Raw genomic sequence first — 144,179 nt, 5'->3', positions numbered from 1 at the left:
CGGAGGGTCGCCAGTTTGATTCCCCCCACCGGACTGGCAGAGAAGTTTGGGTGTGGTGGAGTATCCCCTCCCCCCTATATTAGCCGGCTGATGTGCCCTTGAGCAAGGCACTTAACCCCCCCATTTGCTCCCCGGGTGCCTGATGCGGCAGCCCACTGCTCCTGTGTGTTCACTGCATGTTGCATGTGTGTGTTTACAGTGATGGGTGAAATGCAGAGAATAATTTCCCAGTTTGGGATTAATAAAGTGAATAACATTTTAAAAAATTAAATTTCATATATATAGATATATATCACGATAGCCTTTTGCCTAGAGTAATTTCATGGCCTATTTGTTTAACACTCAGCGAAGTGGTGCTTGGGTTTTTTTGCTCAATAAAGATCTGTGTGAGTAAATATCTGCGTCTGAGTCCTGATCTGAGTCCCGGCCTGACAAACAAGAGGTCAGTGTTTGTAAAGAGGTACAAATGAAACAAAAAGCTATTTTCTGCACTGTTCCCCACAACAGAACATTCACAGGTATTCTGTCACGCATAACACTGATTCCACACGTTCGAAACATAATTTATTGAAATAAAAATATTTGACTCTTGACAGAAATGTTTTTTGTCTTGCATGAATCTGTAAGACATCCAAAGGTGTGTGCAGACTGGAAGCAGCACATTTTGCCTGGCTTTATTTGCACATTTGACCACATGAGAGTTTTAGCAGTCCAGTTTATTCACCTGAGTCAATATAACCTCAACTGACACTAGCTGTACTTAGCAACATGTGCAACCTAGAGTTTAGACCAGGAGGCAGAGCTGCAATATTGACTTATTTTGTCTTACTGACTGACACCTGACTGAGTCATGATGAGTATGTTAGCCTAAATATAGCTACTCCCCCGAGTCATATTAATACTCACATCTCTTGAGAGACTGACTGAGGAGGAGGAGTCACAGCCATTTTTGACTTGACATAACCCTAATCCTAAACTCAATTAACTTAATCGAACTCATTTGAAAGCCTTGTTCTTTGACTTTCACACCAAACCTGGAAAACATTACAGCCAATATTATTTGTCATAGCGTTCCACGCTCCTGGTAAATATTCTGAGTATTAATCTGAATTCTCTGAGTTTTTATCTAAGTAACAAAACAAAACAAAGAAACTATTGCAGGTGATTTCAAATATTCATGTGGAGGTTGATAATGACAGCCTTCGTACTGCATTTATTTCATTATTAGACTCGACTGGCTTCTGTCAGAGTGTACATGAACCGACTCAATGTTTTAACCACACCTTTGACCTCTGGCATTGAACTCGAACATTTAATAGTCTCTCCTCTCTTGTCTCCATAGGAGCAGCGCTGGGAACTGTATTCTCACCTTTCCTCTTTACACTGTACACCTCAGACCTCCGATACTACTCACAGTCCTGTTATCTGCAGAAATTCCCTGATGATTGATGTGACTGATGGTCTAGTTGTGGGGTGTGTGTGGTGAAGAGGAGACTGAGTATAGGGAACTGGTGCACCACTTTGTGGCATGGTGTGGGAATATCTACCTCTTCCTAAATGTGACCAAGAAAAAGGAGATGGATTTGGACTACAACACCATTTCCATTCTCTGTAACACTGAGGTCTGTCTACAGGAAGGGACAGAGTTGTTAACAATCTTGTGCTGAAGTAAACGACCCAAATGCTGTAATTCTGAGACAGAGGATATATAAAAAGGCAATAGTTTCATGAGTTGTTCAATAATGTGCAACAGACAGCAGCAACAGAGTCCAGACACACGAGTCAAAAGTGTCTACTGAGAGTGAACAGGCCAGGTGAGGGTCCAGGTCCAAGTTACTCACAACGACAGACTGAAAGGGCGTAGGCAGGAGCACGAAGTTGAGCACCTGGGCATCAGAAAGGCCAGACAGAGACAAGGCAAAAATAGTTATTATGACAGGTAGATCTCAGGGGTCTCACTATTATCACAAAGGTGAACGGACCATTTGACAATACTGCGTTTTATACTATGGGTACATCCCATTTCTCAAAATTGCATCCTCGTTTCCCTCACTTGCGTCTTTTCCTTGCGTCTTAGTCCCTCCCACCGGGGATGCATGAGAGGGCGCAAGGAAAGCACACAAATAGAGAAGAAACGAGGAAATATGTTTTATGAGAATTGAGACGTCCTTTCCTCTGAAGCGTCACATGAAGCGACGTCTGTTTCTGATATATTTATATTTTATACTTTGCATTATTAAAAAAAAGTCCCCAGCACTAGCAAATAAATATGTAACACTTTTATTAACACACATGAGAATTAATGAGTTCATTCTTGGTTGGACGCCTCTTCCAGGTAAACAGGTGGTCATTTTCTGACCTGAACTTTATCAGCCTCGCTGTGTCTTCTGTCCCTGTTCAACGAGACACATTTCAGACCTGTCAGTGAAGAGAAACCTCCGAGCCATGAAACACATTATTTCACTCAGATAACACGCAGAACAAGTGACGAGAGGCCGATGTGTTAGTGTTAGAACAGGTTGTAGATAAAAGACTGCTTAGTGGAGACAAAACTGGAGACAGATTTTTAATGTATGACACTGAACGCAGAAATCAGTGCAGTGAGCAGTGAGAGCGGTGACAGACGAGAGTAGGATCATTTTAAATCAATAACATGTTTTAATCACTATTTTGTGTCACTTTATATTGAATGCTTTAGTAGTGAGCAGAGTTCTAAGCTGGATAATAGTGAGCAGGGACGATAGGAACCTGCTCACTACATCATCTCTTACGTGATTGAAACATGACGGATCCTCATGTTCTTGTATTATCGCTCTTTGGGGAACGTAGCGTTGTTAGGCTCATCTGAATTACAGCCATTCACTGCAGGATATTTACACTAGCGCACTTTCTCCTCCACCTCGTTCAAACGTGACAGCTGTGGGGGCGGAGTCTTCATACCGTTCAGTTGACAGACTTCTGGGTAGGATGCACTGATGTATCCTCCCTCATAGCTCCTCCGAGGGCCCTCATCGCTCCTCGCTCCTCGCTCCTCAGAGCCACAATTTGCGCTTTGGGACGGCCGGCAAGATGGTGGACCAGAAGTACTTCTGGTTCGAGCGAGGATCGAGGAGTGAGGAAACGACAATTTTGAGAAATGAGATGCACCCTGTATCAGCAGATGGGTGTTGATTAGATAATTGGTCACAAGTGTGTGCAGGAAAGGGGGAGGCTAGGCCAGACCTACCAGCCACACCCTACAGTAAAACACACACCGACAAGACAGACAGGGGCGCCTGTGGTTCAGGAGGTAGAGAGGTGGTCCACCTATCAGAAGGTTGGTGGTTCAATCCCTGGCCTCAGCAGTCTATGTGTCGAAGTATCCTTGAGCAAGATACTGAACCCCAAGTTGCTGATGATTCTTGTTGTGACGAGCGTCAATGCTTGTAATGCTGCTCGTAGGCCTAAGAAAACTAGTAAAAGTTAAGCAAATTATGAATAGGATTAAGCAATATCATCCCAAATTATTTATTTATTTTATTTTTTTTTAGAAGTGAACAAATTATGACAACTTGCCTCTTGTTGCTAAATGAGAGTCAGCATTTGCAAGCTTGAAAGCGGCTTGCTCATTAGCAAACAATAAGTAAGTCGAACTGTGTTTTTATTTTTATCTGTGATATTGGAGGTAAGGGGTTTACATAGGAGGGATTCCAGGACCAAAAATCAGAATTTCACAGGCATTTATTCACGGCAAGTAACTTTCCTTCCACCCATATGTATGTGTGTCTTTTGAATTGATGGTAATGGTAATCTGTTCATGTGTTAACAAATTAGAATGTGTAGCTGAATGTCAGGAACAAGAAAAATCCAGGAATAAGAAGTGGCCAGCATTCCCTTACACTACACATTGTCCAAAACTTCTTCTTGTAGTTGACAAGATACAAAAGCTACTAAGACAGTTTGGGGGTTTTGAGAAGCATTTTTCATTTTCCACAATGTCAGTAATTTGAATCTTTTAGTTATACAAGGGTTAGATAGGATTAAGAGTGCAATGAGCGTTGTGTGGAAACTTGTGGGAAAAATCAAGTCATATTCATCTGTAGGACGTGAGACAAGTCTTGTCTTGCAGATGTTTTGACTCAAACTTTTCTCATTCTCAACCAGCGGTCTGACCTATTGCAGTCTTTATCTTGACCGAGTCCCTTTGGCTTTTTTTGGCTGCAGAATGGAGAAACTGCGCTGCAGTCAGTAAACACAATTCATTATTACAGTACCTCCACTGTTGCTGATGCACTGGTCTGTACTTACTGACTGAAGTTTGACTCACTATGAATAAAAGTAAAGCAGGATGAGAATTTGGTACTGTTTTGACTCAACTCATGCCTTGTCCGCATTTACAGTTTTTTAAACAGGGTTTTTCCTCCTGTTCCATGAATCCTGCTGAATCCTGCTATGGTGAAGACGTGACCTGCCTTCACCGTAGTGGGATTCGTAAATGACCAGGTCGCAACCAAAATCAACAATGTTGGGGCAGGGGCCAGTGCATTTGATGCCTCTGTTGTTTAATATATTGCAAGAGTAACTTTGCATTTATATGTAAACATGCAAAAACGTCCTGCACTGCTGTGGGCAGCTATGGCTTAGGTGGTAGAGGGTCATCCACTAATTACAAGATTGGTGGTTCAGTCCCCTGCTTCTACAGTCTGGAGTGTCCTTTGGCAAGATGCTGGACGCTAAATTGCTGCCACTGTGTCGGTGAATGTGCTTACAACCACACAGAGGTTGGTAGACTGGAAGAATGCTATATGAATGCAGTGCATTTATCACTGTTTTGGTTATGCCATTGCACAAAATCGCATCATGTACACACAGGAGCTAGTGATGCACAAACTGTCCTCACAGACCAAAGACTCTGTGTTTTCAGTGACTTAAACCATGTTTTTGTCTGGACATAAGGCCAAAATGCATAGAAAAAGGCATGTTTTAAAAACTACCTGTGCAGGTATGCACTAAAAATTACACTCAACCCCCATTTTGACTGCTCAAGCTTGTCAAAGAGTTGACTTTAGTGGTCTTGACTACAGACTTGATTAAATCACTCGTTATTGCAGAAGATTGTACAGTACTCATATCAGAACAGATTTAATTTTTTGTTGTCTTTGATGTTTTATATACTGTTTAAAATGTCAGTTGCTTTCCATTGATGTCAAGGGTGGCCTAAGTATATGCAGAGGACAACACACTGAATGTCCTAAAGACTATGATCAGTCACAGCCCACAAAACCATGCAAAATTTTGTATATTGGAGAACCAAAACAGAAATAGAGGGAAATTTGCGAGGAAAAGGCAAGGAAATTCAGTAAATTTTCTAAATCTGGATGAATTTATGGATGGAAAGAGAAGAACAATATAGAGTACAGTTCAATTCCCTTAATCGTGTCCACATTTTGCTCGCTGGCATCTTATCCTCATGTCTAAGTCCATCTTATTAATCAGTCAGGAGAGAGGCGCGGAAAAGATTTGAGGGCTAGGTTGGGGTTAGATGTGAGTAAAGCCCAAACAAGAATTATGATAGCCCCATTACCAGATGTATGACAAACAAACTCTTGTCTCTTTCGTTTATTCCATGCAATTGACTCACCTAGATGAATTCACGTTGCTAATATCACACAAGATGTATTCACTTCTACAAATTCAGCGTGCTTCAGTATGCCAACAGTGTGATAAAAATGAACCACAAAGTAAAATGAGCCACATGTGACAGGCTACCAGTAGGTCCTTTGATGCTGCTCACTCCTAGCAGGTCAGCAGCCAGAGGAAGGACCCTGGCACCCAGGTTAAAAAGCTACAAGGTTCACAGTTTTTTTTGTGTGTGTTCGCTTTTCCTACAAGCCCTGACTGCCCTGCCCTGTCCGTATTGCTTCTTTGCTAGTCTTTGTAGTTTCTTTGTTACATATGATACTTTGTAATTGACTTTGAAATGCCACTTTCCAGATTTCAGCCCCACCAATTATTATGCCCCCAAGCAAAAAGAAATCTCTTGTGCCACCTCTGAAAAGATATGAGATTTTTCACACATTTTTTTTTGTTCTGTTCTATGAGTGAGCATTACTTGACTTCCTCTACGAAAAAGCCAAAGAACTGCCTGTGAAATGAAAACTAAACTGGGACAAGAATCCATTGATATTATAATAAGGGACTTTACATAGAATTTACAAAATACTCCAAAAAGTGGACTGAGTTTTAAGTTACTCTTAAATGAAACTTCAGCATTCTTATTCAGTATGTGAGAGCTCCACACGTACAGCATCCCATCAGCTTGTGGGATTCTAAGATAAGATAAGATATACTTTTATTGTCCCCATGGGGAAATTTTTCCTGGACTCCATCCAGCTGCAGTTTACAGGTGTAAACAGAAAAGATGACCCCTATAATCTTCATTGCAGTCCGCACCAGACTGGCAATCTGTGACCTCGACTGCACAGTCAGGTTGCCGTACCAGGCTGCAATGCCGTATCTGATGATACTTTCCAGTGCAGCACGGTAGAAGAGCAACATGATCCTCTGCTCCACTCCATAGACCCTTAGTCTGCGTAGAAAGTAGAGACACTGTTGGAGTTTGGAGCAGAGGCTTCCAACATGTGACTTCCAGCCGAGTGTGTTGTCAATGTGGACCCCCAGATACCTGTATGAACCCACCTGACTGATGTGTTGGTTCTTAATGATGACTGGCCTGTGGTCCCCAACAGACTTCGGGTCAAATATCATCTCCTCTGTCTTTCCCACATTCAGCACAAGATGATTTTGGTCACACCACTGGACAAATTCCTCTATTTCTGAGAAATAGTCCAGTTTGCTACCGTCAGCATGCAGCAAGCTGACAATAGCTGTGTCATCAGAGAACTTTATAATAAAGTTCTCTTGTACTGACTTGAGTGGCATTAGGCCACCGCTATGTTTTCCTTTGGAACTGATAAATAAATATTTAAAAAGGACTGTCAAAGCACAGCAAGAAAAACACACTCACACATAAATGTGTGTGCCTATATGTGTATATGTGTGTGTATGTTATACATTGTATAGCCATGTATGCTATGTAGGCTGCTTATCTTTGGAGGGCTCTTGGAATTTAAAATAAGGGTTAGCCTGACATCCGATCTTTCTTAAACTAACAAAGACATAGACACACACACGCACATACACAAACAGACACACACACACACACACACAGGTGTGTCACTCAACCAAATAAAGAACACAAGCTATGATTTCTGCAATGATAACCACACATGTGGCTTTTGTTATGGAAACACAGTTGTGTGTGCTAAAGGTTAGGCAGGGGAGTGGTGAAATGTTTCGCTCTCTAAGCCAAGCGTATCTGGATTTCATTTGCCATAAATCAGATCTGCTTTCAGAGCAATTAGAATCAGAGCCCATAGCAGCCCTGTGTTTCTGAGGGTTGCTAGGGGGAACCAACAGAACTATGAACATAATAGCACAGCTGTATAGTAAAATATGCTGTCATATCTCGAATTTAGATAACATGCAGAAGTAAGTTTACAGAAATTACCTGTCTAATTCTGTTAAGCATGGACAGTTTTGTGCCTGATACCATATATGTTGTTGCTGCAAACACACATACATGCACACACACATGCACAGACATGCAAAACTGTGCTTCTACACTTCCCCACTTCCACAGACTACAGTACATTCAATCACTTACACTAACAATAACCTAACTAATCAAAAAACTTTAAAACTTGCAAAAGTCTAAACACACACACTCACACATTCAGCTGGATCCAAAATAGACAGCCGATTGTCTCCTTGGTTTGTCTCTGTCTTTTGTTTGCCACAGTTCCTGTAAGTTTGTTTCTTGTCTTGTTCTTGTCTTTGTTCTTGTCCATGCCTTGTTTCATGTTAGTGTTCCACTGTCTTTAATTTTGTCTGCATTTCCCTTGCTGTTTTGATATTCCACGCCATATCCTTATAGAGAGTGTTCTTTGTTGTGTTATCTTTGTTCATGTCCGTGTCTCTGTTCATGTCTGCGTTATCCCTTGGTTTGTCTGTGTTCTTGTCTGTGCTGTGTTCCCTGTGAGTTTTCCTTATTTACTTTATTATTGTAATTTCTATAGTGTAGTTTTGTTGCTTTGGTTACCGCTAGTTATAGCCAATTTTCAGTTCTTTGTTAGATTGTTCTTTGGTTTTGTTTTATTTCTTAGTAGCGTTATTTTCCTCCGAGTTTTCAGGAGTGATTTTTGTTTCTATTGTTTTGTTAGTTAAGTTCTTTGATAGCCGTTTGTTTCTTCCTCCTTTGGGAGCGTTTTCTGTTCTCATTTTATACATTGATAGTGGTTCTTTGTCTGTCTTTGTCTATAGTCCTGCCACGTCTTTAGTACATTTCTAGTGCTGTCTTTGTCTCACCCATGCCTCGTTGTGTTTTGTGTGTTGTAATTGCTTAGTTTTTCCCTGTATTGCCTTCGTTGTATGTGTAGCCCTTGTCCCTAGTGTGAGTGTTTAATAAATTTATTAATTTGAACCAAGCGGCCCTCAAGTCTGCATTTGGGTTCTACCCATAGCTCCCTTAGTTCCCCCGTAGATTCCCACCTCCCTGACACTGGCGAACAAGATATAAAGTTCTGGCATATGCAGATAACAATCATCACTTACAAAGAACTTACACTTGTCGAGGACGTGTCTCAAAAAATCTCTCTGGTCCTCTGGGTTCTTTGAATGAAGCAATAGGAGAAGATGTTGAGTCCAAAAAATCAGTTTTATTCTAACATCAATAGAATCTGCATTTATTTTAACATCAGTAGAATGTGCAAGGTTACAGAGCTCTGGGTCTCAACTTTCCTTTCCCTGATCCACAACAGAGTTGGGTCAGTTCATGAAGTCTGACACACTATCTCTCCCTGACCCAGTATTTTTATAGACAGAACATGAGGAAATGCTGAAACAGTCGTCGGCTCCTCCTCGTTGACGTCGGGCGCTCTCTCTCCTCTGCTTGCTCATCTTCAAGAATCCAACGTCACCGCAGCAACCTGTTTGCAAGGACAAATCTAGAGAGACATCCTTATCCCTGACGCCAACCTGTTCTATCTTAAGTTGAGGGCCCCAAGATGTCTCCCATGTCAGGCCTCTATCTCAAAACCTCCTGTTCTAGGTCATACTAGCCTTAGATATATTTTGCACACAAAGAATCACTCCTCGTCTAAATCACTTCTATGAATAATAAAGGAAAAACTTAACCAGGAGAAGTAGAATTTCTGTTGATTATTCAGTCACACAATCCATCAGCAGAAAATATGAATAAGATCAACACATCAGGATCACCATTAATCATCATTTATCATTAATATAAGCATATGCATGCAATCTAACTATTAGCAGAATATATGTGTGTAATCAAACGTATCAAAGTATAGGAATATGACCCAAATATCCATCATACTATAGTACTTTTTTTTAACAAAATGGTACGCATTTTATTGATTCACACTTTCATTTTCTCCCACCTTGATCACTGTATTACCTTTATATGTGTCTCAGTCAAGATGCTCTAAACCACTTTACACTTAGTTCAGAATGCAGCTGCCAGTCTATTAACTAGAACTAACCAACTGTCCCAAATTACCCCTGTTGTTGCTTCCTTCCATTGGCTACCTGTAAAATTTCAGAACAAACTACAGGATCCTGTTGTTACTTATGAAGCTCTGCACGACTTGCCCTGAGTTGCATTCCTGATCTCCTCGTTCTGTATTCCACTTCTTGACCACTCCAGTCCGTTTTAGCCCCAACCCTCCGGGGTAATTTTTCCCCATCTCTCAGATTTGCTGAATGTTTAGGCTGTTTCAAGAGAGAAATCTGGCTCGTGGATGGATAGATGGAGGGAATGTAGTGATGGACGGGTGTCTGCCAGCAGGTAGGCAGGAGGGAACCGGGGCAGGTGGAGCCTCTGGGTGGGGGTAAGATGTGGTAAGGGATTCCCTGCCCAGAGGCGGTAGAGGTGGCTCCGATTGTGGAATGAATGTCCAGAGTACAATTTATGCTGTTGTCCCTGTTGAGGTGGCCTAGCAGTGAAAGGTGCATCTATGTGTGTTTGAGATGTGGTCTTCATTCTCAAATCTAGTTATAAAGTGTTATACTTTTACCTTTTTTGTTCATTATTTTTACTTTTGGTGTGTGTGAAACACTTTGTAACTGTGGGTTTTAAAAAGTGCTATATAAATAACATTTAACCTACTTACTTACCTACTTAGACAACATACCTGGTTGTGTGTTGAAGAATCTGCAGAAGAGCTTAAAGATGTCCTTTTGGATATTTTCAATATCTGAGCCAGGCTGTTGTCCCCACATGCTTTAAAGCCCCCACCATCATACCTGTGCCAAAGAAGTCATCTCATCGTTTTCATATTGGGCCAACTGGTCCAACAATGATGCAGTCTTCTCTGCTCTCACTAAAGGGGATAGGGATATATTCTTATTTAAGATACATGCTTAAGTTTTAGGTAAAATTTAGTTTTAGTTTTGCCCTTACATCAAATAAACATTCATTACTTTTGTGGAAAAATCTTAAGAACACATGCTAACATTTCCACAAACAACCTTTAACATCATTTTCAGTCTTCAGGGAAGATTTCAAATGGGTGAGTATTTTTTACTCCTAAATTCATCAACCATACCTGTAAATAAAGGAGATTTTGATTTGTTGATTTTTGCTCACCTGTGATTCTTCAAAGTGTGCAGGCCATCTTTCCAGGAGATCTACACTTGGGGTTTGACCTACATTTTCCTGTCTTCTGGAACTGAAGGTTCTTGACATCGTCTCGTTTATAACTCTGGCATTACTCTTCATCTTTGACTCTGAGATCAGCTCCAGCTGAATCTGGAGAGACAGACTCACTTGATGTTGATGGTCGAGACTCATCTTCTGCCACGGAGTTGGAGAAGGAGCACTCTGAGAGCTCAGATTCATCAACAGTTGTTACAATTATTATAGGCGGTACATACACTATCTTCAGTGTGTCCTTATCTTTCAGGTCATCAGTTGAGCTCAATGTGATCAAGTCATCAAAATCTGGGTCCTTGTGCTGAAGGCTAATGTCCACTGGGATCCTAAAAGCTTGTTTTACTGCTGCTTGCAACTCTTGTACAGTATGTGGTATTCCAGGAAGACAAAGTTTCTTTATTTCATGATCCAGGATGACTCGAAACTTTACAGCTGCAGTCATATCGATGTAGTAGCCTAAAAAAAGATGATAGAACAAGGAATGAGGTTTTTTGACATTCAGCTATGCAGCATTTAGAAAGTCTACTACAGAAGAGTAAAAAAAAAAGTGAAAACATTGATCCTACTACAACTAAAACTTCAAGAGACGGATGAGGATCACAGGTCTATTTTTTTCTTTTTACTGAAAATAGACTGTCTTTCATTTAAATGTCTGGAAGTGCTCAATTATTTAATTGTCAAATCCTACTTTAGTTGTTCACTATGGATTGATATACTGCTAATGTAACTGATGGTGTTAAATGGCCACAATATCGTCTCATGTCAATTACAGGCCTCTGAATTGAATCACATCAAATTTGTATCGAGACAAGACTTTGTGATAAGGAATATCAAATCAATCAACATATCATATCATCACACTCCTATAAGAAGAATGCCACTGAGACAACACACAAACACTCTACCATTTAGTCCACCGAATATGTATACCTACTATTCCAGACAGATGTGGCGCTTGAGCATCACCATACGCCTTTGTGCAACTTTATAGTCCGACAGTGGATACACATCAGTTAGATCATTCTGCACCACAAAAACGACTAGCTCTGTACTCTCCAGCTCAAATCCTCGAAAGTATTCATCATACCAGGAAATAAATACTTTGCCCACAAAATGGACCCTGTCTCTGAGAATTACTATTTGCAGAATTTCAACAAAGTCTGGGAGGCCAGCTGTAGAGCCACAGGCCAGAATCATGCCTTTTGAGCACGTAGTTCCATAAAGTGTGGCAGTGCTGGAAAGATATACACTGGTCTGCCCTGGAGACACTCGTCTTATTCCCTTTTGTACATTTGCATGCAAAACATCTACCGGCACTTGGGATACTCTGGCAGTATACTTACAGTGGGAGCTGTTGTAGTTGCATGCAAATGATGAACAATCATCAACTGATGTTTGGTTGCAAGGGAAAGGGTTATGTTTCTAAAATTCCCAGTATGCCTCACAATTTGCTTGAAATAAAGATGCTTTCCCTCAAATCGCATTGTCCAAAATCCAATGAGCGCCTTCATGAGGGCTGGATAGTGCTCCAGGAAGTGGTGTTTGGGAATCCACTTCACCAGTGGAAACGCTGCAAGTAATCTGAGTCAGTGCTCAGAAATCTTTGTGTCAAGATATGAGAGACTTGTTTCAGTTTGGGTTACAGCTACCACAAGTCCAACTATGTCTTTCAGGCACATAATGATACTCCATGTTGGGCCACTTAATGGTATCTTCTGTTCTATGAGTAGTGGCAGCAGCCTGATGAGGTACCAGTTTTTATGGGCATTTCCTCTGATACTTCTTTGAGTGGAAAATGTGATGGGAATGGCCTGTGGACAGTCTGTCTTATCCCCCCACTTGTAGGGAAAAGATTTGATTGTGTTGTTAAGCTCCTGTAGTGTAACATATCCTTTGGCGATGAAATCACTAAAGCAAAGTGCTAACTCCATAGGAACAATCCCCTCAAAAAGATCATGTAAAATACAGGAGGATAGCCTTCAAGCAAGTGAAAATGGCTCAATTTCTCTGTCAGGGGGCAAAGCATTTTCACCCCAAAACAATGGATTTGTGCAGGGTTTTCCTTTATGGTCTGAACATGTACAGAATAATCCTCCTTTGTACGGATGGGAAAAGCACCTGATCTCATTTCCTTTTCTTGAAATTCAGAGCAATCTCCTAGACAGAACCTACAAATGTATGGCCCTGAGAAGCGTTCGACAAAGCCAGCCAATGCATGTGCTCCAAGATTGTCAGCAACGACACAAAAAACAGTTCCTTTGACTGTTCTCTCAAAGTTGGGAATCAATATACCATCTCGTTCCAGTGTAGCTATGTCCTCTAAGAGTGGCTTGAGAACCTCTGAGTAGCCAAACCTTTTAATATCGTCCGCTTTGCACAAAAGTGCAAGATAGACTGAGGTGAGTGTGGATCGCAAACAGGTGGGACATCTGCCAATATCCAGTACACAGAGGTTATCGTGTGCTTTTTTCGAGATGTTCCTAGCGGATTACACACCTCAAAATCATCTGAGTACAGGAATATAGAGATTCTACGCTTCTCTGAAGAAAAACCACTCTCTTTATAGATGGCACCATCATGGAATGATCTGTACTGTGTAGGAATACTTGCACATCCATCTTCAGTGAGGGACTTTTCCCTGATATCATTATTGTTTAAGGTTTGTTTCAAGGATTGTAGAATTGAAACATATTGAAAGCTCCTATTTTCATGTGGATCAAGAATATATTCAACTGGTTCCACAACGTTAAACCTTTGACTGATATACTGCCTTCTCTTAAAAGCTGATGACAGAGGACCAGACTTATCGAAAGCCATGCTCATAGGGCTTGTGTTGGTTAATTCATCGACCAAAGATGTGATGATGGTGTTATCAACAGTAAAACCCTTCTTTAATGTTTCAAGAGATCACTTCTTTTTTCTTCTTCTTTTTATTTTACAAGTCCAGCTCATTGTAACCTATATATAACCATAATGTTATGAATCAAAACGTTACAAAAAACATAAATTACATAATGGATTCATCATCATAATCATCATCTTCTCAGATAATTCTCAACTCTTGTAGGCCTAAAACACCTGCCAAAAATAATTGTAAGGGTGATTTTGGCTGAATATTCTGGCTGTTATATACTCATGCACAAATTATTTTTTTACTTGTGTTTGTATTCTCACATCTATTTCAACATGTGTGTGTATCAATCTCAACCTCCTCTTACCTGGGTACCTGTGTTGTTGGAAGAGTCCAGATGTTGAGTACCTAAAAGACAAAGCAAATAGATTCAGAATATGAATTTAGTGGAAAATAAATGTTAAACTTAATGTATGGCACAGCATTAATTGCATCGAATTACACAAAATAAAACTCGCACACAATTTTTTAAAAAATGGAGTCGCATCAAGCTGAAAAGTTTACATTTCAGGGGACATCCAATCAGTGCTGACTTTATCTTCTTGACTGGGCGTACATTGCTCGGAGGTCTGCTGTGCCCGCAGAGGGATATACATGACACTGTGGCAGACTTTTGCCGTAGAGATTATCCTTTAGCATTAACACTGGGGACGCACGGGTAGCGGCCTGTGTGCGCCTCTGGTGTGTGTGAGACAGAGAGCCGACGGAGCCACTCAGTGGGGGGAGGTGGGGGCGATGCTAGCGCCGAACGGAGGAGATGTCACTGAGCGAGGCGACGGTGACAAAATGCTCCGATGATGTTGTGACAAAACAAATAAAATATGGTAAATCACAAGCATTTAAAATATACTAAATCCACATTATGGATGTAGCACTTTTGACAGTGTGACTGTCAATGGACGGTTCTGCTGTGGAGAGGCTGAGAGGCACAAAATTTCTGGGTAGAGAGTATGGAATCATAATAAATAATAAATTATGGACCTTGCTTTGTGCACTTGTGTACAGTCATGTTGGAACAGGAAGGGGCCATCCCCAAACTGTTCCCACAAAATAGGGAGCCTGGAATCGTCCAAAATCTCTTGGTGTGCTGATGCATTCAGAGTTCCTTTCACTCGCACTAAGCGGCCAAGCCCAGCTCCTGAAAAACAACCCCACACCATCAACCTCCATCAAACTTTACACTTGGCACAATGCAGTCAGACAAGTACCGTACTCCTGGAAACCACCAAACCCAGACTCGTCCATCAGATCACCACATGGTGATATCCAGAGTCCAGTTGCTGTCATACCCAGCCACTTTCTTATAATACCAAATTTCTCCTTGGAGATGAATAAAGTATCTATCTATCTATCTATCTATCTATTTATCTATCTATATAACTACCACTGACAGTTGGCTGTGGAATATTTAGTAGCTGGTAACAATGCTGGAAATTTAGTAATATAATAATACATTTTATTTGTTAAAAGCGCGTTTCAGGACACTCAGGGACACTTTACAACACAAAATCATAAACTGGACTTTTTGCACAGGTGGCATCCTATCACAGTACCATGCTGGAATTCACTGAGCTCCTGAGAGCAAACCATTCTTTCACAAATGTTTATTGAAACGGTCTCCATGCCTTGGCACTTGATTTTATACACCTGTGGCCATGGAAGTGATTGGAACATATGATTTCAATTATTTGGATGGGTGAATGAATACTTTTGGCAATATAGTGTATATGTACATTTTATACAAAAGCTATAAAAAATATATTGCCAATGGAAAATATTGAGAAATATTGAAAAACTGCACAAAGATCTGAAAAACACATCATTGGTATGGATAAGTTAAGTACAGTGTTTGCTTTAGTGCACAGTACATACATATATGTGTATCACAGTAGAAATAAAAATCTATGTATAGATGTAGATGTATATATATATATATATGTATCGATGTAGTAATTAAATAAAATAATGTAGTATTGCACAAGGACAGAAGGATGTTAAACAACAGTAGTGCAAAAAAACAGTATGTGTGTGGACACAGTGCTACATTATACAATGCCTAAACTGAATAATCTGATGGCTGTTGGAATGAAGGACCAGCAGTAGTGTTCCTTCTTACAGAGTGGATGCAGCAGTCTGTTTCTGAAGGAGCTACTGAGGGCCCCCACAGTGTTGGGCAGGGTGTGAGAGGGGTTGTCAATGTAGACGTCAGCTTGGCTACATCTTCCTCTCGCCTATGTCCTCAATGGTGTCCAGAGGGCAGTCCAGGACAGAGCCAGCTCTCCTGACCAATTTGTTCAGTCTCTTTTTGTCCCTCTCAGAGCTTGTGAGTGTAGTATTAAAGGTTTTGCAATGGTTTAACATGATTCTGAGATGTGTATTAAACATAGGAAGCTTCATTGCAAAGTGAATGCTAATGCTAATTGTCTCAACGAGCGTCGTCATGTTTAGTAGTTCCATGAATGTTACACAGTAGTTTGGTAAGTGCAAGTGTTACGCTCCTGAACTCACTTTTCCTTTTTCTTTTAACAATCTGTACGTGTATTGTCTTTTAACTCGTCACACAAGTAACCTACATCAGCATCCTGTAACATAATCAAATGAGTTTGAAGTGTTAAATTATTTTGTATACATGTGCACTTATTTTGGTATAGGCAGAATGTTTCATATTACTATCGTCAGCTGGTTACACCATTTGTTATTTCATTTGTGGAACGTTTTGGTATTAATTTAATATGCACTTTAAACAGAAAGCTGGGAGAGTGACTGAGAGTGGTATGCAGTTCTATTGTAGAAATAAATAAGCTCTGGCCTGAGCAAGACGCTAATTTTGGACATGCTGTGGTGCAAATGGAATAGACAACAGAAATTATAGGCAATTAGCAAGACACCCCCAATAAAGGAGTGGTTCTGCAGGTGGTGACCACAGACCACTTCTCAGTTCCCATACTTTCTGGCTGATGTTTTGGTCACTTTTGAATGCTGGTGGTGCTTTCACTCTAGTGGTAGCATGAGACGGAGTCTACAACCCACACAAGTGGCTCAGGTAGTGCAGCTCATCCAGGATGGAACATCAATGCGAGCTGTGGCAAAAAGGTTTGCTGTGTCTGTCAGCGTAGTGTCCAGAGCATGGAGGCGCTACCAGAAGACAGGCCAGTACATCAGGAGATGTGGAGGAGGCCATAGGAGGGCAACAACCCAGCAGCAGGACCGCTACGTCCGCCTTTGTGCAAGGAGGAACAGGAGGAGCACTGCCAGAACCCTGCAAAATGACCTCCAGCAGGCCACAAGTGTGCATGTGTCTGCTCAAACGGTCAGAAACAGACTCCATGAGGGTGGTATGAGGGCCCGACGTCCACAGGTGGGTGTTGTGCTTACAGCCCAACACCTTGCAGGACGTTTGGCATTTGCCAAGATTGGCAAATTCGCCACTGGCACCCTGTGCTCTTCACAGATGAAAGCAGGTTCACACTGAGCACATGTGACAGGCGTGACAGAGTCTGGAGACTCCGTGGAGAACGTTCTGCTGCCTGCAACATCCTCCAGCATGACCGGTTTGACAGCGGGTCAGTAATGGTGTGGGGTGGCATTTCTTTGGGGGGCCACACAGCCCTCCATGTGCTCGCCAGAGGTAGCCTGACAACCATTAGGTACCGAGATGAGATCCTCAGACCCCTTGTGAGGCCATATGCTGGTGCGGTTGGCCCTGGGTTCCTCCTAATGCAAGACAATGCTAGACCTCATGTGGCTGGAGTGTGTCAGCAGTTCCTGCAAGACGGAGGCATTGATGCTATGGACTGGCCCCCCGTTCCCCAGACCTGAATCCAATTGAGCACATCTGGTACATCATGTCTCGCTCCATCCACCAACACCACGTTGCACCACAGACTGTCCAGGAGTTGATGCTTTAGTCCAGGTCTGGGCGGAGATCCCTCAGGAGATCATCCGCCACCTCATTAGGAGCATGCCCAGGTGTTGTAGGGAGGTCATACAGGCCGGTGGAGGCCACACACACTACTGAGCCTCATTTTGACTTGTTTTAAGGACATTACATCAGAGTTGGATCAGCCTGTAGTGTGTTTTTCCACTTTAATTTTGAGTGTGACTCCAAATCCAGACCTCTATGGATTAATAAATTTAATTTCCTTTGATAATTTTTGTGTGATTTGGTTGTCAGCACATTCAGCTATGTAAAGAACAAAGTATTGAATAAGAATATTTCATTCATTCAGATCTAGGATGTGTTATTTTAGTGTTCCCTTTATTTTTTTTGAGCAGTGTATATTGTATGTGATAGTTATTTATCCTGAAACTTGTTGTATTTCTTACTTTTCAATAGTTTTGTATTTTTAAACAGTTGTCCTGTTTTATCATTATTGTTGTCTTGCTTTTACCTTTATATTTTGGACACACTGTGCGACTGTGAGAAACAATATTTTGATCCTCCTGTATGTCCTGTACGTTATAATTGACAGCAAAGTTGATTTAGACTTTGATTTATGGGTCAAAATTGACATACATATATGTTTACTTTGAAAAAAGGAGAGAAGTCAATTTAATTTCCAAAAACAATAGTTTATTGTTAACAATAGTTATCTCCGGTAAGGTGTGTGTGTTTGTGTGTGTGTCTGTGTGTACATATACAAAACAAGACGTGAGCCATGCTTGTGGCAGATTATATCAGCAGTAACTAATTACTGTTAATGCAATAAGGTGCTACCAAAAGACCAAAATGAAACTTCAAAAAAGACCAACTGAGTGGCTTCTCTTTATTGATGATCCAGCTGTGTCGTGTCAGTTTCAGTTGTCAGAATCTCACATTTCACCTCTCATTAAAATCCATCAGTTTTGTAAGGTTATTGTGTGTGTGTCTGTGTGTGTGTGTGTATGTGCGTGTGTGTGTGTGTGTGTGTGTGTGTGTGTGTGTTGGTGCATCTGGACAGCTGATAACAGTTTTTAAAATCTGAAATCTAAAATGTATCTGTGACATTTGTGCTGAAAAATAATCAGAGTAACAAAAATAAGCAAGCAAGCAGCCTGTATGTTAGTATATTCCGAATTGTAGCATAGCTGTGTGCCATGACATTGAATAGACTGCAGCGCTCCCCCCACTCCTCTAACCATGGCTTTTACTGCCTGTCCTGTAACCATCAAACATCATCAATGGTTTCCTACAAGGCTTTGCAGTTAGGGAACATAAAAGTAAGGACAGGAAAACAGCTGAGTTTCCCACTTCTCCTCTCGATGTAGTAATAGATGGTTAGAACTAGAGGCTGCTGGTAATTGGTAGCTTGGTGTTTAAAGAGGTCCTCCAACTGAAAAGCCTCATGGGAGGTCTTTAATTTAAGATACTAAATATGCCCCTCATTCCGTTGCTCCAAGTGAGGACTCATGCATTACAGACATTTATAGGGGTTTGAGTGTGTGAGTGTGTGTGTGTCTGTGTTCTGCACATGCACTATATACTGACAAACGTGGCCTTTTGCTGAGTCAAGCTTTTAGGTTTTGTTTGGTAATGTCTTGAAGCCACACACACACAAACACACTTTCATCTGTGTGCAAATACACACACACAATATGTAAAGCACAAAAAACCTCAAGAGTCAGGGGTGACACCACAGGTTTATTGGGGCGGCCAACAGCATTATTTAAGGGTTTTACCACAAATTTAATTTTACTGTGTTTCTGTTGTTTTTTAATAACTTAATACATTCACTACTATATTCTTTAAGTGTAAATTTCTTAATGTGATTTATTATTTGAAGTTTTATAACTAGGTTTAGGAACAAAGACAATGCCCCAAACACATCCCATTCCTGCAGAAAAGTTTTTAAGATCACCTGATTTATTAATTTCCCCTTCGACTCAGTATTACAGCAAATCAGCTCACCTTACACCATGGACCAGGAGCTCATTCTCAACCCTTCAGACAGCAAACTGTTTGAAGCAAACTCCCACAGTCCTCTCCATCTCTCCAACATCCATCTCCACCAGCGCACTTGGTTGCACTCAGCAAACCATATTACCAGACTCTCTCAGCTCTCAGCCTCCGAAAACTCCAACATTGTTGGCCCCTCGCCTACCATAAGCTCCAGTCTAACATCCCGTCTCCAGCTCCAAACGGTTCTCTCTTCGATGTGCTTGAGGTCCAGGCTCTCGATCCACAGGTGAAACCACCACAACATGCATTTGCCACACATAACCAAAGAAACCGACTGCCATTGCCTTAGTCCTTCATACTGCTCTCCCACCTGGACGAGAAGACCACATATGTCAGAATGTTGTTCATTGACCATTGTTCAGAATTCAACACAACTGTCCCCTCCAAAGTCATTATCAAGCTCGGAGATCTCAGACTCAACACATGGGATTTGATCCTTAATGATGATGCCAATGATGATACCACTTCCTCCACTCTGACTCTCAACACTGGCAACCCTAAGGGCTGCATGCTCAGCCCTCACCAGTACTCCCTGTTTATGCATGACTGTGTGGCCACCCACAGCTCCACCAATATCATGTTATTATGTCAAGTTAGCTGCTGACACAAACGTCACCAGCCTGATCACTGACAAAGGTGAGACGGCCTACAGAGAGGAGGTCAGAAACCTGACATCTTGGTGTCAAGACAACAACCTCCATCTCAACCCCAGCAAAACAAAGGAGCTAATTGATGATTGCAGGAAACAACAGGGTGGACACGCTCCCATCATCAGTTGGACTGTAGTGGACAGAGTCAGCAGCTGAGGCTGCTCGGTGGTTCACATTATCACCTGACCTGAGCTCACCACACCATTACAAAGACAGCAAGACAATGGTTCTTCATCCTCTGCAGGTTGAGGAGGTTCAACATGGACTTGAGGATACTCTGCAATTTCTGCAGGTGCACCAATGAGAGTACCATGACTGCCTGATATGGCAGTTAAACTGCCCTCAACTATAACATTACCAGGACAGGCTTCCATCCATTTAGGAAACCATGGAACCAATAGGTCAACAGAGGATGCCTTTTCCACGGTCCTTCACTCAGTCTTCACACACCTTGAAACGCCAACATTAGGATACAGTTTGTTGATTTCTGCTCAGCATTCAACACAATCACCCTAGCGAAACTTATTGGCAAACTTGGCACTCTGGTCTTTAGTATCACACTCTGGAACTGGATATTGGACTTCCTCACAGACAGACCACAGACAGTTTAGCTTGACAGTCACATCTCCTTCACTCCAATACTAAACACCAGTCGAGTCCCCCGGGATGTGTGTTCAGTCAAACGTCTTATCAGTCCCCTTTTGTTCACTGCAATACTACAATCCCTAACATAGAGACAACTCTGTTGTGACATTTGCAGTTGACACCACCATCATCAGAGGCATTTCAAACAGTGATGAGGCTTCATATTGCAAGGACGTGGTTCACAGAGAGCAACCTACTGCTAAACATCAGCAAAACCAAGGAGCTGATCGTTGACTTCAGGAAAAAGAGGCAAAGGTACACACCCCTGTCTACATATCTGGTGAAAAGTCTTGGGTTCTTGGAAATTAGCAAGATACTTTAAGGCTCCTCTTCATATGTCAAAATGTAATGATTAATCTACAGATGTTGGAGAAGTTGTAACTTGGTAGGAGACACTGGCCAGATAATTTGGGACTGTCAAAAACTCCTACAGTATTGGCTAAGTGTTCAAAAAGATCTTACATTGATATGGGTAATGAATTTGATCCTGAATTCAACACTTTTCATTTCAAGCTATTTATTAAGAAATTTGCTCAGAAAAACGTCCACTGAAAGGATCACAGTTAATTTAAACACAAGATACTTGTGCTCAAAAAGAGGATTCATTCTCAGTGAAGAACCTTGGAGCTCTAATCTGCCTCTATACCTGCCAAAGAGCAGTGATTCCTAACACGTCTCTGGGGGTCATCAGGTGGAAACCTCCCTTCAACAGTGTTTCGCCTACTTAGTCCCACTACACCTCCAGGAGGTTAGGCAGTGAACTCCGGCGTCCCAGAGTCACCCCCCCTAGTGCCAGTTCACACTGCTCCTACACAATCCAAACAGCACCGCCACGTTCAACTGACCCAGAGATGCTCCAGGTAGTGGCCAGTACCGATGCTACCATTTAACTATTGCTAATGCTACTGCTAACCGCTAGGAAGAACAGAAGAAGACAATACAGTTCCGATGCTACCATTTAGCTAATGTTATGTGCTAACCGCTACCTGCTAAGAGGAACAGAAGAAGACAATAACGCTAGATTCACCTATACTGTTAATGTTAATTGCTAGCTACCAATACTAACTGCTAAGATACTATCATACTCTCACCGCTTTAGCTATTGTTAGCTGCTACAATGCTACCACAGGCCTAGATGCCACATGTAACTGCCGATTGCCACACTACCATCATCTACCCCTGCCTCTCACCAACTGCACCAAGAAAAAAGCGGGGTGGGAATACAAACCCTGGTTCGGGTAGGGGATAGAAAATAAAGAGGTAGAGTCAAAAGATGAAAGTAGGGATTGGATACAGACCCTTGTTCGGGTAGGGGGTGGAAAATTTAGAAGGTGCTGAAGGTGGAGGCCTAAACCACAGACTAGATTTAACAGCCTCTTCTAACATTTCCTTCAAGAAGCAGCAAACCCTACCATTTCCTTCAAAAAGCAAACAGAGCAGGAAAACAAACCCTAACATTTCCTTCAAGAAGCAGACAAAACAGGAAAACAACCAAAAAGATCAAAAAACAAGCCAACTCTGTGTCTTACCACGCAAACTCACCTGAACAGGCCGCATGGTCCCAAAGAGAGACTCTAGCTGGCCACACCCCCCACCTTATCTAAACTTCCTGGTTCTCTTCCTATTGGCAGAGCGAGAAGATGGGGCGGGGAAAGCAGAGCAGAGGAGAGGTGTCTTGTTCAGACTTTAACCTCTTCTCTTGCCGGGTTAGGCATGCATGTCCTCTGCCTGCCCCCCCACTGTCCCTATTTCACCCCCCAACTACTATTATTTCTCCTGATCCATATCCACTGACTAGACCTAGCAGCCTCATCTGACATCTCCCTCACTGTCTTTCTTAAATTTTGCCCATGCACTCCCAGCTCCCTCACCAGTGAAACAGCTGACCCTGCAACAAAACCTCTACACCCCACTTCAACCGGACAGACCCTGGTCTTCCATCCCCTCTGCTCAGATTCTGTCTTTAAATCTGCATACTTAGTCTTCTTCCTTTCATAAGCTGCCTCCACTGAATTTTCCCAAGGGACTGTTAACTCAATAAAATACACAGTCTTTTTACTCATGGACCATAAGACAATGTCTGGCCTCAGATTACTATAAACTATTTCCTGGGGCACAACTAGCTGTCCTCCCAAGTCGACCTGCATTTGCCAATCATCAGCCCCTACCAGGCAGCCACCTCCCTGCTTTCTCCCTGACTTAGCAGCTTTATTTTTCTCCCCCTCTCGAACAAACTGCACATCTAACCTCTCCTTTCTAGAACTTCCAGAATTCACCTGCTTCCTTCTCTCCTCAATGCCTGCGGCTAAGCTTCTCAGCACCTGATTATGCCGCCATGTATACCGGCCTTGTGATAAGCTAATTCTACAACCTGACAAAATGTGCTTTAAACTTGCTGTACCTGAGCAGAGTGGGCACGATTGATCGCCCTGTACCCAGAGACTTAGGTTCTGCGGGGTTGGCAACACATCGTATGTCGCCCCTATCAGAAATTTAATACGGCCTTCCTCCATATTCCACAGGTCCCTCCAACTAAGTTTCCTCTTCTCAACACCTTCCCAATTATTACAAATGTTTAAGGGGAGATGGCAGCACTTGCACAGGCTATGTCATAATTCATCTTAAAGTAAATCTCCTCTGACTGATGTATCTGACCTAGGACAGGGCCTGGTAGCCGCATTTATTAATGATCTTCAGATAGAATACCTGTATAGGTGGGTGAGACAGAGAAGAGTGGCTGAGAAAAAAACTCATTCTGCCTACAACACTCACACTGTTCTTTATTTTAAAGTCACAAGAAGTCTAAAATGACCTCCAGGCCACATTACCCACCTCAGAGACACGACCATGTGGCAGCCACCAGGCACAGACAAAGAAAGGGCAGCCTTCATGCCACAGGTGTCTTAAATAGGCTACCAATTTAGAGGGGTTGGGAAAAGGGGAGGAGCTGACCCACCTCCCGGAGAGGCTGCAATCCACAGCCTCCAGCTCAGGCTCTCTCTGCCACATCTCCCCCTACCTTTTGAATCGCCGACTCGGCGATTGATTATTGCCAAGGTCTAAAAATGTCAGATACATTTACCTGGGAGTTCGCAGCCCCAATCGCCATGCTCCCCACAGCCTGGGGCAGGCGGTGAATATTTGTGTGCCTTCCAGCTGTCGACCTGTTGGACCTCCTCGCCGCTTCAGGCTCAGTTTCCTGTCGGTTCCCTGCCTGGTGAAGTGGGGGCCAAGCCTGTAACTGCCCACCTGAAGATGCAGAGGGCACGAAAGAATCAGGCTGAGGCATAGGGGCTGGAGCAACATCAACCTGTGGGCATGAAAGATTCACAGGCACATGAGTTTGAGTGGATTCTGGCTGGATTACACACAAATCCTCATCTAATGAGTCCTCTGCCAAGGGATAGGATACCACGTCCTCAGGTGAGCAGGTATTGGTGCCGTTGTCCCCCAGGGTACCTTGCAGGCAACTCTTCAGTAAGGTGCGGTGGACGTGCTTTACCTTACTGGAGTCATCCAATGGAGCAACGGTGTAAACAGATCCACCTCCCTGGGGGGCCTTCACAACCTCGTACAATACAGAGCTCCACATATTCTGGATCTTATGGCGGCCCCTGATGCCCACGTTCTTGAGGTACACCAGCTGTCCAACTTGCAGGGAGGAATCCTTCACCTTTTCATCATGACGTGTTTTGCGACGGTTTGCAGCAGCTTGCAGATGCTCTGTGGCTCCTTCAAAAGCCAGCCGGAGCCTGGTTTGATGCTCCACAATCCAGTCTTGTGTACTTCCTGCCACTGGGACTGGGGCTCTTCCTAGAAGAAAGTCGACAGGTAACAGGGGATCTTGACCAAACATTAAGAAGAATGGGGACTCACCAGTGGATTGATGAACTGTTGTGTTGTACGAAAACACCACTTGAGGCAGATAAGATGACCAGTCTCTCTTTTTCGTTGTAGGCAATGTGCGAAGAAGGTCGTGCAGGGTCCTATTAAACCTCTCACACTGGCCATTTCCTTCAGGATGGTAAGGTGTAGTGTGAGTCTTTTTGATACCATACAAGGTGCACAACTGTTGGATTAACTTACTCTCAAAATTTCGACCCTGGTCGGAGTGAATGCGGCTGGGCACACCAAACTTGCAGAACCACTCGTTTACTAATATTTTGGCCACAGTTGTAGCACGTTGGTCCTTAGTGGGGACCGCCAGAGTGTATTTAGAAAAGACATCTGTCACTACCAACACATTTTCCATGCCATTTTTAGAAGGCTCCAACAAGGTGAAGTCCACTGCCAGGATCTGGTTTGGACGAGCAGCGAGGAGATGACCCATGAAGGTGCGAACTGTTGGCTGAGTGTCCTTGGCGACCTGACACCTTTCACACTCTTGACACCAGCGCTTGACATCCTGGTGAAGGCCCGGCCAGTAGCACCTCTGCCACACTAAACTGGTAGTCCGATCCACCCCCTGGTGGCCATGCTCATTGTGTAGCTGATGCAAGACCTGGGTTTTCAGTGAGGAGGGTAGGACCAGCTGGAGTACCTCATCCCCGTCGGGTTGGAAGACCCTACGGTATAACACTCCATCTTGCTCCACAATCCGATCCCACTGTTTTACCAGTGCTAGGGCCTGTTTGGACAGTGCACGTCGCTCTGCTGCGTCTGGGGCACTCATGCGAGTCCAAAACATCAAGAAGTCACGGATTACAGAGTCAGCTGCCTGTAGAGCATGGAGATCAGTAACAGAATGACTTGGAAATACAGATATGGTATTCTGCGTTACCTCGGGCACTGGATTTGATACTCCCTGGATGGCCTGTGGAAGATGGGTGCCAGGTGCCAGATTGTCAGCTGTAACTGATGCAGGTAAGTACTGTCGTGAAAGGGCATCAGCATTTCCATTATTTTTTCCAGGTCTGTGCTTGATGACATAATCAAAGTTGGCGAGTTCTGATGCCCAACGTTGTTCCACAGCACCCAACTTTGCTGTCGAGAGGTGACTTAGGGGGTTATTGTCAGTATAAACGATGCATTTCTGACCCAACAGATATTCTCTAAATTTTTCAGTCATGGCCCATTTAAGAGCCAAAAATTCAAACTTCATAGAACTGTAATTGTTCATATTACGCTCTGTTGGCCTAAGGCTACGGCTGGCATATGCTATTGGCCGAACCTTACCGTCCTGCTCCTGGGAAAGAACAGCTCCCAACCCGCTGTGGCTGGCATCCACTTCCAGGATAAAGGGCAGCGAGAAATTGGCATAGGCCAGCACTGGAGCCTCCACAAGGTGGCGCTTGAGACCTTCAAAGCTCTCTTCACACTCGTCAGTCCATGCAGCCATTAGAGGCTGCTCAGATTTTCTGCGTTTTTTTGTGCCTCTCAACTCAGCGACCAGCCGGTGAAGAGGGGCTGCCAGCTTAGCGAAACCACCAACGAAACGTCTGTAGTAGCTGGCAAACCCCAAAAATGACTGCAACTCAGTGAGCTCCAAAAATCCTTTCCATGAGCCTCTGAAATGTACTTGGTTCATTGCAAAGTCCAAAAGGCATTCTATTCCACTCAAAAAGGCCAAATGGTGTACAAAAAGCAGTTTTCATTTTGTCCTTCTCAGTTACCGGCACTTGATTGTACCTACTAGCCAGGACTAGGGTGGAGAACCAGCGAGCTCCAGAGAGGGCATCCAAGGACTCCTCGATCCTGGGCCGGGGGAAGGCATCCGCGTCTTGCTGTTAAGCAGCCTGTAGTCCACACACAGCCGAAGAGTGCCATCCTTCTTCCTGACGAGGACTATGGGAGAAGCGAAGGGGCTGTTACTTTCCCTGATGACATGTGACTCGAGAAGCTGGTGAATATGGGCTTTAACAGCATCATACTCTGAGGGAGGAATGCGCCTATACCTCTGTCGTATTGGTGTCTCAAATACACTGCTGTGTTCCTGCAAAAGGGCTCTAACCTGACACTGATCATGCTCTGACAGGGTCGACAACAGCATTAATTTTCTCCTGCACTGAGCCGGAGATTGTCTGAGAAGACACTCTAGCCGAGGTAAGTCCCTCAATCTCCGTGACCCCTGTGGGCAAACTCACTACCTTGGCATGACTTATCGTGCCTACAGTCCTTGGGTAAAGCACAACATCACTACCTCCTACATTGACAATCGGGATGTACACCGTACCCCTTGTTGGTCGAACGAGAGCTGGAGAGGCCAGTAAACCTGCAGGTAACCCGTCACTCAGAGGTTCAAACAAGACATCATTGCTCAAATGCTGCTGGAAGCAGGTGGCAGCCACTAGCTTCATGCTGCCGCCAGGAACTCTAAAAACCCACCTACCCTTCACTCTAACTCTGCCTGAGTGTTCAGGGGGTGCAGTGGCCTGGGCTTGGTGACACTGCTGTAGGGCTTGTTGGAGTGGACTGGGGGCCTGTAACACAGAGGCCAGATGAAAAAGAGCAGGACCATGGTGTACAAACAACTCTTTATAGCATGATTTAAGAATGTTCATACCTAGGATACCTGGTGAGGAAGAGGAGTGACCTGGGGGGTCTTTAACCACCAGCACCCCACGCTTTGTCATTACCTTGTCGCAAAGCTCAACGTCAAGCTCAAGATAACCTACATATGGTATTTCTAGCCCATCATAAATGAAAAGGGCCTTGTCAGCGCTAGACAAATGACGTACATGCATGTAGGCTTTAACCTCCTCTAACCATTCTAAAATGCTAAGGCCAGTCCTACCCCTAAACATGGGACACTTCCTGTCCCTAGGGACATAAACCAGTCGCTCAACTAGTGGGGCATTGGAAGAGGGGGGCTGATTAGAAGAGTGACTGACTGATGCAGCACTAGTACTGGGTGCCACATCTCGTTCTCGCAGCAGCAGGTTTTCAGCTTGAAGTTGAGCAACCAATTCCTTTAACTGGTTCAATTCTTCTGCCATGCGGGAGGAGGTGACCGAGGGTTGGTGAGGCTAACAGGGAGGGGTCGCTTAAAGCTTGGGATGCCTGTGGAATCAGCTGCTGTTTTGTTTGTCTTCTAAAATACTCAACACTAACAATGCTTAATTGTTTTAAAATGAACCAACTGGCATACAGAATAAAGTAAAAAAAAAAAAAAAACACACGTCTCTGCTTTTACAGTAGAATCCTGCCGACAACGCCAGACCAGGAAGAAAAAAAAAACTCACTTTGAGACTTAATACAACAGTAGGCCAACAAAAATAAACCCAAGTGACGACCTGTCACCTAATAGACAAGCTTGGTGATTCTCTGACAACCTTGGAGTTACATTCCAGAGTCCAAAATCTATATAATGTGCAACAAACATGCTACGTGTTAGTCAACGAAGACTGGAAAAAAGCAAGAAAAAAACACAAGCTGGGTTTTCTCACCACAGAGCAACTTGTTTATTGACTCCACTGATGGATAATGTTAATGAATGTTCTACCCAATTAAGATTTTACTGGATAACATTTCATATTCAGAAATGTCTGCAACTGATAAAATACAGTAGTGATTCATGGAGGGTAAAACTCCAAATGAAGTAAGTCTGTTTGGAATAAATAGAGAAAACTCAGGAGTTAGAGGGAGTAGGGACTGCTATTATTTTCTTTTCAAATTCAAAATTGTAAATGCAAAGTGGAGAGATCTAGTGAGGAATGCTGATCAGATACTGTCATCACTATACCACCTGAGTAATGAACAATTTGGATGTGACAACATGGAGACTCATTCTAAAGAAAAATGCATCTGCCTTACAGTAATGTTTACTTGACACTCAAGTGAGGCAGCAGAGGCACCAGAATTCAGAACACTTCCCTTGCTTGTGATTGTTGGAAATTTGTTCAAATTCAAATCTTGCTTTATGCAGACAGAAACTGCAGAGACTGTTTCCCACAGAGTAGGAGAGTAATCAGGCTGGTGTGAAGAATTACTCACAAAAATTCATAAACCTCCAGAAAGAAGTGGCACTGTTACGTGCAAAAAAGGAGAGCTGGGACCCAGTTGTAGAGTCGTAAGAAAAGCCGTTTACTAATAGAACAAAACCTTTGCAGGGAAAAACTCAAGTAGCAAAATAAAGAACAAACACAAAATCACAATCAGGGAAAAACTCACTCAGGAATAAACTTAAAGTGTCGAGGAGAAAACTTGCTAGCGAAAATCACAGTTAGGCAATGGGAACACGGAGCGAGACTGGTGAGGGCGAGAGCATGGAGGAAAATCTGGCACAGGAGTCAAATAGGTGATGGCTTAAGAAGCTGGGCTGATTAGCAGATGAGGAGCAGGTGAGTCTAGTGAAGCTCACTCCTGAGGAGATCGGACCCGCCTCTCTCTCACGCTCTACCTGCAGACAGAGAGGAAGGAAGGAAAAACACTGTCAGACCGGGATGAGGGAAAACACAAACGCAGAATCATGACAGGCAAATCTCATTTACCCTGGGAAATGTCATGGAGCTCAGATTTATCTTCAAGTATTATTCAGTGAGTCCAGGGAGCACAGGAATGCTGATTGCATAATGGAGCATAACTGATTTTTTTCCCCAAATTGCACCAAACCACGCACACACACACAAAAAAACTAGCTCTGAGCTGGTCATTGACGATTCAAACCTCAGTATGATTCCAGACTCTCATGCCAAATGCAAATGTAATTTAAACATCAACCAAGAGAAAACAAGAGAACATGTCTGAAATGGTGACAAAGATAAAATAAGAAGAATTAAGAAACACGCAAAGTACAAGAACTCAGGGGTAACATTGCTTACACCAAAGGCAATAAAGGTGACAGAGATGAGTCCATGTTCATAAAAAAGACAGACATCAAGGAAGAGAGGAAGGACACGAAGATGAAAGGCCTCTTGAATCTTTGCTGAAGATTAAACACTGGAACGAGTTAGTCAGTCAGTGACTGTGGTGGAGAGATCACACTTGTATCACACTGTATAAATGTCCTCCCACAGCACAACTCACATCACATATCACAGCTGATATTTTTATTCATTCCATCTGGTTTCTTAACACCAGAGGTGCATCCATCTACATCAGGCATGTCAAACTGATTCCATAAAGGGCCGTGTGGCTGCAGGTTTTCATTGCAACCAAGGAGGAGCACACCAGGCCAACCAATCAACACCAAGGGATCACTTAGTTATCAGCTGAAGACTGAGATCAGCTGATTAATTGATTCCAGCCTGGTGTGCTCCTCCGTGGTTGGAACGAAAACCTGCAGCCACACGGCCCTTTATGGAATCAGTTTGACATGCCTGATCTACATAGTCAATGCAGGCCAAGACCAGCTGCATTCTCTACTCACCTCTCCATATAGTAGGTTTTATTCTTACTGCTGGAGTACACACATTGCAGTTATTCTCATGACTGAACACTACAGTTGTAGTTAACATAACTTTAATGCTAGCACACACACATGGCAGTCTTTGAGATTAAGTTCATCTGTTGTGTGTGTGTGTGTACATCTGTATGTGACTGTCTGCTTGCCAAAATGTATTAAAACCCTTCAGTGTTTTCTCCAGATTTAACGAGGTGAAGTGTCTGAAACACTGGAGAGAATTAGGGTTCTACTGCTATGATGCCTTGTTGTATATGCAATGGATTTGTGCGGTTGTAATTGTGCAGATCACAGAGACAGGATTTGCATACACAAACAGATCCAATTGAAATGCTCATCAAGCCTTTTTGTGGATCTTATGGTTAATTAGACTATTGTATTTACAATATATCTTTACAAATTATTTCTTCCTTGGGTTCCTGAATTCTTGTTGTCACAGTGCGGTGCAGTGCGGTCGACAATAGAGGCGAAGTACTGAGTGGATGGATAAACTCTTAGTTTAGAAATTGTTGGTTTGGAAAAAGTTCCAGAACTTAAGTCTGCCTTAAATCACATTTTTATGTTTCTGTTTGTGTATGGATTTAGCAAAAAGGCAGAGCCAAGCTTACTGTTTTCACCTGCTTCCAGTCTTTATTTCTAATTTCAGCCATCCTAACTCCTGCTCTGTACCTAACACAGAAAGAGACTGATATCAGTCTTATTCCCTGAAAGAAATTGTGTAAATGAAATAAAACAAGACCTCTAATAATTGTTTACTTATACTTGTGGCGCTTGAATTATTTAAAGACCTTAAAATTTCCAGAATTTATGACATTTCTTGACTCTTACATACTGCTTCTGTCTGTCCCCACTTTTCCCTCTGGTAAAAAAAAAAGAGTACAAGCTGCTGAGGACATGGCAACAGTTACCATCCAGAGAAGAGTGTGTAAAGAGCAGATGAATGGAGAAATGAACAGGTGTGTGTGTGTGTGTGTGTGTGTGTGTGTGTGTGTGTGTGTGTGCATGATAGACCTTTTGATACATGCTGATAATCATCACTGTACTTTTATTACACAGACAACGTGAGAAATACAGACACACACACACACACACACACACACACACATAAAAGTGTAACACAAACATTTGCTCACCATTGCTCCAGCAACATTTAATCCCTAACCTTCATCCCCACCCACACACACAGTATGAGACCCCCGCTTATACACTTTAACAAAGTCCCCCTTTAATAAGAACTGTCTGCAGGAGTGCTTCCCTCACTCAGCAGCCACAATGTCTCTGTGGCATCTTGTGTTGTGTGTGTGTGTGAATGTGTGGTACTAGCAGGGACCTTTGGGGGTCTTGCCTCAGGCCACATTATAGCTCCTCATCATATGTGATGTCTCAGTAATAGCAGGGCTTGTAGCAGCGAATAGCAGCATCTCTCTGAGGATGTCTCCATTGATCCGAGTCCACGCTGCTATTTTAAGAAAACCGTGGTTTCTCCACCACCCACCTCTGCTCTTGTGTGTGTCTTTACAAGGTGCCATTAGTTGAGGTTGGGCCTGTGAGGTGAGTGTGGCTGGGCTAGAAGTGGATCTGGGTTCATGATGATGAAAATGCCTGGGCTAATTGAAGGCCACATCTCTTTTGCTTTGGTTTCACAACGAGCCCTGCTGGGCTGGTGATTTGTGGTCAACAACTACTCTCTGGAGTTTATTTTTATACGTATTCTAAATCAACAGCAAGACAATGGCTGTCTTTTTATTCCTTTCCCCTTTGTCTATCAGCAGGGCTAGAAATAAACAGTCCGACAATAGAGCTTCAATAAAGGGATGATTTTAGGTTTATTTCAACTTGGTTCTTCTTTTAGTGGTTTTGTCTAATATTTCTGTAAGTTACAACAACACTGTATTACCAAAGTAATTGTTGAGCTCCAGAAACACTATGACACCGCTACAACGAACTCTGATGGGGATATTTACAATGAACAGTTCCGGAATTTTGCTGTTTCCTTTTGTTGTAAGTTTTGACTAATCTGAGGGTTTGTTTACAACCTGCTTGAGAGCTCATGTTTCTGGACCCGTCTGGCTTCTTTGTAGTGATGTCACTGTGTTCCCAGAATGGAGCAATTTTCCCACTACAATGTGATTTAAGAGAACTTGTTGCATTCATCAAAGTTTTCTGAGATTCTCATAAAATTTACAGGTATCTCAGATGTGCTCAGATACCTCAACCTAGATTGATTAATGATATGTATATATTTATTAGTTTTCTTTTGTTCTCCATAGAGAGATAAGTTAGACCATTTTAACTGAGACTGATATAGTAACTTTATATTAGTGTCACTGTTTGGCAAAAAAAAAATGATGTAAAGAATTTTCATTTGCAGTATTTTAAATACATTGTATTACTTTGAAGTATGATCAGTAACAAGGAAAGTTGATCTGAAGAAGCTCTAGCTTCCATGTACACACCCTGCACAAGATTGTAATTGCTGATTTGGGAAATGCATATTAAACTTCAAGAGCATTCATAGAAACACTCGCAGAAAATCCTCGACTAAAATCAATTGTCGTTGAGGAACAGGACCCAGGGGCCATATTTACATTCTAAAAGTAACTGACAGAGTTAGGAGGAACTCAAATAAAGCATGTGTCAGTGTTCAGCAGTTGTCTGGGCAAGGCTTTTTTTTTTTTTTTTTTTTACAAAGATGCACCCTTTGGAGGACAAGAAACAGTATTCCTCTCTCTAACATTTGTAACTAAATTCTCTCTCTCTCTCTCTCTGTCTCTCTCTCAGGTGTCACATATTGTGGAAGCATTGTGGTGCTGACCCTGAATATTCTGTCATGTCTGAATGAAGTCATAAGGACCATTAATGTTGAAGACATCTATATCTAAAGCCATCACTTGGACACAGGGGTTCTCAAACGTATTACACAAAGGTCCACTTCTGATTTTTATTTAAGGTCAGAGGTCTGGAACTATTGACAATAACAAAATAACATTTAATATATTAACATTATATCTCCTATGAGCCGGCGAGCACAAAACCGGGGCAGACAAGGCTCAAAATGTTCAGATTTATTTCATATTCTTACAAGTCTATGAAAGTCAGCCGGATCCCAAGAAGTAAACAAAAATACTCAGTTTGAGACTTCATGTTTCCTTCAACAGTGGGCCAATGAAAAAAACTGAAGTGATGACTCTTGCATCTAATAAATAGTGTTTCGCTGTTCTGACAACTCCAGAGTTACCTCCTGTAGTCCAGCCAGTGCACTGGAGTTGGAGAAAAATCTGTTTCTGTAAAACTGGTGAGCTATGAATTCCAAAGTTTTTGGCTCATTGCTAGGGGTTGGCAAACTAATAAGCGATCACTCTCAGAATGGACCCATGTGCACAGCATTAGATGTGAGCATTTTCTGAATCCATTCATAAATACAGGACAGCTGTGGCATGCAGCCCGTCAAGTAATGTTCACTGAGTTATGGGCTCGGTCCAGATTGACTTGCCATTCGGACCAAGGTCTGAACTTTGAGAAGCCCTGCTTTAAAAGATAACTTAAGCCAGCATTGTCATCAATTAAATATTTGACTCAAGGGCAAGAGATCAAGTAAAAAATCAGCAGTTGTTGTTCTGTGTGCAACATGGATATTTCCAAAGTTACAGCATTTTTAGTACCAAATTCCTGCTTTATGTTTTAATATCTTGTTTTAATACTACTGCATCCCAGCAAGGAACGTCAGTTCAGGGAAGCACAGAGAGGGATTTTCACAATAAAAAGCCTAACTTTGGATGCTACCTTGATGATTTGACAACCTGGACTCTACACTTTCCCTGAACACATCAACACAGATTTTCAAAATGGTTTCTGCTGCCAACAGCAGTATCACATAACCATCACATAATTTGACATTAAAAAATAAAAGGAAGCACACACTGAAAAATTACCTATCTCAGGCAGCATCAAAAAGATCTATGAAAAAGATTGGACTCTTTGGCGTGAATGCCAGACATCATGTTTGGAGGAAACCAGGCACTGCTCATCACCAGGCCAATACCACCCCTACAGTAAAGCATGGTGGTGGCAGCATCATGCTGTGGGGATGTTTTACAGCGGCAGGAACTGGGAGACTAGTCAGGATAGAGGGAAAGATGAATGCAGCAGTGTACAGAGACATCCTGGATGAAAACCTGCTCCAGAGCGCTCTTGAATTCAGACGGGTCGTTGTCCATCTTTCAGCAGGAGGTTTGATTTCATCCAGTGGACTATAAAGTGTTTCATAGACATAAAATTTGTGTGTTTTGTCTTGGAAAAAAAAAAAGCCCAGAAATTATTTTACCTCTTCCCACAGTCTGTTCTCTACCAGATTCTTCACTTTCATGTCTCCGGCTTTTGATGAGAATCCCTGAAACTCTTCTACTAGATGGAAAAGAAAATCCTCATTAACAGCACTTTTTGTGCTGTTATGTGACTGAAGTGCATATTCATATACCATATTTCCCTACCAAACAATGTACAGAAATTATATTTGTGTTTATGTCGCCTTTTCAGTGATGTGTATCTGACATATTTTTGGTTGTTAAGGCAGGTGAACCAAAGTGCTGACACATACACACAGAGACAGGGGAGAGATTTAAGGTAATTTATTGCAGACCAAATGCGATGGGAATATGAGGTGGGCAGGTCCAGAGAGTTTTCTGGGCTGAGCTGGAGTCTGGGGCAAGGGAGCAGGGCAGACCAGACAAAGGGATGAGAGACAGACCGATAGTAGATCAGACGATACTGCAGGGACCAGATAATAACTGAATGAAGAATGAATGCATTCAGTTATTAGGTTAAGCCAGACAATTACAATTGTTCATAGAAACAATTTATCAATTCATGCTGTTTCTTTACATTGTCTGAAGTTGGTAAATTTGATGTAGTAAGAGTTACAGTGCTTGAGACTTGACAGTTGAACTATGTTCGATTGGAATTGTAAACACACACGCATTAATATACATATAACTGTAATAATATCCATTTTCCATTCACTTGGAAGAGAAATCAACATAGTACAGGCTCTACTAGGAGCAGCTGTTCCATCATGTTTGTAATGGCAGGCGCTAAAGAAAGGCAAACACAAATGTAAAAAGGCACAAAATTACGTGAAATGTTACTTAACTGAAACATGGACTAAACAGTCATGTTAAAAGATTGTGATGCGTGTCGATTTACTACATGTAAGAGATTTATGTAAGAAAGGATGCACTTCCTTGCCTGAGAACCGAAACCAAATACAGGAAAACACCTGGCAGAATACTGGATACTGAATATTTTTTCCATTTATTTGCCATTATTGATTATTATTATTTGTACTATCGCATAAATTAAATTTTGCTTTTGATTTATGCATTTCAATGACAAAAGTAAATCACCAAAAAAAGTTTAGTCTTTTGTACACTCTGGAACAAAATTAAATGTTGCACTGAACCACTGAAACATTTATCTAACGTAACAGTTCTAAAGCAAAGAAACTGGTCAGATCTTGGTTAGAGAAAAACTTACAAAGTTTATTTCGAACATTTTTTTAAGAAGCACAATAACAGAAAATAAATAAATAAAAAAAATGAATTAAATGTCTTTATATCTTTGAGCAAATGTCTATATACTGCACTACCTATTGAAAAAACATGACAAAAAGTACATAGACATAAACTCACAAAAGAATAATCGCCTTTGGCATTTTCTGCTATCTACTTCTTCAGAAAAAGTGTCAGGTTCTTCTTTAAAAACAGAAGCTTTTCTGCTTTCTAACATGAAAGTTGGTTTCTTTTGTTTTTTTAACAATGACATGATCATTGAACAGTTTCTCACTTTCTGTGCTTGTGAATGGAGTAGACCTACATGCCATCTGTGCCAGTTCTGGAAAGTGCCCCTGATCCCCTGGTCCTCCATTATCATGAAGGATATTGCTGCTCATGTCCAATTCAGCCTGGATAATTTCAGATGCATGCTGGCTTTTCTCCACATCAAAGTAATGGTCCTTGGATCTAGTGCAGTCTCGATGCAGTACAGGGGGTTCGGTGTCTGTCTGACCAAAGCATGTGTTGACAGCATCTTAGAGAGTGCTTTTAGGAGTTTTCACTCTGTGGTGTATTTCAGGCTTTGTTTAACAGGCACTTTATTGCTACTATTAAGAGGAGAACTTGTGCAACTTCTTCAGATAAGCATACCTCCTTTGTTAACTGCTCAAAGTGGGCAGGTGGAGCGAGAATGTTTTCTCGGCCCACTGGTGTGCACAGAGTATTGCGGCTAGACCATAATCTACATATGCAGCCAGGACTCGCTTTTGGTCCAAGAGGATTTCCAGCATATAATATAATACTGTTTCTCTTTGTCACCACAAAACTGGAGCCTTTTTGGTGGCATTCCAAACTATACTTGCAAGATCTGTAGGTGCAAATAAGCAAGTGGAGAATGCTTAAATTTGCTATTACTGCACTGACTGAACACTCCCTTGTTGACCACTAAATGACAAGTGTGAGCCATGCACCTTATGCTTTTCAGATGGCTGACCCACATGGCCGTTGCTGTATTTCTTGCATTGCCCATTGACCATTGCATGCACTTGTTGGCAAGTACTTCAGAGATGGTTACTGCTGTGTGTGGCCCCTTAAACTCGACAGCTTGAAATCAGTGTCAATCCATTTTGCTGTTAGACTGGTTTGGGCAACAAGTGTCTGCAGTAAAACTAGGGGCTAAAATATCTGTGGGCTGGAGCTTGTTAAAGTGATTTGCAGTAATGTTATATATGTCTGGTAGACACACATCTCAGAAAAAATGTTTACTAGGCACTGTGTAACAGGGCTCAGTATGCTCTATCAACCTACGAAATCCACAACAGAGAAATGCTGATCATCCAAGGTGATGAATTCCTTTATATTTGCAGTAATCCTTTTGCTTTGGTACCGTCACTGCCAGATTTTTTACCGTTATCAAAGACGTTGGCAGCAGATGGCTGGGGTAATCTTCTTTTTGGTTGCCACTGTTTACTTGTACAGTGCATGTTGTTCACCATGTCGTGCTTTTAAGGGGTGAATTAAACTTAAAGTGCTGAAGGTTTTTGCCAATATATAATAATTATTATGTATAGAATGTTCAAGTGAACAAAACTTGCAAACACCTATTCTTGAAGTGTCAGCCAGAAACCGTTATTTTTTTTTTTTTTTTTGTAGTCAGGGCTACTTACAGTATGTGAGTTCAGGGGGCTATATGGCTCTCTTACGTTGAATATCTATTTATCGATTTAAAAGCTCATTATGTTGTTTGAGTCACTGCTACAACTTACTACAACTTCAACTGTATAGCATCCCCTTATGTTCTAAAAAAAAAAGGGGCTTCATTACAAGATGGGATGCAGCTACTGCCAAGAGAGAAATGTTCACAATATGAGCAAACCAACATCGGCAATAACACAAACAAAAATACCAACAACTAACAACTTTCATGAAAAGGCGTCCAGTTTGATTGAAACAAGGATAAAAAAGATAACAATAACTTCCTAAGCAACAGAAATACCAAGAGGACTAACTCTAATTCATGTTACCTTTGAAGTGAAGTAATGCAACAAAACTTGGTTCCTTCCAGTCATCAGACAGGCTTTACCCATCGCTCATCTTTCAGAAAATCATAGTAATGGGTAATGTAAAGAGTAATGACAATAGCTCATGTCAGCAGCAGGAAACTGTGAACACCACCACTTAACTTTTGGTCAGTGGTGGTGCTACTCTGTTGAATGTGTATTGTCAAAGTTGTAGTGCCTACTCCTATAGGTTATTTCACCTAAAAGGAAAATGGTCTTAATGCTGTTGAACTGTCATATTCATGTTGTGTTTTATTACTTATTGAAAATGTTTGTGTAGCTTCTGACTATATGAACAAGTGATTTTCTGCCTATATCTGTAAATCGCTGCATTGTGAAGCATCTAACTGCACTCTATATTGTATGTCTGGCTATACAGTCTTGCAGTGTGTGTTCCCTTGCCTGTGTTCAATCACAGGTAACTTCATAAAAATATGTTATACGTTATGCTCTACATGTTATTTGTTATTTGTCATGAAGACCTTGTACCTTACTTTGATCATGTACTCAATTCTGTTGTGTGAGTTGTGTTGTTGTTTGTGATTGACTAGGTGAATGGTTTGACCTGAGGATATGAAACACAGTAGTAATATTTAACATTGTAGCTACAGATAGTTTGTTGCAATATATACCTCTGAGAAATCATTTCAAATATTTACACAAAGAATAGATAGCACAAAAGAAGACAGAAATTCCATAAAGACAAGAAAAGAGAATCCTTTATTCACCCACAGTGGGGAAATTTGCTGTGAAACAGCAGCAAAGCAGATAGTGAAATAGTAAGGCACATCAGTTAAAAAAAAAAAAAGACAAATACAATGTATGGTAAATAAGTACACAATATAATTAAATAAGTAAAATAAGTAATAAGTAAAACAGACAGAAGTTAAAGTCACATTACTGAACATAGGAACTATTGATTTTGCCCAGTTTAGTACGCACTGATATTGCACATGAGCAAATTTGTCAGTTTCAGTGTGTGTGGTCCTCTGAGAGCAGTGTTTATTGTAAAGTGTGAGAGCAGCAGGAAAAAGTCCCTGTATTTCTCCGTCACACACTGAAGGTGACGGTGCCTGTCACTGAAGGAGCTGCATGGTGTCCTGCATGGGGTGGGATGTGTTCATCGTCTTCATCAGTGATGATAGCTTAGCCATCATCCTCCTTTCTCCCAACATGTCCACAGGGTCAAGGGGGCAGATTTGCCGTTCTTAACCAGTCTGTTAAGTCACTTTCTGTCAGCAGTCGAGATGCTGCTGCTCAACAAGACCACTCCAAATTTGAAAGACAGGATTTTCTGGTATTTGATGATGGGGTTAATATCCTTCACATAAAGTGAAATAATTTTAAGATCACTCATGTACATTTTTTTGACACTGGATGTGGAAGCTGATAGATGGTCATTAGCATGACACAGATAAATATAAGGGCAGTGTCAAAACTAATAATCATACACCAACAATCATACATACAATCATAAACATGGGTAAGACAGTTGGACAACATGCATCACAGAGTATGTCAGTTTCTGTGTGAATAACTCTGTGCCTAACTGGAAGGTATGGTGTTTCCCAAATAACAAACCCTGGGTGTACCCTGGAAAGTCCTATTGAATGAGAAGAAGAGGGGTTTTAGATCTGGGGACAAAACTGAGCTGAAGAGGGTGCAGAGGGAGCTGAAAGGGGAGATTAGGAGAGGCAAGGCCAACTACAGGAGGAAGATGGAGGAGCCGTCAGGGGAACAACGCTAGAGACGTTTGGAGAGGCCTAAAAATCATCTCAGGCCACAGCAGCGAGAGCAGCAGGGGCCCCGAATCTGGAGATCGGGAATGGGAAAATGAGCTGGATCTGTCAGGTTTGAGAGTTCCAGCCCTGTGGAAAACCTCCTGTGTGGTTCCAGTTCCAAAGACTGTGCATCCCAGGGAGCCCAACCACTTCAGGCCGGTAACCTTAACTTCCCACCTGATGATCACCTGCCATCGACTGCTGTGGCTGTGGAAGCTTTGAGAGGGTCAGAAAGAAACTAAATTAACTGGTCAGAAGGACTGGCTCTGTCCTGGACACTGGACACCAGGACGTAGGCGAGAGGAGGATGTTAGCCAGCTGACATCTATCATTGACAACCCCTCTCACCCCCTGCATGACACTGTAGGGGCCCTCAGCAGGAATGCTACTGCAGGTCCTTTAGATCCAGCCATTAGATTATTCAACTCAGGCATTTTGTTTTTTGCACTACTGTTGTTTAGCATTCTTCTATCTCATACATGCCATACCTTGTGCAATATTACATTATTTTATTTAAGGAAAGGTACTTAGCTTATCCATACCAACGATGTGCATTTTTTTCAAATCCTGGTGCAATTTCTCAATTTCCATTGGCAATATATTTTTTATAGTCTTTTGTATAAAATGTAGATATATATATAGTCAACTTCTTATTTTATCTTATTTTTTATCATATCTTACCTTATTTTACCTATGGACTGAAGCATAGCACCTACACAGTAAAACTAAAAATAACACAGGTGAAACTGTGAAGATCCATCCCAAACTGACGGGAAAGAGCATCCGGCTGGATGTTGAATCTCCCAAAGAAGAGAGCCCAGCAAGCCTGGCAAGAGGGCAAACAGCAAATGGAGGTGCAAATAAGAACAACAGGAAAAATAAGGTGCAAAATAAGAACAATAGGGTGCTAACAAGAACAATAGGAAGAACAAGAACAAGGTGCAAATAAGCCACAACGGAGCAAAAAAATTACAACTGTAAGAGTTAAATGAGTCTTTTCCCTGCAGTTCTAGATCTGGATGTTTATAATCAGAGAAGAACAAATAAGAACAAACTGAGCAAAAAAATGTACAACTCTAAAAGTTTAAAGTGACTTTTGCCCTGCAGTCATCGATTTGGATGTTTATAATCAGAGAAGAATAGAGGTTATTGCACATAATAGCTATACACTGGATTGTATAGTGTATACAGTGACAGCAGACAGCAGAGGAATGAATGAATAAATGACCTGCGGTAGCGCTACAATAGGAAGAACAAGAACAATAGAGGTGCAAAGGTCCATGCTCTCTCTTTTAAGGACTTGATAGGTTATATTATCTGCTAACAGGATGCAGGGCTGAATAGAGACAGGTGAAATGACAGCAAGGAGAACATTCAAATATGTTGCCCCTGGACCAATCAATGTGAGGATTATGGTGTTTTAACCAATGGTGCCCTAACAGAATGGGAGTATGGGGGGCTGGCATGATCTGAAATTGAATAAGCTCACAATGTTTGGCAATAACTAGGGAGACAGGAATGGTACGATGAGTGATGCAGGCTAGTAGTCGGCCAGCTAAGGCTTTGACAGAGAGAGGAGAATCAAGGGGCTTGAGAGGGATTCCAGACTGGTGTGCTTTATCTAGGAAATTCTCTTCCGCACCAGTGTCAATTAGAGCACTAAGGGACAAAGATAACTGACCCTGAGAGTGTGGCTGGAATCTGTGTTTTGGATTGTGATGGGGCTGCAGACAGGGTTGGGCTCATTCAAAGAAATGCCTCATTTTTCCACAATAAAAGATACTCATCAGCCCATATCCTACGGTTTCTCTCAGCCAGGTAGTGGCTGCCCTACCCGCATGGGCTACTCCGCATATAACTACCAATAACGTAATAATTTTGGCCATTTTAAATGTAATAAAACCAATAATGTAATAACTTGCCAATAATGTAATAAAACCTTTGAGCCAATAACGTAATAACTTTTTGCCAATAATGTAATAAGTTATTACATTATTGGCTGATTATTACGTTATTGGCCTAGTATTTAAAAACCCTTTGAAAATGTAATAACTGGTGCTGATAATATAATAAAATTATATATGACTGTTATTTTTTTATTTTCACTGTCAACTATGTAGTTTATGCTCATGTTGATGCCACTGAATGACCACACAGTGACTTCAACACAATTGTGAAACATTTTAAGTTCTGCACTGCGTGCCTGTTTCTAATCTACATTGAGATGCAAACTTCTACCATGCTAATTATATGTTTGCAAATGGATGATACTTAGTGTTATCTCCAAAACACTCATAGTCACTGAAGTTGCTAATTAAGTGGCAACGCAATTTTACCCATTCAAAATTTCAAATTTATTGAGTTTGCTCTAATCCAAGATATGTCCATGCTTGGGACATTCAATCAAGTCTCGCACTCATTCCAGGCACTGTCGGCAGCATTTTATCCCAACCTCTATATAAGAGAAACACTTGAGGAGAGCCTAGAGCTGGACAAAGAAAATGAGTTCACCATCAGTATTATGAAGCTATACAAGGCTGCTGGACGCAGCAGTGGTCTCAGTGAACGGATAAGGGAGTTGTTTGGCAAACAGATGGATGAAAGCTTGGCTAATTCTAAGTTATCTCAGTTTTGGGCAGTACAAAGTTAAGGATATCTACTGGAATAAGTAATGCCAGTTTTATGTTAATTTTTCCTCCTTCATCATCTGTCTGAAGTTTGTTTTGTTGTTTGGTTTTTACATTTGAGTGAAAACTACTTTTCATTTGAGAAGGAACGCAAGAGCCACTCGCCACTATAGCTCAAAGAGCCTCTATGGCTCGCTCGAGCCACTATTGTTATCCTGCGCGTTTTTTCTTCCCATTTTTCATCTTCCGCCAGAATTTCGGCGCATAACTTGTCCCGCAGCTTTGAGAAAACCCTCACAAATTATTTATCAAAACGTGCGGCTCGATCGGGAATGGTGTGCCTCAACTTTATAGCTCTTTCGTCAATAATTCGCAAAGTTATACGCAAAAAACTGCGAAGAATTTTCCATAAGAAATGAATGGGCTGAGACTTCATTCAAACTTTAGAAGATAATTTTGTCGGCTCAATATGAACCTGGCACATTTTTTGATATCTCTTACGGTTTTCGAGCTATGACCATCTGAAGACCATAAAGTTTCTCAAAAAATGCTCAGAATTTCTCCCCCTGGAGTGGATGACATCATCAGTTAGAGTGAAAGAGCCAGTGAGAGATCGCCTGAAATTTTTTTCTAAAATTGCCGTAAAATCCAAACGGTGAATAGGAGACACATAATTTTTGGATCTTTTTGTAGACAAACCTTTCTTGTGTCGTCAAAGTTCAACTTTAAAGGGTTAGCCCCCACCAAATTTAAATAAAGAGGGATCTTGCACCAGCTGCCCTGCTCTGCTGCTCCATTAGCGCCGTTAGCTGTTAGCTCTGTTAGTGTTAGCTCTATTAGCTCCATTAGCATTAGCTCCGTTAGCTCTGTTAGCGCCGTTAGCGTCAGCGCCGTTAGCTCTGTCAGTAAAAGGAAACTTTGGATGATAATAGAGATGGTTCATTCCCATTAAATTCATTCATGTTTATTGATTCAGTTAATAAGACCAGCAGCCCCCTCGTGCCACTGTCAAAATTTCAGCAGCGCCGGAATTGTCTCGTTTCATTTTTATTGTTCATGTTTTTCTACATATATATATATATGTATACATACAGTGCAGTTCAGCTTTTTGGAATGCACATACTGTGAAGCCATTTTTTATTTGAGGGGACTCAAATATATATACACACACATACACACATAATAACCAAAATTACTTAAATTCTTACATCAATAGCTATGGCATTGTACCGCCAAAAACATTACTTTTAAGCACTCCTCAGTCCATCTCCTCACATACCTTGTGGTTGGCCAGAGGTATGTAGGCAGGGAGCAGATAAACCAGGTTGTGATCAGCAGCCCAGCGGTGAAGAAATGTAAGCGTTCTTTGTATTTATATACAATAAGTCTAATGTTCTATTGTCTCTGTGCGGCATTTAACATACTGGTTGAAGATGGGGAGAGTGGAAGACAGGAAAGTGTGATTGAAGTCTCCAGAGATGTGGAGGAGGGCCTGGGGGTGAGATGTCTGCAATTGTCAGATCGCAGTTTGTAGCAGATCATGTGCTGCTGGAGCATAGGACGGCGTACACCGTTATCGTGATGACATGCAAGCGCTGCCTCAGGAGGTAATATAGCCAAATGCAAACAGCTAGCAGCTCTAAGATAAGAGAAGATAAAACTATTTATCCCCAGCCGGGGAAATTTGGGCTTATGTCTCTTGTGAAGTGCTGCTTCTTTCCACTGCTGTGTCCTGTGTTACATCATCTGTTGTTCAGAAACACCACTATGCCCCCACCCTCTCAGTAGTTGAAAATTGTCCGAAGTATCAATTCATCAAGGTCATGACTAATCATTTTGCTCTGGATTTTGCTTACATTTGCCATGCTGTGAAACTGGCTGAGAATATGCTTATTAATATCAGAATAATTTCAACTCTACTTGTTGGCAGAAACACAGGCACATTCTCCTATATTTTTGCAACAACAATAAATAAAAGACTCCTGAAGACATTAAGATTTAAAAGAAGCCTGCAATGTCAGCCATGCAGCATGATGGTACACAACCACTTGTATGCGAGCACACATTGAAGTGAGCAGAGTCACTCAAACAATCAATGAACATCTATGTGATTGCAGGTAATGTAAATAATAGTGACAACTATAGGTAATGAAGCCTACGACCAATATCTTTTCAAAATTCTAAACTCACACAAAAACTGGAGACCAGTGAAACATGGGACAACACAGCAGGGAACACTGGATCATACATGTATCATCTTTGGAACACCAGTTCTGACAGCTAAATTACAGTGGCATTCTGAGTGTCAAGAATAAATGAAAAAGTATCTAATTTGAAATAAATAAAGCCAAGAAAATGTATAGCTTTAAGACAAAATTATGACAGAAAGTAGGAAATTCTGACTTTTTAAAGACAATTATGAGACAGTTCTTTCAGCTACCTCATATATCTGCTTTTTATGTTAGATGCCCCTCCTGCACTGGCTTGTGTTACATCTGCCCCCAAAACATTGACAAGGTGGAATTAAGGCAGGTGCCTTAATGGTACTTTTATATCTGTCTAACCTTTGTTTTGTTTTTCTGGCAGAAATGAGACACTATCACACAAACTAAGTTATAATAGTTAAAGTATGTACATTCCAAACTTCACTGAATGAAGTTCTTTCCTTCAATATTTACACAGTCAAAGTTCTGCCTGTTCAGGTCGTGTCTACAGTGTGTTTGTGAAGAAAAAAATACCACTGATTACATAACCATAGCTTTTTGTTTTGTGGGATTTATTTTAATACTACATCTAAATGACAGACTTACGTATGTCCATAGAAGAAGTCATTACATGAAAAAGTATCACAATAACCAGCAGTGAAAAACCAACAAGATTCAAGAGAGAAGCCATCATACCTTCTTATTCTACTTTTTGTCCTAAAGGGCCAGTTCACACAAATAACCAAACAATGTTTCCACTCAAGTGATAGTAGCCATATACACATCAGTATTATTTGCAAACCTTTGGAGATATCCAATAATGAGATTTCTGCCAGCATCCACAGTGAGCAGTTTTCATTAGGACTATTTATTCAGCAGAAAATGTGGATTTTTTCTGATTTGGGTGTACTGACCCTTCAACTCAGCAATTTCAGGAAGAAGAATGAAAACAATTGAATAACACACCAGATGAAAAAACTCTTTCCTCATTCAACTGTTGACATGTAAAATGCATATGAAAGACAATCCAACCACTTTCAAAAGCACTGCCTACATTTTTAACCATTTGTCCTATTTTTCTTTGCAGCTATCCTAAATGTTCAGGCACAGTCAGCCTACACACTGCCATTACACTGTAGTAGTTCCAGTGTCCCTGCAATGACAACTGAATGAAAAATCCTGGTTGGGGACTGCAGTGTTACAAGTGTTAGTGCTAACTGAAAATTTGATGTTTTGTGTTTGGACAGATTCATTCATGCTCTTGATTGAACAGAGATCAAAAATGCTGCATTCCTTCACAGCATTCACAAGTGTGGTGGTACTTTGTATCTTCGCTCTGGTTTCTGAGGAAAAGGGAAGGATTTGGGCCTAAAATACTGGATGGAAAACAGAGTGAAATTCAAATCCTTGGTGGAGGTGGAGAGGGGAAAAAGGGGAGATTTGTTTCATTCAGTTGAAGGTGCCTCCTGAGGTTCCCGGTTGACTGAATTAAGTGAGGAAAGAAGAGAACAGTTAGATTTTGTTTAAGAATGATTGTATTATTATTTATCATCTGAAGTACCAAAGTACTGGTCAAGTATCACAGTTTCTAGCAAATATGCAGGTTTGTAGAGATGGATTACAATTGATTGCCATTACAATAGATTACATATGTGAAAGTGGTTTCACCACACACTCAATATTTCTAATCACAACCATATCAATACCATTCCAGTCTGTACACTTTTTACTCTTGAATGCTTTAACAATAATAATTTCTCATTAATCTTTTCCCCATATGAACGTTGATTCATTTACATTAATAGTTTTACTTTCCACATCACCTCTAGTAATCTAAATATCAGGGTAATTTGATCATGTTTCATAAAAATTAAATCAGTTCCAATGGTATAAAGTTAAGGAATAATACAACACCCTTTTTTCCAGTTTTGCTTCATTAACAGAGAACGTGTGCCGTATGTCAAGTACTTGAATATAATGAATGCACACACACACGATACCCAGAAAAAACAATTAAAATATACCAGTTTTACTTGAAAATGAGCGCATATATGCAGGTTTTTTAAATGCAGGTAAACCGACAAAATGCCGTTTGTCTCCTTCCCATTGCCAGTGGAAGAGTTTGTTTTTCTGATTTTCTATGTCTTGTGAGTCATGTTCAAGGTCATGAAGGTGCTGGAAAACAGGGAAAAGTAGAAAGCAGCATAGAGGCCAGAGACAATATTATGGTGGTAACTTTGTCATATCTTTCATGAGATGGAAAGCGACTGTATGCAATGAGTCACTACGGAAATGTAAATCACAGCTGAAGCCAATAAATACAATAGATTACTGCAGAGTAATTTGACCCAGGAGTGAATGCTGACTGTACCCTTTGCCACTGAAGACAGAAGCCAGGTGTTAGTCAGTATTAGTGTTTTTTAGTCCAGCGTGAAAGGTGTTTCATATGTAGTGACAGGAATGGTTTATCTCGGTAATTAAATGTGAGCAGCGTGCAATTCCATTTCCAACCCAAAATGGTACTCTGTGCACATACCTTCCTCTCGTGCCTTCATGCGGGCAACAAAGTTGTAGCTCTTGTTTCTGCGATAGTTCTCATAAGGGTCATCCAGTGACACCCCCACACCTTTATACTGGTCCCATTTATCCCGGATGTCTCCTCCTTTGATGGGGTCCTGGATGCCCTGTTCTTTGGCCCCCAAACCACCTGAACCACTCCAGCCTACAGCAGACAGGACAACACAAGGAGAATAGAAGGGAGGCTAGAAATCAGTGAGGCATGTTTGATAGATTTTGTTTTGACCTCAAGTTCCAAAATACAGCCTGTACATTTCAGCAAAGAAAACCTCAACATTAACCCTATAACACCAAACATATCATATATGATAGATGAGTTTTTGAGCCCTCCACATGAGCAGTGTGACAATTTTTTCCCTGAAAAACACAATGTACATGCAATGCACGGATAATCCACCAGGAGGCAGTAATTAACTCACTAGAGGGGTTTCCAGTGATGCTGCAAGATTGCCATGTCTAAGGAATGGGACACAGGTGGTTTTTGAAGAAGAACTTTGCCAGTTTTGAAAAGTAAAAAAGTAAGAAAAAATTCATTTTTTTGTGAAACATCAATAGGAACAGTTACTTGGTTGATGCAATGTGAAATTACTTAATATTTCATAATTTGTTTTATTAAAACCGTGTTGAAAATGACGTATCAAATTTGATACAGCAGGTATATAAGGTCACAGAACTCTAAGAGAAGAGGACACAACAACACCAAAGCAGTCGGCAAGGGGCAAAGTGAAAAGCAAGTAGTATCAGTGGAAAAGAAAACAGTTTGAACCTCCATCCGTTAAGTTTGTGGAATGTGTTGAGGGAGACTCTGAAGAAAGGCTTGACTGGACACCATATAAGAGTTTCAAAGATTTTGTGACTGAAGAAATGTTGCAGGAAACTGCAGAAGAAACGAACTTGTACAGTGTGCAGAAAAATGGCGAACACAAATGCCCAAGAAATGCAGTAATCAATGCATGGATCCGCTACAAAAGAGACCCTGAGAAACTGCAGCCCAAGCAGAAACCCCTGCCCCTGCGAAGGTTTCAGGCTTCTGTTGGCACCGCCCTCACAAGCGCAGGAAAGGTCAAAAAGTGTGGCAGACCACTGTCTTCTCCAGAAGGAACGCCAACCCCTCCCCACAGAGGTGCCCCCTGATGTGAGAAAGGATGGCCTTGATCATTTCCCAACATGGGAAACCCGACGCCTATGTGTACTGTGAGAAATGCATCTTTGTCTGAACAAGGACAGAAACTGTTTTCAAACCTACCACCATGCAAAATAAAAAGGCTGTGAACAGCAAAATGAGTAAAAATAACTGAAGTCTTCCAGACTTCCACCCTGCCAGTTCCACTGGTGGATTTTCTCATTGCTGCATTGTAGTAGCACTTCCTATCTGTGGAATTACCAATTTGTTTGGTTTTATTATGTTTTCATTTGTTCAAGAAAAAAAACGATCTTTGAGCATTTTTACCTAATGTATCAAATATGATACTAATTGAAAGTAATATATGGAAATTGATATTTGAAAAAAAAAAAAAAAGTTGTTTGTTCAGAAGGACCAATAAAGGCTCTAGTTTCAAAGAATTGGAATGTTCTGTCAATTATTTAATGGTTTGGGCTTTACAGGGCTATAAATATCTCAAATATTCTTCGTAAGAAAATTGATTAATCAATTAATCAATCAGTTGGCAACTATTAAATTAATCACCAACTATTTTCATATCAATTCATTGGATTAAGTATTTTTTTTTAAAGAAAAAGCCAAAATTCTAAACTGAATATCTTTGGGTTGTGGACAAAAGATGACATTTGAAGACATCATCTTGGTCTTTGGGAAACTGAAATTTTGTAGACCAAACTACTAATCAATGAATTGAGAAAATAATAATCAATTATTTGACAATGAAAATAACAGTTAGCAGCAGTCATATTGGAAAATTTAATAATCATCTTAAATGATGAAATAAAAAGACAAAGACAGAGCATACCCATCTTCATCAGCAGCTGGTGGCCCTTATTCTCCTCCCCGAGCCTGGTATCAGTGGAGAGTTTGGAGGGAGGGGCGCCCAATACTGATGTGGAGCTGTATAGAACAGGAGGTAATCATCTATATTACAGTAAAGCATAAACAGAGTCTTGTATGAAAGCATCTTATCAAAGACCAGCAAAGGGGACTTACGGAGGGGAGGAGCTCCGGGATTTGGGTCCCCGCCGTCTCTTGGCGGGTGAATGTGAACGGGATCTGGATCTGGAGCGAGAGTGACTCCGAGATGACCTGGATCTACTCCTGGACCTAAATAGAGGCAGGTGAAGGCATGACAGGCTGAGTGACTCAGGCTTAAAATAATTGTAATGATGATAAACAAGAAGCAATATATCACAGTGTGTTCAGTCAGTTGCTGAGAGAAAAAAAAATCACTTGAAGCAAAGAAATAGGTTGAATTAACATGTGTACAGCACAAGTGAAACAACAGCCATTACGTGGCCTGTGTGGACAGCTCACTGATTAAAATAGAAGTGTATCTGTTCAGTCAGACATGTGAAATGGACACAGACACATGGTTATACTCCCTTTCTAAAATTTTCCCACTGCACAAACTCAACCAAATATAACATAGTAGTAGTTTAAAAAATAAAAAGTTAACCAAGATCTCTCTTTATGATCATTGACAAAAAGAGGAGACAAAATATTTTCGTTGTTTTGTTATTTTTCCAATGCAGCTTGGGAGAAAGAAATAAGGTGATATTTGAGAAATTTTTGTAACAGTGAGACAAAGAAGATGAAATCATGAAAAACTCTGCACTGGTTTCCTGTAAAATTTAGAACTGATTTTACAGCCCTCATCTGCGTATACAAATCCCTTAATGGGCTACAATCGAGCTACGCTGCAAAATCCCTTCCTCACATTTTGCCTTCAAGAACACCAGCAGCCAGCAAAGGCCTAAAGAAAATCAGGGATGCAACCTTTGTCCATTATGCCCTAAACCCTAAACACACCACCTAAAGATATCACGGAAACAGCTTGCTAAATGTTTTTAAAAGAAACTAAAAACGTATCTTTTCACTTCGCCTTTAACTAGCTATGACTTCCTGATACAGGCTTAGTTTTTGCATGTTGCCTCTTACTTCTGTACTGCTGCACTTCTTCTAAATTGTTGTATTTTACTTGATTTTATGAATTCTATGTATTCTATTTTTAACTTTATTTCAGGACAATTATTTAATGGTTTAATGGTTTGATGTTTCTATTTTCATCCTTAGTCTTATCTTATTATTACTTTTACAATCAAGTGGGTTTTATTCTCCATTTTATTTTCCATTAGTTTTCTATCCCCGTTTTTATGTTAATTCTATGTTACTTGCACTTGTGTTGCATGTGATTTTTTTGTTGGAATGCAGTTTAAGCTATTTAACTTTATTACTACAATTCAGTGGGCTTAATTTTCTATCTCATGTTATTCAGTCACCTCAGACTGTGTGTTTTGTGCCTGACACAGATAACACCCACACAGTGAAGTTAAACGCGTAGGAAGACATACTGGGGTAGGCTAAAATAGGCTTGTTTCGGTTAATCAAGACTGGTGGTGATGTGTCCATCAGCAATTTGTGATATTCTGATCTGATATTTGGATATTCTGAAATTGCTGACTGTCAATGTATTGAAAGAATAAGAGTTTGGAGACCTATGATGTTTCTATTTTCATCCATAGTGTTATCTTGTTTTTACTATTACAATCAAGTGGGTTTTATTCGTCATCTTATTTTACATTAATTTTCGGTGTCTGTTTTTATGTTCATGAAAAATAAAGATCATAACAAGCAGTGTTCATTTGCATATTGACAAGACATTCACTTGTGTTTCTGTATATGATTCCTCAAGATTTAACAAATCACATTCCGGTATATATATATGTATATATGCGTGCTTGCAGACCTGGATCGTGAGTAGGAGCGAGAACGGCTATGGGAGCGAGATGAGCGGGACCGTGACCGCGAAGACTTTGAAGAGCGAGAGCTGGAGCGAGACGAAGACCTCCCTCTGCTGTGTGAGTGACTCCTGGAGCGACTGCCTCCACGACTACTGGAGGGGGTGAGCCATAAAAAAAGAAGGGAGGTTGAGAGGTAGAGGAAGAGTGTCAGGTGTTTCATCCCTCAATGCACCAACAATGACATACAGAAGCCTTCTGAAATAACCAGTAACTTTGACCAGAATGAACATACAGACTGCAATCTCAAAGCTCATTTTGACAGACAATTACAAAGGCCAAAGACAAGCCAGACATTTATAATATGTGGGAAACACAAAGAGCTAGAACAAGCGAAGAGGAGGCTCACCTGTTTCGTTTTTCTTGTCCCTTTTTCCTTCTGGCTCTCATCTTGGCCCTGAAGAACTCATATAGGCCATTCTGCTCCCAGCCTTCACTGGTGGGGGAACAAACCACAGCCAGCTCTAAACTATGACCTATAGCAAATTATATCAGAAGCTAGCAGTACTACACAGATGCAGCTTGTGGTAAGTACTGCTACACAACTACTGAAAACAATGTGATTTTTCAAACTACTTTCTAATTAAATCCTTAAATACAAACTCAAGGCTGAAAACATAGCCTCATTTTTATGAGTATAGCTAACAGAAGTACTGGAACTACAAACTGGAGAACAAAGAGACTCCATTCTGCGGTGTAACTCATATACTTGAACTACAACAAAACTGTAAAGTAACATTCGGCTTCACGATCAAAGAAAGTTCACAAGTCTGCATCACACATTTTTAATCAAATTGATGGTTTTCATAATGCTTGATTTTAGGGGGTTATGCAGGCCTCTCAGCACTCCTACATCCCACTCCCATACCTATATTCCTTTTATGATTTCAGTTTCAAACTTGGTAATGAGGTCACAATTTTCAATGGGTTGTTCGCATTTACATAGCCTGCATGAAACTAACCAGCAAGAACACATGGGGCAAAGAATAAAATGCACTTTTAGCTGTCCATCCTATATGGTTTCAATGGACAGACCCATGTCAACAAAATCCGCCATCACATATTTACATAGCCCAGTGTAAGTGTAGTCCGATTCTCTCAGTACCACGGTCGTCTTTTCCCCATGTACTTCACTGTATTCACCTTTACATCTCTCCCTCACCTCATGACACTTTTGTCCAAGAAAGGTGTTTAGTAAAAGACATTGGAAGTAATTTTTTTTTATGGTTTGACCAGACCCTTACCTCCTCCTGCAGGACAAATGAAAATAATTTATTTGTATACTTTTTACAGTTTATTCCAGCTCACTATTGCTATTTGAATACAGATGATTTTAGGCAGTATGAGCCTACTTACAACTACCGTTCAAGTCAAATTAATGCGAATAAATATAAAAACATTTTGTGAGTTAAACAGGATTCTGTCCACACTAGTGTTTTCAGCTGTCCACAATGAATTGTTCAAATGACAGAAAGTGGTCATATCTCTTCCTCATTCCTTTCTTCTAGCTGGCTAACAACAGCATCCACTTAAAGTAATTGACCAATTGCTAAACTCTGATGTATTAGCCAAATTACAATTTTAATTTTGGTCCAATTTGTCGGTGTGTGTGTACCTGTTTCTAGGCCGATCATGGGATGGAGGGCTGTAGAAAGCTTCCACAGCAGCCAGCAGCCGATCACTAGGAGGCATGGGGGGGGGCAGCCGGATGTCTTTAGGGTCCAGAGGTTTATAATCACAGTCCTCAAGCTTACCAACAGACAGTACAGGGAGGAACATGAGACATTTAGGTTTGACTGTTGCGGTTATGTAAATGAGTCTAAGTAAATTCTACATTTTTATTGCATAAGTTGATGCCATTCTTCAGTGTGTTTTCCAAGCTGTCTTAAAAACTTAGCGTTAAAACTTCCATAGTCTTGGCTCGAATCTATTTTGTATGCAAAGGTGGCAATTCTGTATCAGGCTTATCATTGTTCTTTCTGCTGTGGTAGCACTCAATCAAGCTAGTGTTCTTCCAGCAAGAAAGTAACTTCAGTTATTTAACCAGCTGATAACATTGTAATTCATTTTAATGCCCTAGTCATCAAATCAAAGCATGTGACTTACTTTGACCAGCGGAGCCATGAGACCAGCTGGCAGGTCAAAGTAGGGTACATTGGGAACCAGACTGGGGTCATCTTGGACCGGATGCTGCCGATGACGCATGTGTGGTGAATGGCCATTGAAGCCATGAGGGGGTGGGCCAAAATCTGGGTGCTGGCCTCCACCCCAGGGAGGATGATCAGAACCCATTCCAGGGGGAGGGAGCCTCTGATTGGGATGGTGGTGGGGAGGAGGACCTGGCATGTCTGGCATACAAAGGTGCGTGTGTTAAAATACACAAGAAAAGGAATTAAATACAATTACAGTTGCAAAAACAGGCAATTTTCCAAATCAATCACTTCACACCTCCGGGATAATCTCCCTGAGCGTAGTCAAAGCGGTGTGGGGTGTACGGTGGCCTGTCGTAGTGGTGTCTAGGAGGAAAGTCATCCTGCATAAAGCGTGGTGGAAAGCGTCCAAAACTGTGTGGTGGTGGAGGGGGTTGGTTGAAAGGTGGTGGCTGCTGGTGGGGTGGGAAGGGTCCTCTGAAATGGGGGGGTCTCTGTAAAATTGCATGTTAGACAATATACTCATTCATGTAAATGAGCAGCAAAAACAGCCTTGCTGCAACAGAAAAAACATTCAAAGTCAATTTCAGGCAACAACATATTGTAATTACAGATTGTAAATGTAGAGTATACAATGCAATACAATATACAGTGGTTAAAGAATTTAAACCACAGTAATCATCTACAACATGCCTGCATGCGTGGGGGAAACGGGGGCTCCCTCTGGCCCCATGGCGGCTGGTCAGGCTGGTTCCCCCATGGCGGCTGCTGGTCATATGAGTTCCAAGATGGAGGGCCTGGGTCAGATGCACCTGGACCACTCCAGGGTCCTCCTTCTCTGGGTGGACCTCCACTCCAGTTTCCTGGGTCCCTCTGGTCATTCCACATCCCCTCGTGGCTGTTCCAGGGAGGGCAAGGAGGTGGGGGCTGGTTTGGGTCAAAAGGAGGCTGAGGAAGGACAAAAGTCAGAAAGGGTGTGAGCGTCGCCTGTTGACTAGAGACTAGGGTGAGGGCTGGCCCCTTAGAGTTAATGACTTGATTCATCAGTCGAGAGTCTCCTAAGCTGACTTTCATTTCATACTATATAACATTTGAAAGATCGTGTCTTATCTGACCTTGACTGTTGCAGCACCTTTCTAGCAGGGCTGCTAGCATTCCCACTTAAACCTCTGCAAATGGTCCAAGAAGCAGCAGTGTACCTGGTCTTCATCCAGGCAAAAACAGCTTATATCACTGCACTTTTCATTACACTCCAATGGCTTCCTGTTGCTGTTTGCATTAAATTCAATGCAAAAAAGTTTGGCTATAGAGTGACCATTAGCATGGCACCCCCACTCCATGAAATCATGAATGAGGTTTATGAGTATTCTCAATCACTGCAGTCTGCAAATGCATGACGACTAGTCCTACCACAACTGTGAGAAGAGAAATCTCAATCTAAACTCCTCTCCTCTGTGGTCCCTTTATGGTAGAAAAAAGAAGCCTGAAGAAAGTATGCATGCACACAACCTGCACACACACATGCATGGCGCACATGCCCACACGCACATACAAAGAGAAACTCATAAGTCTTTACTGGTTGGTTGGGGTTCCAGGGGCCCATGTGCTGTGGGTCATACCACGCAGGCTTGGAGGGGATATCTGAGGGGCCACTGGGGTTGCTGGGGTCCTGTGGTGTGGATGAAGTTTGATCAAACTCCCCTGGAGGAGGACCCGACATGGGAGGCTTCACATCACCTACACACAAAAAAAACGTTACAGCACAAACATACATGGAAGTGCCTAACGCAGAGCAGGTCACAAACCTATAAAGCAATATTTAACACGACTAAACTTCTTCTAAACTTTTGAGTCAGAATTACAGTCACTGATATTTTCTTTAATAGAAGGTTTAAAATTGAGTATGACTGCATTGTACTGATGTACGATACCTTAAAATTTTTGTTTCATTGTCATGTAAACAATAAATCTGGTTTCATGTACTGTATCAGGCCGTGTCTGGTTTTGTTGAGTGTCTTCTCACCAGCTTGGGTGGTCATAGGTTGGTTTTTTTCAGGCTCAGCTGGGGTTGCTAGCTGTGCTACAGGTGCAGGCTGTGGCTGCTGCTGCTTCAGACTGGCAACAAACTCTTCGTGCTGGGTCTTCAGAACCTGGATCTGCTGCTGGAAGGCAAGCTGGATCGGCTGCACCACTGCAGCATACTCTGTTATCAAAGATGCCTACGAGAGGAGAAGGGGGTGTAAAATGTGAGGCTGTCACAGTGTTATCAGTAAATGATAGTGAAATACACCAAGAACCCAAACTGTGCAGTTGCACACATAAATGTGCATGACCAGAAGATTTTTGTAAATTTGGTCAACACAGACATTGCTGCAAATTGCACATTATGGATGAGAGACTGAATAGATTAGTAGGACAAAAACAGCAGTCAGCAGTTGGAGTCACAGCAAATTTAGTAATGACCAATCAAATGAGCTCCTCTCATCCCCTCATCACCAAAACACCAGTAGGCAAAAGAGGAAGAGAGGCAGAGGTCTTAGAAAATTAGTTCATCTCCATGAAGGACCAAACCAGGGATCATGTTTACTTTAGTATTTAGTATTTTCTTTAATGACTGAAAAATCTAAAGGCCATTGCATGCTGCCAAATACACTATGTCTCATGATCATTAAAAAATTTACATTAAAAATGATGGGTAATAATAGTTTATGAGAGAATTATTACGACCCTATATGTCAAAATGACAAACACCAAACTGCTCCAAATATGCTGTCAACAGATATTAGTGTTGCAGCTGTTGAAATGTTGTGCAGCTCATTATAGTCCTGCAAACAATTAATACAGACTAATTAATATATTTAAACTCTGTGGATTTGTACTTACATCATATTTGAAAATATACATTTATGTCTTTAAAGTCCAATAAAAGTAAAGGTGTGGCCAATGGAAAAAAGACACATTTCAACAGTCCTCATATCTTGAAGCCAAGACGAAATGTGGTTTGCAAAATTTCAAGTTCATATATTGATAAATGCATATTGTCTCATCAGATTTACATACATACATAATGATACATTAATGAATGGATTACCATTGTGTCTGTCTGTATGTAAAGTACACAGAATTTTGAGAGTTCTGAATGTGATCCTCTGCTATGGAGTGGATTCTGACCAGATGCAAACCAAAAGTGTCTGAAAACATGGAGAGCGTTTTAGTTTCCACAATCTGCACCAACAGTGCATTTTTAGCTTTTGCCTTGACTGTTTAGCAGCACCTCTAAACCTATGTATATTTAGTCATGGGTCAGATCAGGTCAGATTATGTTAATGGGTTGAGTCAATGATTTAAAGATAATTGCGGGTAACAGATCGGTGTCATTGATAAACTCTCTTCCACTCACTTGGTACTGGCCGAGGCCCAGTGCAGGATTCTGGAGCTGCTGAATGGTCTCCTCATCAAAGTACCCATTCTTCTCCCAAAGCTGCAACAACTGGAAAGGAGGAAGAAAATGGGGAAAACCAGAGATAAAACTTTAGACTAAGGAACAATAATTTTAACCAAAAAAGAGGTTAAGATTTTTCCTAACTTTCCAGTTCAAAGCTGTATATTCAGCTATGTGTGCATTTGAGAGTGAATATTAGAGTTAGACTGCAGCATAAATAAGACACAGTTCAACAAACATGATGACATTCACTATAATATATATCACTATACCACTAACTGACCACAGTTGGCAAAAAATGAGTAGGTGTTTACCCTGGTGATCTTCTGTTGCTTCTCTTCCTCTACAGCCAGAAAACTGGTGCAGTAGATGGGAACCACAACTTTCTGCAGTGCTGCCAACAAATCCTTCTGCTGCTTTCGCTGGCTGGAAGGACACATTAAAACACATGACTTCAGGAAACGAATATACTGAAAGCTGCTCAACAATTTTCTTCTGACTAAATCTTTTCACAAAATCCACTTTTTATACCTAATAAAGTTTCTTTATACAAGATTTCTTTCATAATTGGACCCAGGCTGCAATGGCTAGTTTCACTTCTGGTCAATGTCTTAATTCATTTTTCAATAATCAACAGATCATTTAGATTATAAAATGTTTTCATTTTTTTCAGTTTATTGTATGATTACACACTGTTATTAGCCAAGCCATTCTGTAACTGCTAATACATTAAATTCCAGCAGTTTCATGGTCCTTTATATGCATTTAATATACACATTCCATTTACTAAAATAAAATATAAAAATTAATAAAACAGCACTGCTACCTAATACCCAAAACCTATGCCTGCTTAATGTTTTATACCACTGTGTTCACAGTAAGGGGCTTTTATACTTGTAATACTTCTAGGTATGTCTCAGTACATTGATCCACTTGTGTTTATGTATGGATTTAGGTTTATGTACCAGTGATGGAGAACGTCATTGGTTAAATAGATAAGATGTAGGCGGAGCTCAAAGTGTGCTCCATCAGCAGTGATGCGGTTGCGAAGATGTGATGTCATCAGTTCACAGTGCTGTGGAGTCTTGGCGTTGTTGAACATCCAGTTCTTACCAGCCTGAGAGGATGACAAACACATGAGAGAGAGATATTGTAGGAATGTACGTACAGAAGTATCTCTAAAAAATCTCTATTAGGGTGAGCTTACAGAGATGGCATCTTTAGTGCAGGTGTCTATGATGGGCTGCAGCAGGTTGTCAAATTCTGTGATATCCAACTGAGTTTCCAGCAGCAGTTTTTGGGTCTGCTGCTCCATAGCTAGAGCTATGGCTGCGGTGACTTGTTCCTACATCAAGAAAGAAAAGCTTTAAAATTTGTGTTTAAAAATTGGGTCTGTAACTAGGTTTCACACTGTTGCTCTCCATTATTATTTTGAAAATGTTGTTATTCACAGATATTTAATTCTAAAAGTTCTCATCCATGTTTGGTTTGTTGAAACAGGGTTACTCTTCTGTATGGGTTTAAATTCAGTAGGGTCATGCCTTTGATAAAACATTTATTCATGCTATTACAACAGTCGTGTTTTCATAAGCACATTCATTTGGTCAGAATTAGCTCTTCAAAAGATTTGTCTAGTTACTGCAAACCTAAAAGGACAAATAAAACATCCCTGAAGGAAGGATGTCCTCTGTGCTAGATCTCTAATTTCTTACTTGCTCTATACCTGTCTGAGTGTGTGCAGATGCTGCTCCTGTTGCTGCAGATTCCATTGGCTCTGCTGGATGAGCTCATCAATAGAGGGTGCAGCAGGCAGAGGAATCGGAGGCGGAACAATCATCTGCACTGGTGGAGGAGGGACATCGACCGTGTCTTTGGCACCTGGGTTGTACATTTCTGCAAAAATAGGAAATAAAAAAAATTGAGGGAAGAGCGCTGTACAACCGCTGGCGTCTGATGTGATGCAGATGTCCAAAGAGAAATATGTCATATAAGATGCAATAGTTCACATACAGCAAGCGGATGAAATGTTCCAGGAACAAAGCAGAAGGGTTAACAAAATGTAAAAGGCATGCAACCCGCAGTAACACTACCAATATTGTCATTCCTAACCCCCGGGCTGCTACAGAAACAGCTGCTGAAAGGCAACATGTTCGCATCTCCAAAAATCAGAAAAGATCAGTTTGACAAACATATAACATAAATATTACTGAACAGCCTTGCTGTAATATAATTGGATAATAAATCCCCGGCTAACAAATAAAGATGTAAATTTCTATAGAAATGCTTTCTTATAGTTAAACATATATAATTCTAACCAGGGATGTCCCAAGATATTGGGATGATAGGATGAATGAAGGACTCATTAAAAATACTTGTCATATAAATCATTTCTAATCCTTTGTTTAATATTAGTCATAAAACCTGAAGTATGCAAGCTCAAAAATGCCCCACTGCCCTCAGTTTAAAGACTGGTTCCACAAAGCTGAAATGTATGATAAGGGCTTGTGACTTTATAGTGTGCTTAAAATAATTCTAATACTCAATTTCTGACCTGTCAATTTAAAAAAAAAAATCATCGTCAGTATTGTATTTATACCGTTCTTCTGTTGTAGCTCCTGGCAATGAGTTTATGATATTTTTCTTAATTGACATTAGCATTATATGACAGGGACTGTGCATCCTATGCCAGAGATCACAAGATACCAAAGAGGGGAGGCAGAATATTGATAACACATCCTACTTAGGACATTACAACAGCCCAGTAGCGTGCCAGTGCAAACAACAGAACACTCACCACAAAAGTGTTATCACCCACTGCTGCCACTTTATCATTGTGAAACTAAGCCCAAGACTGTGGTACTATGAAACTTGATCGGGACACATGTCTTCAGAGAACAGAGATAATTCTGCAAACGGTAGTGTCACAAACCAAACATTAACGTTTTTGGTAAAATTATGCAGCCCTTACACTACAGCTGAACTGAATCCTGAGAAGATGCAGATTAAACGAGGTCTTGCTCAAAAACATGTCACCAGACCCCTCCTTCTGTTTGTCTGAGCAGCCGTAACACATTAAAGGTAAGAGATTAAGCATATTTTGAACATTTTTCAGCACCATCGCGATATGCCATCACTGAAGCGACAAAACAATACGGCACAAACTCAGAAAGAAAAACATACTGACAATAACATGAAAAACACAACTAAAAACAAAACAAAATTCTTGTAAGCATAGGTGTGATAATGTCCAGCAAAAATGTGTAAAAATAAAATGTGACTTTTCCAACTGGATTTAGAATTTGTCTGACAAATCTGGTTCCAAATAAATACCTTCAGATTTATACTCCTCCCCATCGTGGGTAGAGGGATCTAAGTGGAGAAAAGCAAACTTTAATGCATTTCAGGGGTATTACATGACTGACAGAAGAACTCCATGCAACCCTGCACAACACTGTGCTATTATTACTAGGCTTTCAATTATCTGACCATCATTCAGTGACCAAACTGTATGTGCTGTATGAAGCTCTGACTGCCTCTGTATATGATATATGATGAGTCAAAACTACGACTAAATGCACAATCCTATAGTTAAACTACTTCACTAACTTGTAAAAAAAAAAAATAAATCATTGCCTCACTGAGTTCAAAGTTGATTTACTACAATTTCTTCTTCAATTTAGTGTTTAGTACTCCCTTTTATTTTCCACCTTCTCACTTTTTTTCGAGACCCTTGGTCTTAATGTGTAACCATTTATCTCTGTCCCTTTTTGCCCAGGAATCATTTACCATTTTCCTTGCATTACTGTTGTTTTTATGATAATAAGAAGGGTGTGTTGAAGTATATCTAGAAAGAGGAATAGTGTGCTTTTTCATCTGGTCTTGCTTGCACACCACTTCAGCTTTGGCAGGATATGAGGCAGGTCTGAAGTTTGGTCTCTATTAGCTGATAATTAAACAGGAGCAGGTGATAGAGATGCTCTGACAACCTTGAATTTCATCTTTTTTACAGCTTGCAAGTACCAACAGAGATAATACATTATCCTTTCTATTTGGATTCAGCCACTAAAGGCCATTTGAAATGTGTGATAACGCTAGTAAAAGGTAGTTCATTTACTTGACATATCCAGTGCCTAGCATCAGTGGTGATTAAGAAGTGCAATCAAAATAAGTGTAATGTTGGGAAATAAGAGGCTGATGCATGCCATCCAAATGCAACGACTTCACACTTGGAAGGGTGTGGCCAGTGTGTGAGTGTCTTATAGAAGACAGAAGGGGCAAAGGGCAAAAGGGCATGGTCAACAGAAATTTCACCATAACATCATAACCCACCCTAACAGCATGTCATGTAATGGTACATTCATACAATCTTCACCTTAAAAGGTCAAAACTTTCCAGGATCATCACCAGAAGGTTACCCTCAAATCTACAAACTGAACTGGCAAAACAGCAGTAAACTACTCTCTGCAGTGCATTTAGTTCAATGATGAGGGTTCACGACACAAACTGTGTTCTAACGCGTTCTGGACAACTGGCAACCAGCATACCAGATTTATGGTTAAAATGTCCGCATAACTTATAATTAGGGACACGGGGCAACGTCCCGAGTCACTGGCTCCTACAGCTATGAAATAGCTGCAGGAGCCAGTGACTCGGGGCGTAGCCCCGAGTCACTTATTACTATCCCGCGCGTTTCTTCTTCTTCTTCTTCTTCTTCTTCTTATTATTTTTCATCTTCCTCCAAGTTTTCGTCCTCAAACTCGCCCCGCAGCTTTGAGAAAACCCTCGCAAATTATATATCAAAACGTGCGTATTGTTCGGGATCGGTGTGCTATTACTTTTCTCAAATTTATCGCAGTTTTTCGCGTCGTAAGACGCGAAAAACTGCGATAAATTTCCCATAAGAAATGAATGGGACGGGCGAAAAAAACAAGATTGAAATTGGAGTTTTTCAAACATCTGTAGCTCAGGCATACATTCACCGAGAGACTTCATTTCAACTTTAAAATGTAGACCCAAGTCTGGTCTATTGGTGTGTTCATCCACATTTTGATTGGTCCTATAGTTTTTGATCAGTCACTGTTCAATGACAGTGATCGTTTGGCGGGAAATTTTGAGATTATAATGGGTGTGTATTGCGCGGAATGTTCGTGCTAGAGTGCGTGCTAGAGTGGCACAGAGTCTAAAAACGATCTGAAAATCTTCTCTTTTTCTCGTCGCTACGGCCACAAATTACACTCTACACGCATAATTTTGGGATCAGTTTGTAGACAAACTTGTCCTCTTTCGTGTGATGTCCTCGAAAAAGCCGAGAGACTTACTGAATTTAAATAGTGAGACGTTTTGTGCAGCCAGCGCCCTCCTGTTCTCCCATTAAGTCCCATGTTAAAATTCAGAGCTGTTTTGTGAGCAAAGCAGAAATGCCTCCTGTCTTTAGATCGCCATAAAACGAAAAGTTGTTGTGTCAGGAATAAAACGAGGAGATGGCCGGACTCAGGAAGTTCTCGGGAGTCCGATGATCTATAGTACACTCTGATACGAGGTACGGTTCTCTCACCAGAGGATTTAGTTCAGGAGGTTCGCCGAACCCAAATCTCACTGCATACAATACAAACTCCTGTTCTCTGAGTCGCAGAGTCTTTTTAAGTCGACCATTTTGTCATTTTTCTAAAGAATATCTGGACATAAAACACACGTACATCTGGCCCAGACTTGTCCGCATCTCACAGTGTAATCGTTTTTTTGATAGCAGCTACGGTTTTGACACAATCGCAAGTTGTTCGGAAGAAACCGACAGCGAAAAAGCCGCTTTTCAGTTAACAGGTGCAACTGTCATTTACACACACACCGGTCAATAACCCACGCACACACATCTGCAGGACAACAAGCCTGAGAATGATTATCTTAACGAGCTCAGTCAAAACAAGGGCATTGTTTGAAAACAATCTCCATCCAACAAACAGTTAAACTCAGCTTCACCAAGCGCTTTGCCAAAAAGGTTGAGACAGTAGTCACACAAACACACACACAAGCAGGGCTAACCAACAGCTAAAAAGTGATTAAAAACAAGCACGTCAAAACTGAACAGGAACAGGTAAAAAGTGGGAGAGGTAGAGAGGTAATTATCAGCAGGTGGGGCAGAAGTTACACACGCACACAAACAAACACACACACACACACACATTCAGACACACATATACCAGACACATCTCCATGTAGGAGCTGGTTGGGCTGCTTGTGGAGTTCAAGCAGACACACACACACACACAAACAGACGAAGACACACACATACGCAGTCACACACAACGACAGATACATAAACACACACACACAGACAAATGCATAATGAAAACCCCATCCCCCCGCCCCCTTGTTAACGCCGTTAGCTCTGTTAGCTCTGTTAGCACAGTTAGCTCTGTTAGCGCTAGCGCCGTTAGCTATATTCGCACCTTTAGCTGTTAGCTCAGTTAGTGTTAGCTCTGTTAGCTCCGTTAGCATTAGCTCCATTCATGTTTATTGATTCAGTTCATTAATTCATGTTAACAGAGACATGAAGCAGAGGAGAGAAGCAGACACAGACAGCTGAGGTGATCAACAGAGACAGACAAGGAGAAAGCCACAGAAACACAGCTGAGAGCAATTCATTAATCAGGGACTGACTACCTCTGATATCTGCCGTTTTCTCACATTGCAGCCTTTTTCAATTGTCCGCTGCTTCGCCATAGTTTCTCCTAGAGACTTCATTCAAACTTTAAAACGTAGATAATTTTGTCGGCTCAAAATGACCCTCGGCACATTTTGATATCTCTTACGGTTTTCGAGCTATGACCATCGAAGGCCGACGTAAGACGCAAACAACTGCGATAAATTTCCCATAAGAAATGAATGGGGAAATTTCCTCAAATTTCAGCCTTTTTCAATTGTCCGCTGCTCGGCCATACTTTGTCCTAGAGACTTCATTCAAACTTTAAAACGTAGATAATTTTGTCGGCTCAAACACACCCCGTGTCCCTTTCAAAATTTCCCAGGGGGAATTTTCTAGTTTATTCATTACAATCAATACATGTCTAGGCTGCTGATACGAGTTTGTATTTTATGCTTACATTAGGTACACCTTTCAGTGGCCAAAGAAAGTTACAATGAAAATACAGGTTCTATTTTTTTGTTCTTTTACATGCAATTTAAATGATTTTACTCCCTGTAATGTTTATTTACATATTCAATTAAAGATTTGACTCATCAGATATGAAGGAGACTTATAACATCTGTGTGTTCTGACACTCTCTTACAGCTAGACAGATTTGATCTAGGAAATAAGGTGTGTTTCAGAAAGGCCATCTTCTAGCAACATTTACAGAGCTATTCTTCTAAATACAGACAGACAGACAGACAGACACACACGCACACACACGCACACACACACACGCACGCCCTGCCCACAGAACTTCAGGTTTCCTCTTGGTTTTATGTTTGCATTTTGTCACTTATGATAACATTGTACTCTGCTTTCTCAAACAGGCCAAAGCCATTATTACTGGTCAGAATGATGGCCCAAAAACTATGCCATTAAGACCCAGTTTATATGAAACTAGAATTTCCTTTTAAGACATGAACTGGGCCAGACATTTTCAGCAACAGCTAATTAATTTTGTTTCTACTGCAATGCCACAAAGGATGAGTCAGAGTTCATGTCTCCAAGTCATGCTTACCAGTTTTCACAAGGATTAGGATATAAATTTGGGGAACAGGGTTTCTTGTTAGGGCTGGGTATTATCGCATACAATTTCCTGAATTGGGTTTTAGAAGCATAAATACATTTGCTTCTTAGAATAACCTACTTTAATAAGCACAGGAAAGTTTTAATATAGATTTTTATAGCTATCTTTAATTCAGCTGTGAGCGATATAGATGAAATCCTCTATCATGATATATGTACAATTATATTCCATTAAATCATTGCCAGACAGGTATGTGTTTTTATCTCATTCAAACAATTAACTACCTGACATATCAAAGTATTTCATCAAATTGATTTGATTTGTGGTTAATGGTCTTGTTCATAATGATGCTAATATAAACCAGCATTGTGATTTACTTGTCACACGTAGTAACTAGTATCAGTGGAAATTATGTTTAATGTGTTTTTTGGTCTGTATTGTTTATGATGTTCCTAGTACACATGGGATTTTGTTTGCATGCCACACAGGACTGACGATCCAGGTTTTGCAGCCCACCCATTGCACATAATTGTCTAATGCACCCAGAGATATCAAAGACTGGAGATATTAAACAGTATATTAAAAAACAATGGCAAGGCAATCTATGACAACTATTGAATGTATGTCCTATATAGTGATAGTTCCCACTACTAATAAGAACCATGCCCTACATACAACTAATTATAAAGCTGATATCATTCTGATTTAAAAATTGAAAATTCTGATCAAAATATATGTTAACAGTATTACAAAATACCAGTTAGCATTGGGTGCCAACTCTGGGTGCTTGATTATTTAGTGCTATAGGATCAATTTAACCTATGCTCAAAATATATTAACGTCCATACCCAGCCCTACACTTGTTTCAAATAAAGCGTGAATTCCAAGTTCAATTCAGTTGAGCACAGCACAGCTCTACACAGCTTTGCTGTGAAAACATGGCCAAGACGATGGTGGCAGGTTGCACTGCTACTCTACTGTAGAACACAGCTGACATGGCAGCAGACATTAAGATGAGTAAGTAATCACAACGAAGTAGGTTAAGTGCGAGTAGGTACAGTATTGGCTTGATAAGGATGCTTCTAAAGGCACACTATGAATGCTTAGAAACACAAAGGAAAAATCCACTCTTAAACAGAATACACATTAGAAATATGACGTTGGAGAATTCAATCAACACTTTCTCCCAAAATATGAAATACAGCCAAGTTCTGTATATGGGTGCAAAGTGTTCTAATTGGACTATATGACTTAAAGTTGACGCAGGGTATATGTTATTTTGATAAAATGAATCAGACATTTATCACCTATTGGCCTGGTCTTATTCATTCAACTCTACAAGCTGCATTCCAAATGAAGTTGATTATTTTCATTCATTCGATGAAGGCTTCTATTTTACTGAGAATGACCTAATTATCTTTAATACCACATGAACTGAACATTCCAACATCATACAAATATCTATGTGCAAATGGTTTTATGGTGGACTTTCCCTTGAACTACATACGCTGCTGTTGCTCCACAGCAAGCTTGCACTTGTAGTAGCTGAAGTATTCTCCCCCAAAGAGGAAGGAAAACTTAGGATTGTCCTTCTGTTTCTCCATTGTCATCTTTTCAAACTCTGGCCCGTTCCGAGCGACAAACTGGGCCAGCTTGTCAATGACATTCCTCAGTTCTTGATCTGCACCAGGAAAGAGAAGAAGAGGAAAAAATACAGTCAGAGCTGATACAGTCTGTAATCATAAACATAAAACAAAACATAGGAGGAAATTACACTTGGCCACAGTGTGTGCCTCTCATGTATTGTCATTACATTTCAGTCATAGAACTATGCAGTTTTTCTGAATGATAAATATCCAGTGATCATTGTTAAAAATAAAAATGTTTTAAAGTCCAGTGTGTAGGATTTAGGATGATCTATTGGCAGAAATGGAACATTCTTAATTATGTTTTAATTAGCATATAATCACCTATGAATTATTGTGTTTTCATTAGCCCTTCACTACTAAGCCCTTCATATCATCAGAGACTAGGATCTCTTCCACAGAGCCCGCCATGTTGCACCGCCATGCTGCTACAGTAGCCCAGAATGGACAACACAAAACTGGAGAGGGCAATTCATGTTTTCACATTGTAGGTTCTCCTACACACTTGGAAAGCAAGGGGTAAAGTGGAGGGGTTCAACTGGTTGCAATCTGCAAGCTCACTGCTAGATGTCACTAAATCCAACACAGTGGTTTAGTAGGGAGAGAGAGAGCACAGCAAGATGATAACAATTCAGATGATTGACCGGGTTAAAAAATCTAACACAGACATGTTCCTTAAAGCACATTACTTTTTCTGTGCATCTTAACAGAACGTCTGAAATATTTAAAAATGATCTATACAAAACTAATGCAAGGGATTAGGTTATAATTTATGCCTGTAGTTCAATCTCACTTTTCATATAAAATAAATTAGTTGTTATATTGGGGGGTCATCAGGGGTCTTCTCTGGGTCCTCTGACACTGTAACACTATGAGAATATTTTGTGTTCTAAAATGGCCTTAACTTTAACTTTATACTATTATTATACTGATTTGACATTTGATTTGATCCATGTGTTGGAACAAAAGTATTTCGCATATTTGTTTTTCTTTTTTAACTTTTATCATAAAATGCTTTTACAAGTTGTTGAAAAAAGTTAAGCAACATACATTTTTATTATATTTTTGTTGTTGTTTTTTTTATGTGACAGCCTTCATACTTCAGAACTCAAAAATAATTACAACTTAGAAATATCTTTAATTCAAAAATTATAATTTATAATGGCTCACTGTTAATATGCTACTGCATTAACACAAGCAAACACAGATTAATTTGATATAATCAACATTTATATCTTCAACAAAAAATAAATGCCATAGGACAGAAAATGTACACATCTCCTCTCGGTCTCTAAAATTGGTCATACACAATAAATCTCATTAAAATGACTCAGCAAGGTGTATGCAGTGGTCACTTTCAACATATATGCACAGAGAAATCTAAAAAAATGTCAAAAGCAGAAATTATGTTTCTTTTGGCTTTGTTTTTCTATTATATTTGATTTAAACCTATTTTTTGTTCGCCAGCAGTACAACACCAGCAGGCCGAAACCTTTTTGGCACATGGACTCCTGCAAATGTTTCCATCATTTTGTTCTGTCGATGAAAGGCTTACACAACAACTACAAACACCAAGGTTGTGGGTGACTATCATATTCAATAAATTACGTGCTTGGGTGGGCATCCAGAGGGGATTTGCGTGGACGTAGCTCTGAAAACAGACATGTTGGCAACATGAAAATGTTTGAGGAGAAACCACACCAACAGTTTTCTTCAAAGACAGTTTTTTTTATGGATGTAACATGTGAACACACTGAACCCTGACGGTGTATACTACAAAAACAAATCCTTCAGTTCTTCCAAGAGAAGAATGGCTTCTTCTTTGGAGACTTTTTGGATGGACCCATAATCCAGTCATGCACTAGTACTACTATGTACAAGAAACACTCCAAAAGTTTTTCCTGTGCCATATACAGGAATCATAACAGTAGACTAGATCACTTGTAAAAATGGAGTTCTGATGTGAATAAACACTGCATTGAAACACTATTTTGAATGTAATATTCATTGTGTCAGTCATTATTTTATTTCAGCATATTTAAAACCTTAATTACTGACTTAATGCACCACTCAGCAAGCACACTAAGTGACACCAATCAAACGCACCCAAGATATACCGTGACCAGCAGCTGCACACTGGGTTTGGCTAAAAGATAAATGCTAAAATGCTCACAGTGGATCATTCAGTGGTGACCTCTGCATTTGCTCCACTGCTGAGGAACTTCTTCCTTCAGTAGGGTGTTTGAGGCATTTCTGTTTTTTCTGACTACCTATATCACAGTTGTGACTGCAGAGCCTCATTTAGGAGTGCAGTGGAACAGAGAGGTTGAGAGGACTGGTTATAATACAAACTAAGAACAGCTGAGCACAACTTCATACAATGTTAAGCCCAGGCTACTCAAGTGATGCCTAAGATTGTCCATCCTGTACTTAAAAATATAGTTTCTCATCTAAAGGGACATAGCTGATGCTTCAGATCATTCTACAAAAAGCTATTTGAAGAGCCTACATCAAAAAGTGATAACTCTGGGGCCTTGCTTGCCAGTCTAGATTTACCTGCCTCGTCACAAAAATGAAGCATTATAAATGATATCGGATGTTACAGAAACTGATATATGGGAAGTCGTAAAAAAATACAAAAACAACAAATCTCCAGGGATGGTCGGACTCCCTGGAGAATTTTACTGAGGGTTCACTGATAATTTAGTAGCAGTATTAACAAAATATTTTAATTATGCCCTCTCCAAAGGCTATTATTTCTGTGAAAGTCAAGACCGGACATTATGTGAAGGGTACAGACCCATTAGTTGCTACATAACAATAAAAATCTGCTGACCAACATTTAGGCAAAAACAAAGCAAAAAATTTTAGCAAAATTGATTAATTAAATTAAAGTCTGAGGCAATGATGTTCATGGGACACTGGCCTGCACAACTTGCAGGAAGATTTGAATTCCACTGGTCGAAACAAGGGTTCAGATACCTAGGACTTGTCATAAAATCTGACACATGACAGTTGTTCAAGGCCAATTATGGTGACTGATGGGTGAAATAAAAGATGACCTTACAAGACAGAAGTCCTCTCCTTATCCCTAACAGGGTAAGTGGAAACAATACGATAAACATATTATCATATTACCAAACAAATGCCATTATTTTGTTTCTGTCTCCACCCATCGATTTGCCGATTTCTACATTCACAACAATTAACAAATTAATATCTGCATGTATATGGCAAAACAAAAGACCCAGAATTTATTCAAAAGAAAGTTCTTTTGAAAAGAAAATGGGGGATTAGATGTACCAAACCTGAAAAAATATTAATGAGCAGCCCATTTTTGATCAATGGTCACATGGATATCTCAAGATAAAAACACAATCTCATTTATTAATCAAGATATCTGAGGAGAAAATAAAAACAGGAAACAGTGGGCTAGAATTACTTTAAAAAGAAGGCCAAATGTGAGAAAGCAGTTAAGACTCCCCATGTCAATATCTAGAGCAATGGTGATTGCACATGACACTAACTTTCTTCCCATCCAAATTAGAAGCAGTGGTCAAAAAATGGGATGAGAAAGGATTAATGACTTTTTTATTATACCTGCAGTTAAGACATTATGAACAGAAGCACAAAGAATGGGATAAACTATATGCTACACCATCTAAAATAGACCATTTATTTATGTTAACAATGAATGGCAAAATTATATCGCATATATATAAGATATTACAAGAAGACAGTTTAGATATCAAGGAAAAATGTGAGCTGGAAATGAACACCATAATTTTGGGTTAGTGCCGAAATCCATCTAAGACACCTGTGCTGATATGCCTCTGAAATGTGATTATACTGCAAGATCGCACTTGATAAAAATGAAATAAAAAGTTCTTAAGAAAAAAGAAAGTCAAGCAAAGACGTTGAACCAAGAGCAGATGGTTGACTTCGCAGTACAGGGTTACAGAATGACATTCAGACAGGTGAGTATGTAACTGCAGAGACATCATCAACATCACACAACTTCTATATTAGCTATACTGCCATTACTACTAGATCAATAGTGTTGTATTATGTACATATACTATCTGCAATTAATATGTAAATACATCACATACATAACTATATCACATATGCTATATATACTTCATATAGCTACAAATCTATAGAGATCTCTATATCACTGTCTGTCTGTCTGTCTGTCTCTCTCCCTCTCAAACCCAACTCAACGTCATATGGCTCTGTGTCATTTTCTTCACTTGTATCCTCACTGCCATCTGGATCAAACTCATAGTCAGATCCATCAGATGTGAGGTCAATGTTGGGACTATAAAGCTGCATTATATCCGCTACAGTTCAGTAGCGATTGATGTTGAAGTGAGCATTTGTGATACATGTCACCAGCCAATGGCTGATAATGGCAGTAAGTCACCATCCATGCCATTGTTTAAGGAGTCATTATCTTGCTTATCTAGCAGAAAATTACCCTCTTCCTGAAAACCATCAGCACTCTCCTGACCAACATCATCCTCACTTTATTGGACTGTATCATTAGTATCCAGCTGCGGATTATTTCCATCAATTTCATCATCATCATTTATATATTCTACATCTTGTCTTCTGCTTCTGAATCATCTTTGGCAGTGTCATCTTGTAACTTCTCGGGGTAAGCAGAAATATAGAAGTGTAACCTGGCCATGCTGAGGTACAGATACATCCTAATGGACTGGGTTGTGTTTGTATTCTCACACTTAAGTGTGTTTAATGTCCAATGGTTGACATTCCTTTTGGGGCGAAGAAATTCTTTCCTTTTCCTAGGACAACTACTATTCTCGTCCTCCCTGTTTTGTTCTATGTTGCTTTACTTGTCCATTCTCACTATGTAGCCACCCCATTTGAATTTTGTGATGACTTGCTCTCTCTCTCTTCTTTGCAGGGGGTGGACACTTGATGTTTGGCACTTGATCTTTAGTTTTATTTGCATCAGCTTCCTTTCTCATCTTGACCTTTGCCTGGAGGTTTTCAAAGAAGGCCATTTGTTGTTTCTGAAGTTGTGTTTCATTTTTGTAGAAGTTCACCAATGCCATTAATTCAGGCAATATTGGAGTTTCTTTTGCTTTATTAGAAATTTGTGAGTTTTTTTCTCGTAACTGTAGCACTTTCAAGGCAGAGAATATCTGAGGTATTGTTTTCGTAAATTTGAGTTTCTTCTCAGAATATTATCCCCTTTCCCCGGCCCCGTTTTTCAAGTAGGGTTAGGGTTTCAAGTTACAATGGCCCTAATACGGCGTTGTATTGGAGTAGTGTGTGGAGAAGCAATCCTAATCCATACCCTGACCTGGAAACCGCTGTCTTCACACACAACACTAAATGTAGGATATGCGGTGACCATGTCACATTCAGTACTCATTTCTACATAAGTTAGTTGACTGACGTTATCTTTCTCTCTGATTTATTGTATGTTTGATAATGGCAACATGTTCGAAATCAAAAGGGAAAAGGAAGGAAATCCCCATCTTGAGCAAAAATACTGACTTTATATTAGCCGTGAAAGTTAGCTACCGTGTAAAAAAAAGTTAACATAGCTGTTACGGTGCAATCCTAAAATAATTTATATTGCAAATAGTGTACACAAAACCTATTAGACACTCATTTAGCTACGGACGTTAACGTTAGTTAGTAGTTAAGATTGACGGCATGTTAAATGCAGCAGAAATGTTAGCTGTTATAGCAGTGTTCTAAGTATCTTGCTAACATTCAATGAAAATCATCCAACGCCGCAGCGTACTGCTCACCTTCTGGGGGATTGGGAATATCCATGTTTCATATACAGCAAACACGCGGATCCTTAAGAAACAGTCCAGAGGTCGGTCAACTCGTTTTGCGTTTTACTTAAAGATTTATAACATTAACAAAAAACAGTCGCTTAGCTCCTGTACCACCGGAAGTACTACTACAAGAAACAGCGCCACAAAAAATGGCCATCCTATTTCCCTACAGCGCCACGTCAGGTTAGGTGGTATTGTTGATATGATTGTTATCAATTTAGTGATGGGTGGATGAAGACTTATGAAGCTGAGAGTGTTTTGTCCCGAAAAAAATTCTTGGATGCAGAACATTGACTTTAAATTTTGGCATAAAAAAGAGAAGTTGGCATTGAAGACAATGCCTTCGTACTAAAAAAAAACTGTTTTGGCATTAAAAAAATGTGTGTATTCACATTGAAAAACATTCCATTAAAAAGCACAAAACAAGCATTACAACTGTTTTATTATAAGAATTTTTGTATTCTGATGTGGTTTTCAAAGACAATCTTGCCACTGGTTTTCAGTTTCATCATTTTGATGTGGAGGGCAGCAGAGAGTGGGATTTACACTTCATATAATCTGTACACTAATGCCATCTTTCCACTGCATGCCACATTATGTTTTGGTCCAGGTATTTTTCTCTGTTTTGTTTTCCACTGTAATGGATACCCTCTGACTGAGCTGTGGATTCTTTAGCTAAATGTCATTTTAATTTTTCACTTACTCAAAAACAGTATATATAGGACATAAAAAGACATATCACCAACACAGAGCCCAGACATGTGTTAATGCTTCTTAACTGGCCTAGCTAACAGGGCTGAGTGTGTTAATGCTCTTAAAGACTAAAAAAATAGACTATATAATGCACTTCAGAAGGCGTTTTAAATAATCTCTTCTTTAGTGACACAAGGACACCAAAAGGTGACACAACAAGAGAGAGAACACAGAGAGACACAAAGGAACAATACTGGGACATGGGGTACAGCTCAGTTCTCTTAACTGTTGTTTCCTCACTCCTCAAACCTCACCTGAACTGAAAGCTCTTCTGGTCCGCCATCTTGCACGGCATCCCAAAGCTCTTATTTCTGCTCCGGGTAGTGAGGAGCAAGGAATGACAAGGGATCTCGGAGGAGCCATGAGCGAGGATTGCGTGATTGTGAATGCAGTCTTCCCGGAAGTCTCTCAACTTTTCAACGGTATAAAGACTCCACCACCACATCTGGTCCTTTTGAACGAGATGGGGGAGAAATTGTTTCAGTGTAATGAACCCTGCAGTGAATGGCTGAAATTCAGATGTGCCTAACTTAACATAACATTCTCCAAAGAGCAATAATACATGAATATTGGGATGCGTCATGTTTCAATAAAACTTATTTCATCCACAACCTTTTTTGTTATGTTATAAATCTCACTAACAGCACCCTAAAGCATGTATGCAACATATTTGATCATATAGACTACAGCACCTTCGTGAATATAACAGTAAATGTTGGCCCTTTCATGCAGCAGATCCAGCTGTGCTGCCGTCATCAGAAACAGATGTCGCTTCATGTGACGCTTCAGAGGACATGACGTCTCAATTCTCTTACTATTAACACATTTCCTTGTTTATTCTCTCCTTGCGTGGTTTCTTTGTGTCCCCCGGTGTGACAAACGAGGGAGCAGGGCCCAAAATGCAGACACACAGATGTGGGAAAGGTGGCTAGGTGAAAGTTTATTTAGGCAGCAGAGGGGTCGGTTGAGGTGGTGTCTCCAGACACAGGGAAGGCAGGGGAGGCAAGCAAGCAGGTGGCGAAGAAGGTAGGCCGTGTGGCGCAGCGGTGGCTCGAGCTGGCTGGCACAGGTGCTGGGTGGCTTGAGGGTAACGAGCTGGATCCTGAATATAGAGAACATGGATAAGTAGTAGAAAACACAAATGGCAATTCTCTGAGGCACTAGCGAACGATCTACCACAAAGCGGTGACAATCTGGCAGCAAGAACACAGGCAGGCCCGCCTTAAGTAAGCTCCTGATGAAGATCATGCACAGGTGTGTGCAGCCAGCTCCTCCTCCAACCCGCAAGCCACACCGATACTGTCAGAGAGAGCACACACAAAACCCAACCCCCAGCCTCACATACACACACACCACACCCGGTGGAAGGGACTAAGGTTATCTGTACCCATGGTCTGATCTACACCAATGGAGAATAATCTGTCTAGCAAAACTGTGATCTACCATGTCGAAAGTCTTTTATTAGCAGCCTTTTATACATTATGACATTCATCAATAGTATTTACTATGTCACTAATAGCTAGGGAATCCGCAGACATGGTATTATGCCTGGTTATAAAACCAGACTGAAACAGACTTAGAATGCTATTCATGGTTAGAAAAGTGTGTAGTTGCTGATTTACCAATGACTCCAGCACTTGCAAAACAAGACAGTTTGGAGATTGATCTATTTACATTACTTTTATCAGAACTACATGCAGCAGAACTTGAAATAAGTGACAAGTTAAAAATATTGGCTACTGGATTTACAATCAGTGTAACAGTGGCTGTTAAAATACTAGGGTCTAACAGAATCTCCACCATGGATTTATTTTTAGATATGGCAAATAACACATTTAACATGTAATTTTCTGTAAATTTCATGAAGAGAATTCTGTTGTGCTTGCAGAAGACCCTCTACTACAGTAACATGGTGTTGTCTTTCAGTTTACAAGATCCAAAATGTCACACTTAAGATCAGAAAGGTTTAAAGTCTTATAAGAAGCAAACTGATTACGTCAAAGAGTTTTCAGGCTTGAGAAGGACAGACGAGTGTAGTTCTAATCCTTTCCATAGATGCAGACAGACAGGGCATGGATGGAGACAGGTGAGGGCAAGGCACTTGAGTACACACAAAAAGGACAGGTAAAAATCAGAACAAGTAGAACAAATAGACAATAAAAAGGATACAAAATAAAAACTATAAAAGGTTTTATATAAGTTAGGCCCGGAAATATTAAGACACAATCTTTATGTCTCTTTATCTGGGCTCTGCATGCCACCACATTGGATTTGAAATGAAACAACTACAATGGACCTGAAGTGCAGACTTGAAGCTTTAATTCAAGGGGTTGAACAAAAATATATGATGAAACATGTAGGAATTGTAGCTATTTTTATACAGACGCGCCTCATTTCAGGGGCTCAAAAGTAATTGGACAAATAAACATAACCCTAAGTAAAATGTTGCTTTTCAATATTTTGTTGAGAATCCTGTGCAGGCAATGATTGGAATGCATGTACACCAAAGGCTGGGTTTCCTCCTTTGTGAAGCTTTGCCAGGCCTTTAATGCAGTTGTCTTCGGTTGTTGCTTGTTTGTCGGTCTTGCTGCCTGAAGTTTTGTCTTGAGCAAGTGAACTGCATGGGCTCAGGAACACTTCTGAAAACCATTGTCTGGGAACACAATTCATTGCTGCATCCAGAATTGCAAGTTGAAACTCTACCATACAAAGAAGAAACTGTATATATACCAGAAATGCTGCCACCTTCTTTGGTCCTGAGCTCATTTAAGGTGGACTGAGGGGAAGGGGAGAACTAATTTTGAAATTCGTTTTTTTTTTTTTTTTTTAAATCATGGACGCCACATCCTCCAGGCAAAAGAGGAGAGGGACCATCCGGCTTGTTAGGCCAGCTTGGGGAGGCCTTGCTTATTTCAGCAAGACAATGCCAAACCGCATTCTGCACATTTTACAGCAGCAAGTTCTTCCAAGAAATGTGGGTGCTCAATTGACCTGCCTGCAGTCCTGACTTGTCATCATTTGAAAATGTTTGGTGCATTATGAAACATGAAACAAAAAGCGACCTCGTACTGTTGAGAAGCTGAAATTGTACATCAAGCAAGAAGGGGAAAATATTCCACTTTCAAAAATGACAGCAATTGGTTGCTGGCATCAAATTCTAAATGAGGATATGACTTTCAAAAACAATGAAATTTCTCATTTCCAACATCTTATATGCCGTCTTTGTGCTATTTTCAGTTAAATGTGAGGTTTCCATGTTTTGCAAATCATCACAATCTGTTTGTATTTACATTTTACAGTGTCCTAACTTTTTTGGAAATGTATAAAAGACAGTAATGAAATTTGTACAGATGGATCAAAGCATTCGCAAACAGATGCAACAGGGTCTGCACTTGCTGTGCCTAGTTACCAAAAAAGAAAGAAAAAAACAAAGGAAAGAAAAGATAAGGGGGCAGACGTGGCATAGAGGTTGGAGAAGTGGCTTGTGGTTCGATTCTCCCACCGGACCGGCAGAAAAATGTCGGTGTGGTGGAGTATTCCCTCCCCCTCCATTAGCCGGCTGATGTGCCCTTGAGCAAGGCACTTAAGCAGAAAAAGCAAGAAATAATAAGCAGGTTGAGAATTGGGCACAGCAACCTTAGCAACTTTTCATCATAGATCAACATATTCTTATATCATGCAGGAGGTTCACATGACAGACAAGAAATGATGACACAGCTAGAGAACATAGAGGACAACGTTAAGAGTATATTAGAATCCGGGGATAGTGTTCAAGGGAGGAAATTGTTATTTAGTTTTTAAAGGCCCGTATCACTGAAAGATCTCCAGCATGGATAATGAAAGCGAGTACAACCTGAGGGTGGCAGTAACGCAAAATCATGACTGCTAACTGCCGTAAAACCTGAACGAAGAAGAAGATGAGAAACAGGAGGAGGAACAGGAGGAGGAAGAAAAGAAGAAGAAACTCTCTACGCGTGCAGCTGGACCAGTCACCAATCCACAGATCAGACCGGTGTGGAATTCTGTCTGTAGACACCGAAGGTCAGTACGTGTCGAAGTGACGAAGTTTTGCTCTCTTCATCGTCGTGTGTTGGTATCAGTGAATTTGAATTCTTGATTGAATACTTTGGAAGTTTGAGGTATGTCAAGATGGAGTTAGGGGAGCTGAGTTTAAACTCAGTAAGCTATCAGTTAGCTTCAGCTGAAGTAGCCTTTAATAACGACAGCTGTCAACATAACGACACCCTGCAGCCTGAAACGTGGCTTGTAGCCATGCTATGAGAGCTGGATCTGTGGGCTATTGACAAGAAAATGACTTCAAATTAAAGTTACTCAGCAAAACGTAGCTGATTAATTTTCTGTCAGTCAGTTAATCGGCTAATCTTTGCATCTTTACTTTTTAAGTCAACACATCAGTTTGTAATATTTAAAGGGAGAAGGGGTTTAAAGAAGAAGGAGCTAAAGTGAACTGGTTAGATAATAGCAGAGGTTTTGTTTTATTTTTCCAGAATTCTGTGTTTTCGTATAAAGTCTGTTATAAGATCGAAGCACATTTTGTCATTTTGAGTCTTTAATTATGTAATCAGAAAATAGTCAAAGTCAGCTCACACTGGATGAGTGGGTTAACAGAGGATACTTGTGCTCAGGTAATGCTCCTCATTGTATACAATGCTCGACGTACACAGCTTTTTCATTTTCCAACAGAAGATCGGACTCCACACATTCAGTGCAGAATTCACGTCTTGTGTCCACCGATGTGTTTGCTGAAGCGCTGAACTCTTGCCAGTCTCTCACTCTTTCTCTAATCCTAATCTTTTTTTCTGTTCATTTGGGTTAGGCACTGTGATAAAGTGCTTGTCTGAATGCTAGTGAAACAGGAGATCTTTCTTGTTTTACATTTGATTCCGTTTTTATTGTGATGTTCCGTGCTTCAACATGTGCTTTCTGCATTGTGGAAATCATAAGCCCCCAAGTAAACCCAATACATACAGCTATCTGTCTCTCTGTGCAGCAGTATGACCAGTGTCGAGCAGGTGACAGCAGTAGGACAGGTTCTGGTGGACCCAGAACTCGACCTGACCCGGCGGTTCAGAGCCTTATTCACCCTCAAGAATATTGGAGGTAAAGACAAACCGTCATCACATCCATGCTGAATTTTTGACCACAACTTTGTGTCAACCAGGTCAGTAATGTAGACCTTTGCAAATAGGGTTGGGTCGATGTAAAAACACCAGACCACACTGGGAATACTGAATTGTAGCACTAGTTGTCACACATGATTCAGCTGCTCCTGTGGAACACTGAGGGCCCAGGAATGAGAGTGCATAGTGGTACCACAATCAGGGATTGAGTGATGTATCAGCGTTTGTATTTCTCAGAACACCAATTCAGCTTTCTCAAGTTTTCTCATAACATTTAATCCATTTCGCAATGAGTTTGAGAACAGACCTACCATACACCCAGTCAGTATCACAAGAAAGCATCACTTCTGCAGTGGCTATACGGATGACAGACAGGAGTCTCATACCAGTTTCCAGTTATGCATATGCTATTGCATAAGCATAAGCATAAGCATTGCTTAAGCATATGTTGTTGCATGGTACTGTCTGTCACAGACAATGAAATGTTTTTGAAATTGAAGTCATGGTTATGTGTTGGGAAAATACATCTGCTAAGACTCCTATTTTTGACGTGCGGTCCATCCATGAAAACCGTAAGTCTTCAGGTTGAACATGTCAAACAGGAAATCTGTGTAATGTCTGTGTATTGTATGAACTAATTTAAACTGTTATCCGTATGTTAGGTGCTGAAGCTATAGTATGGATCAGTAAAGCCTTCACTGATGATTCTGCCCTACTGAAGCATGAGCTGGCTTACTGCCTGGGTCAGATGCAGGACAGGCGGGCCATACCCACCTTGACTGCTGTACTCAAAGATGTGCAGCAGGAGCCGATGGTCAGGCATGAAGCAGGTAAACTTGCATGCATGCACACCAGGGTTGGAAGTTCACACCTGCAGGTAAACAAAGGGAATATTTAACAAACCATTGAGTTGCTTGTTGAAAAAGTCAGCTCGCCATCAGAGCACTAGGAGAAATCCTAGTTGGCGGGTCACTCTGTGGGCCGGTAAACATACCGCCATTGCTGTCAGTCAATCATCTAAGTGTAGTGAGACTGAAGGCACCGGCATTAGAGAGGAGAGAGAGCCAGCCCATTTGGCCGAGCGATCATTGTTCAACTGTTGGTCAAATTCTGCAGCTGTAGCAGCATTAAGACAGAAGACAATAGGGATACGATAAGCAAGGTTTGGCTGGCTGGCTATTTAGCAATATTGGGTGCCTTTTGTTGAAAGTAGGTGTGTTCAGTCAGAACTGAAGGCAAAATGTCTTCTAGAACCTCAAAGTTCAGTTGCTTTTGTAAAGCATTTAGAAATTAAATTAATACTTTTTAGTATTAAAACACAAACACATGTGTGCACAGAACTGCACACATGGCTGAATGTTTCACTTCAGGACTCTGGTGCTTTGTTTCCTGCACAGGTTGTCATATTCATGGAACTGTTTGATTCAAGCTCAGATCTTTTTCAAAGACTGTCCACGCAGCTATGTCTGCACTCTGACAAATAGCCTGTAATCTAAACTAGCTAACAATGATGATGATGATGATGATGATGATTATTCTGTTGCTCTCCTGTGCTATCAGCAAGCACAGGTACAAGATGTTACAAAATCCAGACCATAATTCACTAAAGCGACATTCAGACAGGATTGACGTTACAGGGTGAGATGGGGACTAAAAAATTGACTGTGCTTCCCTGTACCTAATGTCATTGTTCTAGAGGGCATTTTAAACATGAGAAATCAAAAGAGAAAGACCAAAGCCTTCCTGGGGGGTGCCGGATATTTGAAGGGGAGGCATTAAGGGAGAGACATGAGGCAGAGTTACTGTATGAAGTGAATTAGAGTCAGAATCATTCTTCTTGCATTCATAGCTCAAAATCTGAACACACTGACGTGAAATGCATATTGATATCATTCAGTGTGATAAACTTTCCGAGGATCAAGATAGATCAAGATTTGTTATGTCGATGGAGGATTAACATCCATAAATGTACACTGAGCTTTAGGAAAGAAAAAAAAAACGAAAAAGTAGAAGGACAAACAGCTGAGAAAAAAATTAGATCCACTCTAGAATACAAGCGGTTGTTCACAGAAAAACATTGACTGACAAACAGCCCCCATACACACTCACACACACTTTAATTATGTTCCTTTACACAAGGGACAGCCTTTGTAGGCAGCAGAAAATGTTTAGATGAGTACAGTATGTAGAAAAGATGTGTTGGTATAGCAGCACATAACACACATCGTTTGTGGTCAGTAGTATACAGAATACCAATATTTGAGCTGTGTGTCCCTTTGACTGTGTGTCTGTCTTTAGGGGAGGCTCTTGGAGCAATTGGTGATCCTGCGGTTCTGGACCTACTGAAACAATACAGTGAGGACCCCGTCATAGAGGTAGGAACATAATATTTAGCCTATAATTACAAAGCCTACAAAGTGGTATCAGGCCATTGAATGGATATGGCATAGGATGAGGCTGAGCAGGTCATCCTTTGATCACAAGGCTGGCGGCTCAATCCCCACTTCCTCGTGTGTGTGCGCGTGTGCGTGCGCGCCCCTGGGCAAGCGAATCTACAACAGAATTATGGCATCAAATGTTAGAGTAAAACATTGCATCATAAACATTAAAAGCACTTGCCCTTTAAAATAATACACTTGTGACTATGCCCAGCAAAAGCTGTGGCCAGAGACATTATGTTTTCAGGACGTACATAAGTAAGTTCCGACATTTGAATGTTCCTTCTAAAAAAACACACATAGTCTCAAACCATTGAGATATATATTTGCGCATTTTGTCTGTAAGAGTGAAAACCAATACAACAAGAGACATTCTACTTGTACATTACTTCAACGTAAACATGTCTTTTAAAAGATCTACAGACCTAGACATGACAAAATAAACAAATAAAATATTATCCTATACCTTGTTGTTTAATTAGTCATCGTTTCAGCTTCACCTACATTACATTTTCAATCCATGAAAGCGAGATTATGTGCAGAGTTCCCTGTTAGTGTTGGTCCACATGTCATGAAAATGTTCATGAAGAAAAAACTGGAGAAATGCCGGTCACGTATAATCTGATTATGGACTTTATTTTCCCCTGTTTTTGTGTCTAAATGACTAATAGAGACAACATTTTTTAAAAATTTTATTTAGCAGTGTGCAGTATTTAGCAGAAATGCTGCAGCCAGCAGCAGGGTCAGCAGGCTGCTATGTAATCCCTCTGACCATTTGCATACAGCTGTTGTATTGCTCTCACCAAAGTGTGTAAAACACACTTAATTCAAACACAACAAAAACAAAACGTCTGAATTAACCAAATCGAGAGAGGGGGTGGACATCAGAGAAGCCGTGACAACAGTGTGTAGAGCCAGTATATTTTCACATCTAATTTGGGAATCATTTTTACCGGACATTGACTGGAGCGATTTAAATATGTCAGAACACACGATTTTTTTGTCTTTCACAATGGTCGTGTCAGATCTAATGATCACAGTGCCATAAACTCTTGACCCAGATTAATCGTAGCACGTCTTTTTTCATGATCACGCACAAGTTCAGATGTCATGGCAGGTAAAGCCACAGTCACAGTGTTGGCAGTGTTGTGTACAGAAAAACAAAAAAGAAAAAACAGCTGTGGATGCGCTACAACATTAAAAGCAAGGCGGTGTAAACTTCGGCCCATTCGGTCATTATTTATACATCTACTGGGTAGCAACAAGTAGAAACAAGTTTCTCATATAGTAATTTTATTTGTATGAAGGCATGTGAAGACAAAAAAATTCTGACATGCTTGTCTTCTTGTTGGGGTGTCTTGGGGTGCCCCAGATGCTGCAGGTGCTGTTTTTTCCACCATCAAATATTAATCTTCACAATCGAATGAGTGAAATTTTTTTTTTTACTATTTGAATATAAATTTGAATTGAGAGTATTTGTTGACAGCCCTAGTGCCCAGCTTGAAACTGTGGCGATTATATAGATTTACTGTGCTGTTGTGTTGAAGATGTGTGTGAAATATGCACCTTTTACAATTTGTAGCTTCTTTGCAGCAACATCCATATTGTAGTCCACCACATGCTCATTGGTCTTCTGATAATACTCTCTAAATGAAGACAGCATGTTTCTCACTGGGAATTATTTACTAGAATCATATGTCAGTACAGTGATAACTCCCATTTCACTAAAAAATACACTTAATACCTTTTATTAAAGTCCTGCAAAGTTTTCACTACATATGAGTCTGGACAGACATGTATGCGATCAAGATTGCGTCACAAGTGTGGCTGCTAGTTACAGCAGCTCCGACCGATCATGCACACCTATGGATGTGCAAATGGATTTGAAGATTAGTGATTTGGTTTTTACTTTTTTAGGACTGTTTAAAACAACATCGGGTGATCCATTCAGCCACTGCTCTATTTTTTACACCCAGAAACAGCTGTTAGTGCTGTACAACACGAGCATATTCCCGTCAGAAAGACAGGAAATCCCTGTGGAAATGAGGAGAAGGAAGATGGGAGGCAGAGCTGGAGTGAAGTGCATCTCTTACTATGGGGAATGTGAGATCTCTCCCTAATAAAATGGAAGAACTAACACAGACAGACACAGAGAGAGAGAGAGCTCTGCATAACAGTGAAAATGTATGGAATGTTTCCTGATTATGTTGCCTAGAGGAAGCATATATAGAGTGAAAAGGATCGGTCCAAACACAGAACCCTGCAGAACTCCATGAGTTGCTTTAGTGTACACAGAGAAGTCATCATTAACATGTACGAACTGATATGGTTCTGAAAAGTAGGATTTAGGTCTAGGTCAATAGTGTCAAATGCGGCACTAAGATTTAGTAATACCAGTACAGAGACAAGTCCTTTGTCTGATGCAACTAGAAGGTCGTTTGTGACTTTTAACAATGCTGTCTCTGTGCTATGATGCACTCCAAATCCTGACTGGAAATCCTCAAATAAACTATTGTTATGTAAAAAGTTGTACAGCTGACTAGCAACTGCTTTCTCAAGAATTTTTGAGAGAAAGGGTAGGTTAGATACAGGTCTGTAGTTGGCTAAGACCCCTGGATCAAGAGTAGGCTTTTGAGGAGAGGTTTTATTAGAGCTACTTTAAAGGACTGTGGTACATAGCCTGTTGACAGAGACAGGTTGATCATGTCTAATACAGAAGATCCAATTAGGGTAAAACATCTTTAAACAGCTTGGTCAGGATGGGATCTAAGATACAGGTTGATGATTTTGATGAGGAAATTGTTGAGATTAATTCGTGAATCTTGACAGGACAGAAGCTGTCTAAAAATATGACAGGTTTAACAGCTACTGCTATGGTTTCTGTATTTGAAGATAAATCAGTACCTACGTGACATCATCACATCATCATGATAACAGTGTACATCCCTCCCCGCTGCAGCAGCATGCAAGCTCCTACACACTGTGGTTTCACAGCTGCAGACATCGCACCACTAGATTATCCTCATCTCTGGAGACTTAGAACTAATCATGCTTCCCTGTCTTCCACTCTCCCCACCTTCACAGAATATGTTAAATGCCACAGCAGAGACAATAAAACCATGGACTTACTGTATGCAAACACTAAGGATGCTTATAGCTCTTCGTCCTTCTCCCCACTGAGCTGCATCAACATCAACAGTTTAACCCTTATGTGGTATTCGGGTCAAATTGATCCGTTTCAAATTTTTGCAATAATAAAAATGTTACAAGTATACATTTGTTCTACCTGAAACTCCATGGCCTTAGCTTATTTTCGGTGATAAACGTACAAATAAAAAAAATTAATTGAGCACACTTGCTACTATACCCCACACATTTACATCCTTTATATGGTATTCGGGTCATTTTGACCCACATACATGGATGTGCACACACTCAGCACAGAGAAGCTGTCTGATCTTTTTTTCTGCTCTTTTGACACTGTGTCAGGTTGTTTAGAGCATTATTTTGTAACATTTGATTGACAGCATGTCATCAAAGGCACTGTTCATCAGGTGGAGGGGACAAAAGGTATAAGTACCTCTACTTCACAGTACAACCTTCCACTCTCAATATGACCAGAAATTCAGCAGTCAGATGGCTTTAGAGCTCATACTTGAAGAGAGCCAGGCATGCAGCAATGTGGAAGAGAAAAATGTCTCAGAATATGAAGACAATTTAGACATAAATTCTGATTCTAAAAGCGAATTTGAAGATGACCAGGAACATGCACCACAAAGAGCTCTAGATGAAGCACTACGGGGAGCTGCTGGAGCAGCCCAAGAGCCAGCCACTGGAATAGGCCCACAGACATCTTTGTCAAAAAATAGAAAGACTGAATGGTCTTCATCCCCAACAAGTTGCCAGCAATCCGCTCTGTGTGGGACTTGTGGGTGGACCAGCTTCCCCGCCTTTACAACCCTGGGCCCAATGTAACAGTGGATGAACGACTTGTGGGTTTTAGGGGCTGCTGCCCTTTCAGGCAATATATGCCCTAAAAAACAGCAAGGTATGGCATCAAAATCTGGGATGCCTGTGATGCTGTTACATCTTATGCACATGCAGATTTATACAGGGAAGCCAGAAAGAGGAGCTGCTGAAAGAAACCAGGGAACATGAGTGGTGCTAGATATGTCACAAGGCCTAAGTGGTCACAACATTACCTATGACAACTTTTTCACACCGGACAACCTGGAACAGGAGCTTCTCAAAAGAAAGCTGACAATGGTTGGAACAATCCACAAAAATAGGAAGGAGGAGTAGATAACCTCGACAAGCTGCTGGCCTGCTACAGCTGTCAAAGCAGAACACTGCGATGGCCACTTGAGAAAAAATGTTGATGAAAATATTGTCTCTTTTCTTTTCTTCAGAGGTGTGCATGATTTGACAGTAACAGTGGATAGTAAAATTCCTAAAAACAAATCAAACTTCCATTTTTAATTGTGTTGTCGTAGGGGTGATGCAATAACTAAACATATATGTTGTCTCTGTTGTTTGTACATTTCTCTTTGGAGATTAATAAAGTATCTATCTGCAATTGAGATAAAGGTCATGTATGTTAATGGGTTATGAAATTAAATTTTGATTTGTACTTGCTTTTAACACCCCAAATATGTCCCGGGTCAATTTCACCCGAGGGATACCAGAGGGTCCCAAACGCGAAGACCACACAATTAATTACATTAATTTCTGTGTGGACAACACTGCCTACCATGAAGGTACAGTGTTTCACAAGTATAATAAAGTAAACCAACATGCAATCAAAATATTCGTAAATGCAATTAAAAATATACCAGAATGAAAATATACTAAGGCAATAAAAATAAAAATATATCAGTGAAATGTGCCGACAGAATAAAATATACAAACAGAATAAAATGTACATCAGTGAAATGTACCAACAGAATAAAATATACCAGTGAAACGTACTGACAGCAGCTGAAATATACTAAAATGTAAAAAAAACAGTAAACAATAAAATATACCAATGAAATGAAATGTGCCAATATACTAAAATGTATATAATTGAGTTAAGTGTGTGTGTGTACTTGAATGTTAAGTACACAGAAGGTGCAGGTGCAGGTGCAGGTGGAGGTGGAGGTGGAGGTGGAGGTGTAGGTGTAAAGTGCAGTGTGCAGTGTGCAGTGGTTCACAGTTCTCACAGTCTCTCACTCCAGTGAGGGGCTGCTGGGGGTGATAGCTCAAACAGCTCTGGGGAAGAAGCTTTCCCTCAGTCTGTTAGTGGTGGTGCGGATGTTCCTGTACCGCTTTCCTGATGGTAGAGGTACAAACAGTCTGTGGCCCGGATGGCTGGGGTCCGTGGGGATGGATCTCGCCCTCTTCCTGACCCGGCCTTCATATATAGAGTCTAGGTCAGGAAGGGGGCAGCCCACGATGCCCTGTGCATTTTTAACCACCCGTGCCAGTTGTTTCCTCTCCTGTGCCGTGCAGCTGCCATACCACACTGTCACACTGAGGCAGAGGATGCTTTCAATTGTGGCCCTGTAGAAGTTAACGAGCAACCGAGAGGAGAGTCCAGCTCGTTTCAGCTTCCTGAGGAAGAAGAGCCTTTGTTGTGCCTTCTTGCGTGAGGTGTTCATGGACCAGGAGAGATCAGATGTGATGTGGAGGCCCAGGAGCATGATGTTGTCCACACGCTCCACCACTTCTCCGTCCATGAGGAGGGGGGGCATGATCCATCTTCCTGGACCTCCTGAAATCCTCAATGACCTCCTTGGTCTTCCCTGTGTTCAGCACCAGGTTGTTGGCTGAACACCACTGGTTGAGCTGGCGTATCTCCTCTCTGTAGTTGGTCTCGTTGTTATCTGAGATGAGACCCACTGCTGTAGTGTCGTCTGCAAACTTCACTACTGTGTTGGTGGGGTGGATGGCAGCACAGTTGTGAGTAAACATGGTGAAGAGGGCTGGGCTGAGCACACAACCTTGTGGCATGCCTGTGCTGAGGACCAGAGGGGATGATGTTATGTTCCCTATTCTCACCACCTGAGGCCTGTTGGTGAGAAAGTCTCTGATCCAGTGGCACAGAGACGCAGGCAGACCCACTGCGTGTAGCTTCAGCGCCAGCTTGTCTGGGATGACGGTTGTTAAAAGCTGAGCTAAAGTCAACAAATAGCATCCTGACGTAGGTGTTGGGCTGCTGCAGGTGGGTCAGGGCTGTGTGCAGGATGATGGAGACAGCATCCTCTGTGGACCGATTCCCTCTGTAGGCCAACTGAAGGCTGTCTAGGTCTGAGGGGATGAAGCCTCTGATGTACCTGAGAATAATCCGCTCAAAGCAATTCATGATTACCGGGGTCAGAGCAACAGGCCGGTAGTCATTCCGGCAGGTGATGGAGGACTTGAGGCACTCAGGAACCATAGACAGCTGCAAGGACAGATTGAAGATGTCCAGGAACACTCCTGCTAGCTGGTCAGCGCATGTCCTCAAAGTCTTGCCTGACACCGTAGCTCTGCGGGTGTTGATCCTCCTCAGGGTGGATGTCACCTGGTGCTGCTGTAGGACGAGGGGCTGGTGCTGCTCCTCCAGCTGGGGTAGGCGTGTAACTTCTCTGCTGCCTGATGTGTCCAAGCAGGCAAAGAAGCTGTTTAAGGTGTCAGGCAGGGTGGAGTCGTGGCTGGCGAGCTGAGTGTTAGGCTTGTAGTCCGTCATGGTTCTGATGCCTCTACACATGTTCTGTGGGTTGTTGTTATTAAAGTGATCTTCACTTTTGTTTTTGTACCAGAGCTGGGCCTGCTTAATTCCTTTCTTCAGCTCTGCTCGAGCCCTGCTATAAGCCAGCCAGCTTCAACCTACCCACCCCCCCACCCCCCCCCCACTGTCACACACTGCGCTATTGCTCACCTGGCTTTTATAGCCAATCTCCTCCCACCCCAGTGACACTGTGACCTGCTCACACTTAACTTAAAACACACACACATTATATGTATAATTTAACACACTGACACTTATTCTACACAATGCAAATAACTACAGCCTGACAAAGTTAACAAAACCACCTAATACTCTAAAGAAACACTAAACAACAACCAAACTCAACAAAAATCCCCCTACAACCCCTCCCCTTTCTCCTCTCTGATCCCCCTGCTTAACCTAATTAGGTAAATGGCAACTGCTGGTATGCTGCGGCCGCATCTTCATGTGTGCACTGCATGAAGCACGCCCCTAAAGTGGATCTCAGAGAGAGAGAGAGCAGTTAACTAGTGTCTTTTACAACAAATAAACTTGCTGTGTCAGTCTGTATTTGTCAATGTGCATGTTTTACTCTTAGTGAGGGGGATTCTTCCCAGCTCCCTCACAGGGTTATACATATTTCTACTGTATCTTCCACCCCTTTCATGCTCCCCTGCTTCTATACAGGTTGCAGAGACGTGTCAGTTGGCTGTTCGTCGATTGGAGTGGCTGCAGAGTGGAGGAGAGAAACTGGCAGATGATGGCAGTACAGATAACCCTTACTGCTCTGTAGACCCAGCCCCTCCAGCAGTGAGGAAGAGTGTGTCAGATCTACGCTCTATCCTGTTGGATGAAAGTCTGCCACTCTTTGAACGCTATCGCGCCATGTTTGCCCTGCGTAACCTTGGCAGTGAGGAGGCTGTGCTGGCACTCGGAGACGGTAGGATACTGCACTATAGCTTACTGTTTTATCCGTGTATCACTGCAGTCATTCCACAACCACACAACGGTAGTTTAAGATAATTGGTAATTTATCTCTTAATCTCCGCTCTGACTTTCACTTGCTGAACATTTGGACACTGATGAACTGATGACTTGTGACATGATTCCAAGGGAGTGCATGACAATGAAATCACATCATCAATATTGACAGCATAAAGACAGAAGATTCTACTTTTCCTCTGGGTGGTTATTGCCCATTTTTATCTTTTTTACAGTTAAATTTATTTAATTGTAATGTCTTTCAACTTCACACAGCTTGTCTGGTATGTCATCGGCGGCACTGTGCTCTATCAACTTAACCTTTTTCCAAGTTATGAGTCTCATAGCTTTTTATCATTTATGGGAGATGATGTTTGTATTGCCAACAACTAACCTGAAATTCGCCAGGTTTGACTGTGCATAATAACTGACCAAACAGAAGTCTTGAAATGTCTTGCGGAGCTGAGCTTTGAGTGCACTGGAATAGTGATGGTCGTGGGAAATCCTATATGTCATACATGCAGCATGCTTCTCAGTGAAGCAGCCCTGTAATGAGAACAGCAGTTTTAGCCACTGCATAAACCTTTCATGTTTGTCTTCAGGCCTGCAATGCTCCAGTGCTCTGTTTCGTCATGAGATTGGCTATGTCCTGGGTCAGATACAGCACCCGGCAGCAGTCCCAGCCTTGCGCGCAGCTCTGGAGCGTTCTGGGGAGAACCCTATGGTTAGACACGAGGCGGCAGAGGCTCTTGGCTCCATTGGCAAAGAGGAGTGCCTGGCTGTGCTGCAGCATTACTGTGGAGACAGAGAACGTATCGTCAAGGAGAGCTGTGAGGTCGCTCTGGATATGTTGGAGTATGAAAACAATGACCAGTTCCAGTATGCAGATGGGCTGGTCAGGTTACAGGGTTAAAGGTCAATGTCACAACCGAAGGGCTTTTCACCCATATCTCATTTAACAGGTTGACTCTTCTCTATTTTATTAGATTATGCAGCAGACACAGCAGGGCATCACTCCTCATTAATCTCTGGGGTGAAGCTTTACAGTATATACTCAGCACATGAAATTAAAACTGAAATTTAAAATGCCCAAACAAACCTGACTAGAGTTTGTGAACTGCAGCAATGAACTCTAAACTTTTGGCTGTGTGGGTGTTGCTGTTAGGGGGGTGGGAGCAGAGTCCTTTGTTTGCTTTCCCCCTCCAAGAAACCACTGCATTATTTGTTTTGTTTTTCCTCCAATACACAGCCAGTAACAGTAGACAATAACACATAGCATACTGTATCTGTATTTGTTGAGTGTTTAACAGCTCAGGGCTGATCTCATAACTGACCTGCAAGTTTTTTTTATTATTATTTTGCTCCAGACAAAATACTGGAGTTCAGTGGAAACTACAGCTCCTTCACTTGGTTCACATTCTATGGTTTGCTTTGAATTGAAAGTTGAAGGCTTGATGGACCCAGATGATGATTTCAAGTTAAGGATTTCTGCTCTGCAGGTCTACTTCTTTGGCTGATATATCGTCTGTTTCTAAATTTATGCATGGGTTCCAATCCAGACTGCACTATCAGGTCTAATGTCAGTTAATTCTGCTATTGCTTAAGACATACCAAATATGGAGTGACTTCTCTTTTTGCATTTACAGTATTTTGAGAAGTACACATCCCTTATTGGCAGTTAAGTTAATTCCAAACTAACATCTGCGGGAGAGCTTGACATTAATATTAGCAGTCTTAGTAACAACTTCTAGAAGTCTGCTCCTCTGGTTGCTTTGTTACTAGATTCATGTAGAACACAAGTTATAATTTGAATCTCTTAACAGTTACAGTCAGGTGTGTACTGTGTGTAAAATTAAAATCCTGCCCACATTTGTGTTGTCTGTGATCTCATAAGCTTTGTTATTCCTTCAGCCCTACAGTTCAAGTTCACTGAGAAGCAATTTGGTAGAGATTTTTATTAGCACATTTGCAAATCTTACTTTTTCTATTAGTGACAGCTATCACAGTTAATGTTTTGTACACATTGAGACACATTAAGCACATTAAAGGAAAATTTTAAAATAAATAGGTAGAGAAACAGCAACATAATACAGATGCCTCTACAGAGGGCTCACTGAATTGTTTGATGAGAATGAAAATTATGGGAATCATATTCTGTGGCCTTCAGTCAAATAACTCAACCAAATTCAACACCTGTAAGATTTTGGAGCCATGTGTGAGAGGTCTCCACCACCTTCATCATCATCATACTTACTTGTAACAGTATTTACACTGGTATTGTTACTTTTACTAAGGTAAAATATCTGAGTAGTACTTCCATCATTGATTTACAAAATGAATGCATTGATATTTTTCTTGCAGTTCTATGGTCATAATTACTCACATATTAATGAATACAAACAAAGGCTCAGCTGAAGCCAAGGTTGGTCAATTGTGCAACGTAAACAAGGCAATTGATATGTATTGTTATATAATATTTTCAGGGTGTGGGTATTACAGTTTTGTTATGAATGGGCAGAAACTCATTTGCCATGCTACAGGGAGAGAAAGATGGGAGAGAGCAGGCCAGGAAAGGTGTTGACAATAGCCATTGCATTCTTCCTTTGCGAGAGTCGGAAGACAGATGCCTGGCTGAGTGCTCAATAAACTTCATTGGATGGCCAGAGCTCGAAACATCTCCAGACAAACGGAAGAACACACAGTCAAGGACTTATGCATACAATGATGGCGAAAACAATCAAGCTCTATGCTACAAGTAATGCTGCAGTTATTGACCTCTTTGGTAAGGCATTCTACTGCCAGAAGCAGACCAAGAAAGCAGACTGTGAAAGAAGTGATAGCAACCAAAACCGTTTTTTGTACCAGATTGTAAACATTTATTTCTGCTGTAAGGTTTGGGCCTTTTAATATAGACTCTAGTGACAATGGGGATGTGGCTTATGCTGCTGCACTGGTTTCAGGTCTTTCTATGAATGTTTATTTTTTTGCTTCTTGTAAGCCTTGGAATCTGTGTACCTGTCTGAACACTTTCTGTTTTGCCTCTATGAGGTTTTTTATTTTCTTTTCTGTTTTTTTTTTTTTTATAAACACATTATTCTTTTCACACCTGTATGGTACATACCACTTTCCCTGTATTTTTCAGCTGGACAATACATAATAAATGTATTATTATTATGATTATTGTTATTATTGTGTTTCTATATATATATATATATCTAGAAACACAATAATAACAATAATCATAATAAGTATATATACTTCCATTGTTTTTTGTTGTTCTGTGTCTGTTTCTTTCAGAGGGACTAGCAACCACTGTTGCAGTTACCATAGCAACAGGTGAAGTTGGGTACACACTACCACTGTGTCTCAACGACACTGTGACTACATTTTGAATGCTTGATACGGAGGAGTTTTGAACGTCTTTGCCCGTCTTGTAGCTACACTTTGTCTGTCTCTATCTCAAAGGCAGCAGTGTGGAAACACATTAAATTAACTCGCGTGAAGAACGATGGACACTTCAACCAGAAACCAAGACGGAAATCAACAGATACTTCAGGCAGCAGCCTCATTCAAAGCGTTTTTGTTGAAAAACAACACGGGAAACAACGTAAACCTGTAAGTAACTGTGTGAATTATAGAGTTAGTATATTAGCAGCCGATTAGCTGCAAGATTAGAAGCTGTTAATAGTACTAATGTTTAGTTTAACGTAATATAACATAATAGCAAACAGCCTGTTCCGAGAAGAATCCGGAATTATCCGGATAATTTTAGCTAATTTAAGCTAATTATCTTAAAACATGAGCCTCCTCAAACATATAGCTAGAGTTAACATTGAAAACAGCAATGATCACGTTTGAGAAACAACAGCAAATGTTGAGCATTGTTGTTTAGGTTTAATGGCAAACATTTATCTTTTTATTTTTTCTGGTGTTAATTTTTCTTGATTGATCAATTAATTGACTAACCTAATCATTTCAACACCAATGTTACACTTAATGTACTGTCCCAGTTTTTTCTTAGCAAACTTGTTCTGATGAATCAGGAAACCTGCTGCTGAGATATACACAACATGGCAAAACTACCCTAGTTTATATGGTTGAACAAAGCCTTCAGTGGATCCGTAGTTGTAGCCGTAGTTTATTGAGCTGTTCAAATGATTTTTGATAATGACATCAGTTTCATGAAAGTGGAAATAGAAATAGTCATGTTTTTTTTTTTTTTGGTGTCAAACTACGTATTTGCTCTCTGACACTGAATACCTCAATCGTTGTATAGACTATTACTCTTAAATAATTTCATGAAAGCGGGGCTATTGGGGCTAAGAGCATGTCCTATAAAGGTCTGCAATCCCTGCAATGACTCTTTTTTCACAACTTTATTCATTTGGTTTTACAACAACATTAACAGAAATCAATGTGCAATCATAATACAAAACCTGAAGAAGCCATGTCACCACTTTCTACAGAAAATGCCTGTCTTCTGTACCATCGTAAATTTATGTGTGAATAACTTTTCTGGGTGGACATTCGCTAAAATGATCAACAGATGGGCAAACATGCAGGATGCTTCACTGATGTTTATCTTTAATGTTCCAGCTATGACCATCTCAGTCGGTTGCTGATAAAGGTCATGGATGTGCATCCACGAAATGTGGTGGATGAAATTGAGGATATGAGCCGTGAAGTGAAGCGGGGTTTATTTGAAGACAAGCAGATCACCCTGCGAGACCTTCCACAGACGACAGCTGCTGAGATGCTTGCTGAGCAGCAGTGCCTTCTGTTTTCTCGGCCAGAAGAGACTGACCAGGAGGTGGAACTGGTATTGGCTACATACATCCACACTGCACATTTGTTTTTTTTTGTAGGGGAAAAGATATGTAAGCATTTTGACTTGCTTATGTAACATTTAATTGAGGGTGAAAATTTTTTAAGACGTCTAATGAGGCCAGGTTAGATATCAGTGTTATCTGAACAGCACTGTATTGACTGTTTTGGACAGCAGAGGTCCTTGGGGACTTCGCTTGGAAACTGGAGGTTTGCCGATTCAATTTCAGCACGGATCAGTCGTTGCAGAGAGTGGACTGGTAGCTAAAAGGTGTCAGTGTACCTCCTGGACACTGGTAGCAAATCACCAAACTCTTAACTCCTTAACCCTTAACTGCTCGGGGCGCTGTGTGGCATCCCAATCACTGACATCTCTCCACAACAATTGGTGTATGTCTATGGGGAATGTGCAAGCGTGTGTGCATTTTGGGCCTGTGTGTGATTAAAGGACAAGAACCAAGACTAGGTCGAAATCTAGTATATGGCTGGACTTTGTATGGGTAGTGTTCTCCTGAGGATGTGACTGGGGGCTGCTGTGCCTCGCTGTAAAGAAGGGGTGGGAAACTGAGACCATTTGATCTTGACTGGACTACTTATTCCAAGTTGTCCCTGAACATAGCACCCACAAAGCACTTGCTATCACATCAATGCATCATGGTGCCTGTCAACAAAACAAAACAAGTAGATGCAATGTGTCGCACTTCATGATAATGAATAAAAGATATCTATTTTGCAGAAGTAAACGGCAAGCCAGTGTGCCTATGTGAGTTTGTGGGGACATGGTCACAGTCGTGGTTGATGAAAAAGGCTTTTACAAGCTGGCCTATTCATTTTTAAATGTGTCAAAAACAGGAGGAGAAATTTACATTTACTTAGGGTAGCCTAAGTAAGGTTTTGTCAGCAGAATCAATGTTTTTTCCCATGATATTTATCCTTCCTTTCATTGGAGTACATTGGTTGTTCCAAATACTCTTTATAGGGGTTGTATAACTGTGAACAAGCATTTACAGGAGTATTTACAAGTTTACAACTAATTGCAATTCTTCCTCAGCATTGAGGAGCTGTAAAGCCATGTTTTGTCTACAGAGTTCTTCCCCAGTGTGTGCCACCACAACATTGAAAACATCTCGGGTGGCGCCACTATGTGGCAGGTGTCAAAAACTATGATATGTGACAGCTGGTCATACATAATCTTGTTTACATGTTCTTTGACCAGACAGGTCCTGATTTACAACCCTGTTTCCAAAACAGTTGGGACATGTGTAAAATGTAAATAGAAACAGACTGTGATCATTTATAAAACATTGAACCCCCCTATTCAATTGAAAATAGCACAAAGTGCTATTGATTTCCTCATTAAGAATTTGATGCCAGCAACACGTTCCAAAAAGTTGGGGTCATGTTTACCACTCTGTTGCATCACCTCATCTTTAACAACACTGTGTTTGGGATTTGTGGAGACCAAACATTTTGAAAGTGGAATGTTTTCCCATTCTTGCTTGATGTACAATTTCAGCTGCTCAAAAGTACTTGGTCTCCTTTTATATTTTATGTTTTATAATGTACTAAACATTTTCAGTGGGTGACAAGTCAGCACCAGTTTAGGACTGTTGTTGTAATACATGCAGAATGTCATTTGGCATTGTTTTGCTGAAGTAATCAAGGCCTTCCCTGAAAAACACGTCTACTTGGCAGCATATGTTGCTTCAAACTGTATATATTGTTAAGCATTAATGGTGCTGTCACAAATACGTAGGTTACCCTTATCATGCGCGCTGATGCACTCCTATGCCATCACAGATGCTGGCTTTTGATATGTTGTTATGTTGTTGCTATTTTCAATTAAATAAGGGGTTTCAGTGTTTTGTAAATCATCACAAATTGATTGATTCTATTTACATTTACACAGTGTCCCAACTTTTTTTGGAAATGAGTTGTGACTCAAAATTGACATTTTAGACTGTATTTTTTTGCCAAAATTCTTGTGCGTATGCCTGTAAGGTAGATCGTTATGATGTTAAGATCATTACACTAAGGCTTCTTGGGTACAGACCCATACAAGGCCCACCTCATATGTAATAACCAACATCCACAGATGTCTACAAATATATATAGCACATAATACATCCAGAGCATGTTTTCTTAAAGTACAACAACTCAGCTGTGAAACATATTCAGATTACCAGACTGTGCTCTTTGACTTTCCAACAAATAAGACTAGGTCGAGGATGTCTCAGTTTTCTGTGACTCATTCTGTACTGAGTGTTTTGTAAGAGTGATTATTATTTGTCTTTTGTGGCATGGACGAAATTCTGCTTCGCCCCTATCCCTTTAGCAGTAGCCTTAGACGGTGAAGCCTATATGAAATAGATTGTTAGTTACAGTACATACTGTAATGAGTATTCTATGAGTATAGGCACATGCCTCTAAGCTGTGGACTCCACTTTGTTTCTTTAACAGAAGAAAAAGCTGTTTTGTGGAGCCACTTCTCCACATGTGAATGTCCTTGATCTTTCCCCAGTCCGCTGGCTCCTGGTCAATGACCTTTGACATCATCCCAGTCAGTGCTGTGTTTTGGTCTGGTGTTCTTAAACGATGTTTTTTGATATTCAGTCTTTTCTCAGGATTCTTGCTGGTACACTGATGTAGTGTTCAGATGATCTTATAAAACCTGTTAATTATGTTGCCTACAAGCCTATTCACCTGAAAATATATCATTTTGTTGATATTAGTCACAGAAGTTTATGGAGCTGAATTTACATATTTTAACACTTTTGTCTTAATCAGATGGAAACAGCTCTTCCTAATGTGAGTGAGATTGGCTTCTTCCTGGAGCAGGCTGGAGTGGGTCTGGGCAGAGAGGAGATGCAGAGGGTCTTCCTTGCACTCAAGCAGCTTGTTGAGTCACAGGCGCTGCTGCACTGCCGACTGTGGGGGAAGATTCTGGGGACAGAGAGCAGCTATATTGTTGCTGAAGCTGAGTACAGAGAGGGGGAGGAAGAGGAGGAGCAGGTCACTGAAGAAGAAGAAGAGAGAGAGGCTCAGGAGAATGAGGTGAGGGGATAGGAAAAAAAGCAGGGGTCTTTATTTACCTCAACTGCAGAGAGAACCCCTGTAGCAAATTTTAATTTCCAGACATCAGAGCAAAGCACATTTATTTTCAAATGTTGCGTGTTCAAGTGAATACATTGTTTATTGGGACCAAAAAGAGACACTGCTGGGTATTACTGTGTACACTAACATGTTTATTTTTATTTTGTATTTGTGCAAGTTAAGACCAGAGAAAGTCAGTTGTTTTAATTAATCTGTGTGGAAAGACTGTGTGGACAAAAAAAAAAAAAAAAAAAAATCATAGAACCTGGAGCTCTCAGAAGCAACCAGAGTGTCAAATCCAATCCTTACTGAAGACTGGAGACAGGTGAGTCTTGATTGCTTGACAAGTCAGAAACAGAAACAATGGGGAAAAAGGAGCAGAAACAGATCCCACAGTTTTGGCCATTGGAGAGAGGGGAAAAATAAAATAAAATAAAATTGCTTGACCACTACTCTTTTTACTTTAGTTGAAAAGGATTTGTCTACAGATTTAAGGCATCAAGCCTACAGGGATGTTCAATACACTTCAGTCAATTTGGACAAAAAGATTTAATTAGAAAAAGTGAGAGCAGCAGAGTGGTGAGTACAACACGACCCTTGTAAGGATGGAATTAGTGTTCATCCTATAGTACAGGTAAGACAACCCCTCAGTTTTTTTAAAATATGGCTTTCCCCACCCCCCGGAATTTACCGTTGGACAGTTGATAGTGAAACAAGGTGGGGAGAGACGGTGGTATGGCATATAACAAAGGCTCCCAACCTGAGTTATCTGGCGTGCACTATTCAGCTACTAGGGTACTTCATTTGTTCATTCTGGCCCTGTCTATTTGAGTGTCATTATCTGAATATGGGTTTCTGTTTGAGAACTGACGAAAGGGGTACTCCAGCAATTGCTAATTTATTCATTCAATATTAACTATAAAGCAGGGATAAATATTGCACAGGCTAATACCAATTTAGTTCTTATCAGGAAGGTGTATTACTAATTTTTTTAATGTAATTTGACCATATGAAGCAGATCTTTCCTTGGTATTTTACAAGGATGGGGGAAGGTTCACCACTCTTTGAAACACAATTGTATAAGGGGTATTACTACACGTGTTAAGGAACACTTTGTGAAACCGTTGTTGGTAAACAGTTTATTTGCAAATGATTGTATTCTGTTTATGTACATTTTACACAGACAGAGACACACTAACAGGAAGAGAGTGAAGGAACAAACAAGAAACACAAGGAAGCAGGCAGGAGGAGGCTGCCAATCGTGACAGTTAGAAATTATGACACTGACAGATTTAAAAATACTTAGAACTTCAGAGTCTTAAGAATCTACCTTTATTGTATATTTTATTTATTTATTGTTTGTACTGTCAAACAACGTCTTTTGTCTTTTCAAGTTAAATTAGTTAAATGAATTGTCTATGAATAGTTATTCTGGCGCCTTTGTTTACAGATGGATCCACTTCCTCAGTCAACCTATAAACCCCTACCAGTGCTGCCAAAGGAGGCCATAGGGACAGGTGCTAACAAGTTTGTTTACTATGTGTGCAAAGAGCCTGGTCTTCCTTGGGTAAAGCTCCCTTCGGTCAGTCCTGCACAAATCACTGTTGCTCGCCAAATCCGTAAATTCTTCACGGGGAGGCTGGGCACACCAGTTCTGAGCCATCCACCTTTCCCCGGGAACGAAGCCAACTATCTGAGAGCACAGATTGCTCGGATCTCTGCTGGCACACAGGTCAGCCCCCAGGGCTTCTTGCAGGCTGGGGAGGAGGAAGGTGATGAGGAAGATGAGACACCTCGGGACAGCTACGAAGTTAATCCTGACTTTGAGGGTATTCCCGTTGCTGAGATGGCTGAGTCTTTGTCCACCTGGGTGCATCATGTTCAGCACATCCTCCAGCAGGTACATGTCCAATGAAAGCATGTGCTTTGGCCATTTTCTCAGCTGGTGTTTACATGTGTGCTTATATGTGCTTATTTATTTTGATTATATGGACTGTTGTAGGGTCGCTGTACTTGGATGAACATGGCTGTGAAACCAGGAGAAGACTCTAATGAGGAAGGAGAAGCTGAGGAGAAGGAAGAGGAGCCTGATGAGCCTGAGCCAGAAGTTGGACCCCCTCTGCTGACTCCCCTCTCCCAAGATGCAGGTCAGTCTTTGACTTTTCCTGCCAAACCAATATTGGCTTCAAGGGTAACCAAGGATGTAATTTCCATTGGGGGCAGGGGGATTTGCTGCCCTCACTTTAAAAAAAAAAAACTTCTAAATTCCTATACATTTCTAGTTTCACTTTGATATATTGAATATTTATGTCCTCTGACTGCCCAGCTGCCAAAATCAAGATAAGTTAGGGGATAAAACTTTAACACGTCAATATTTTAGAATTGAACAGCAATCAAAGATAATGATAGTGAAGTTGTGGTGCTTTCAGGCAGCATGCAATCACTGCTCTACCTTCTGTCTATCAACATCAAATTTGAGCCATGCCTGTGCTGTATCAAAATAAGTGCCTCCAGTCCTTCTACCAATCTGTAACGTCACCATACATTACAGGCTGTATGCATTCATTATTCTATTCATTATTCAATATTCTCATCACGCAACCAAATGGGACAGGGTGTCGTCATAGAATGGTTAGCAATATGATACAATTAAAATAGCAAGTTTTGCTAACATCATTAACATTATTTTTTCTCCCATCCTGAATGTTCAAACTTTGAACTTGAATTTGCTTTAAGATCATTTCTCTACGTCACCCTTTTCTTCAGTCTATGATCTGTTGGTGAGGAGGACTTGTAATTCAGGCAACTCAGATGCTAATAAAAGTAGGCCCTGGTTTTCCAACACATCATTTCTATGGTTAACATGCTCATTGTTCACATGGCACGCGGTAGTAACAAGTTTAAAAATAATCAAGCACCATCAACACAGACACCAGTGGCAAATAATTTTGTTCATATTATTGAGTATGTTATATACACATACACTATGCTATAGTGTTATACTGTAAATATATAAATTAGCATCCTCATTATCTTTTCAAATATTTTTTTTTTGGTTGATGAACTCATGACATTATATTTGCATGTTTCAGAAATTTTCAACAGGCCTCCCTGGACCTCAAAGATATCCTCGACTCTCGCCTCTCAGCATGCAGTAGCTGTGCTGCGTTCTAACCTTTGGCCCGGTGCATATGCATATGCTTGTGGAAAGTAAGTGAAAAGATCACAATATTCTGACTTACTGTGTTGATTTCTCATGGTAAGGCAATGTTGTCATTTGCAAACAACCATGTGCTGTCCTTTAATTTAGGAGGTTTGAGAACATATATGTTGGATGGGGTCTTAAGTATGAAGGCGAAGGCTACAGCCCACCTGTCCCTCCACTACTGCAGAAAGAATATCCCAGTGGACCTGATATCACTGAGGCCCTGGACCCATCACTGGAGGAAGAGCAGACGCTAAAAGAGTCTTTAGAGGAGCAGCAAGCTGCCCAGGAGGAGAGAGAGGAGGAGGAGGAGAACACAGACGAAGAGGAGGAAGATGATTATTGAGAAAACAGTTAGATACTTTATTCTATTTAGTATTTATTTGTAAGTCAGCGTACAAATAAATCAGTTTACTCTGCAACATGGATTGCTATTGTAAATTCAGACAAAATTAAATATCTGAACAGGGCAGTAGTGTGAAGATGAGGCAGTGCTTGCAGTGGCAGTTTAAGTCAAGTCAGTTTTTTTTATATACCCCATTATCTCAAATAATAAAAGTCTGCGAAAATTGCTATGTAGCACTTTTCATACAGGACTTGCAGCTCAAAGTGCTTCACAAGAAAGAAATCACATGCACCAAGTGAACACACATTACACAGAAAAGACGGAATGAAAAAATGAATGTAAAATAAGATGGTGTTCTAGCTAGCGTTCAGTGGAAACTACAGCTCCTTCACTTGGTTCACATTCTATGGTTTGCTTTGAATTGAAAGTTGAAGGCTTGATGGACCCAGATGATGATTTCAAGTTAAGGATTTCTGCTCTGCAGGTCTACTTCTTTGGCTGATATATCGTCTGTTTCTAAATTTATGCATGGGTTCCAATCCAGACTGCACTATCAGGTCTAATGTCAGTTAATTCTGCTATTGCTTAAGACATACCAAATATGGAGTGACTTCTCTTTTTGCATTTACAGTATTTTGAGAAGTACACATCCCTTATTGGCAGTTAAGTTAATTCCAAACTAACATCTGCGGGAGAGCTTGACATTAATATTAGCAGTCTTAGTAACAACTTCTAGAAGTCTGCTCCTCTGGTTGCTTTGTTACTAGATTCATGTAGAACACAAGTTATAATTTGAATCTCTTAACAGTTACAGTCAGGTGTGTACTGTGTGTAAAATTAAAATCCTGCCCACATTTGTGTTGTCTGTGATCTCATAAGCTTTGTTATTCCTTCAGCCCTACAGTTCAAGTTCACTGAGAAGCAATTTGGTAGAGATTTTTATTAGCACATTTGCAAATCTTACTTTTTCTATTAGTGACAGCTATCACAGTTAATGTTTTGTACACATTGAGACACATTAAGCACATTAAAGGAAAATTTTAAAATAAATAGGTAGAGAAACAGCAACATAATACAGATGCCTCTACAGAGGGCTCACTGAATTGTTTGATGAGAATGAAAATTATGGGAATCATATTCTGTGGCCTTCAGTCAAATAACTCAACCAAATTCAACACCTGTAAGATTTTGGAGCCATGTGTGAGAGGTCTCCACCACCTTCATCATCATCATACTTACTTGTAACAGTATTTACACTGGTATTGTTACTTTTACTAAGGTAAAATATCTGAGTAGTACTTCCATCATTGATTTACAAAATGTATGCATTGATATTTTTCTTGCAGTTCTATGGTCATAATTACTCACATATTAATGAATACAAACAAAGGCTCAGCTGAAGCCAAGGTTGGTCAATTGTGCAACGTAAACAAGGCAATTGATATGTATTGTTATATAATATTTTCAGGGTGTGGGTATTACAGTTTTGTTATGAATGGGCAGAAACTCATTTGCCATGCTACAGGGAGAGAAAGATGGGAGAGAGCAGGCCAGGAAAGGTGTTGACAATAGCCATTGCATTCTTCCTTTGCGAGAGTCGGAAGACAGATGCCTGGCTGAGTGCTCAATAAACTTCATTGGATGGCCAGAGCTCGAAACATCTCCAGACAAACGGAAGAACACACAGTCAAGGACTTATGCATACAATGATGGCGAAAACAATCAAGCTCTATGCTACAAGTAATGCTGCAGTTATTGACCTCTTTGGTAAGGCATTCTACTGCCAGAAGCAGACCAAGAAAGCAGACTGTGAAAGAAGTGATAGCAACCAAAACCGTTTTTTGTACCAGATTGTAAACATTTATTTCTGCTGTAAGGTTTGGGCCTTTTAATATAGACTCTAGTGACAATGGGGATGTGGCTTATGCTGCTGCACTGGTTTCAGGTCTTTCTATGAATGTTTATTTTTTTGCTTCTTGTAAGCCTTGGAATCTGTGTACCTGTCTGAACACTTTCTGTTTTGCCTCTATGAGGTTTTTTATTTTCTTTTCTGTTTTTTTTTTTTTTTTTATAAACACATTATTCTTTTCACACCTGTATGGTACATACCACTTTCCCTGTATTTTTCAGCTGGACAATACATAATAAATGTATTATTATTATGATTATTGTTATTATTGTGTTTCTATATATATATATATATCTAGAAACACAATAATAACAATAATCATAATAAGTATATATACTTCCATTGTTTTTTGTTGTTCTGTGTCTGTTTCTTTCAGAGGGACTAGCAACCACTGTTGCAGTTACCATAGCAACAGGTGAAGTTGGGTACACACTACCACTGTGTCTCAACGACACTGTGACTACATTTTGAATGCTTGATACGGAGGAGTTTTGAACGTCTTTGCCCGTCTTGTAGCTACACTTTGTCTGTCTCTATCTCAAAGGCAGCAGTGTGGAAACACATTAAATTAACTCGCGTGAAGAACGATGGACACTTCAACCAGAAACCAAGACGGAAATCAACAGATACTTCAGGCAGCAGCCTCATTCAAAGCGTTTTTGTTGAAAAACAACACGGGAAACAACGTAAACCTGTAAGTAACTGTGTGAATTATAGAGTTAGTATATTAGCAGCCGATTAGCTGCAAGATTAGAAGCTGTTAATAGTACTAATGTTTAGTTTAACGTAATATAACATAATAGCAAACAGCCTGTTCCGAGAAGAATCCGGAATTATCCGGATAATTTTAGCTAAGCTAATTATCTTAAAACATGAGCCTCCTCAAACATATAGCTAGAGTTAACATTGAAAACAGCAATGATCACGTTTGAGAAACAACAGCAAATGTTGAGCATTGTTGTTTAGGTTTAATGGCAAACATTTATCTTTTTATTTTTTCTGGTGTTAATTTTTCTTGATTGATCAATTAATTGACTAACCTAATCATTTCAACACCAATGTTACACTTAATGTACTGTCCCAGTTTTTTCTTAGCAAACTTGTTCTGATGAATCAGGAAACCTGCTGCTGAGATATACACAACATGGCAAAACTACCCTAGTTTATATGGTTGAACAAAGCCTTCAGTGGATCCGTAGTTGTAGCCGTAGTTTATTGAGCTGTTCAAATGATTTTTGATAATGACATCAGTTTCATGAAAGTGGAAATAGAAATAGTCATGTTTTTTTTTTTTTTTGGTGTCAAACTACGTATTTGCTCTCTGACACTGAATACCTCAATCGTTGTATAGACTATTACTCTTAAATAATTTCATGAAAGCGGGGCTATTGGGGCTAAGAGCATGTCCTATAAAGGTCTGCAATCCCTGCAATGACTCTTTTTTCACAACTTTATTCATTTGGTTTTACAACAACATTAACAGAAATCAATGTGCAATCATAATACAAAACCTGAAGAAGCCATGTCACCACTTTCTACAGAAAATGCCTGTCTTCTGTACCATCGTAAATTTATGTGTGAATAACTTTTCTGGGTGGACATTCGCTAAAATGATCAACAGATGGGCAAACATGCAGGATGCTTCACTGATGTTTATCTTTAATGTTCCAGCTATGACCATCTCAGTCGGTTGCTGATAAAGGTCATGGATGTGCATCCACGAAATGTGGTGGATGAAATTGAGGATATGAGCCGTGATGTGAAGCGGGGTTTATTTGAAGACAAGCAGATCACCCTGCGAGACCTTCCACAGACGACAGCTGCTGAGATGCTTGCTGAGCAGCAGTGCCTTCTGTTTTCTCGGCCAGAAGAGACTGACCAGGAGGTGGAACTGGTATTGGCTACATACATCCACACTGCACATTTGTTTTTTTTTGTAGGGGAAAAGATATGTAAGCATTTTGACTTGCTTATGTAACATTTAATTGAGGGTGAAAATTTTTTAAGACGTCTAATGAGGCCAGGTTAGATATCAGTGTTATCTGAACAGCACTGTATTGACTGTTTTGGACAGCAGAGGTCCTTGGGGACTTCGCTTGGAAACTGGAGGTTTGCCGATTCAATTTCAGCACGGATCAGTCGTTGCAGAGAGTGGACTGGTAGCTAAAAGGTGTCAGTGTACCTCCTGGACACTGGTAGCAAATCACCAAACTCTTAACTCCTTAACCCTTAACTGCTCGGGGCGCTGTGTGGCATCCCAATCACTGACATCTCTCCACAACAATTGGTGTATGTCTATGGGGAATGTGCAAGCGTGTGTGCATTTTGGGCCTGTGTGTGATTAAAGGACAAGAACCAAGACTAGGTCGAAATCTAGTATATGGCTGGACTTTGTATGGGTAGTGTTCTCCTGAGGATGTGACTGGGGGCTGCTGTGCCTCGCTGTAAAGAAGGGGTGGGAAACTGAGACCATTTGATCTTGACTGGACTACTTATTCCAAGTTGTCCCTGAACATAGCACCCACAAAGCACTTGCTATCACATCAATGCATCATGGTGCCTGTCAACAAAACAAAACAAGTAGATGCAATGTGTCGCACTTCATGATAATGAATAAAAGATATCTATTTTGCAGAAGTAAACGGCAAGCCAGTGTGCCTATGTGAGTTTGTGGGGACATGGTCACAGTCGTGGTTGATGAAAAAGGCTTTTACAAGCTGGCCTATTCATTTTTAAATGTGTCAAAAACAGGAGGAGAAATTTACATTTACTTAGGGTAGCCTAAGTAAGGTTTTGTCAGCAGAATCAATGTTTTTTCCCATGATATTTATCCTTCCTTTCATTGGAGTACATTGGTTGTTCCAAATACTCTTTATAGGGGTTGTATAACTGTGAACAAGCATTTACAGGAGTATTTACAAGTTTACAACTAATTGCAATTCTTCCTCAGCATTGAGGAGCTGTAAAGCCATGTTTTGTCTACAGAGTTCTTCCCCAGTGTGTGCCACCACAACATTGAAAACATCTCGGGTGGCGCCACTATGTGGCAGGTGTCAAAAACTATGATATGTGACAGCTGGTCATACATAATCTTGTTTACATGTTCTTTGACCAGACAGGTCCTGATTTACAACCCTGTTTCCAAAACAGTTGGGACATGTGTAAAATGTAAATAGAAACAGACTGTGATCATTTATAAAACATTGAACCCCCCTATTCAATTGAAAATAGCACAAAGTGCTATTGATTTCCTCATTAAGAATTTGATGCCAGCAACACGTTCCAAAAAGTTGGGGTCATGTTTACCACTCTGTTGCATCACCTCATCTTTAACAACACTGTGTTTGGGATTTGTGGAGACCAAACATTTTGAAAGTGGAATGTTTTCCCATTCTTGCTTGATGTACAATTTCAGCTGCTCAAAAGTACTTGGTCTCCTTTTATATTTTATGTTTTATAATGTACTAAACATTTTCAGTGGGTGACAAGTCAGCACCAGTTTAGGACTGTTGTTGTAATACATGCAGAATGTCATTTGGCATTGTTTTGCTGAAGTAATCAAGGCCTTCCCTGAAAAACACGTCTACTTGGCAGCATATGTTGCTTCAAACTGTATATATTGTTAAGCATTAATGGTGCTGTCACAAATACGTAGGTTACCCTTATCATGCGCGCTGATGCACTCCTATGCCATCACAGATGCTGGCTTTTGATATGTTGTTATGTTGTTGCTATTTTCAATTAAATAAGGGGTTTCAGTGTTTTGTAAATCATCACAAATTGATTGATTCTATTTACATTTACACAGTGTCCCAACTTTTTTTGGAAATGAGTTGTGACTCAAAATTGACATTTTAGACTGTATTTTTTTGCCAAAATTCTTGTGCGTATGCCTGTAAGGTAGATCGTTATGATGTTAAGATCATTACACTAAGGCTTCTTGGGTACAGACCCATACAAGGCCCACCTCATATGTAATAACCAACATCCACAGATGTCTACAAATATATATAGCACATAATACATCCAGAGCATGTTTTCTTAAAGTACAACAACTCAGCTGTGAAACATATTCAGATTACCAGACTGTGCTCTTTGACTTTCCAACAAATAAGACTAGGTCGAGGATGTCTCAGTTTTCTGTGACTCATTCTGTACTGAGTGTTTTGTAAGAGTGATTATTATTTGTCTTTTGTGGCATGGACGAAATTCTGCTTCGCCCCTATCCCTTTAGCAGTAGCCTTAGACGGTGAAGCCTATATGAAATAGATTGTTAGTTACAGTACATACTGTAATGAGTATTCTATGAGTATAGGCACATGCCTCTAAGCTGTGGACTCCACTTTGTTTCTTTAACAGAAGAAAAAGCTGTTTTGTGGAGCCACTTCTCCACATGTGAATGTCCTTGATCTTTCCCCAGTCCGCTGGCTCCTGGTCAATGACCTTTGACATCATCCCAGTCAGTGCTGTGTTTTGGTCTGGTGTTCTTAAACGATGTTTTTTGATATTCAGTCTTTTCTCAGGATTCTTGCTGGTACACTGATGTAGTGTTCAGATGATCTTATAAAACCTGTTAATTATGTTGCCTACAAGCCTATTCACCTGAAAATATATCATTTTGTTGATATTAGTCACAGAAGTTTATGGAGCTGAATTTACATATTTTAACACTTTTGTCTTAATCAGATGGAAACAGCTCTTCCTAATGTGAGTGAGATTGGCTTCTTCCTGGAGCAGGCTGGAGTGGGTCTGGGCAGAGAGGAGATGCAGAGGGTCTTCCTTGCACTCAAGCAGCTTGTTGAGTCACAGGCGCTGCTGCACTGCCGACTGTGGGGGAAGATTCTGGGGACAGAGAGCAGCTATATTGTTGCTGAAGCTGAGTACAGAGAGGGGGAGGAAGAGGAGGAGCAGGTCACTGAAGAAGAAGAAGAGAGAGAGGCTCAGGAGAATGAGGTGAGGGGATAGGAAAAAAAGCAGGGGTCTTTATTTACCTCAACTGCAGAGAGAACCCCTGTAGCAAATTTTAATTTCCAGACATCAGAGCAAAGCACATTTATTTTCAAATGTTGCGTGTTCAAGTGAATACATTGTTTATTGGGACCAAAAAGAGACACTGCTGGGTATTACTGTGTACACTAACATGTTTATTTTTATTTTGTATTTGTGCAAGTTAAGACCAGAGAAAGTCAGTTGTTTTAATTAATCTGTGTGGAAAGACTGTGTGGACAAAAAAAAAAAAAAAAAAAATCATAGAACCTGGAGCTCTCAGAAGCAACCAGAGTGTCAAATCCAATCCTTACTGAAGACTGGAGACAGGTGAGTCTTGATTGCTTGACAAGTCAGAAACAGAAACAATGGGGAAAAAGGAGTAGAAACAGATCCCACAGTTTTGGCCATTGGAGAGAGGGGAAAAATAAAATAAAATAAAATTGCTTGACCACTACTCTTTTTACTTTAGTTGAAAAGGATTTGTCTACAGATTTAAGGCATCAAGCCTACAGGGATGTTCAATACACTTCAGTCAATTTGGACAAAAAGATTTAATTAGAAAAAGTGAGAGCAGCAGAGTGGTGAGTACAACACGACCCTTGTAAGGATGGAATTAGTGTTCATCCTATAGTACAGGTAAGACAACCCCTCAGTTTTTTTAAAATATGGCTTTCCCCACCCCCCGGAATTTACCGTTGGACAGTTGATAGTGAAACAAGGTGGGGAGAGACGGTGGTATGGCATATAACAAAGGCTCCCAACCTGAGTTATCTGGCATGCACTATTCAGCTACTAGGGTACTTCATTTGTTCATTCTGGCCCTGTCTATTTGAGTGTCATTATCTGAATATGGGTTTCTGTTTGAGAACTGACGAAAGGGGTACTCCAGCAATTGCTAATTTATTCATTCAATATTAACTATAAAGCAGGGATAAATATTGCACAGGCTAATACCAATTTAGTTCTTATCAGGAAGGTGTATTACTAATTTTTTAATGTAATTTGACCATATGAAGCAGATCTTTCCTTGGTATTTTACAAGGATGGGGGAAGGTTCACCACTCTTTGAAACACAATTGTATAAGGGGTATTACTACACGTGTTAAGGAACACTTTGTGAAACCGTTGTTGGTAAACAGTTTATTTGCAAATGATTGTATTCTGTTTATGTACATTTTACACAGACAGAGACACACTAACAGGAAGAGAGTGAAGGAACAAACAAGAAACACAAGGAAGCAGGCAGGAGGAGGCTGCCAATCGTGACAGTTAGAAATTATGACACTGACAGATTTAAAAATACTTAGAACTTCAGAGTCTTAAGAATCTACCTTTATTGTATATTTTATTTATTTATTGTTTGTACTGTCAAACAACGTCTTTTGTCTTTTCAAGTTAAATTAGTTAAATGAATTGTCTATGAATAGTTATTCTGGCGCCTTTGTTTACAGATGGATCCACTTCCTCAGTCAACCTATAAACCCCTACCAGTGCTGCCAAAGGAGGCCATAGGGACAGGTGCTAACAAGTTTGTTTACTATGTGTGCAAAGAGCCTGGTCTTCCTTGGGTAAAGCTCCCTTCGGTCAGTCCTGCACAAATCACTGTTGCTCGCCAAATCCGTAAATTCTTCACGGGGAGGCTGGGCACACCAGTTCTGAGCCATCCACCTTTCCCCGGGAACGAAGCCAACTATCTGAGAGCACAGATTGCTCGGATCTCTGCTGGCACACAGGTCAGCCCCCAGGGCTTCTTGCAGGCTGGGGAGGAGGAAGGTGATGAGGAAGATGAGACACCTCGGGACAGCTACGAAGTTAATCCTGACTTTGAGGGTATTCCCGTTGCTGAGATGGCTGAGTCTTTGTCCACCTGGGTGCATCATGTTCAGCACATCCTCCAGCAGGTACATGTCCAATGAAAGCATGTGCTTTGGCCATTTTCTCAGCTGGTGTTTACATGTGTGCTTATATGTGCTTATTTATTTTGATTATATGGACTGTTGTAGGGTCGCTGTACTTGGATGAACATGGCTGTGAAACCAGGAGAAGACTCTAATGAGGAAGGAGAAGCTGAGGAGAAGGAAGAGGAGCCTGATGAGCCTGAGCCAGAAGTTGGACCCCCTCTGCTGACTCCCCTCTCCCAAGATGCAGGTCAGTCTTTGACTTTTCCTGCCAAACCAATATTGGCTTCAAGGGTAACCAAGGATGTAATTTCCATTGGGGGCAGGGGGATTTGCTGCCCTCACTTTAAAAAAAAAAAACTTCTAAATTCCTATACATTTCTAGTTTCACTTTGATATATTGAATATTTATGTCCTCTGACTGCCCAGCTGCCAAAATCAAGATAAGTTAGGGGATAAAACTTTAACACGTCAATATTTTAGAATTGAACAGCAATCAAAGATAATGATAGTGAAGTTGTGGTGCTTTCAGGCAGCATGCAATCACTGCTCTACCTTCTGTCTATCAACATCAAATTTGAGCCATGCCTGTGCTGTATCAAAATAAGTGCCTCCAGTCCTTCTACCAATCTGTAACGTCACCATACATTACAGGCTGTATGCATTCATTATTCTATTCATTATTCAATATTCTCATCACGCAACCAAATGGGACAGGGTGTCGTCATAGAATGGTTAGCAATATGATACAATTAAAATAGCAAATTTTGCTAACATCATTAACATTATTTTTTCTCCCATCCTGAATGTTCAAACTTTGAACTTGAATTTGCTTTAAGATCATTTCTCTACGTCACCCTTTTCTTCAGTCTATGATCTGTTGGTGAGGAGGACTTGTAATTCAGGCAACTCAGATGCTAATAAAAGTAGGCCCTGGTTTTCCAACACATCATTTCTATGGTTAACATGCTCATTGTTCACATGGCACGCGGTAGTAACAAGTTTAAAAATAATCAAGCACCATCAACACAGACACCAGTGGCAAATAATTTTGTTCATATTATTGAGTATGTTATATACACATACACTATGCTATAGTGTTATACTGTAAATATATAAATTAGCATCCTCATTATCTTTTCAAATATTTTTTTTTGGTTGATGAACTCATGACATTATATTTGCATGTTTCAGAAATTTTCAACAGGCCTCCCTGGACCTCAAAGATATCCTCGACTCTCACCTCTCAGCATGCAGTAGCTGTGCTGCGTTCTAACCTTTGGCCCGGTGCATATGCATATGCTTGTGGAAAGTAAGTGAAAAGATCACAATATTCTGACTTACTGTGTTGATTTCTCATGGTAAGGCAATGTTGTCATTTGCAAACAACCATGTGCTGTCCTTTAATTTAGGAGGTTTGAGAACATATATGTTGGATGGGGTCTTAAGTATGAAGGCGAAGGCTACAGCCCACCTGTCCCTCCACTACTGCAGAAAGAATATCCCAGTGGACCTGATATCACTGAGGCCCTGGACCCATCACTGGAGGAAGAGCAGACGCTAAAAGAGTCTTTAGAGGAGCAGCAAGCTGCCCAGGAGGAGAGAGAGGAGGAGGAGGAGAACACAGACGAAGAGGAGGAAGATGATTATTGAGAAAACAGTTAGATACTTTATTCTATTTAGTATTTATTTGTAAGTCAGCGTACAAATAAATCAGTTTACTCTGCAACATGGATTGCTATTGTAAATTCAGACAAAATTAAATATCTGAACAGGGCAGTAGTGTGAAGATGAGGCAGTGCTTGCAGTGGCAAGTCAGTTTTTTTTATATACCCCATTATCTCAAATAATAAAAGTCTGCGAAAATTGCTATGTAGCACTTTTCATACAGGACTTGCAGCTCAAAGTGCTTCACAAGAAAGAAATCACATGCACCAAGTGAACACACATTACACAGAAAAGACGGAATGAAAAAATGAATGTAAAATAAGATGGTGTTCTAGCTTTGGAGCATAATGGATGAAGGCTGCAATACTAATAAATCTTGGTACAAATCTTGAACTTGTTTGGGAATAAGCTTACTGGTATATTATGGGCCTGACTCATATGTGGCGCCATAGATACCAAAAATGTATATCTCAAAACCCAGTGGACAGAATTTAACCGATTTAGGTGTGCATGCTCAGAAAGCAACTATCAATCAAAATCTGAAGTGCCATACTGATTTTTTTGCAAGTGGGCATGTCTTATCACATATTTGCTCATAACTCAAGATGCTTTTGAGGAATCCTGATTAAACTCGCTGGGAATATCTTGTGCTATGTCCTGAACATACACACTGAGTTTCTTTCCAATCTAATGAAGGAAGCACTGTTGACAGGAATTTGAATATGTTGCTTTTTTGTTGAGAATGTGGGGTGTGAAATTGTGTAAAAAGATTATGTAAATGAGCAATAGTATAGCATGTATACATTCCATGGATTAATTAAGAAAAATTAACTTCGTGAAACATTGCCAGGGTGGCATGGCTTATGGTCATTTTCCTGCAGCGAGATGCTGAACCCAAAATTGCTCCTGATGGTGTGCCATTGGTGTGTGAGTGTGCATGAATGGTTAAAAGCTTGTAATGAGCAGATGGCCTAGCCTTGTAGTGTGAATGGGTAAATGCAGACTTGTGTTGTCATCAGACTAGAAAAGCACTCTATAAATACAGTCCATTTACCATTTACCAAATACATGAAGAAAAACATTCATAAACAACACTTATAAAAAATAATAGGTTAATAGTTGAATATTTTGATTTATGTATTTAATTCTTTTCATGTCATGTGAGAAACCACAATTCCTTTTTAAAGTCATAAAAAGTAGGGTGGTAACTGATATAAAACAGATCTTGAGTTAATTTGAAAATGGAAAGTACAATAAAGAAAAGGTGTTTCTCGAACCTTCCCAGGGTACAGATCAAAACTGTAGCTTTAAAGCTGCGGTCACGCTACGTCATCAAAGATTGACGGAAGAAGATCGGTCACGTGCCGTAGAATGCTCCAGATCAACATGGCCTCCTGCATGAAAATGTTCAACGCTGCGAGACAGCTGCACAGAAATTCGGCCTGTGTTGTAAAAACTAACTGGACCGGGGCGTACCGGCGGTCCAACCTGACCGACACATCAGCTCTCAGTCGCCTCCAGCCCCCACGGCTCTACACCAGCACCGGGACCTCACATAAAACATGCAGCAACCGCTTCTCTTACATTCAAGTCAGCGCAACAGTGACAACTGGCTGCAGAATGACCGCCAGATCACATCGGTGGATGCGGGTGGGGGCCGTTCTCCGCGGCCAAACCGGTCTCCTCACACCGACCTCTCGACCATGTATGATTGTGGACAGGATGTTCGGGAACCGTGCGAGCGGCACAGGCTTCTCCGGGGAGGACGGCGGGGAAGGTACTGGCTCTGGGGGAGAAGAGTCTGGAGGGGATGGGGGAGAGTCTTACAATGGACCGCAGATGACGGCTCTCACCCCCATGATGGTCCCGGAGGTGTTTCCCAATGTGCCGCTGATCGCTGTAAGCAGGAACCCAGTGTTCCCCCGCTTCATCAAAATCATAGAGGTGAGATGATGTAATGGTCAATGACACGAGGATGATGCAACCACACCGGAACAGTACTGTTTTTATTTCTGGATGGAAAACTCATGGCTGATTCTTTTCTGTCATAGCGTTATTGGTTGTAGTTGGTGTTACTGCTCAGATTAATTCTGCCTGGTTTTGCTAATGAAGCAAATGATTTGGTTTGTGGGAATCTCGTCATTGTGTGTTGCACTGTCCCTGTAGAGGCAGTTTGAAACTGGACTCCAAACTGCATCACCACATTAAAGCTCTGCAGACACACAGATAGTCAGAACACGTTTTTTAATGGGAAGCCTGTAATGGGCAATCATGTTACTCTACAGCATTTTTGGCTAGGTCAAAAGTCTGAGAAAATAACCCTGATGATGTCACAGTGATGGCATCAGTGCTATGTCAGCTCAGGCTAGACTTCCGTTTCATCAGTGTTACAGGCTGTGTTCAAGCGAAGAGTACTACATAAATGTTCTCTGGCTGCTGGGTGCTACTGTACACATTGTTATTATTTATTTTGTATTTGTTTATGTAAGTTTACAAATTTTCATCCACTGTCAGAAACAAGGAGATGCTGCTCTCTGCTTATAAATGCAGCTCTTAAGTGCACTAAAACTTTCATTCATACGCTTTTTTTTAACAAAGTGTTTTTTTTACTACCTGTGGACATTTATTTAGTTGATGCGTTTTTTTATTTAAAATAAGTGCACTACACTGCAGACTGAGTGTGGATCTACTTGACCAAACAGAGACAATGCAGACAACAATATTAGTGTTAAAAAAAGTCAATTTAATTTCAACAATTGTTTCTCATTTGATATTATTATCAAATTGTTGTTTTTTATATTGGCCAATGGTTGCACTGCTCTCGGCCATTAAAAAACTTGTATTGGTTGACCGCTATTTGTTTGTCTTCCTGATAGGTAAAGAACAAGTCATTGATGGAGCTGTTGCGGAGGAAGGTTCGTCTGGCTCAGCCGTATGCTGGAGTCTTCTTGAAGAGAGATGATAAGTAAGTCTGATAACTAGAAGGTAGACTACAAACCGCTATATAAATGTAGTCCATTTAACATGATATCTCACTGCTCTGCTCTGCTAGAATCACTGACAGTCAGGTTCATACAGGCTTGAGAAGGAGATCTGTTCTCACTCATTCTTTGCTTACGTGCTCTTCACTAATCTCACTGTTTTTTTTACCTGATTATAAAACTTTATGTTCACAGATAGTGAAAAAAGAACCTAAGAGCATGACATACGATATCCTGTTTATGTCCGTATTTTGGTATTAATAAGTGTTTCTGTCTCTTGCAGTAATGAATCAGATGTGGTGGAGTCGCTAGATGCCATCTACTCAACAGGGACCTTCGTTCAGATTCATGAGATGCAGGACCTGGGAGACAAGCTGAGGATGATCGTCATGGGACACCGCAGGTTAGAAATGCTGTTGGGACTGATGGGTGAGAATTTTTGGGTAAAAGGTGTAGTGATAGCACACTTTTACCTGTACTTTTAGTAGACCTCTGCTACATTATATGTATACTCTCTGTTGTTAGGATCCGGATCACAAGACAGCTGGAGGTGGAGCTTGAGGAGGCAACAACGTCCCCTGTGGGGTCAGAGTCTGAGGCAGAGTCCCAACCCAAACCTCCACCGAGACGTAAAGCCAAACGCAGCCGCAAGGACCAACCAGGTTCTCTGACAGAGCAGCTGGAGGATACGGTCTGTAACAAGACTAGCACTAGACCTGTAGCCTTCTACACATGCTATCAGTCAATAGCCCTCAAGCATTACTCAAACAAACACTTAAGCAGAATGTCCAACTTATCAACACCATCATCATTTTTTGGACCTCCATCCATGGTTGTGAACCTCCATGATTTTGTTTTTCAAGATTCTGTGTTTGAACCAGTTCCTAGCTCAGTTGGTAGTACCTCAGCACACATTTGGACTTGGGTTCTGTTTAGGTATATTTATTCAATAAACACTGGGACACTGAGTGAATGACCTGCAACCCAAATTGAAGGTAAGACACAAGACATAGTGACCGACCAAAGTAGGCCACCACCCTGGGGCCTCAGATCCCAGTGGTCCCGAAATTACAAGGTTTGCTAATGTCACCTAGTTTCTTTTTCCATTGAAGTGCAGTATTAACTAAGGCATTGATGATCATTAGCACGCGTTTGGTATAACCTGGTGATCACACACCTGACTATAATTCTGAAACATCCTCTGACTGTGTGCAAGTATACCTATAAGAATGGATGCTGGTTTGAAGGCAAAGGGTAGTAACACTACATATTGATTTGATTTAGATTTTTCTTTGGTTTGCTCACTTTGCATTTTTTAAATTGATAAAGATAATCAATTATGTATATTTTTGAAAGTATTCTTAGGTTACAGCATTTTTACCCCTGCCTAAATCACACACAGTACTGTATATATGTATATATGTATATGTGGGTGTATATACACACCGCACAAACACATAATGTATTATGTATATATAATGTATTCATTTTCATTTTGATGGAACTGTTTTTGGTCAGATTTCAGAAGCAGACCTGACTCCAGAGCTTCAGCCTCTGCCCTGCTCCAACATTTTGATGGTGGAAGTGGACAACATTCAACATGAACAGTTCACTGTCACTGAGGAGGTCAAGGTACAAAACACACATTATAATATGTAGCTCAGTGGATGGGTGGCAAGATGGTAATTTGAACAAGTGACTGAATTTACACTTTTTCTGCTTCTGTGGCAGAGGTCGTTTCTAAAAAGGAAACATTGGTTGATGTGTTGCGTGTGTTCTGTAGGCATTGACAGCAGAGATAGTGAAGACCATCAGGGACATCATCGCACTCAACCCCCTTTACAGGTCAGTTCTGACACTTCTGTCACTTATCTGTCACCATCCGTCCTGTTTGTTTTGTTTTTTATTTATATTGTACAGCTTGCAGATCACACTCAGACTATATCCCACCCATGTTTGACAACTACTAGTTCTATGTTAAACAAATGTAACCTGTATCACAGGTTTCCATTGATGGCTTTCTATATTAGTTGAGATAATTAGTTAGTTTAGTTGCTTTTACAACACAAGCCTGCATTCACACTTGGTAGCTTAGTGCCCCCCTGCTCATTATGAGCATTAACACACACCGATGCACAGCATCAGGAGCAATTTAGGGTTCAGGAAATTGCCCCAGGATACTTCGACATGTAGGCTGGCGAGGCCAGGGATCGAATCACCGACCTTCTGATAGGTGGATGACCACTCTACCTCCTGAGCCCCTAGATCTTTACACCTTTGTTCTTCATCTTCATTTTACTTCATTTTAGATTTTCTTTTACTGATCAACCACTATACAGAGAACAGACCTGTGTTCATGCATGTGAAGTATCTCGGCTATGAGTCTCTCAGTTTTGGTCATATTATAATATGATGTTGGATGGAACATGCTGCACAGACCACACATGCACCATGTTACATCCATAGATTTAAGAATGAAATATAGCATTGGATATTGGTGTTAAAAACTTTTGAAACAAAAAGTTTCCCCCTCCCTTTTGGTTTACCTCCAGCTGGTGGTACTCTACGCAACTGCCTAAAGGCACAGACACACATTATGACTATTGAGCAAATTCTTAATATGATTTGGGCATTACCACTGATCAGACCAAGTTGAAGCAGGCCTGGGTCAGTTGGTGTTGACACTCTAAATGACTTCCTAGAGTGTGTGATCAGATTTTTATCAGATCCAGTTGCTGCCAGTCATTCACATAAAGATTTTTTTAAACATGTTTGATATTTGCAACTGAAGTCTGCGACCAGTGATGTCAGTTGTGTGTTGCCTGAGGGAGACATAAGGCTAAATAAACACCTAACTTGAACTTAGCTTCATTTTACAAAGTTTGTTCATCTCCAGGTGCCTCTTTTTTAAGCTATACAGATTTACATAACTCTAAATCCAGGATCTTACCCAAAGTGCATTTTTCATTCTGATTTACTGAAATGAAATCGCACTGCAAAAATCATTTTCTTTGTGCTCAGAATCTGTTGAAAGTTAACATATGATTCATTAAGGCAGCAGCTTAATAAGCAGTCAAAATGATTTTTAATTAGTCTGAAAAGGGCTCAGAAAGAAATTCAAATGTTGTGATGCTGAAACACGTGTTCTCAAATGTGTGTCTGTGTGTGTGTGTGTGCCTGTGTGTGTGTCAGAGAGTCGGTCCTCCAGATGATGCAGGCTGGTCAGAGAGTGGTTGATAATCCCATCTACCTCAGCGACATGGGAGCAGCTCTCACAGGAGCAGAGTCACATGAACTACAGGACGTCCTGGAGGAGATCAATGTGAGCAGTCTGCATGCTTAAAGGCCTGTCTTTATCTACTCTGTGGGGCTCAGGGAAGTGGCTGTCTGTGGTCTTTAACAGAGCTAGTCAAGCGACACAAAGATGAACGTCATTGCGAGTGTTTGTTTGGTTACAAGCAAAAAGACTTCAAAGATGTGGACTAAGTAGTTCATTTGGCAAATGGACTTCTGGTTAACTTTCCCTCCTCTAATAAGAAATAGCACGCAGACCCTTCCCTAAATATTTTATTAGATTAGATTAGATGTCATTGCTCAGAGTACAGGCACTAAGACAACAATAAAGGTATTGCTGTTTGTCTCTGCAGATCCCAAAGCGTCTCTACAAGGCTCTTTCTCTGCTGAAGAAGGAGTATGAGCTGAGTAAACTGCAGCAGCGGCTGGGCCGAGAGGTCAGCGGTCACCAAACGTAGATGAGCTTTAACCAGCCACTATGCTCATCACCCTCAGTCATTCATCTGTCTTTGCTCGCAGGTGGAAGAGAAGATCAAACAGACTCACAGGAAGTACCTGCTGCAGGAGCAGCTGAAGATCATCAAGAAGGTAGAGCAGGCTGTGTAGACTACTAGACTATGTAGTCTGTTTGTCTTATTGTGTCTGTCAGCAAAACACTCCTTTGTCTCTCAAATTATATGGGGGCCTGCAGCAAATGTGAAAATCTATGAATGCTTTGGGCTTAAAATGTGCTTTTCTTTTATGTGCGACACCTAAACCGATAAAGTGTGTCAGTCCACCAGAGCTGACATCTGGGCTGCCACATATGGTTTTCCAGTATTTTTTGAAAGGCTGTTGTACTGTACAGTATTGCGATTACTACTTGTATTACTGTTGTAAAATATTTTATGTCACAAGATACAGTATAGTGATAGTATTTTTACAGGAGCTGTGCTGTGATTTCCACTACTGAGGCTGATCCCAGAAGAGAGACTAGTCAGTAGCTGCTCCAGCTGGTCTGAGAAAATGGGCTGTGAACGTGGACCCATTAAAACAATGTGTTTGGCTGTGGGTTTTCAGGAGCTGGGTCTGGAAAAAGAGGACAAAGAAGCTATTGAGGAGAAGTTTAGAGAGAGACTGAAAGAGAGGACTGTCCCTCAGCACATAATGGATGTCATCAATGAAGAACTGAACAAATTGGGACTGCTGGACAACCACTCCTCAGAGTTCAAGTTGGTATTGTATACCTGTATTGTTAGTTACGGTATTCATGATCTCTGCAAAATTATTCCTAATGTCACATTTTCATTTCTAGTGCTATATTCATGCTTACTTATTTCCACTTATGCAAGAGGAAGTCAAAATTTAACACAATTTCTTGAGGACATTCATGCTGCACAGAACATTATCCATTTCCACTATTGACCCTTCATGAGATTTCCTCTTGGGCAAACAATAGTAAACTGTAACACCCATGCCAGCAGGTGGCATGGATGTCACTGCAGCAGCTTGTGATCTCTTTACCTATAGACGGTACATATCATCTGTTAAACCTGCAGATCTTAAACTGTTGCTACAATTAGATGATTCTGAGTCTTGTTTCATCAATCAATGATGCTTAGTATCCTTTTTACTGTGGTAAACTATTAACTCTGGTCAAGTTAAATTCTTGTCTCCTCTTGGTGATTGACCTTACTATCCTTATTTAAGGGCACCTTCTGAGTTTTTGACCACTCGCAGCAATGTTTTACTAGTGAGTCTCATTTTGTTTGTATCATGCTCTCTCACACGCACAAGGACTCATACGTATGCACATAAAAGCACCCAGGTGACATGATGCAGATACCTACCATTGGATTCACACTATCCCAATGGTAAAATACAAATATGCCAGTCTGCCAGCAAACAGCAGGGAGGAAGACGGCTGCTAGCAAGCAAGATATAAGATATTTCCAAAAAATGTTTTATGAAGAAGGAAATGCCATCAGCAGGTTTGCTAGACTGCAAAGATGCACACAGTGTGTCTGACAAGAAACACTGAATGTACCTGAATTAAACTGAATTAATGTAAAAAGAACTTTTCTGTTAAGCAGAAATCTCCACAGGTAACTTCAATGGTACTGTGTTACTAAGCTCTATCTTTTGTATGCACCGGTAGTTCTGGTGATATAACACATTTTACACCGAGGAAACTTCAAACATTTCTGCTCTGCTATACAGTACAACAAACATAAAGAAAGAACAACAACTACAGTAACAGTGTGTTTCAGTGTGACCCGGAACTACCTGGACTGGCTGACCAGCATGCCCTGGGGTACAAACAGTGAAGAGAACTTATCACTGGATAGAGCCAAAGAGGTTCTGGAAGAAGACCATTATGGAATGGATGATGTTAAGAAACGCATATTGGTTAGCAAATGCACACAGACACCATTTAAAATCAGAAGAACTTGAAAATTACCTGTAATAACGTGTGGAGCTTTTTCCAGTAGACATGAACCTGACTTCCTCTCTGTCTTTGTGCAGGAATTCATAGCAGTGAGCCACCTGCGGGGCTCCACCCAAGGGAAGATCCTGTGTTTCTACGGTCCTCCTGGTGTAGGAAAGACCTCCATTGCCCGCTCCATAGCTAGAGCCCTCAACAGACAGTACTTCAGGTTCAGCGTGGGAGGCATGACTGATGTGGCTGAGATTAAGGGACACAGGTCTGAAAGTGTATACTGCTGTGTCTTTCTGTCTGTCTGTCTGAGGAAAAAATATTTCCACACAGAACTGGCTTTGAAAGTCCATTATCACTTTTTTTTAAATGTGTTGGTATGTGTGTTCAGGAGGACATATGTTGGAGCGATGCCTGGGAAGATTATTCAATGCCTGAAGAAAACCAAGACAGAGAACCCTCTGGTGCTAATAGACGAGGTCAGTATAGTTGTGCTGCTCCTGTAGTTGTGTCTGCTGGGTTCAATATAAATCTATATCAGAGCAACATTAATATTACTGGAGGAAGTTTGCTGATGTGGTATTTACTGTATGGTAAATTGACTGCATTTATGTATTATCGACCATACAAGCCAGCATTCACACACTGGTGGCATGGACTACCGTGCAAAGTGTCACCTGCTCTTCAGGAGCAATAACCATTCACAGGCAATGTTACAGCTATTGGGAGCGATTTGGGGTTCAGTATTTTGGCCAACGCTACTTCGACTAGGGATTGAACCACCAACCGACCTTATGACTGCTCTACCTCCTCAACCACAGCCGCCCCTCAGTGCAGTGAACAGATTCTTCATGTACAAATCGGCAAGTTTAACTAAAGCTAGTAGTTCATTCACAAATATGACCTTCATGGAAGAGTCATCAGGAGAAAAACTTGGCAGCGTCCTCAACACAAAATTCACCGTCAGAGTTTTGCAAAGGAACAATAGAGTAATGCCCAAACCTTTGTGTGTGTGTGCGTGCGTGTGCGTGCGTGTGTGCACGCGTGCATGTGCGTGTACATACCCCTGGCAGAAAGATGTGTACCATTCATGAGCAATCAGCCAAAAATACTTCTCTTTTATTTTTAACGGGATTCAGATTAAACTATATGCCATGTATTACCCCCTTTAGCATCAATGATGCTTTTGTGATAGCCGTGGATAAGGCTTTTTTTTTCTCAGGTGGTAAAGCTGCCCATTCCTCTTGGCAAAAAGTCTCCAGGTCCTGTTGTTTCTTGAGTTGTCTTGCATGAACTGCATCCTCTCCTCTTTTTGTCACTGTCTATGTGTCTATCACTGGAGGCTGTGTTGACTTCTCTCCAAACATAGCGTTTATGGTTGTGCACAGGAAATTCAGTTTTGGTCTTATAATTCCAAATGGTATAAAGTACCTCCTTATTGTGCATCTTGAAACAGTCATGTCACTTTTTTGCAGTTGCTTGTTTTTCATTGCATCCCAACCAATGTTTGTGGCACGTCTGTCTGAAATCTTTGTTTGTTGACCTGACCTTATCTTGGTATCAACAAACACCTAGTTTTATCACTTCTTTGTCAGAGATTGAATACTACTGATTTTTAAATCTCCAGATATTTTTGTGTATCATTTTCCTGATTTATAAATTACAACTACCTTTTCTTGCAGATGCTTTAACAGTTCTTTTGCTTTCCCCATGTCTCAGTATCCCGCAAAGTCAGTGCAGCTTGGATCAAATGTCCCCTGTACATTTTCACATCTCTCAAGAGCTAAGGAACTCATTGACTATTTATACCATCCATCCATCCATCCATCCATTGTCTTCCGCTTATCCGGGGCCGGGTCGCGGGGGCAGCAGTCTAAGCAGGGATGCCCAGACTTCCCTCTCCCCAGACACGTCCTCCAGCTCTTCCGGGAGGACCCCGAGGCGTTCCCAGGCCAGCCGAGTGACATAGTCCCTCCAGCGTGTCCTGGGTCTTCCCCGGGGCCTCTTCCCGGTGGGACATGCCCGGAACACCCTCCCAGGAAGGCGTCCAGGAGGCATCCGGTAAAGATGCCCGAGCCACCTCAGCTGGCTCCTCTCGACGTGGAGGCGGCTCTACTCTGAGCTCCTCCCGAGTGACAGAGCTCCTCACCCTATCTCTAAGGGAGCGCCCCGCCACCCTGCGGAGGAAACTCATTTCAGCCGCTTGTATCAGAGATCTTGTTCTTTCGGTCATGACCCAAAGTTCATGACCATAGGTGAGGGTAGGAACGTAGATTGACCGGTAAATAGAGAGCTTTGCCTTTCGGCTCAGCTCCTTCTTCACCACGACGGACCGGTACAACGACCGCATTACTGCATCTGCCGCACCGATCCGCCTGTCAATCTCACGTTCCATCCTTCCCTCACTCGTGAACAAGACCCCAAGATACTTAAACTCCTCCACTTGAGGCAGGATCTCTCCTCCAACCCAGAGAGGGCAAGCCACCCTTTTCCGGTCGAGAACCATGGCCTCGGACTTGGAGGTGCTGATTCTCATCCCAGCCGCTTCGCACTCGGCTGCAAACCGCCCCAACACATGCTCGAGGTCCTGGTTCGAAGAGGCCAACAGGACAACATCATCCGCAAAAAGCAGAGATGAAATCCTGTGGTCCCCAAACTAGAAATTCTGTCCATAAAAATAATGAACAGAACCGGTGACAAAGGGCAGCCCTGCCAGAGTCCAACATGCACTGGGAACAAGTCTGACTTACTGCCGGCAGTGCGAACCAAGCTCCTGCTCCGGTCATACAGAGACCGGACGGCCCGTAGTAGAGGGCCCCGGACTCCATACTCCCGAAGCACCCCCCACAGAATGCCACGAGGGACACGGTCGAATGCCTTCTCCAAATCCACAAAACACATGTGGACTGGTTGGGCAAACTCCCATGAACCCTCGAGCACCCTGTGGAGGGTATAGAGCTGGTCCAGTGTTCCACGACCAGGATGAAAACCGCATTGTTCCTCCTGAATCCAAGGTTCGACTATCGGCCGAATTCTCCTCTCCAGTACCCTGGAATAGACTTTTCAGGGAGGCTGAGGAGTGTGATCCCCCTATAGTTGGAGCACACCCTCCGGTCCCCCTTCTTAAATAGAGGGACCACCACCCCGGTCTGCCAGTCCAGGGGCACTGTCCCCAACTGCCACGCGATGTTGCAGAGGCGTGTCAGCCAAGACAGCCCCACAACATCCAGAGACTTGAGGTACTCAGGGCGGATCTCATCCACCCCCGGTGCCTTGCCACCGAGGAGCTTCCCAACTACCTCGGTGACCTCAGCCTGAGTAATGGATGAGCCAGCCTCTGGGTCCCCAGCCCCTGCTCCCTCTACGGAAGGCGTGGCAATGGGATTGAGGAGATCCTCAAAGTATTCTTTCCACCGCCCGACAATATCCCCAGTCGAAGTCAACAGCTCCCCACCTCCTCTGTAAGCAGTCTTGGCAGGGTACTGCTTCCCCCTTCTGAGGCGCCGGACGGTTTGCCAGAATATCCTTGAGGCCGACCGATAATCCTCCTCCATGGCCTCCCCGAACTTTTCCCATACCCGAGTTTTTGCTTCCCCAACTGCCCGGGCTGCAGCACGCTTGGCCTGCCAGTAACTGTCAGCTGCCTCAGGAGTCCCACGAACCAACCAGGCTCGATAGGACTCCTTCTTCAGCTTGACGGCATCCCTTACTTCCGGTGTCCACCACCGGGTTCGGGGATTGCCGCCACGACAGGCACCAGAGACCTTACGGCCACAGCTCCGAACAGCTGCGTCAACAATGGAGGTGGAGAACATGGTCCATTCGGACTCAATGTCTCCAACCTCCCTCGGGATCTGGTCAAAGCTCTCCCGGAGGTGGGAGTTGAAAACCCCTCTGACAGAGGGTTCCGCTAGACGTTCCCAACAGACCCTCACTACCCGTTTGGGCTTGCCAAGTCTGTCCAGCTTCCTCCTCCGCCAGCGGATCCAACTCACCACCAGGTGGTGATCAGTTGACAGCTCAGCCCCTCTCTTCACCCGAGTGTCCAAGACATACAGCCGAAGGTCAGATGACACGACTACGAAGTCGATCATTGACCTCCGGCCTAGGGTGTCCTGGTGCCACGTGCACTGATGAACACCCTTATGCTTGAACATGTTGTTCGTTATGGACAAACTGTGACTAGCACAGAAGTCCAATAACAGAACACCGCTCGGGTTCAGATCGGGGAGGCCGTTCCTCACGCTCCATCACGCCTCTCCAGGTAACACTGTCGCTGCCCACGTGAGCGTTGAAGTCCCCCAGTAGAACAATGGAGTCCCCAGTCGGAGCACTTTCCAGCGCCCCTCCCACGGACTCCAAGAAGGGTGGGTACTCTACACTGCTGTTCGGCCCATAGGCCGAAACAACAGTGAGGCACCTGTCCCCAACCCGAAGGCGTAGGGCAGCGACCCTCTCGTTCACCGGGGAAAACTCCAACACATGGCGGCTAAGGTGGGGAGCCATAAGCAAGCCCACACCAACCCGCCGCCTCTCACCGTGGGCAACTCCAGAGTAGAAGAGAGTCCAGCCTCTCTCAAGGAGTTGGGTTCCAGAACCCAGACTGTGCGTGGAGGTGAGCCCGACTATCTCTAGCCGGTACCGCTCAACCTCCCGCACTAGCTCGGGCTCCTTCCCCCCCAGCGAGGTGACATTCCATGTCCCCATTGCCAGATTCTGAATCCAGGGATTGGGCCGTCGGGGCCCCCGCCCACGACTGCCACCCAAATCCCACCGCATCGGCCCCTTCTGATCCCTCCTGCGGGTGATGGGCCTACTGGAGGGTGGGCCCACGTCGCTCCTTCGGGCTGTGCCCGGCCGGGCCCCATGGGCAAAGGCCCGGGCACCAGGTGCTCGCCTACGAGCCCCGACCCCAGGCCTGGCTCCAGGGTGGGGCCCCGGTAACGCCAGTCCGGGCGACGTAGTCTTCCTTGTTCTTTGATCCATCATTGGGGCTATGGAACCGCTCTTATACACAGACACTAAATACAATCAGACAGGTCACAGGTGTGGTAGCTTAGCCTTAACCGCCATTGAAACCTGTAGAGTGTCAACTTGTGTCTTTATTCAGGCCAAACATTCAAGAGTATGTAAACTTTTGATTAAGGCCATTTACGTGATTTCAATTATCATTATAATTTAAAAAGGGCATGCATAGTTGTGTAATAATAAGTGGCTGTATGTGACCACTATCCCTAAAGAACTACAGCGCTGCCTGTTAGTATTGGCACCCCTTTATTTTTTCCCAATCTTTGTAATTTCTCCATAAATAAATGGAAACGTACACAATTTGCAATACCAAGATTGTATAAATGAAGGTCCAAAGCAACTAAAAAGTTGTTTTCCCTCAAAATAGGCATTGGAATTTCAAAGACAACAAAACAGAAATACAGCAGGTGCATGAGTATTGGCACCCCTCCTTAGTATTTCGTTGCACACCCATTGGCAGCGATGACGGCCTCCAAATGTCTCCTGTAGCCATCAGTGAGCTTCTTGCATTTGTCTTGTGGTATTTTCTCCCACTCCTACTTTGCTATGTGTTGTAGGTCCCTGATATTTGAAGGGTCCCTTTTCTTTTCTTTGAATGCTTCATTGCGGTGCCTGTAAACATACTGCTTGTAAGAGTTGCCAAAAAGTTCTACTTTTGTCTCATCTGTCCACAACACATTCGCCCAGAAGGACTGTGGTCCAGGTTCTCTTTCGCAAAATCCAGACGCTCCCTTTTGTGTCTTGTTTTCAACAATGGGGTCTTCCTTGGCCTCTGCCCAAATAGCCCTGCTGTGTTGAGTGTGCGCCTTATGGTGCTTCTTGAAACAGTTACCCCAGACTGCTCCAGGTGGGCCTGCAGCTCTCTAGATGTTACCTGAGGTGATTCTGTCACCAATTGCAACAACCTCCGACGAGTTCTCTCATTGATTTTTCTCTTAGCCTTATGCCCAGGGAGGTAGAGGGCTGCATTGGGATTGGGTCCCGCGGGACCTAACACAAATCTCGCGGGAGCAGGTGGTTTGAATTTTGCTGCGGGCGGGAACGGGCAGCAAAAAAAAAAAAAAAACACTGCGGGAGTGACAGGATGATGGAGTCAACAACTGAAATCGAAAAAACCTAAAACAAGGTCTCTCCCAGTGTGTCAAAGACCCAGGGAAACAAATCAAACATCCCCATAAGTATCTATTAATAACCTATAAAATGACGTGTTTTCTCCTGCGGGACAGGAGAAGACACAAAATCAATTCATTTCTATTATTGTGCGGGCATAAATTCTCAGAATTTTGCTGGTGTGGGTGGAAGTGGATATACATGTTGCAGGTGCGGGCGGTAATGGTCAGAAATTCAGCGGGAGCGGGCAGGAGCAGGATTAAGAAAACAGTCCCGCGCAGGGCTCTACAGGGAGGTTCTTGACAGTTCCATGCTTCAAATATTTCTTAATAACATTACGCACAGTTGACACAGGGATGCCAAGCTCTTTGGAAATGGTTTTATATCCTTTGGAGCTCTTATGTATGTAAACAACAGCATTTCTTGTTTCTTCAGACAGCTCTTTGTCTTCACCATTGTGAAAAAAGGACTGAGTGAAACAGTTGGCTTTTCAAAAAACAAATCTCATCATTCATTGGCCATTTCATGTCACATGGGAACAGACAAGGCTTCACAGGTGATTTCCATTTGTAATCTACCATTGCTGAGTCAGATTAGGTTAGGTTTTAGGACAAACAGCCAGGGTGCCAATACTAGTGATACAGCAATTTACCTTTTTCACTCTACTTTTTTATTTTTTTTATTTTGTTGATACTTTCCTCTTTAATATTAAACACAAGCTATCTGTAAAAAAAAAATCTGCATCCCTACATCACTTTTGTTCAGGAGATGTTTAACATCAAGTACTTAAACTTCATGGGTGCCAATACTAACAGGCGGCGCTGTAATATTACACAAATTTGCCAGGGCTATGTAAATGTATAATATATAAAATAAGACAAGAAATAACTTTATTGATCCTACGCCAGGGAAATGACTTTGTTACAGACCCCAATAATAGCAAGAATAACGGAGATGAATCACGGATATATATATATATATATATATATGTATATATATATGTACATTAAACGCAAAAACTGTATAAAAATGAAGTTGCCTTTAGAAGGAGGACTCAGTTTCTCAATGGAAGCTTTTTGAATCACACATGCTAGGATATGGATAATAAAAGGTTAAAAGTAATTTGTACTATTGCACAGTAGAAAATATATATAAGCATAGGTTTGTGATGTTGTGATGTGAAACAACATCAACACAGTGCTATGTTAAATGATGTTGATAATTAAATGTTAAATGACATTGGAGAGAACAGTCTGACAGCTGTTGGAATGAAGGACCTGTTGTAGTTTTCCTTCTTACATACTGGATGCAGCAGTTTTTGCTGAAGGAGCTCCTTAAGGCCCCCACCGTCTCATGCAGGGGTTGAGAGGGGTTGTTCACCGCATAGATGCAGATGCCACCACAGTGTCATAAAATGTTCTTAACAGTCTCCTGCAAACTTCAAAGGACCTATTCTTCTCAGCAGATGGAGTCAACTTTGTCCTTTTTGTACAGGGCATCTGTGTTGGTGGTCCAGTCCAGTTTGTGGTTGAGGTGAACACCCAGGTATTTGTACTCACCCACAATCTCCATGTCCAAACCCTGGATGTTTACCGGTGTAATCTGTGGCACCTTCCTGCGAAAGTCTATCAACATCTCCTCTGTCTTGCTACCGTTTATGTTCAGGTGATTCCGTTCAGTTCGCACCATCAGATTCAGTTTGTTTGCCAATTTCCGGTCTCCAGATTCTGTGCCTGTCCCATTGTCATTGGTTTGGCCAGAGATGGTTTTTAGGCCTCTCCAGACTTCTTTGGCATTGTTCCCCTGACTGCACTCCTCCAGCTTCCTCCTGTAGCTGTCCTTCGGAGGAGGACCTGGAGGTGTGTCTTCAGCTGTGAAACCACAGTGTGTAGGAGCTGGCAGGCTCCCTCTGAAATGTCTCTCATGCAGTGTTGCTCCTTTACACTAATGTGCCCTGGGTTTCACCATCTGCTGTCTTGTCTTGTTGTCTCTTACCGCTCTCCTTTGCTCTCCTGTCCACTCCCAGCAGTGAAAAACGATCCAAAGTAACATGGACATCCAGAGTGAGTTCATTCAGCCATGTCTCTTTGAAGCAGATCATGCTACACTCACATTACTCCCTCTGCAGTGTGATTTGTGCCATTAGCCCTTACATCTTATTACAGAGAGATCTCACATTCCCTATAATAAGAGACGGTATCGATGGTTTATACCATCTTTTCTTCTCACATCAGTTCACTCCAGTTCACATTTCCCTTTTCCTTCTGGGAGTACCTTAGTGTTACACAGTGCTAACAGCTGTTCCCGAGCCATGGATGAATGGATCTCCCGATGCGATTTAAAAAAGTCTTCTAGAGTAAGAAGCATATCGCTGGTCTCACAGAGCAAACAAATTGAAATTATTCTCAAATGCATTTTTTAACAAATTTATGAAACCACTCTGAGTGATATCCAAGTAAACTGTAAGTGTGTAACACTCCTTGTTGAACTTGGCAACAAAGAAAGATTTTGCCAATTAAACTCCAACAGTTGATGGAAACTCTATGCTGAGTCTCCCTGTTTTTCCTGGAAGTCATTGTGGTAGTTAAAAATGACATAATGACAAAATTGCACTGATATTTAAAAAACAGCATCCAGTTTCTCATTGGCTAGAGGAATGCAGGTTTGATCACAGGTATGCTGATGATGGAATTGTGAGTGTAGGGACATTGTGGGAAAGTTTGGAGCTGCTGTAATTAGCCGCCACTCTTTTATTTATATATATATATATATATATATATATATATATATATATATGTGTATATATATGTGTATATATATATGTATATATATATGTATGTGTATATATATATATATATATATATATGTGTATATATACATATATATATATATATATGTGTATATATACATATATATATATGTATGTATATGTATGTATATATATATATATGTGTATATATATATATATGTATGTATATATATATGTGTATATATATATATATATATGTATATATATATATATATATATATATGTATGTATATGTATGTATATATATATATATATATATATATATATTAGGGACATAGGGATGTCATTCAGATTGGACAGTTGCCGGATGGTCTCAAAGAGAGGCAAGATGATCAGGACTGAGGGGATTGACCTACCAGACGGCAACATAGGTGATATCCAAGACAGCTACAAGTACCTTGGCATCCCACAGGCTAATGGAAACCATTAAGAGGCCACAAGTAAGTCAACAACAGCCAAATACCTCCAGAGAGTAAGGCAGGTCCTGAAAAGTCAGCTGAATGGTAAGAACAAGGTTGTGTACGCAATACCAGTCATCAGATACCCCGCTGGTATCATACGCTGGCCAAAGGAGGAGATAGAAGCCACAGATATCAAGACTAGAAAGCTCCTCACCATGCACGGAGGGTTCCACCCCAAGTCCAGCACCATGAGGCTATACACTAAGCGGAAAGAGGGAGGCCAAGGGCTAGTGAGCATCAAGGCCACAGTCCAGGATGAAACATCAAAAATTCAAGAATACATCAAAGATATGGCCCTGAAGGATGAACTGCTAAGTGAATGTCTCCCTCTAGAGGGATAAGAGTGATAAGAGTGTAGAGAAGAAGGAGTAGACAACCTGGAGGGACAAGCCCCTACATGGCATGTACCACCGTCAGATAGAGGAAGTGGCTGATATCAAGAAATCCTATCAGTGGCTGGAAAATGCAGGACTGACAGACAGTACAGAGGCACTAATCATGGCAGCACAAGAACAAGCCATAACCAGAGTACCAGAGTAGATCAGACCCAAGATGCAGACTGTGCAAAGAAGCCCCTGAGATAGTCCAGCACATAGTAGCAGGATGGAAGATGCTAGCTGGATCAGCATACATGGAGAGGCACAACCAAGTGGCTGGGATAGTATACAGAAACACCTGCAACCAGTATGGAATAGAAGTACCCAAATCCCAATGGGCCATACCACAGAAAGTGGCTGAGAACAACAGAGCCAAGATCCTGTGGGACTTCAGCTTCAAGACTGACAAACAGCTCCTGGCTAACCAACCGGACATAGTGGTGGTAGACAAAGAGCAGAAGAGGGTGGTGGTAATAGATGTGCCAATCCCAGCTGAGGCCAACATTAGGAAGAAGGAACACAAGAAAATTGAGAAGTACCAAGGGTTGAAAGAGCAGCTGGAACAGATGTGGAAGGTCAAGGCTAGCGTGGTCCCTGTGGTAGTGGGGGCACTCGGGGCAGTAAACCCCAAACTGGGAGAGTGGCTCCAGCAGATACCAGGAACAACATCTGATATATATATATATATATATCAATCAGAAGTGTGGCGATAATCCTTGGTTACTGTGCTAGAGAATAATGATAATGAATCTATGTATCTGTCTGACCTGTCATTACCAGGTGGATAAAATTGGACGTGGTTACCAGGGTGATCCATCCTCTGCATTGCTGGAACTCTTGGATCCTGAACAGAATGCCAACTTCCTCGACCACTACCTTGATGTTGCTGTAGATCTCTCAAAGGTAAGAGTGTCCGCTATTTCTATACAATTTCAAAGTTTCAATGACAAAATGACCCACCCATCACTCTCTGCCAATGAAGGTTTTGTTTATCTGCACGGCCAATGTGATTGACACCATCCCAGAGCCTCTCAGAGACAGGATGGAGATGATCAATGTGTCTGGATATGTGGCCCAGGAGAAACTGGCTATTGCTGAGGTAACACCAATTTCTATCTCTGCACTTATGTAATATGTAAAATTAAAAAAAAAAAGAGTACTGTATAAATTATCTTATGATGATTATTGTTGTGTACTTAAAAGAAGATTTATTTTTCTCACTGTTAAGGAATCAAGTAGTAAATAAAAGTTCAATATGCCTTAGTTGTACATCATGCTTTTACTTTCCATTTCTCTGTCTCTCCAGCGTTACCTGGTCCCTCAGCTCCGCTCTCTGTGTGGTCTGACTGAGGAGAAGGCTTCAATCTCATCTGATGCTCTCAGTCTGCTCATCAGGCAGTACTGCAGGGAATCTGGAGTCAGGAACCTGCAAAAACAAGTTGAAAAGGTAAAATAGTGTGAAGGTCTTTTCTTCTGTCTTTACTAAACCAGAGCTCACATGCATTAGTCTACTCAGAACAAAGATTTCGATCTTGATCTGCAGAACACAGACTCACACAAACTGAATCCTACTACAACTTTATCCTTTGACAGGACCAGCAGGGACTGCTGGTGTTGCAGTAGGTAAGAGGTTGGAACGGTATGGTACAGGTCAGAAAGGAACAGAAAACCACCAGCTAAACTAATCTTAGGCTCCTTTCACGTCAATCCATTTTCATTTTAGAACACAAAATGCTTACATAAATAAATACTGCTTACCCTAATCCCCCATGGCAGGGACTTCCAACCACCTAGCAGAGCTAGTAATATGAGACAGACAAACAATGAAACTGAGGGGAAATGAATGAGATGTGTATTCTTGACCAGTAATGTAGTAACACTTTGATTTATTACTGTTCATTTTTTAAAAGAAAATGTGAGAGCAAGACAAGGCTATAGTACCCTAGAAATAGCCTAGTAGTATTGAAGTATCTTTGTTGGTGGATAATATAAAATAAAACCACTTTTTTCTACAGGTAGATCTTCAGTTAAGTATCAAACAGGACCCTTTATTAAAGGAACTAAACTATTCTTCTAGATATAGCTGCATCAACGCCAATCATACAAACACCACACACACACACACACACACACACACACACACACATTGTTTGCTTTCTTACATACACACAAAAACCAAGTTTAGCATCATTTTATTTCTCCAGAATGAAAGAATGGTCTCCATAACAACCTGCCACCACATTGTGAAAATACCCCAATGCAAATACATATCGAATGTAGGAACAGAGAAATTTCATTGTTTTTGAAAATTATTTCCCCATTTAGAATTTGATGCCAACAACATGTTTCAAAAAAAGTTAGGACAGGTTCATGTTTACCACTCTGTTGCATCACCTCTTCTTTTAACAACAGTCTGTAAGCGTTTGGGAACTGAGGAGACCAACTGCTGTAATCCTGAAAGTGGAATGTTTTCCCATTCTTGCTTGATGTACAGCTGCTGAATATCAGCTGCTCAACAGTTCAGGGTCTCCTTTGTCGTATTTCACGTTTCATGATGCACCAAACATTTTCAGTGGGTGACAAGTCAGGACTGCAGGCAGGCCAGTTCAGCACCCACACTCTTTTACTGCGGAGCCAGGTTGTTGAAATAAGCGCAGAATGTTGTTTAGCGTTGTCTTGCTGAAATAAGCAAGGCCCTCCCAGAAGAAGATGTTGTCTACTTGGCAGCATATGTTGCTCCAAAACCTGTATATTTAATTCATCGCTAATGGTGCCCTCACAAATGTGCACGTTACTCTTATCATGCGCACTGATGCACCCCTATACCATCACAGATGTTGGCTCTTGAACTATACACGATAATGCACTGTGTCAAGATGGTGCTGGATGACCTGCAGCTGGTTACAGTTGCTCTGAACCCTTTTTTCTTACTTTTCCTTCTTTTTTCTTATGTAAATAGACACATTACTTTATCTTTCTTTAAAGTGGGTGAAGCATTGTGCAACTCTGCATGTGGGAAACCCATTTTTATTTTGTTTGGCACTGTTTTTTTCATTTTTTGGGTCAGCGTCGAGGACCCCTTTTGGATTCAGCCACAGCTCCGAGCGTCCCACTTACACATACAAGAACTCCTGAGTCTGCACGGCCCTTCTTTGCTGTACGCGGACAAGCCCGCCGTCCCTGCAGATGCGGAGGAAATGAGAGGCTGCAGAGGTGGACGAAAGAAGCAGAGGACTTCTGTTCCCTCTGTCATCATGTGAAACATCCGCTCTATCTCTAACAAGGCGGAGGAGGAACGAACTATCTACCGAGGGAGTTTTTGCACGTGATTGTGTTTTTTGCGTGTACTTTCCTCATGTGTGTGAGCGGCTCCACAGCACTGTCAGGCAGATCCAGACGCGCCACCCCTGAGCCCTGCTGCTGATCAGTGGGGACTTCAATCACGCTTCTCTCTCCGCCTCTCTCCCAACATTCACACAGTATGTCAAGTGTCATACGAGGGATAATACGACACTGGACCTGCTGTATGTGAATGTGAAGGACGCTGATCACGACCTTGTTCATCTGCTCCCCAAATACACACCCAGGGTGCGAAAGGAACCTGCACAGAAGAGGACTGTGAAAGTGTGGACTGAGGAGGCTAATGAGAGACTGAGGGACTGTTTCCAGGCCACAGACTGGAGCATGCTCTGGACATTGGACCAGGTGAGGAGAGAGCTGAGGCGACTAAAGCAGAGGATATCTGCAGGACCAGACGGCATCAGCCCCAGGCTGCTGAGGACCTGTGCGGACCAGCTCTGTGAGGTCCTCTGCCACTTCTTCAACCTGAGCCTCAGCCTGGAGAAGGTCCCTGTCCTGTGAAAAACCTCCTGTGTGGTCCTGGTTCCTAAGATAACTCACGCCAAGGAAGTGGCCCACTACAGACCTGTCGCCCTGACCTCCCACCTCATGAAGAACATGGAGAGGCTCCTCCCCAGCCACCTCCGCTATGTGGTGAGTTCCACCCTGGACCTGCTGCAGTTTGCCTACAGGCCCAACATCAGGGTAGAAGATGTCACCTACCTGCTGCAATGGGCGCTCACCCACCTGGAGATCGCCAGCTGCCATGTGAGGGTTATGTTCTTCTCCAGCGCTTTCAACACCATCAGACCGGCACTGCCGAGGGGGAAGCTGGAGGACGCGGGAATGGATAGACATCTGGCTGCCTGGACAATCGACTGCCTCACTTACCGTCCACAGTACGTGCAAATATACAGCTGTGAGTCAGAGGTGGTAGTCTGCAGCATGGGAGCACTCAAGGGCACCGTCCTCTCACCTTTCCTCTACACCATCTATACCTCGGACTTCACCTACAACACGGACAGCTGTCATCTTCAGAAGTTCTCTGATGACTCCGCCATCGCGGGCTGTGTGTCAGAGGGGAACGAGCTGGAGTACCGGTCAGTCATTATGGACATTGTGGACTGGCGTGAGCGCAACCACCTGTGCTTGAACACCAGTAAGAAAAAGGAGATGGTTGTTGGCTTCAGAAGGAGGACACTACCACACTCACCAGTGAACATCCAGGGGGAGAACATAGAGACAGTGGACAGATTCAAGTACCTGGGTGTTCACCTTAACAATAAACTGGACTGGTCCCACAACACTGACGCCCTGTCCAAGAGGGGCCAGAGTCACCTCCACCTCCTGAGGAGACTGAGGTCCTTTGGAGAGTGTGCAGACCCCTGCTCAGGACTTTTTATGACTCTGTGGTAGCCTCCTGCTATCATCTACGCTGTCGTCTGCTGGGTCTTCTGGGCAGCACAGAGTGGGACAGGAGGGCCCCACCTCCTCCACAGAGTCCAGGCCCCTGGGCTCTGTGGAGAAGGTGGGTGAGAGGAGGCTGTCGGCCAAGCTTGCAGCCACCATGGACAACAGCTCTCACCCACTGCACAGGACTGTAGAGGAGCCGAGCAGCTTTTTCAGTGGCCGGCCGAGACACCCTCAGTGCAGGAAGGAGCACTACAGCAGTCCTTCATTCCCACCGCTGTCAGTCTGTACAACTCCAGTGCATAGTTATTATGTGCAATCACGTTGCTAACCTGTTACCTAATTAATTATGAGATGTTTCACCAGGTGCTTTCTTTTAGAATGTCAGCTTTTCCAATCTTTTGTTGCCACTGTCTCAACTTTTTTAAAACATGTTGCTGTGGTTAAATTCTAAATGAGGATATCATTTTCAAAAAACAATGACTCTCTTCTCAACCTTAGATATGTTGTCTTTGTGCTATTTTCAGTTAAATATGGGGTTTCAGTGTTTTGCAGATCATCACATTCTATTTCTATTTACACATCGTCCCAAATTTGTTTGAAACAGGATTGGACATCTGTTGTTTTTGGATGAATTTTACTGCTGCATTAATGTGCAGGTTGCATTTTAGGTTGGATTTACAGGTTTACAGGTTGTACTTTATATACAGCTGGATAGTTTAATCTTCACCAGTGCATCATACTCTATAAGATCATCATATTTGTAACATTGTTGTCCTGTGAGAACCACATATCTCTAAAATTAAACTTTTCCTGACCTTAGAAAAGTGGCCTGTTTTTTTAACTTTGTTGCACTGCATTTTCCAGCTAGAGGCGTTTAGAAGAGCATTTTCTCTGCCCATACAAGAGATACAATGCAGTCACACGATTTTCACTGGACAGGAGTAGTACGAACCCTTTTAATCTAAAAAATATAGGAGCAATGTTTGCCTCTGCGATGGAGTATGTGTTATGATGAAAATAAATGAGCTGAAATGATGAAATTGTAAGACAAAAACACAATGTTGTTGACAATGTTTTAATAAAAATAGCTTAGTTCGAAAGTACTCCTCATTTTTGTCCTTCTTTCAGGAAAAAACGTTATCTGTTGCCTCAGTATCGGCCCTGGTAGCTGTAAAATACTGTATGATAGAAAGTTAAAATAACATAATAAACAGAAATATAAAAAAACCCTCCTTTTGATACAGGTATAATACATTGTTGTATGTGCTTTATGATGACTCCCCACCTATGTTTTCTGCTGCCACCTTATACTTATGTGTTACTTTCAGCAGCAGCACCACTTCATCCTCAGTCCAAGCAAAGAAATCTCTGGTTTTCCTCTGCAATATTTTCTGCAACTAAGCAGCCAACCCATCTGTTTCCTTTTTACACCAGCACGCATGCCCAGTGTGTGTGAATGGTCATGTGATATGGATTTTCAGGTGTGTTAGTATGGAAGGAGATTATTTCTGAAATGCTTGTCTAGATGGACGTAGTTTTCATTTTAAAATGAAAACATATCAATGTGGACATGCTATTAATTTGGAAACCAGCATATGGTCTGTGCTTGTATGTGAGAAAACCATTATTTCTTATCCTAAGAGCACAGAAACACCAGAAAGTAGCACATCCCCCATTGTTCTTTTCCAGTGTGTAATTGCTTTTCTATCTGTCTGTCTGTCCGTCAGGTTTTCCGTAAGGTGGCATTCAGTATTGTCAGTGGTAAGCAAACCGCAGTGACTGTTACACCTGACAACTTGCAGGACCATGTGGGTAAACCTGTTTTCACAGTGGATCGAATGTACAATGTCACCCCACCAGGGGTGGTAATGGGGCTGGCATGGACCGCTCTCGGTAAGACACGTGCACTCACGCACGCACGCACACACACACGCACGCACATACAGACCTGTATCAATAGAAACTGTGACCTACTGAAGGTCTGTCTACATTTTGTCTTCTGTGTAGGAGGATCAACGCTGTTCATTGAGACTTCACTGCGCCGTCCTCTGGGAGGAGCAGACCCTAAAGGAGAGGGGTCACTGGAGGTTACAGGTCAGTCAGGAAGGCCACGAACTGAGTCACTCTGCGGAGTGGAGGTTAATCAGACACTGTCCAGTATTGTTCTGTTATCTTCACCAGATACTGAACAGAAAGCATATTAAAGACGTTTGTGCTCCTCTACAGGTCAGCTGGGGGACGTTATGAAAGAGAGTGCAAAGATTGCTTCAACCTTTGCTAGAGCCTTTCTGATGACCCAAGAACCAGAAAATCACTTTCTGGTCACCTCGCACCTCCACCTGCATGTCCCTGAGGTAACCATGGCAATACAGTACTGTAAATGAATGTTTTACTAATTACTGTGCTCAGTCTTTTTTATTCTTATTACTTATTTATACTACCTACCTACTACCTTAATAGTATGCGAATGAAAATGCATTTTATTTGCATAGCATCTTTCTAAACAGAAGTGCTTTAAAAAGTGTATATGTCAAAATATGTGTCCACTGTGATAGCATCGAAAATACACTGTGGGTGGCAGCAATGATCATTCCCGTCTGTTTGTCTGTAACTGTCACTTGTTTCTAGGGGGCAACTCCCAAGGATGGACCAAGTGCTGGCTGCACCATTGTTACAGCACTGTTATCCCTGGCAACCAATCAGCCAGTGCGTCAGAACGTAGCCATGACTGGTGAAGTGTCACTGACTGGCAAAATACTGCCAGTAGGTGGAATCAAAGAGAAAACTATAGCTGTAAGTATAAGACACACATACACAAATATATATAGATATATGTGGTTCCCAGCATATTCAAACTATATGTAACCATGAATATATGCAATGTTTAAAAGAGTACTTGCATCGATTTAACATTTCACCTCTATAACACTGTTGGACTTGTAATAAACAGGAGGAAGGGTGAGGGCACTATTTTAATTACACAAGCTCAACAGTGCAAAGTGGTAGGTCTTGAGTGGACTTACTGTGTGGGAATCTCCAGGCTCACCCACTACTTTGGTTCATGTTCATGTTGAGCCCAAAAGGGCTGGGTGAAGTGGATTTCAAATCTGATAGTGTAGTGATTTATAAATATACTCTCAGCCATTCACATCACGTGACTACACAGCACTACAGATCTGGAGGGAAAGGCAGATGGTGTGGTCTGTTTTGTTTTTTGTGCAATGATGACAGAAATAAGAAATGAAAAAATGTTGATGAAGTCGATTATATGACCTCATCAAGCCAACGTTATTTCAGTTTTAATTTTACTGTACATGTCATGTCACAAATGGCATCATCATGTTGGACAGGAGGCTATGATAGACATTATTGATGAGCTGCTGGCATCTGACATCTCTCCCATGAGCGTGTGCAGAAGTGTGTGTGGTTATTCTGTAGCAGCCTGGTGTCATTTGCACGTGATTCAAGGTAGAGACAACAGATGTATCAGCATGTGACCTGCTGTCATTAGATGGTTGCAGGGATTTGATGAACTGAGGGAGAAGCTATACATTCAGCATAAATCTGATGCAGATAACAGATACTATAAGAATTACTCATTCATGTATACGTCAATGGAGACTGCTCCTGCTTTAACTGCATTCAAAGTTACATTGTGGTGCCAATATTCAACGCATGTGTTCATTGGAGAGCGATTATTGAAAATCGAAACTCTCTTTGCGCTGCCTCCTTTAAATTATCCCTGCACCTGTTTGTGCCAGTTTTCACACCTGGCAAAATCATGTGCTTTTCTGTGACACAGGTGACTTTGTTGATGAAGCAAGTTCAGGAAGAAACTGTTCTTGTGTAAGGTTTTGGTCTTCAAGATCTTCTGAAGTGCACAACCATCTTGACAGACTTTAGAGCATTGAGTCCCAAGTTGTTCTGTCTGCACCAGGTCACCAGATGGTCAGTCTTCCACCTGTAGGTGGACTCATCCTGACCAGAGATGAGTCCAATGAGGGTGGTGTCATCTACAAACTTCACAAGCTTGATGGACTGATGACTGGAGGTGCAGCTGTTGGTATTTAGGGAGAAGAGTAGAGGTGATAGGACGCAGCATTGTGGGTGCTGATGGTGATGCTGCCTGTCAAACAGGAAGTCTGTGAGCCACTTGCAGGTGGAGTCAGACACACTTAGCTGGGAAAGATTGTCCTGCAGCAGAGCCAGGATGATGGTGCTAAGGGTGGGACCAAAATCCACAAACAGGATTTAGCAGGCATTCTGACATAAACCACTTCATACGGATGTTTCACAAAAGGCAGTGTGGTGTAGTTTTCAGATGGAAGTTTGCATGAATAACAGAAGACTATATTTTAATTTAGCCTTCACAGCCAAGATAATCGTTTGAGCATCTCACACATTTCAGCTAGGAAAGAACAATGTAGATCTAATCTGGTTGCTGTTCTAAACAATTTGAAGTTGTTGGGGATTTTTTTTATTTTTTCCAGCAGCACTTCATTAGAAGCTAGAGTTGAAAAACTGGTAAAAAACATTTGAGCTTCAAGTGGTCAGTGACATCAAAAGCTGCAGTAAAATCCAAAAGCACAGCCCCAGCTATTGATGAGTCATTTATACTTATGAAGTGCTAGTAGAGTGCCCTGTCAGTAAGCATGCAATGCTGATGTAAGTAGTCCATTTGTACTAAAATATTTTAGCATTTTGAAAATTGTATTGAATTGAAAATTATCTTCTCAAGTAGCTTACTGAACACAGTGAGAATACTAATGGGTCTGCAGCTCAAGCCAGTTAAACCTGCTCTTCCATCTTTAGCTAATGATATTAATTTATACTCTTTCCAGAGGTCCGGAAAGGTTCCACTTAGTAAAACATCTATTGAAGATATGACATATTGGTCGGGAAAGCAGCCTAAATTCCCTCCAGTTTGGAGATGTTTCATCTGAAAGAGAGAGCAACATCTCCTCAACTGCTCTCCTGACATGGGATAGCTTTTCTAAAAGTCTGAAAATAGCCTGGAGGATGTGCAGAATTCTAATTGTCTCTCTTTTCGACTTGATTTACAATAAGCTGACTCCGGACTTGGGCATTTTAGTTTGTCTTGTTTAAGCAATCAAACTATTGTCACAGCAGCCACTGATTCAAGATTCAAGATCGTCTTTATTATCACTGAGCATAGCATGTCAAGGAAATTTGTATTGCAACCCCAATGTTAGAACAATAGGAAATATAAGAAAGTAATAATAAAATAAGATATAGATACTAGAATAAACTAAACTAACATGCAGATAAAAATATGTATAAATGCAATAAAAATATACCAGAAATGAAAATATAGTAAGGCAATAAGAATATACTAGAACAATAAACAGTAAAATATACCAGCAGCATAAGATATACCAACAGCATAAAACATACTATACTCAACAGCAGCAAATAAACTAAAATGTATAGAGTGCAAAGTGGCTGACCATTTAGTTAAGTGTGTGTGTACATAAAAGTTAAGTACACAGAAGGTGCAGGTGGAGGTGGAAGTGAAGGTGTAAAAGTGCGGTGTTCAGTGGTTCACAGTTCTCACAGTCTCTCACTCCAGTGACAATCTCACCAGTACTTCAGATAGTTCACATATTTCTGGGGGCCGAGATGTTGGATGAATCAACAATTACAATCCTGTTGTCAGGGGCAAAAAACCTGTTGTTCTTGACGTCATCTTGAAATAAGTTCCAAATTAATGTAAACTCCACAATTTGAACTGGATTTTCTTGTCCCTGTCAGGCTCGTCGTGCTGGTGTGACCTGCATCGTCTTGCCAGCTGAGAACAGGAAGGACTTCTCTGACCTGGCGGACTATATCACCCAGGGTCTGGAGGTCCACTTCGTGGACCACTACAGCCAAATTTACCCTATTGTCTTCCCACAGAGCCCATCATAATCTGCTTTCAACTACAGTGATAAAACCAAGACAAGATGGACTGAGATTTCTTTCCAAAGCACTTCAGAACCCATTTGCTACCACATAACACAGATTGCCATCGTAGTTGTAGTTAAAATCCAGTTATTGACTAATTCTTGGAAATATGCCGTTTAGACTCTGTGGTCCTGCTGTGGTGGATTATTTGTTTCCAAATGTTCCAGTGGAACAGCTGGCTTGGTGATCCCTCACATATAATTCAGTTTTAACCACCACAGGACTCCTGAATGTAGGAAGACCGCCATGTGTTTGAGGACAGCGTCACTGGACTGAAACCATGCAGCCAACATTGTCAAAAACAGACACATGCATACTGTGTATGTCATACACAGTGATGTGATGGTGATGATGAACACCTGTCATCACAGGATATGATGTCTTCAATGAGCAGAAGTCGGGGTGGCATGTTTGCTGTCAGGCAGCCTCATTACCCACAGCTCTCATTTTACAGGACTGTGGATGGACTCTTTCATAGATCTATTGTATTATTTTATATTGTTATTGGTCAAATGTTATGATGATGAAATAAATTAAATAACAATCACAACTCCGCTGGCTGCTGCTATCTGTTCCAATCAACCTGTGAAAAGATTTCTAATTGACACTACTTAGATTTGATCCCAATGTCTAGACTGTTGTTCGTTATTTTTATCTTCAAAATAGTTAAATTTAACAAACAAACATGAAGATGTCTAAGATTAACCATATTTACATAGCACAAGTTAACAAACTGTCACAAATGATGACGAAAATACATACTGTAACCTATAAACGCATGTGTGCATTTACACTTGCAACCTGGAGATCAAATTAATTTTTTATGTGTGAAAATGTAATCTCAACTCCTTGGAGTATAATTAAATAACTTAAAACACTAAATTGGAAGTTAAACACGGACATATGTGCTGTATACAAAATAATGAACTTGAGAAATGATCCAATAAATATTTAAAACTTAGGGACTCAGGGACAAACTCCTCTTGAAATAAGCTGAAATAAAAAACATTTTACTTCCAGTTTGGAAAAATACTTAATATTCTTGTTTTAAGGGCCTGGTTGGTAGTGTTCATCAGGGCTGCTTTCTGTCGAAGAAAGAAAACAGTTCACAGTGAGGTGACTTTTTGATGTTGAATGCCGACAAAACAGAAGTGACAATGTTTTGTCATAAGGCATGTAGGATTTGTGTAAGGCAGGCTCTAGTTTCCTTCGGTTTGCGCTGTTTGTTTTTAATTCCGACTTGAATTTTTCCAAACATTTTAAGTATGTTACTAAGTGAACTAATGGTTAAATCAATAACTTCATCCAGGTTCATTCAGCAATGCACAAACCCTATTACTGTACTATTTCACATTATTTGCCAGTTTCCCTGGATACCATCCATCCATCCATCCATTTTCTTCCGCTTATCCGGGGCCGGGTTGTTCGGGCAACAGTCTAAGCAGGGATGCCCAGACCTCCCTCTCCCCAGACACTTCCTCCAACTCTTCCAGGGGGACCCCGAGGCGTTCCCAGGCCAGCCAAGCGACATAGTCCCTCCAGCTTGTCCTGGATCTTCCCCGGGGCCTCTTCCAGGTGGGGCATGCCCCAAACACCCTCCCAGAAAGGCGTTCAGGAGGCATCCGGTAAAGATGCCCGAGCCACCTCAGCTGGCTCCTCTTGACGTGGAGGAGCAGTGGCTCTACTCTGAGCTCCTCTGCCCCAGACACATATTAACCAATTCCAGCTTGTACATAATACAAAATATTTTGTAAATGCACCATGCATTTTCTATGTCTGAAAAGACCTTTGTAAACTTTTCTGAAGAGTGCTATACAAATAAACAACATTGTTAACTGATTCCAGCATTCACACCAATAATTCATTCATCACCACCCAGGTTCCCCTGAAAGGCCAGCAGTTTGTTCTGCAGCCCTAGCTCAGAAGGCATCAACAAGCCACAGCACAACCTGGTGTTCTGGATACTTCCATTATCATCTGGTTTCCCCCTCATCCCTCTCCAAGTCCTGGTGGCAGTGTGCTGTTCACTCTACTGAAAGATCACCAGTTACCTGCCACCGACAATCATAGACCTGTACACTGCCAGAGCACAGAAGACAGTTGGCAAGATCTTTACCGACCTCAACAGTTACCTCTCTGCCCAGGTGCCATCTCAGAGCCAGCACACAAGCAGGTCACCAAAAATGAACACACAACTTCCTGTAGTGAACCTGTCCAGCTCAAATTCACTCTTTCACTCTCCTTAAATGCCCTCTAGATGTTGGCTCCCACTTTACTCCCACTTCTATCCAGAACTGCAAAGTCTGTGTTTTTTTGTCATGGAGACACGAAGAGCTCAATAGCTAATTTAATTTCTCAGGTGGTATTGGTCCATCTATTCTACACTGTTTTTTTCCTCAAAATTTTCCCTGATAAGACCTCTTCACATTGCATGCACTGTTGACATTGCCCTCACACTGGACAGCTCACACCTTTATCATTCTGGTACATAGAGTCAGATGACCCCAAATAATTTACAATATAGCTTCAGATTGACTTGTGTCATCAGGGTCCTGGGGCTTAGATTCAGCATCAAGTCAGCACAGGTAATGACACAACCTACACTAGCTACTATGACAAGCTTATTACAAAACAAAGATACATATAACTAGGACTGTAATTTATAACACTGTTATGGTCTATCTTGAACTGTATTTTGTCAGTGTTACAATATGTCTGACTATGCAGTTTTTTCCCATTATGACACCGAACTGCAGCACATTTCGTGCAAACATATATTTGATTCCAAATTTAGATTTTTGTCATTAGCTTTTATTGTGAATAATGCGGGCGGAAGTGTTTTCTTGTTGCTGCCGGCGGAACACAGTTGACTTGACTGTGGTCCTTAGGAGCAGCAGTGTTGGGTAATTGGTTGAGGGGATGCTCTGGGAGAAAGGAGTGAGTGAACAGCTGGATGTTTCATTTCACAGACTCCTCCGTTTCGTGCTACAGAATCTGCCGTTCGGCCTGCCGTTGTTTGACGCTCCAGCTGCTCGTTGCTCGATCCCCTTGTGTTTCCATAGGTGTCTCTGTTTGCAGGATGCGGCGGGCCCACGGTGTTCTGCAAATGGATTTATCCATCACGTGCTGTTTTGCTTTTGGATGCCTAGAGCTTCATCTTCAACATCGAAACGAAATCTGAATAAATAGGATCATACAAGTCAGAGGGAATAAGAAGGCGTCGTGCCGGGCAGGCGTCACTCGCAGTCTCCTCCATTCTTCCTTAGCGTGGTATGAAACAACGATAAAACGTCGTTTGAATTATTTCACCTGATTTGTTTGTACGGAAAAACATCTGGAACGCTGTTCTGCTGCAGTTTTTTCTACCCTGAAGTCATGTAAGTACTGATGGGCATATACAGTGCTGCGATCAAATATACTTCACTGTTATTGTGTGTTGTGGCTCAGTCTGTTAAGGTGGCATGGCCTACAATACCGCTGGATAGTCAACAGCTTCAGCTTTCAGTATCACAGCCACTATGACCACAGTAACTGCACATGGCTTTATTGTACTGTATGTACACATCAGTCAATTGGAATTGATTTTAACTTCCTGCAGGGCTGCACCTAGTTTTTAGTAGAAGTAGTAGTATAAACAGTATAAGAACATGGGATAAAATGACTTAATAATTACTTATTAAGTAATTATTACACGTGAAGGTTTAAGTCATGACAAAAATGAGCAGAGGATGTCACAGAGTTAGTATCTTAATAATTGTGTAAAATTTGGAAAGATACTAAAGCTAAATGTACCATACACAGTCAATTCAATACAAGAGCTCTACCATAAATTCTAACTTTATGAAGTTTGTAACGTTCAGTTTTTGTTGACATTGTCAGAAAGGTGTAAATTCAATTGTGTTCAATTTTAGTTTAAGGTAGTGGCTGACTTCATTTTGCTAAAAGGTGTTCTTAACTCAACTAGCTTTCTGTTATTTTTGCAGGGTGTGTCTTCTTAGGATTTACTGCTTTACTTACCATTTAGCTTGTATGGCTTATTTCAGATATTCTAAATAACTGAAAGTAATCAAATGTCATTGCTTTGTTGAAATTATGCCATTGCTCTAAGACAATGTCAGCTGCCACACACTTGTAATCTGTGGCTCTCAAGGAAGGTTATGCTCAAATTAGAATAGCTACCCGTTGTATGTAATTATTAAAAATAGGTACAGTGTAAGGTCTTTGTAAATTCATCCCAAACGCCAGGTTGTTGCTCAGTAGTTCATCCTGTACCCTATCATAACAGTACTTATTACCCAGTACTTATACCTGCAGTAAGTCCTTTCATTTCCCACATTGTTACCCCCTTGTTCCCCAACTTCACATTTTGGTCCCTTGTATCTACATGTTTGCATCAGTATGTACTTTACCGGTACATACATTACACTGTAAATTTGGGAAAATTATGCTGTATGTTGCAACCTGTAATCTAAAGTGTTACTGAAATCTTCCTCAGGCAAACAGCTACAGAACCCTTCAGTGATGCTGTGCAGGCATCCAGCTCCATGACAGACAATGAAAAGGCCTTGATGATGGATCCTTACATGAAAGTCAATGCCTCATAGCAAGGATGGTTCCCATGGTGACAATGATTCACAGACTTAGAGCAATACACTCATTCTAATAATCAGGGCACTGATAACACCAGTAAAAATTAAAGCTGTTTTTGACATTTATCTAAGACATCATTCTTTGTGGAGCTGCTGTTACAACATACTTCACTTCTGGCTTGATAGTATTCATTCTTTCACAGTCAGGGAGGTACTGTCCACACCTTGATAATGAAGGAGGGTTAAATTAAGGCCAACTGGACTTGAATGTAGAAACTTCAAAACTTTTTGCCTCTCATTCAATGGGCTTCTTGAGTTCTACCTGACTGGTATGGAGTCCCAGGTTTTTAATGTCTGTGGGGGGTTATCACAGTCATTGATATCACTGCTCCTGAATGTCTATGGTTATTATAGTTGTTGGAGTCACCTGGGACAGGGTGTGATCTGTCACTTTACACATCCACAGCCTGTACCAGTTAATAAAAACTTCAAAGCACAATCAAGTCGACATTTCAAGATGTTTACTGAGTTGTTGCTCTTAAGCTTTTATATGCATAGGCTCCTAATCAGACCACCAGCATAGACTAATTTACTATACCTTTAATGTGCTATGGTAATTTATTCAA

The 144,179-nt window shown here is 41.3% G+C and overlaps 5 protein-coding genes across 10 annotated transcripts; 4 read left to right on the top strand and 1 right to left on the bottom strand.

The window, feature by feature from the left end:
- Window positions 1-45,030: 45,030 nt before the first annotated feature.
- LOC121605860 (calcium homeostasis endoplasmic reticulum protein) lies at window positions 45,031-71,901 on the bottom strand. Of its 3 annotated transcripts, none has more exons than XM_041935966.1 (20): window positions 71,765-71,901; window positions 65,837-66,010; window positions 59,945-59,983; window positions 58,338-58,507; window positions 57,822-57,959; window positions 57,580-57,731; window positions 56,929-57,040; window positions 56,573-56,662; window positions 55,196-55,391; window positions 54,749-54,909; window positions 53,866-54,120; window positions 53,471-53,666; window positions 53,129-53,370; window positions 52,638-52,771; window positions 51,372-51,458; window positions 50,971-51,117; window positions 49,215-49,328; window positions 49,024-49,118; window positions 47,016-47,201; window positions 45,031-45,962 (listed from the first exon to the last, which is right to left on the bottom strand). In XM_041935966.1, the coding sequence occupies exons 1-20, from the start codon at window positions 71,787-71,789 to the stop codon at window positions 45,925-45,927; spliced, it is 2,751 nt and encodes a 916-aa protein (XP_041791900.1). In that variant the 5' UTR covers window positions 71,790-71,901; the 3' UTR covers window positions 45,031-45,924. The 3 variants fall into 3 exon arrangements, with proteins under 3 accessions (XP_041791900.1, XP_041791901.1, XP_041791902.1); XM_041935967.1 differs by having other exon boundaries at window positions 50,971-51,114; XM_041935968.1 differs by lacking the exon at window positions 59,945-59,983.
- A 4,590-nt stretch (window positions 71,902-76,491) lies between these two features.
- Window positions 76,492-90,894, top strand: dohh (deoxyhypusine hydroxylase/monooxygenase). 3 transcript variants are annotated; one of them, XM_041936073.1, is made up of 6 exons: window positions 76,492-76,591; window positions 77,562-77,671; window positions 78,354-78,521; window positions 79,990-80,066; window positions 87,547-87,799; window positions 88,443-90,894. In XM_041936073.1, exons 2-6 carry the CDS (start codon window positions 77,566-77,568, stop codon window positions 88,751-88,753), a joined length of 915 nt encoding a protein of 304 aa, XP_041792007.1. In that variant the 5' UTR covers window positions 76,492-76,591; window positions 77,562-77,565; the 3' UTR covers window positions 88,754-90,894. The 3 variants fall into 3 exon arrangements, with proteins under 3 accessions (XP_041792007.1, XP_041792008.1, XP_041792009.1); XM_041936074.1 differs by having other exon boundaries at window positions 76,537-76,591; window positions 77,565-77,671; XM_041936075.1 differs by having other exon boundaries at window positions 76,568-76,689.
- A 430-nt stretch (window positions 90,895-91,324) lies between these two features.
- Window positions 91,325-99,308, top strand: LOC121605305 (radial spoke head protein 6 homolog A-like). Its single transcript, XM_041935176.1, has 7 exons — window positions 91,325-91,455; window positions 92,437-92,659; window positions 95,452-95,718; window positions 97,208-97,657; window positions 97,760-97,904; window positions 98,850-98,967; window positions 99,068-99,308. The coding sequence occupies exons 1-7, from the start codon at window positions 91,349-91,351 to the stop codon at window positions 99,306-99,308; spliced, it is 1,551 nt and encodes a 516-aa protein (XP_041791110.1). The 5' UTR covers window positions 91,325-91,348.
- Window positions 99,309-101,780: 2,472 nt separating this feature from the next.
- On the top strand, window positions 101,781-109,757 carry LOC121605304 (radial spoke head protein 4 homolog A-like). Its single transcript, XM_041935175.1, has 7 exons — window positions 101,781-101,911; window positions 102,889-103,111; window positions 105,904-106,170; window positions 107,658-108,107; window positions 108,210-108,354; window positions 109,299-109,416; window positions 109,517-109,757. The coding sequence occupies exons 1-7, from the start codon at window positions 101,805-101,807 to the stop codon at window positions 109,755-109,757; spliced, it is 1,551 nt and encodes a 516-aa protein (XP_041791109.1). The 5' UTR covers window positions 101,781-101,804.
- A 1,400-nt stretch (window positions 109,758-111,157) lies between these two features.
- On the top strand, window positions 111,158-139,508 carry lonp1 (lon peptidase 1, mitochondrial). Of its 2 annotated transcripts, XM_041935355.1 has the most exons (21): window positions 111,158-111,716; window positions 112,649-112,737; window positions 113,037-113,156; window positions 113,279-113,444; window positions 114,272-114,385; window positions 114,537-114,598; window positions 115,946-116,075; window positions 116,401-116,484; window positions 116,567-116,635; window positions 117,107-117,258; window positions 118,297-118,435; window positions 118,553-118,731; window positions 118,855-118,942; window positions 129,029-129,151; window positions 129,231-129,347; window positions 129,555-129,695; window positions 134,728-134,893; window positions 135,008-135,094; window positions 135,227-135,354; window positions 135,629-135,793; window positions 138,773-139,508. In XM_041935355.1, the coding sequence occupies exons 1-21, from the start codon at window positions 111,159-111,161 to the stop codon at window positions 138,926-138,928; spliced, it is 3,033 nt and encodes a 1,010-aa protein (XP_041791289.1). In that variant the 5' UTR covers window position 111,158; the 3' UTR covers window positions 138,929-139,508. The 2 variants fall into 2 exon arrangements, with proteins under 2 accessions (XP_041791289.1, XP_041791290.1); XM_041935356.1 differs by lacking the exons at window positions 134,728-134,893; window positions 135,008-135,094; window positions 135,227-135,354; window positions 135,629-135,793; window positions 138,773-139,508 and adding an exon at window positions 131,316-132,865.
- Window positions 139,509-144,179: the final 4,671 nt, after the last annotated feature.

Source organism: Chelmon rostratus, chromosome 4 (assembly GCF_017976325.1).
Source record: "Chelmon rostratus isolate fCheRos1 chromosome 4, fCheRos1.pri, whole genome shotgun sequence".
Taxonomy (NCBI): Eukaryota; Metazoa; Chordata; class Actinopteri; order Chaetodontiformes; family Chaetodontidae; genus Chelmon; species Chelmon rostratus.
This window is presented reverse-complemented; position numbering and strand designations above follow the sequence as displayed.

Coding starts and splice junctions, on each gene's coding strand:
- LOC121605305 (XM_041935176.1), top strand. CDS start 91,349: ATGGACACTTCAACCAGAAACCAAGACGGAAATCAACAGATACTTCAG. Junction 92,660..95,451: donor CTGACCAGGAGGTGGAACTG/GTATTGGCTACA, acceptor TGTCTTAATCAG/ATGGAAACAGCTCTTCCTAA. Junction 98,968..99,067: donor TATGCATATGCTTGTGGAAA/GTAAGTGAAAAG, acceptor CCTTTAATTTAG/GAGGTTTGAGAACATATATG.
- LOC121605860 (XM_041935966.1), bottom strand. CDS start 71,789: ATGGATATTCCCAATCCCCCAGAAG. Junction 49,329..50,970: donor CGCTCCTACTCACGATCCAG/GTCTGCAAGCAC, acceptor GCCTCTATTTAG/GTCCAGGAGTAGATCCAGGT. Junction 49,119..49,214: donor TCCCGGAGCTCCTCCCCTCC/GTAAGTCCCCTT, acceptor TGTTCTATACAG/CTCCACATCAGTATTGGGCG.
- dohh (XM_041936073.1), top strand. CDS start 77,566: ATGACCAGTGTCGAGCAGGTGACAGCAGTAGGACAGGTTCTGGTGGAC. Junction 80,067..87,546: donor GTGAGGACCCCGTCATAGAG/GTAGGAACATAA, acceptor GCTTCTATACAG/GTTGCAGAGACGTGTCAGTT. Junction 87,800..88,442: donor TGTGCTGGCACTCGGAGACG/GTAGGATACTGC, acceptor GTTTGTCTTCAG/GCCTGCAATGCTCCAGTGCT.
- LOC121605304 (XM_041935175.1), top strand. CDS start 101,805: ATGGACACTTCAACCAGAAACCAAGACGGAAATCAACAGATACTTCAG. Junction 108,108..108,209: donor TTCAGCACATCCTCCAGCAG/GTACATGTCCAA, acceptor GGACTGTTGTAG/GGTCGCTGTACTTGGATGAA. Junction 108,355..109,298: donor TCCCCTCTCCCAAGATGCAG/GTCAGTCTTTGA, acceptor TGCATGTTTCAG/AAATTTTCAACAGGCCTCCC.
- lonp1 (XM_041935355.1), top strand. CDS start 111,159: ATGGCCTCCTGCATGAAAATGTTCAACGCTGCGAGACAGCTGCACAGA. Junction 113,445..114,271: donor CAGAGCAGCTGGAGGATACG/GTCTGTAACAAG, acceptor GTTTTTGGTCAG/ATTTCAGAAGCAGACCTGAC. Junction 116,636..117,106: donor AGCTGAAGATCATCAAGAAG/GTAGAGCAGGCT, acceptor GTGGGTTTTCAG/GAGCTGGGTCTGGAAAAAGA.